At 43.6% G+C, this 126,395-nt stretch overlaps 3 protein-coding genes and 3 long non-coding RNA genes across 16 annotated transcripts; 2 read left to right on the plus strand and 4 right to left on the minus strand.

Moving 5' to 3' along the window:
* Positions 1–20,428: 20,428 nt before the first annotated feature.
* Positions 20,429–39,701, minus strand: UBE2G2 (ubiquitin conjugating enzyme E2 G2). Of its 2 annotated transcripts, XM_081007342.1 has the most exons (6): positions 39,539–39,701; positions 35,680–35,715; positions 35,551–35,596; positions 26,723–26,841; positions 23,737–23,877; positions 20,429–22,478 (listed from the first exon to the last, which is right to left on the minus strand). In XM_081007342.1, exons 1-6 carry the CDS (start codon positions 39,579–39,581, stop codon positions 22,366–22,368), a joined length of 498 nt encoding a protein of 165 aa, XP_080863468.1. In that variant the 5' UTR covers positions 39,582–39,701; the 3' UTR covers positions 20,429–22,365. The 2 variants fall into 2 exon arrangements, with proteins under 2 accessions (XP_080863468.1, XP_080863469.1); XM_081007343.1 differs by lacking the exons at positions 35,551–35,596; positions 35,680–35,715 and having other exon boundaries at positions 39,539–39,626.
* An 8,165-nt stretch (positions 39,702–47,866) lies between these two features.
* Positions 47,867–58,092, minus strand: SUMO3 (small ubiquitin like modifier 3). 2 transcript variants are annotated; one of them, XM_081007355.1, is made up of 4 exons: positions 57,908–58,083; positions 53,746–53,874; positions 52,591–52,662; positions 47,867–49,689 (listed from the first exon to the last, which is right to left on the minus strand). In XM_081007355.1, exons 1-4 carry the CDS (start codon positions 57,926–57,928, stop codon positions 49,627–49,629), a joined length of 285 nt encoding a protein of 94 aa, XP_080863481.1. In that variant the 5' UTR covers positions 57,929–58,083; the 3' UTR covers positions 47,867–49,626. The 2 variants fall into 2 exon arrangements, with proteins under 2 accessions (XP_080863481.1, XP_080863482.1); XM_081007356.1 differs by lacking the exon at positions 52,591–52,662 and having other exon boundaries at positions 57,908–58,092.
* A 6,122-nt stretch (positions 58,093–64,214) lies between these two features.
* Positions 64,215–75,599, minus strand: PTTG1IP (PTTG1 interacting protein). Its single transcript, XM_081005143.1, has 7 exons — positions 75,239–75,599; positions 72,085–72,137; positions 68,968–69,076; positions 67,695–67,800; positions 67,504–67,569; positions 66,969–67,015; positions 64,215–65,861 (listed from the first exon to the last, which is right to left on the minus strand). Exons 1-7 carry the CDS (start codon positions 75,348–75,350, stop codon positions 65,815–65,817), a joined length of 540 nt encoding a protein of 179 aa, XP_080861269.1. The 5' UTR covers positions 75,351–75,599; the 3' UTR covers positions 64,215–65,814.
* A 159-nt stretch (positions 75,600–75,758) lies between these two features.
* LOC308477022 lies at positions 75,759–84,272 on the plus strand. Of its 2 annotated transcripts, XR_013986346.1 has the most exons (5): positions 75,759–76,177; positions 78,528–78,642; positions 81,307–81,390; positions 82,922–83,176; positions 84,161–84,272. It is a non-coding gene; the product is annotated as an uncharacterized lncRNA (long non-coding RNA). The 2 variants fall into 2 exon arrangements; XR_013986347.1 differs by lacking the exon at positions 81,307–81,390 and having other exon boundaries at positions 83,128–83,176.
* Positions 84,273–85,533: 1,261 nt separating this feature from the next.
* On the plus strand, positions 85,534–97,046 carry LOC308477792. 3 transcript variants are annotated; one of them, XR_013986702.1, is made up of 3 exons: positions 85,534–87,031; positions 90,626–90,749; positions 96,951–97,046. It is a non-coding gene; the product is annotated as an uncharacterized lncRNA (long non-coding RNA). The 3 variants fall into 3 exon arrangements; XR_013986703.1 differs by lacking the exon at positions 96,951–97,046 and adding an exon at positions 96,029–96,937; XR_013986704.1 differs by lacking the exon at positions 96,951–97,046 and having other exon boundaries at positions 90,626–90,817.
* A 14,169-nt stretch (positions 97,047–111,215) lies between these two features.
* LOC308478012 lies at positions 111,216–121,518 on the minus strand. Of its 6 annotated transcripts, none has more exons than XR_013986805.1 (3): positions 121,220–121,518; positions 116,267–119,757; positions 111,216–111,963 (listed from the first exon to the last, which is right to left on the minus strand). It is a non-coding gene; the product is annotated as an uncharacterized lncRNA (long non-coding RNA). The 6 variants fall into 6 exon arrangements; XR_013986806.1 differs by lacking the exon at positions 121,220–121,518 and adding an exon at positions 119,859–121,211; XR_013986807.1 differs by lacking the exon at positions 121,220–121,518 and having other exon boundaries at positions 116,267–116,560; positions 118,270–121,211.
* Positions 121,519–126,395: the final 4,877 nt, after the last annotated feature.

Below are 126,395 nucleotides of genomic sequence, written 5' to 3' on the forward strand. Positions count from 1 at the left end.
AGCAGTAGCAAGCAGAAATCCCCAAAAGATGGTGTGTAAGATAGGGCTGGGGAAACTCAGTTTGCTTCACATTTTAATGCATGTCTACCTAATTCTCGCCTTCCAAAAATATCTGCAGACTGAAATTACAGGTCACACATGGCTCCCTCCAAAAAAATTCATGGGAACTGTGCTTTATCCCACATGCCATATCAATCCCCAGCACCCTTTTATAAAAAACTACAGTTCCCAACATTGGGGCGGGGGCCTTTAAATGTATGGTGTGGAGATGAGAACAGCTATCTTTTGAAACTGCATTTCTCTGAATTTTGCAATGCAGTTCTACAAACAAAATAATGCATACAAAAATGTGTATATAAGGGGAAAGTGTGCTTAAAATGTCTGTTAGTGAAAATGGCATATAAAATGCATTATATTAGGGAACCTGCTTTCAAAAAAAGTTTTTATCATTGCATACCTTATAAGAAGGGATGCGGGTGGTGCTGTGGGTTAAACCACAGAGCCTAGGGCTTGCCGATTAGAAGGTCGGCGGTACAAATCCCCGCGATGGGGTGAGCTCCTGTTGCTCGGTCCCTGCTCCTGCCAACTTTGAAAGAACATCAAAGTGCAAGTAGATAAATAGGTACCACTCCGGCGTGAAGGTAAACGGCGTTTCTGTGAGCTGCTCTGGTTCGCCAGAAGCGGCTTAGTCATGCTGGCCACATGACCCGGAAGCTGTACGCTGGCTCCCTCGGCCAATAAAGCGAGATGAGTGCACAACCCCAGAGTCGGTCACGACTGGACCTAATGGTCAGGGGTCCCTTTACCTTTACCTTATAAGAAATTTTCACTACAATCCTGTTGAATTTTCATGAGGGCTTAAAAAACTGATGCAGAAATGTAGAGAACTGAACTTAAGACTGGAAAAAATGAAAAATAGAAATTGGCAGATTCATCCAGTCCTAGTGTCAAGGGAAGTCAGGAGGCTGCACTCCAGCACAGTATCGCCTGTTGGTAGTAGCTGCTGTAGCAAAAGAGAACTTTTCTCTGGTTGATATGAGCAGTGGGGCTGTGGAAGCAAAGGTTGCTCTGCCAAGCCTGCCACTGCTGGCCAGACATCTGGAATGACCCTTAAGGCTGCAATCCTATTCATGCTTAACTGGTGGTAAACACCATTGAGCCCAGCGAGACTTGCTTCTAAGTAGACATGCTCAGGATTGTGTCCAGATGGGCAGCTCCCACCACTTTTCCGCTGTAAGCTTCATGTGGAATTGCAATTCATTTCCCACACTTTGGATGTTCTAGGGCTTTTGGTGTGTGTTCATTCTGCTATGTTCCACCTGGACTAGGTGATGTATTGTTGCTGTGGGTGGGGAAAGGTTGAGTCACCTGAGCCTGATGTTTGAAACAAAACTTTTTGGATCATTTTTTTAAAAATATTTTTTAAATCTTCAGTACAGTGCTTTAAAAAACTTGGAGCTATTGAATGACTAACTCAAAAAGGTTTAACATTAGAAGTAAAATATAACATTAAACGGGGGAGGGAATAAGCCTGATTATAAATGGAATCAATTGAAAAAGCCTCAAATATACCATTAATTTAAAAATACTTTTTTAAAAAATACACTAAAACAGTTTCATTAAAGTGCAGTTGTAAATATAGTTTAACATTTTTTTAATTGACAAAAAAGTGCAAGTTGAAAGATTATTTATTTTTCAAAATGGTGGAGACTGGAAAGGGTATAGTGAAGATGTGCTGAACTAGATTTTTTTTGCTTGTGTTTGATTGCATCACATGATTGTTGTTTTATGTATTAATGTGGGAAAGCCAGGCGGTGTATTGAGAACTACTCTTCTCTCTTTGACAAACATTTGTTGCCCGATGAGATGCAGTCATGTGGCTTCACTAGGCATTTTCCTTCCCAAATACGTTGATCCTGAAGTTCTGTTCAAATAGGGGAAGTGGCACCCCCACCCTGTTACTCAACTAATGACTTGGCCTTCTTTCCCTTCTTGCATCCAAAGCAATCCTCTAGCCTCATTTCTTTTAATTAAAAGTAGTTTACCATAAACGTTATTTATTGACTTTAGGGGTATGGCAGCAAATGACCCAGCTGTTTACTTGGACTCTGGGAGAAAGGGAGGGGTCTGACAAGAGAAGAGTCTTTTGTTTTTGACTGAATGTTTTGGGCAAGGCAGGAAAGAATATTGTGTGGATCTTTTCAAAAGGGACCCTAATACTCTGTGTTTACTCAGGCCTACTCCCAACGAAGGCTGCAAACCTAGGCACATTGACCCAGCAACACAATGGAAGGAACACAGAGGGACTTACTAGGAAATAAACACACACCAAATTGTGCTTTTAGTATAGTGTATATGTGCCTACTAAGAAGCCCCACTAAACTCCAGTATAAGGATCACAAGAACATAGGACCTTATACTGAATGACATCATCAGTCCATTTCAGTGTTTCCCAAACTTGGGTCTCCAGCCGTTTTTGGACTACAGTTCCCATCATCCCTGACCACTGGCCATGCTAGCCAGGGATGATGGGAGTTGTAGTCCAAAAACAGCTGGAGACCCAAGTTTGGGAAACAATGGTGTAGCTCAATCTTGGCTACACCAGGGATGGGGAGCCTGTGGCTCTCCAGACGTTCTTGGACTACAACTCCTATCATCCCTGTCTGATACTGCTTGGGGTTCACAGGACTTTGAGTCGAACAACAACTGGAGTGCCCTGCTTGGAGATGCCAGGGATTTGAAATGACGACCTCTCTGCATGCAACCCAGATGCCACTGAGCTACATGGCCCTTCATCACAAGGGTCGTGCCCTTGCAGATTTTATTAAGGTACCCATATAGATCTCATGGGGAGAAAGCCAGTTGAATGCCCATAGCAGGCAAACTAGGTTTTTCATTTCTGTTACAATTGTGTCAAATGCAAAATGACAAAGTGTGCATAATTTGCAAAAATGCCATTTTCATTAATTTATTGGTACTTCCTCAGAAGTCTGTTCCAAAGCCAAACACTCTATCTTACTATTATGCAGTGTCTGGATAGCCTGTTCCTTACTGGTCTGCAGTGCCCAGAATCTGTGACACACACACACATACACACACTCTCTTAATGTATTTTAAGATGTAATTAATGACGCAGCAAGTTTATTGAAAACAGCAGGAGGAGCCTGGTGAGGAGTGTTAAATGCTTTTGATTACCCAAATTCTAATTATGAGAGCCATTGGTGTGTGGTCCCTGACATTTTCCAGTGCTCGGGTTCCATTTAAAAAATGAATTAAGCTACTTATCCAAAAAATACTTTAACTCTGGTAAAATAATATATACCGTATATTTTGCCATGTGAATTGATATTTGGCACACATACTATGGTGTTTTGCTATGCTAGGATTCTTCCATATTTTCATGGATTTCTCTGTAGTGTGGTGGCCGCTGCAACGCTGCTGCCCTATCTACGGTTCCCTCGTGGCACTGTTACTATAGGAACATTTGTTTCACCCGGATCATTTGGACATTTTCCACACCACCATTCCTCTGTATTCACTGGCATATTGGTTTTGATGTCACCTGTGCAGGTCAGGTCCTCAGCCATGCTGGCAGTGTTTGAAAGAGAGAGATAATGCAAGATGGGACAATGATGTGGTCTCGTTCGAAGAAGCAGCACCATTGGTGGCTGCGCCCACAGACAGGTCTATGAGTTTTGTATAAGAACACAGGGAGTACTGAGTCAGACTACTGGTGCATCTAGCTCAGGGCTGTCTACACTGACAGACAGCAACTTTCCAGGGTTTTCATTCTTCTTTTTCTCTTTCTTTGGTGATCACTCGTAGCTAAGTAAGATTGTCTTCCATAAACACGGTTTTACCAATGAGTCCATAAGTGACTGTGGAGGCCAATTCTGGATCCACACGTCCTTCCACAGTGGGGACATTGATTTCCGGGTGGGAGTTGATCATGGTGAGGGTTTGCCAAGTGTACCTTCCTCTTAGCATGTTTCTCCCTTGCATCCTGAGTTTGAGTGTCTTCAAAGCCCATGACACCTTTGGTAAAGGCTGTTCTCCAACTGGAGCGCTCGCAGGCCAGTGTTTCCCAGTTGTCAGTGTTTATACAACATTTTTTTTTTTAGATTTGCCTTGAGACAGTCTTTAAAGCTCTTTTGTTGACCACCAGCATTACGCTTTCCATTTTTAAGTTCAGAATAGAGTCGTTGCTTTGGAAGACTATCATCAGGCATCCGCACAACATGACCAGTCCAACGAAGTTGATGTTGAAGAATCATTGTTGTAGAATCAACTTTCCAGGGTTTCCATTACCAAATGCTGAGTCCTGAAACTGGGACTGTCGACATGCAAAGCATGTGGTCTGCCTCTGAGCTCACACCTTTCCCTGTGGTTACAAGATAAAGCCTTATCAGATAAGGGATTGCTCATCTCCCAGAATCTCGCTTTCGCTTTTGGAGCTTCTTCTTCCATCAAGCACATTGGCATGGAGTTTGGCAATTCCCGCTGGCTTGTCATGTCCAGATGCAGGAGGACAGGCTTCACCCAGAAGAAACTAACGCTGTCCCTCCCTGGGGAATGCTGGCTGGGACCTGCCATTGTTTCGATAAGACAATCTGAAAAGGCTCCTGTCACCAGCAATAAACTGTGTTTTGACAGGTAAATAGCCTGTAAAAAAACTTTGTTGATACTTCATATTATGCGTGTCTAAACACCAGGTCTCTCTGCTTCCAGATTGTTACAATGTCATATCCATCAGCGCAACAATTATGGGCATTTACCTTCTAGCTCTCTACAGGTTTTTACCAAGGATTACTGCCATATGTCTCCCATATATAGAACGCTCACAGGGTGTTCCCAGGTATTAATTGCTAGTTTAACAAATGCAGGGGAAATAGCACACAGTCAGGTTTAGGGGGCAAATTCACTTTTGGCATCATTCCACAGCTGATTCCAGTTTGGACTGTTTCCTCTGAATACTTGCACACCTCCACTATTTCCCCATGAATGTCCCCTCAACCCCCCCCCCCATTAAACAATAGCCATCCTGAAAGCTCTTGTTTTGGAAGGTAGGTCTTATTCTTCCCCTCCTGCGACAAGAATATTTCATTTCCTTAGAACTGTTTGACCTATACAGTGGTACCTCGGGTTAAGAACTTAATTCATTCTGGAGGTCCGTTCTTAACCTGAAACTGTTCTTAACCTGAGGTACCACTTTAGCTAATGGGGCCTCCCACTGCCGCCACGCCACCACCACACAATTTCTGTTCTCATCCTGAAGCAAAGTTCTTAACCTGAGGTAATATTTCTGGGTTAGCGGAGTCTGTAACCTGAAGTGTCTGTAACCTGAAGCGTCCGTAACCTGAGGTACCACTTTACAGTATTTGTCTTATAGTCGATGGCTATGCACTATTTCCAGGCTCAAGAGGCAACATGCCTCTGAATGCCAGTTGCTGGGGAGCACCAGTGCGCAGTTCATGCTCTGCTTGACAGCAAGGAAATAAAATTTAATTACATTTGTGTGCACAGACGTGTGTGTCAGCGTATATATGTGTATATACACCAGGAGCGCCAGCTTGGCCCCGCGACTGTGGGTGCCCAGGACCATGGGTGCCATGCAGTGTGCATGGCCCTGGCACCAAAATGTGTGGGTGCCCAGCCCCTTCATGGGGAATTTTGTGGGTGCTCGGGCACCCAGGGCCCCAGGGAGTTGGCACCTATGACACACACACACACACACACACACACACACACACACACACACATTTTTGTATAATGCCTCATGACTTCAGAAATCCTAGTCAATTAATTGTATTAGTTTCACCTGACTGAATCGCTCGATTGTTGTTGTTTAGTCGTTTAGTCGTGTCCGACTCTTCGTGACCCCATGGACCAGAGCACGCCAGGCACTTCTGTCCTCCACTGCCTCCCGCAGTTTGATCAAACTCATGCTGGTAGCTTCAAGAACACCATCCAACCATCTCATTCTCTGTCGTCCCCTTCTCCTTGTGCCCTCCATCTTTCCCAACATCAGGGTCTTTTCCAGGGAGTCTTCTCTTCTCATGAGGTGGCCAAAGTATTGGAGCCTCAGCTTCAGGATCTGTCCTTCCAGTGAGCACTCAGGGCTGATTTCCTTAAGAATGGAGAGGTTTGATCTTCTTGCAGTCCATGGGACTCTCAAGAGTCTCCTCCAGCACCATAATTCAAAAGCATCAATTCTTCGGCGATCAGCCTTCTTTATGGTCCAGCTCTCACTTCCATACATCACTACTGGGAAAACCATGGCTTTTACTATACGGACCTTTGTTGGCAAGGTGATGTCTCTGCTTTTTAAGATGTTGTCTAGGTTTGCCATCGCCTTTCTCCCAAGGAGCAGGCGTCTTTTAATTTCGTGACTGCTGTCACCATCTGCAGTGATCATGGAGCCCAAGATCTAATCGCTCGATTAGATATGCACAATTCTACATATTAGGAGGGGTAAAATCTATAGTTCTGAAGAGAAAAGCACAGATGAGACATGCACATTCTTTGATTATAAGATTAAATGCATACTTCATTTGATCTTCCAAGTAGTCCTGGACCTTCTCCAATTTGGCCCACAAAAGGATGTGTGTGAACCCTTGGAGACCTCCTGTAGCATATTTTCTTTCTTTCTTTTTTTTAAATGATATTTATTGAGAATTTAAAATTACAGAGAGAAAAAGAAAACAAAAGGGAAAAAAAAGAAATTAAACAATACAAGTCAATAAAAAGAAAGAAAACAAAACACACAATACATCAAAACCAAAAACAAAAGCGAACAAAAAATTAAAAACAAATCCAATATTCCCAAATCTTTATCTTTCGTTATCTTGTTTCATCGACCTCCTCACACCTCCCTTTTTTGTATTCTAGTTATTAATTATCTCAGCAAATCCTTTCCATCTTTCACTATGTTCTGTCATTAAATTATCTTAATTTATTTTAACCTTATCTTACCATAAAAAGCCCTAAAACTTAAAACTTATTTGTACATAACTCCTTATAGCATTTCTACTAAAGCCAAATAGTTTCATTCCAACATTTTTTCTAACACTCATTAATTTTACAATATTTCTCTAAATGAATTTTTAAACTTTCTTCCAATCTTCATCCACCGTCTCTTCTTCCTGGTCTTGGGTTCTGTCAGTCCTTTCTATCCATTCCATTTAGTCCATCAACCTGGTGATCTTCTATCCGAGGCTCTTAACTCTTTTCCATGTCCCTTCTGCAGATCTTCTTCATATTTATACCTGCACTTTACTTTGTCTTCTGCTGATCTTGTTCTTAATTTCCTTCCTTTATCACTGAGGAGTAGATCTCGGGGAAACTCCAACCTAACAATGTCTTTATCCCTTCTCGACAGGTCAGCCAATTCTCCATAGTCAGCACTAAAATCCAAAAGGTATTTCAAGGCATGTTTCAAAGTCCCTCCAAAGTTAAAGGCCCAGACAACACCAAACTCCCCCTGGTGCAGAACCAGATCCCAGAAGCCAGAACAGCCCTGCATAGGAGGATCTATCCAATTTCCCATCTCCAATCCAAACGAGACTCCATCTCTCCAAATCTGACTTTCTCCAGGTTCGGTCATCAAAAACTACAGCTTATGTTCCTGCAAGGCCGCGGCTCTCTCCACTTGTGTTACTTGAGGTTCAACAGCAACCTCCTCCTTTCTCTTCTGCACAACTTGCCCTGTCAAAGCAGATTCCTGGGTCGGTTCCTGAGTGGTTTCTATATAGGTATTCACTGTTTGTCCAAAATTATTAACTGCAACAGTCATCAAATCCATCTTCTCATGTAGCTGTTCCAATAAAGCACTTGTCTTGCAAAAAGCAATCACTAAGGCTTCTTCTGGGCACATTCTTGTTCAAGGTCAATGTCTGGTTCTCACGATCTTTAATCTCTACAGCTGGAGAATTCCCCAGATCGACTTCAACAACAGTTTCAAAAGCTCCTTCTAGGGGAAACAATTTCTATTTGTATCCGTCCTTTTAAAAGCAGATCCAGCAACAAAATTACTTTCATTTTTCAAATATTTTGTTCCTTTTAAATGCAAAAGGAAACATTGGAATCAATATGTTTCTCTTTTTTAACTACCTGTCAACAAACGTTTTATTCACAGTCAATGAACTTTCCCAAAACGTCTGTCTTCCTAGCAACCCGTTCCCAGGTTCAAGGCGGTGGAAATTTATCTTTCTTTACTCTCTCTCCTGCAGGCTTGAACAATCTAAGATTTCCCCCCTCTTCTCCTGCTTCCAAGGGGGGTTTAGTAGTTTTAGCCGATGGAGATTTAATCCTTTACAAAAGACTTTCCAGACTTTAGCTTGCAATGTCTTTGCTTCAATCTATTTACAAAAGCGGAAGGCGGACTTCCTGTTTAGAACCTTCCCGCTTCGGTGCCAAATTAAGATGTTTCATAGTCCAATTTTCCGTTCTACTCACGGGTAGTTGTTTAAAGTCCAATTGTCCACAGGAAGGAGTCAGCGCTCTCCGGCAACAGCAATGCGGCTTCACTCCGTGAAAAGAGCAGTCAATCCGAAGCACCGCGCCGCTCACCCCACGTCGCTCCGGATCCCCGAAACCGGGTTTCCCCGCGAGTAGGGGAGGCGCAAAAGGTGCCTGCCGAATCCCACGTCCACAGGCTTCTCCCGCCTGTGGTTTTTGATGGGTCTCCGCCTCGCCGTGGCGGTTCAGACCCTAATTTCCACGAAGCGGATTCCTCCCGATCAGAGGAAATCCGCCATTGCCGGAGGCGCTAACCCGGAAGTCTCCTGTAGCATATTTTCTAAACATTTTGGCAATACTGTAAAATAGTTCACATTTGCCACAGCTTAGATGCATCTGTTTCTGAAATTCTGTCTAGTTTATCATTGTGTCCTATTTTGTTGGGTGAGGTGAGTTTCAATTGGTATGAGCTGAGGACGTGAACAAGGTGCATGGAGGGTAAGGATTGCCACATTTTTGCTTGCTTCTTGGATTTCTTTGGCTGGAGAGAGATGAGTGACTGGCTCCAGGAAGTGGCTAACCATTTATCTGACGAGAAGGTGACCCGGGTCATTTTGAAAGAGGCAGCTGTTGAGCGGATGCTGTTTGAATGTTATTCCTTTGAGTGTCTAAAGCACCTGATACAGATAGGTAGCCGTGTTGGTCTGCCATAGTCAAAATAAAAAAATCCTTCCAGTAGCACCTTTAAGACCAACTAAGTTAGTTCTTGGTATGAGCTTTCGTGTGCAAGCACACTTCTTCAGATACACTGTGTATCTGAAGAAGTGTGCTTGCACACGAAAGCTCATACCAAGAACTAACTTAGTTGGTCTTAAAGGTGCTACTGGAAGGATTTTTTTATTTTGACTAAAGCACCTGAGTATCTGTTTCACTGCTGTGATGTAGAGTTAACTGTTATACTGCTATTCCAGCTATAGGTGGCACTGTGTCAAATGGTGGCAATCTGTCATGTGCTTGTTCTAGACTGTTCTTGTTTGCAGCACAGCTGTATTAAGCATCCATTTTGGCCTGAATTAATATGGCAACTGGGACTCGGTTACATTAGTAAAGAAAAAGCGCATTATATGTGTTATAACACTGTGACACCAGATGGCGATGTGGAGTTCCGTCTTTCGCCCATGAGATTCCCCCACTTTGAGGTTTACAACGCATTTTTCTGAAACACTTTTTTGATGTGTCTAGATCCAGGCCTGCATGTTCCAGTACCTCTGTACATGCACGCAGCCCATAAATCTGTAAACATGCTGATTCACATGTGATCATACGTCTCATTTTCTAATATTCCCAGGAGCTAAAACCTGCATCTTACCACTTCACGATAAATGTATGAAATCAGCCTTTGCTTGAATCTATTCAGCTGCCCCTAAATACTCAGATTTCTGCTATGCACAAAAGTGTGGCCTCTCCTTTTGCTTCACAAGCAATTTACACATGTGATGCCAGCGGAAGCACATGCCCTATAATGACACAGCAAAACATATAATTAACATTAATTATATACCAGTACACTCCATAATCTTACTGGCCTCTCACGGAGTGGGATCCACATTTTAAGAGTTTTGTGGGGCCTCTGAAGTCACCTCCTTTAAAGAGACCCAAGGGAACGAGCCTTTCTTCTCTCTTGCTCACCAGAGAGTGAGATCCCGAAAGTGGTTTATAGCTGGGAGATTGTCGTAATGCCTCTGAATGCCCTGAAGGGTTGCGCTGGGGTTTTAATGAGGGAGAAAACTGTCTCATGAATAGTAGTTTCGCCACTGAAAAATCAGCTTGGAAAACTGAGTTGTCTGCCAAAGTCACTCACACTTTTAGGAAGAGGAGCTGAGATTTGGCCTGGTCTGTGTGACAGAGGCTTTTGAGTAATCTTTAAGCACTCAGCTGATAGCCATAGACTGTATACATGCCATATATTTAAAGCACATTTCCCCCCACCCAAAGAATTCTGGGAACTGCAGCTTGCACCTCCCAGAGCCACAAGCCCCATCAACCTTATCAAACTACAGTTCCCAGGATCCTTTGGTGGCAGCAGCAAATGTGCTTTAAATGTTTGTGCAGGTAACTATAGAAAACCAGGAATTCCATGCAGGTGAGTGAGAATGTTGGTGTAGGTGTAAGAGACGCCTCTGTCCTGCTCCACCAGTCCATTGCCACCCCCCTCTGCTATCTCTTCTCCAACACAAAAATTAAGCTAGGAGAGCCACTCACAGGACTACAGTGCCTAGAATCAGAGCCACCCCATGTATGAGGCAAGGTGAGATGACTGCCTTGGGTGGCAAGATTCATAGGACCAGATCCAGCTTCCAAGGAATGCATCACCCACTGCAATATGTTCCTTGGGGGCTGGATCTGCTGCCCCCCCCATATCGCCTCTCCAATGGCCTCTTGGTGAATGGAAGGTGCTGCTCATCTCCCCCCACCCCAGGGAGGAAATGGCAGGGGCTGCCCTCTGGGGTCTCCTGGGGTCCGCATCCTTCCAGCATGATTCAGAGCCCCACCCCCACCCCATGGCATTTGATTCCCACTTCAACAGTTGGGTTAGGGTGATTTGATTCTCACCTTATTCCCAATGTAGAACTTTATTCCCCCCTTCTTCCCGATATAAGATCTCCTCTTGCCCTTCCTTCCTTGGGGGGGGGGGGGAGGCGCCATTTTGTGGTCCTCCTCAGGTGCCAAAATGTCTTGAGCCTGACCTGCAGAACATCAATGCCTTCTCCCAGGGAACTCTGGGAATTGTAGCTCTGCAGGGGGAATAGGGGCCTCCTAATAACTCTCAGTAAGGGACACGGGTGGCGCTGTGGGTTAAACCACAGAGCCTAGGACTTGTCGATCAGAATGTCAGTGGTTCGAATCCCTGCGACGGGGTGAGCTCCCGTTGCTCGGTCCCAGCTCTTGCCAGCCTAGCAGTTCGAAAGCACGTCAAAGTGCAAGTAGATAAATAGGTACCGCTCCGTCGGGAAGGTAAACGGCGTTTCCGTGTGCTGCTCTGGTTCACCAGAAGCGGCTTAGTCATGCTGGCTACATGACCTGGAAGCTGTATGCCGGCTCCCTCGGCCAATAAAGTGAGATGAGCGCCGCAACCCCAGAGTTGGTCACAACTGGACCTAATGGTCAGGGGTCCCTTTACCTTTAATAACTCTTAGCACCATCTACAAGCTATACTTCCCAGGATTCTTTGAGGAAGCTATGACTGTTTGAAATGGTACCGTACTGCTTTAAATGTGTGGTGCAAATGGGGCCTAAGAGCTGCGCTCCTTTTTATGGTCCAAGCCATCTAGACATGCCCTCCTCCAAGATACTATAAGAAGTTATGAGGGATTCTTTCCCAACTGACATCAACATGTCATTGCTCCTGGAGACCTCCGAGGATACCTAGTTCTCACTGGGATGGACTTTCACACACACACACCCTATTTTTTGCATACATTTTGCCTCACCTGTGCATGCTGATACCTTTTCAGTATGGTTCAAATCGCCTTGGCACTTAAGTCACTTGGGTTTGCTGTTAGAATAATAATAATAATAATAATAATAATAATAATAATAATTTATTATTTGTACCCCGCCCATCTGGCTGGGTTTCCCCAGCCACTCTGGGCGGCTTCCAACAAAGATGAAAAATACACTAAAATGTCACATATTAAAAACTTCCCTGAAGGAAGGATTCCCAAGTCTTTCCCTTAGCTGGGGACTGTGGTTGTGAACATGTTTTGTTTCAGGGGTTTCAGGTTGCTTTCAGACCACAGCAACAGATTTCGAGTCATCCAGATGTAGCAGGATGAACATTTGTCACTCTTATCAGCCACAGCTATTCGCCAGGCAGCTGCAGCTTCTCTGGGTGAAAGCAGGGATAGTTCTCAGGTGCCCTGCCACAGCCAGACCCCCTGTAATTGCACAGCAACAGCAGGCTGCTGCTGGGCTGTACTTTGAGTAATCGCCTTAATCCCACTGCAAAGTGCCAGTAATTGCTAATGTGGTGGTTCTCCCTAACAACTTTCAAACTCTCCACAAGCCTTGAAGGTATCTCTAGGCTGCTTTGCCGTTTTACCCCTAGCAAGTACTGGCTGGCACAATAGCCAATCTTTCAGATGACGGCTTGCTCACGTATTGTTTTCTACAGCACCATAACAATAAGATCAAGGGCAAGCTACCCATTCCATGCAAATATAGGCAATAAAAGCCCAGGGATTCCTTTTTCTAGGCAAAGTGTCTTGGAGAGCGAGAAATTTGCAGGGGAGAAGCAGTAGCGGAAAGGGATGTTCCTTCTTTTTGCCACTTTCCCACTGTAACTGCCTTCATAGGGCTTCAAATGCATGTGTGCTTCTCTGCTGCAAGCTTCCCGCTCCAAGAGTCGCTTTGTCTGGAACAACTAGTTAATAGGGTTTTTATTACGCATGTAAACTGTTGAGCTTGGGCCTTAGGATGTATAATTAAGAGTTGTATATTTTCACCTTGGTAAATGATGGCATTTGCCTAGGATCCAGAAAGATGGTTAGACACTTACATGACACTTGTGCCAACACACTGTCTGATGCCTTTTCTTTCTTTTTTACTCCAGTTCCCTTTGAATCACTGACCTTCATCCATGCCCTCTCACAAATTGCTTTTTAAACTCCCCTTGGTTTTAAAAGCTGATTGCTCATGCAGTACAGGGCCCAACTGCTAAAGGAGGCTGCCACACATTCAAAGTGCCATTGTGTTCACAGAATACTACTACTAGTACTAACAGTAGTAGTAGTAGTAATTTATTATTTATACCCCGTCCATCTGGCTGGGTTTCCCCAGCCATTCTGGGCAGCTCCCAACAAAATATTAAAAACATGATAAAACATCAAACCTTAAAAACTTCCATAAACAGGGCTGCCTTCAGATATCTTCTAAAAGTCAGATAGTTGTTTATTTTACATTTATTTTGATACTGGCCATTTATATGTTACACAAGCAGTTCTGAGCAAGCATTGGCACTCCCATTTTCAGCCAGAAACAGAATATCAATACGTAAACACAGCAAACTTTTATTATCTTTTTCGTCTGATATTTGCTTCTGTTGAAATGCATCTGAAGAATCGACTTCCGGGTTGGCGCCTCTAGCAATGGCGGATTTCCTCCGATTGGGAGGAATCCGCTCTGTGGAAAACAGGGTCTGAACCGCCACGGCGAGGCGGAGACCCATCAAAAACCACAGGCGGGAGAAGCCTGTGGACGTGGGATTCGGCCGACACCTTTGCACCCCCCCTACTCGTGGGGAAATCCGATTTCGGGGTTCCGGAGCGACGTGGGGTGAGTGGCGCGGTGCCTTGAATCGACTGCTTCTTTCACGGAGTGAAGCCGCATTTCTGTTGCCGGAGAGCGCTGACTTTTTCCTGTGGACAATTGGAGCTTAAATAACTGTCCGTGAGTAGAACGGAAATTTGGAATAAGAAATTTCTTTTAATTTGGCACTGAAGCGGGAAGGTCTAAACAGGAAGTCTGCCTTCCGCTTTTTGTAAATAGATTGAAGCAAAGACACGGCAAGCTAGAGCTTAGAAAATCGTTGTAAAGGATCAATTTTCATCATTTAAAATTACTGAACCCCCCTTGGAAGCAGGAGAAGAGGGGGGAACTTTTTCTGGACTGATTAAACTTGCAGAAGACAAGTAAAGAAAAGCAATTCTCCACCGTCCTGAACCTGGGAGCGGGGTGTCAGGACAGACGTCTTCGGGAAGTTCATTGACTATAGACAAACGTTTTTGACAGATAGTTAAAAGAAGAGAAACATATTGATTCCATTGTTCCCCTTCGCATCTAAAAGGAACAAAATATTGACAAAATATCTGAAAAAGGAAACTTTGTTGTTAGATTTGCTTTAAAAAAAAAAAAGGAGAGAGATGGATACAAATAGAAGTTTTTCCCCCTAGAGGGAGCTTGTGAAACTGTTATTAAATTCGAACTGGGGAGCTTTGCAGCTGCAATAGATTAAGGTCGTGGGAACAGACTCTGACCTTCAACAACAATGTATTCGGAGGCTCTGGTGTTGGCCTTTTGTAAGACAAGTGCTTTATTGGAACAGTTACATGAGAAGATAGATTTGATGACTGTTGGGATCGGAAAGTTTGGACAGGCAGTGGGTACTTATATAGAACCCACTCAGGAGTGTGCTTTGACAGATCAGATGAGGGAGGAGGCTGTTGCTGGACCTAGTGAGGCAGAGATGGAGGGAACTGTGGCCCAGCAGGAACATGAGTTGTTGGACTTGATGAATGAACCTGGAGAAAGCCAGATTTGGAGAGACAGAGTTCTGTTTGGTTTGGAGATGGGGGGCTGGATAGACCCCCCATGCAGGGATGTTTTGACCTTTCAAGTCTTGCTTTGGGCTGGGAGGCGTCCGGGGCTGTGCTTAACTTTGGAGGGACTTTGAAACATGTTTTTAAATACCATATGGAGTTCAGTGTTGACTTTGGAAAAGGGGCTGATCTGTCGAGAAGGGACAAAAACATTGTCAAGCTGGAGTCTCCCCGAGTGAAAGGAGCAGAAGACAAAGTAAAGCACAGGTATAAATATGAAGAAGATCTGCGGATGGGACATGGAAGAGATCCAAGGGCCTCGGATATAAGGTTACCAGGTTGATGGACTAGATGGATGGGATAGAAAGGATTGACAAAACCCGAGACCAGGAGAAAGAAACGTTGGGTGAAGATTGGAAGAAAGTTTTAAACAATTTATTTAGGAAAATTTGGAAAAGTAAAGAGTATTAGAAGAATGTTGGAATGAAATTATTTGGCTTTAGCAGAAATGTTAAAAAGAATTATGTAAGAATATGTCATGGTTAAGAGAATTTGGTATAAATAAGATTTAAGTTTTAAGTTTTAGGGCCTTTTATGGTAAGATAAGGTTAAAATAGATTAAGGTAATTTAATGACAGAATATTATGAAAAATGGAAAGGATTTGCTGAGATAATTAACAACTAGAATACAAAAAAGGGAGGTATGAGGAGGTCGATGAAACAAGGTAATGACAGTTAATGATTTGGGAATATTGGATTTGTTTTTAATTTTTTTGTCTATTTGTATTTTTTTATTTTGATGTATTATGTGTTTTGCTTTTTTCTCTTTTTGATCTTGTTTTTTTTAATTGATTCGTATTGTTTAAATGTTACTTGTTTTTTCCTTCTTTTTTTTCTTTGTTTCTTTGTAATCTTAAAATTCTCAATAAATATTATTTTTTTAAAAAATGAAATGCATCTGAAGAATCATCTAATGGCTGCTTTACAGTTTTATAATGTACCCATAAAATGCATATATATATATATAGTGGTACCTCGGGTTAAGTACTTAATTTGTTCCGGAGGTCCGTTCTTAACCTGAAGCACCACTTTAGCTAATGGGGCCTCCCGCTGCCATTGCGCCGTCAAAGCATGATTTCTGTTCTCACCCTGAAGCAAAGTTCTTAACCCAAGGTACTATTTCTGGGTTAGCGGAGTCTCTAACCTGAAGCGTATGTAACTCGAGGTACCACTGTATATATATGCATGAACACAACAAAGATATGTTTGCAATCACATTTTTCTCCACTGCAAATAGCAGGTGCAGGAAGGGTTTCAATTCTGATTGGCGCTGTGGCAGCAGCAAAGGGCTGAATTTCCCTATCCCCACCACAATCATAGAATTGTAGAGTTGGAAGGGACCCTGAGGATCACCTAGTCCAACCCCCTACAATGATTCTAATCTAGTTCACTCCCTGTATTGTTAAAGGGAATCAATTACATTATGAAAGTCGTATATAGCTTAGCTGTAGGACTCCAGACACGGTTGCAAGACAGCCAGTTCTCAGAGGCTCAGGGCTGTGTTTCATATGCCCTCCATTCCAAATCCATTGAGTTGAAACGCTATTCTTTTACATATAACGTTTTAGCCATTCTATTATAGAGTCTGAAGACATTTTCACAGCTGCGAAACCTCTTAAGCTATTGATTCCCTCGCTCACCATATATGCCACATAGGAATCACCTTTGCACAGATAATACAGGTTTTATATTCGTGGTGCAGACTAATTTAAGCCAAAACCAATTTAAGCCACCCATGTGAAATGCTCCAATTCATGCTGCTGGTCTCATACTCTTGCAATCCCATTAAAAGTTCTTCTAGCTCTGTGAATGTTCAAGGCCAGCAACCAGAAATTAGTCTCAAGGAATAGGGGACAATCTGTTCCTGGAGAGCAGAGCATGTTTCCATGCTGACTGGACTGGTTGACTCTTGCATTCTTTCCATGTTTCTTATAGTTGAGGCCTAGATGATTATTTCATTTCAGGAACGATTTTTTCATTTAGACAAACTGGAGGCACCACCAAGTGGCCGAAGGAGTGAAAAGCAACATTTCTGCAGGATTTTACATGGATTGGCTTTAGATTTATTGCTTTCCTTCTGCCGCTATCCAGGGTACCAGCCTGAGGCCACAAGAGACAGTACTTCCATTGAAACCAATCGTTCTCATTTGGGTTCGTCCAAATTTTAATGAATGCTGTAATCTCTAAATATGCACACACCTTTCTATTTGCTGTTTTCACTACTGCTGTTTTAACGACTGGAATGTTGATGCTGTAGCATTTGTTGTAACCCATCTTGAGAGGATATAAACTCCAAAAGGCAGGCTATGAAGAAAGTTTAATTCCAAATCTACTGGAATTGCAATGTCATTTTCTTCGGCATTTAGGAGAGGCTTAACCACACATTGGGGGTTCAACTGGCGTGGACAGTTGGTGTCAGAGATGTGATGCCTGCATAACAGAGAAGCTCTCTTCCCAGCACAGAGAGCCCCAATGCAGCAACACCTAGTGATGCCTCAATGGAACATGTGGCAGTGGATGTGCTAGGACTCAACTGCTACATCTTGGTTTCCATTGATTATTTCACATGGTGGCCAGAGGCGTCTGCTATTACAAAACAGGAAGCTGTGATAGTGGCAAATACCTTGGTTGACCATTTTCTTTTTCTGATTTTCAAGTGCTGGGGGAATTGCACTCTGATCAACACAGGAACTTTGAGTCAAGGGTGTTCCAGAAAGCGGATGAAATTCTAGGCACCCACAATACCCAGAATACCCAAGCTAGGCCTCAGTCGGATGGCATGGCTAAACCACATGTTGGGGCTAGAACTGGCAATGTTTGTCCAGCAGCACCAAAGGGATTCGGATGAGCATATTCTGCTCCTTCTGAGGGTGTACAGGACAGCAGTTAATGAAAGCACCCCAGAGTATGATCAGAGGTTGAGCTAGGTGACTCTTGGGGTCCCTTCCAACTTTATAATGTTTATAATGTTTCTTGTGGAGTTATTCTATGACAGCTTAGACCAGGGGTCAGCAACCTTTTTCAGCCGTGGGCTGATCCACTGTTCCTCAGACCATGTGGTGGGCCAGACCATACTTTGAAAAAAAAATATGAACAAATTCCTATGCCCCACAAATAACCTAGAGATGCATTTTAAATAAAAGGACATATTCATGTAAAAACAAGCTGATTCCCGGACTGTCCACGGGCCGGATTGAGAAGGCGATTGGGCTGCATCCGGCCCCTGGGCCTTAGTTCGCCTACCCCTGGCTTAGACAAAAACCTTCCTCTCAAAGAGAGGCAGCAAAGGGGCAAGGAAATAAAAGGACTACTTATGAGACATGATATAGAGATATAATGAGCTATAAGAGCATAGATTTCAGTTCCTGGACAGGGCCAAAGGACCATGAATTGAGGGACATAGAAGTCAGCTGGCTGGTTACAGTGGTGGCTGGGGCCTATTGGTAGGGTGCTAACTCCACAGTAACGTATGAACTGTCAGCAGCTCATGTTGTGAGATTTAACTGGATCTCTTTTGCTCATGCCTTAACTGTGAAGCGGGACCCTGCCAAGAAAACTGAAAGTAAAAAACAAAACCAAAAACCAAGACAGGTGTCAATTGCAGTGCATGTAGTAACTTTAAAGCTAGCATGCCAGCTAGATTGTAGAACACGCATATTTCTTTCAACATGCTGATAATCGTGAAGTGAGAACTGGGCCAAACACAAGAAGGCAGTAAGAATCCAGAGATCAGCCCTGCCCTCCAGCGTCAACTGTTTTATGTGGTTCCAACATATTTAATACAGCAGGTTTTTTTTTCAAAGAAGCAGGGTGGGGGATGGAAGACATGATTAATTTAAGTCTCTCCCTTGCCTGTGTGTGTGTGTCTTGTGTGTCCTAACACAGCCCTTGCTGCCAGGGGAGAGGCCTTTGTTTGCATCCTTTCCAACTACAAAGCCTAAAGCAAACAATCTAAGCAGAAAGGTGAAAACTGTAGATTAAAAAGCTACTTGCATGTATTTAATAGTAACACCTTTTTTAAAAAAAATTTCGTAACATCTGCCGAGGAACAAGTTTTACAGTAATTGTTTCTTAGAGGAAAGAAAAGGTACACCAATTAGAAATGTCGCCAGGAGCTAGGGATGCAGAGCCTGCTAACACACACATATCCTTGTCAAAAGAATAGAGGACAAAATTTATTCTTATTCTGGCACTAATAAGATTTGAGAGCAGCGGCCTTTCGAAGGACTACGTTGCAGTCTTCTCCCAAAGCTGCGGTTCTAAACCACTGTATTTTGGAGCAAAAAGTAGCTTTAGACCTGGTTGCGATTTCCTCATGGCTTCTTCCAACAGCAGTCTAATCATCTCTAAAATTTCGTACACATGGAGGCAGCTGAATCACACACAATAATGTGTTCCCTTCATTGCCAGCACACCAAGAGGCTCAAGTGTTCCTAATTAAGTTATGCAAGCTCATCCATCTACAATGTAAGTTAAACACACATGCTCATTTCCCCTCGTAATGAAATAGTACATACGTATTGGACATTAGTTCAAGAAGCTAAAAAAATGCTTCATAACTTGCCACAAAAAGCAGGTGCTTGCTAAAGACCTGTCGCTACCTAGTTTTTCCCACCATAGGTAGACTGTAGATACCTGCACAAGTATTAAGGCCACTATATGAAAACAAAAGACTGTCTATGCTGGATCATAATGTGGTGTAGTGGTTAAGAGCGGTAGACTCGTAATCTGGTGAACCGGGTTCGCGTCTCCGCTCCTCCACATGCAGCTGCTGGGTGACCTTGTGCTAGTCACACTTCTCTGAAGTCCCTCAGCCCCACTCACCTTACAGAGTGTTTGTTGTGGGGGAGGAAGGGAAAGGAGAATGTTAGCCGCTTTGAGACTCCTTAGGGTAGTGATAAAGCGGATTATCAAATCCAAACTCCACTTCTTCATCAGATCTGTCTTCAATAGTGGTCAGCCAGCACAGCTGATAATTGTGCAGATAATTATATCTGAGTATTTCTGTTGTGAACTCAGTGTATGCATGTGTGTGGTTGAGAAGAACTGTAGCTGCTGGGTGGTTAACTTGAGATGCCCCCGATATTGCTGAACCCCAACTCCCATCTGTCCCAGCCAGCACGACCAATGGTCAGAGATGAAGGGAACTGGAGTCCAACAATATCTGGAGAGCTAGAGGTTCCCCACCCCTGTGGTAGACAGTTAACCCCCCTGCCTGTAAACACTTGCCCATCAAATCCCAGATGAAACAGAAGATTGCTGAGGTTCATTCTTTACAAACTGGTATGTATCTGCCCTGCTATTTCTAGGTAAATGTGCTTCAGTGAGGGTGGGTCACACTTGGAGCAAAGAAATACACTGTTATGTCTCTTGCTGGTTCGAGCCCACCCAAGGATGATTGTGGGCAGCATTCCTGCATTGCAGGGGGTTGGACTAGATGACCCTGGGTGTCCCTTCCAACTCTACAATTCATTTTCTACAATCTGAAAGACCCCACATTCTCTCATCGTGGCATTGAATCCGAGGTAAATACACTCTGTTCCACATGTAGTACGTGTTAAAGTAGGACATTCCAAAAACAGTAGTACAAGTGATTTTGTACTTTAAGGAAAATATGCATTTATTTTCATTGACAATATTTGTGTCCAATATAAAACAATGTGTTTAAATACACTTGAATACTGTGTAAGAGCAGGACAGCTTTCCCATATGTAATCACCATTAAACAAAGAGCACCTTCTTTCCATGCTGCTGTCTTGTTGGACTCGTCCAGCTAAATTACAACTTGTAGAATAAATAAACACCTCCCGTTTGCCATGAAAACCACCACTTGTAGATGTTGTTTTGGAAAAATACTACTACTTCCACCCTCCCCTAATCCATGCCCAAAGTAACATCTCTTTCTCAAAACCCTTTAAAGTAGAAAGGTCTTCTAATTCAGGAACAACTCCCACAGAAAATCACTCTCGTAAGGTCAGGGCTTCATGCTGCTAAAAAAATGCCTAGAGTCAGCTTCCGCTGCGGATCAATCAAATTATGAGAGCTATTTTTCCTGGAAATTATGCCACTGTAAAAAAAAAAAATGAAATTGAATTTCAATGCATGAAATTTCAGAGAATGATAATCCCTCTCAATCAGAAATTGATTAAATTGTAAACAGTATAAAAGTAATTAAAATGCAAGCTTAAGCAAGAGATATTAATAGTATTTCTTGCCATGTAACTTTAAATTTGGCATTCTAAAGTAGTACAGATGTAGTAAGAAATGGTTGTCAACTGCTATATAACCTGGCTTTGAAATACACACCAAGAACCTGTTTACTGCTCAGTTGTTCCCAGCCAGTAAGAAAGTAAAGCAATAACTTTTATTCTCCTGGTACTAGACTAAGAAACTAGAGGATGTCCAGTACTACTTAGTCTAGTGTTTCCAAGATAAAGATTCCCTCCCACAGCACACTCAGGTAAATAAAAGAGTAACTGAAGTTGAATACCATCAAGTCCTGCTAATCCAAATAATATTCACACTTGATTTTGTTCTCCAGATTTCTATTAGGAATACAGTTTGGGTGACATTAGATTCAAGACTCTTTGTATTATGTTTAAGTGCTGTCAGCTGAGGACTGAAGATTAACTTTGGAAAGACTGCTCTGCTGCAATACAAGGTATATCTCTTATGAGTAGAGATAGCTGTTAAAGAAAACCAATACATTTTAGAAATGAGGATTATTTATGAAACTTTCTGGAGTTGTACCAAGTTCAAATAATGTCTCAAGAGGAACTCAGTAGTGCTTGAAGGCTTTCAAAAGTAGCAACATGAAGGCTTACATTTGGGAAGGTTAACTGCTGTACCTGGAAGCAAGACACTGATTACACTGGCCACTTCTTCTCTGATTTACCTCAATTAGATACAGTAATTCACTTGCTCTCAAAGTACTCTTGCCCAGCAGCTTAACTATGTTCTCATTTGACTTCAGGTGTGGTTGCTTTGTGGTCTTAAGCAGGAGAGAATCTGAGGCCTTCAAAAGTTACATCCAGTTATGAAGTAAGACATCCTTAGAACAGCATTTCTCCATTTCCAGACAAGGGAGTCCAATGGTGTTTCAGCAGCTTTCCATGGTTCTGGGCAGTTATTAATTCATAGATCTTCTCAACCCCATTACCAGAAAGTGCACAGTACTGCACTGAAAAGGGTTAGGAAAATATAAATATAACTGAAGAGACACAGACGCTATGCAATGCTCCCATGCTTTCACTAGTGCAATGAAACCACAGCACTATGCAACTTTTCTCCTATGACTAAATCCACTTGTATCGCAGCTACTTACATGTCTTATGTGGAGGGAGATCCCTCACCCTCAGAAGAGTAAAGAAAAAGGGAAGAGAGGGGGGAGAGAGGATGTGTGTGTTATTAAGACATCCAGTCAACAATTTTGCAAGATTTGCTTTTTCCTATCAACACGGAGTACTGCCATCTGTCTGTCTGATAAAAGATCAAATACTGTGATTGTCAAATGTCTGTTCCTTCCTTTTTTTTAAAGCCCAAGTGATTTCTGGACTATTTGCTTGGCTATTTTGTTAAACTGCTCTCTGTCTTCCCGCCACATTTTAGAAGCATCCACGTTGGCTCCACTCTCATCATTCGGTTCTGAAAAAGGGAAATAAAAGAAAAATTGGGTTTAGCATTATATATGAATGCACCCTAAGACTCTGACTGGTCCTCTGCCTCTTCAGTTTCATCCCCTACTGCTTCCAAGGATTGCTGGCACCCTAGACCACCTTGCAGAACTGCAAGATACACAATGTACTGGACTCTATACATGGATTACGGACCCAACCAATATTTTAATGGGGCTACTAAGTATTTACACTATACCACAACTGCACGTGCACAGTGTTAAAGAAAGGGAGTCGCAGAATTTGAGGCATCAACAGCCACAGAAAACTGCCAGTACATATAGGGACTGAAAACAACTCCAGGATTGTAGGTTAGGTAGTGAAGCTGGCTAACTGAACAATTTAGTTTGGCAACCCACATTTGACGGTCTGAGCTATTCCATCTTCATTTAAACTGGACCTATAAGTTTGCTTTTGAATTGGTATTTGGTTGTTGTTGTTAAATTTGTAGCTGTTTCGACAGCAAATTAGTAGAATGGTGGTTTCTTAATTAAAGCAAATCTCACAATTCCTTGAGATTTATTTAAGCCAAAGTTTATGTGCATAAGCACATACCATTCATGTCCGCAGGGGCTTACAGAAATAAGACCTCAAATAATGACTATTTCAATGCCAGAATGAGTAGTATTCTTCACCCTTGTCGTCTGAACATACTGCAGTTCATCAGCTTGCTTTGCACTTTGCCATAGAGGGAGAGTAACAACTTTCTTCTATTTAGGTAAACAATGAACTATCTGAACATAGGATTTTCAACTCATCCTAAGGAGCCCTTGCTGGATCAGGCCGAAGGCCCATCTAGTCCAGCACTCTGTTCTTGCATGAAGATCCTGAGCACAACAGCTGCGAATCCCAGATACTGGCATTCAGAGGCATATTGTCTTTAACAGTGTAGGTACAACATAGTCATTGTGGCTAGTAGCCAGTGACAGCCTTATTCTCCAGTCTTCAAAAGTAGCAACATAAAGGCTTACATTTGGGAAGGTGGACTGCTTTACCTGGAAGCAAGACATTGATTAAATTGGTCACTTCTTCTCTTCGTAGACACAATTTATCTTAAAGAAAAGCCAATGCCAAATCTAAGGGAACAGTAGACTACATAAAAGAGAACCATAGCTAAACAGCTTCTAAGGTGGCTGCTGAAACTCTTGTTATTTTAGCAGCCTGTTAATTGGTTGCTGCTTGAACAGCTTTCCTAGCTTAGTGTTTGGAGATGAACTGCTGTTTCATACCTGCCAGCATGCTGACCACTGACAAGAGGATCTTCTCCACGCTCTGTACTGGGCTCCATCGTTCTGCGCTGCTTTCATAGCCCATGGGATCATCCCCAGGAGCATGAAGAATAGAAATACAAACTCTCCCATCTGGATAAACTGTGGAGAAGAAAAGTATTTTGTTCTTTAGCCTCCTCTACACAACAGTCATTTAAGAAAAACAAAAAGAAAGTGGAAGAATCTAGGAGGCAACAGTATACTTTTTGCAACTACAGAGCTAATGTTCTTAAAACACACATCTTTCTAGATAAAAAGGAGGGGTCAATCGATCAATTTCTGAGGGATTCCAAATTCTCCAGTGTAATATGTTTCCCCACATGCTTTCTGTCCAAACACTGTCCATCGTTTATGCATTTTAGGCTACTATCCTAATCCTTTTACCTGGGAATAAATATCATATAACACAATAGAATTTACTTAGGTGTGCATAGGATTACACTGACATTAGTTCTTATTTTAAGGTGTCTTAAAATAGAAGGACAAGTTCCCCCTCCCCAAAATACTCCCCTAACAAGAAGGTCTACAGCCTAAAAGATGCTAGATTTTTAAAGTCAAGAAACCTTTGGTGCATTTTTAACATTCCGCCTTGCACTAGTGTTTTGTGCCATTTTACTGTTTTTCACTTTGAATGAGATTGAGAAAGACCATGCTATAAATATAAATTGGTATTGCTCTTCTAACCAACTGACTGGGAGAGAGATTTGGCTCTTCACTTTTATTTTCTCTCTCATGCCCCCCAGAGTTGTTCTTCCATTTGTCCAGCTACTCTCCACCCAAAATAACAGCAGAGTGAAACGGGTGGTAGAAAGCTGCCAGGCACATTTTCAAATCTCCCCTTCAGCTAATTTCTGTGCAAGTTTGAAACTTGTTAAGTGCTATATATAGGTTACTGTGTTTACTCCCTCATTACAGCCTTAGGGTAGGGAATGGTTGTTGTTGGTCTATCCATAGCTGAGGGAAAGGGAGAGAAGACTTTGATGGATCTCTATTCTGTAGAGGAGGAACATGAATAGAAGAGGCAAAGATGATATGCTTTGAAAGTCCCAATAGTCAAACTTAAGGGAAATAATACATGAAAAGAGAGTTAATCACACAGAGTTGAATTCAACATCATGCTAATACAATTGTTCTGTTAGTGCAAGCATTTCTGCTTGCCAGATGGAACCATCTCCCCTCTCGTGCCCTGCTGCTGCTGCTTCTTTCTTCTTCTTTGGTGATCACTCGCAGCCGAGTAAGGTTGTCTTCCATGAACATGGTCTTAAGAGTGAGTCCATAAGTGACTGTGGAGGCCAATTCTGGATCCACATGTCCTTCTGCAGTGAGGACATAGGTTTCCGGGCAGGAGTTGATCAAGGTGAGGGTTTGCCAAATGTATCTTTCTCTTAGCACGTTTCTCCCTTTCGTCCTGAGTTTAAAGTCTTCAAAGTCCATGACACTTTTAGTAAAGGCTGTTCTCCAATTGGAGCACTTGCAAGCCAGTGTCTCTCAATTGTCAGTGTTTATACTACATTTTTAAAGATTTGCCTTGAGAGAGTCTTTAAACTTCTTTTGTTGACATTATGCTTTCCATTTTTTAAGAGTAGTTGCTTTGGAAGACAAAAATAAGGCATCTGAACAACATGACAAGTCCAACGAAGTTGATGTTAAAGAATCACTGCTTTGACACTGGTGATCTTTGTTTCTTCCAGTACACTGACATTAGTTCACCTGTCCCCCCAAGTGATATGTAAAAAATTTCAGAGAGAACCTTTGATGGAATCTTTCGAAGAGTGGCAATGGCCTTTACAAGTGGTTCATGTTTCACAAGCATACAGTAAGATTGGTAGTACAATAGTTTTGTAAACAAGCATTTTGGTTTCCCCGCTAACGTCCCGGTCCTCAAACACACTGTGCTTCAATCCGGAGAAAGCTGCACTCGCAGAGCTCAGGCGATGCTGGATTTCAGCATCAATGTCGGCCCTTGTGGAAAGATAGCTGCCCAGGTAAGAGAACTGATCAACATTTTCCAACATTACACTGTTAACTCATGCTCTGCAGAGCTGATTTAGGAGGTGGAGGGGGGCAAAAAGCCCCATTGCACTAGTGGGACTCATTGCACAGATTCCCACCAGAACAACAATTTAATTGAATCTGGTCCATGCTTTTGGTGGGCATCATTGTTCTTCTTCTCCAATTGCTACTTCATGATACCTATCAATCTGCCTATAATGCTCCTAGAGAAGTATCCAGCTCTCCTGGTATTAAAGACATGGAATTCAGAAAGGAGGTCTCAACCCTGTGATTTTTTCTTTTAAGACAATGGGAATTATGCAGAGGTCAACTAGTTACTGTTATCAGTTGGGAAAACAAAGACAAAATATCACCAGAAATGGAGCTACTGACGAACTAAATCAATCGGTAAATCTATATGTCAAGTATTTGTAATCTCAGGCTGTAATTCAAACCTCTCCTCTCCCCTACCAACAGGATTTTATGGACACCAGGTGGATAGGGCAGAAGTTCAGATGGGGAAGCAAGGTTGCTGATCCTATCATGTGATGGCAGTGAGACCAGCTTAGGTTCCATCAGATCCCAGGCTAGCTCAGCCCTTCTATCTCCTCCATTCTATTTCAGGGCATTTTACATTATGAAATTACTGACATTAAGGGTAAATGGTATACAGAAGATCACATCTTGTACTATGCTTTATTTTGTACCACAATTCAAAGTGGCTTACGAGTAAAACATAGTTAAAAGGTGTTAACCAGTGACTAAGTACATAGTTCTCTAATTGTGTAATAATGAACAACAACAAAAATCAAAGGGTAGGTCCAGATAATATGTAGCTCCTGCTGAAGATAGCCGAAGTGGTTTAAGGGTCCATTAAGCTTTTTCTAGATAGCTGGACTTGATGACATTCTTTACCCATGTAGAAAGCATAAAGGCACCTATTGGTAGAACTTACTGTTGGGATGAAACATCTCACATGTGAACCTCATCTTTGGAGGACTTAAAGGATAATCAAGAGGAAAACTCAGAATAGCAGGGAAAACGCCATACTCAAAGCATGTGTCTTCTGGGCCCCTGAAACAAAAGAAACATTACATCTATGCAGCATGGAAACAGTTGGCACCACTTTCAAACTAGTTCCAAAATATCAGCTACTAAAAATGAAAGTTGATGGTAATCAAGTATTTCAGCAGCACAAGGAAGTCTCTAGATTAGTAGATACATGCAATTATAACATGGAAGTAGTTTCCAGACTGCATGAATTGAATAACTATAAACTATTTAGGAGCGTATTCTCCATTTCAAACAGATCAATCTTCAAGAGGATATCCAAGATGTAATCCAGTAGAGATTTGGCAAGCACCCTTGCTGCTAACTTTCAGGGAGCTCTTGAATATCTTTTAGGCTGACAGACCCAAGGAGTTGTTTAGATTTTGCCAAAATGAGTGAGTCAGTTTTACGATTATTGCATGTTGATTTTATGTGTATATATTGTAGTACACCACCTGGCTATTTTATGAGTGGATGGTTTATATATATTTTCCTAAACATAAATAAGTTGATGATAAACCATAATTGATGTTATAGTCATAGTGCTTTGATGCAGCTGTACATTTGGCACTGCCACAGATGACTTATTGAGTCAGCAATCATACTCAAGAACCAAGGCTAAAGAAGCAGGGGAAGCCTGTGCTGCAGGGATCACCACCACTTGCTTCCTCCACAATGGACAGTTAACTAATGGCTGTTTAACCGCCATGCATATCTGGAATAATTAAATGACCCCAGGAGGGTAACTTGCATCACTTTGCATGCTATGGCAGTAGAGAATTGGATCCAGCTAGTGGGCCAGATGGAAGAGACTCTTGAGAGTCCCATGGACTGCAAGAAGATCAGACCTATCCATTCTTAAGGAAATCAGCCCTGAGTGCTCACTGGAAGGACAGATCCTGAAGCTGAGGCTCCAATACTTTGGCCACCTCATGAGAAGAGAAGACTCCCTGGAAAAGACCCTGATGTTGGGAAAGATGGAGGGCACAAGGAGAAGGGGACGACAGAGGACGAGATGGTTGGATAGCGTTCTCGAAGCTACCAGCATGAGTTTGACCAAACTGCAGGAGGCAGTGGAAGACAGGAGTGCCTGGCGTGCTCTGATCCATGGGGTCACAAAGAGTCGGACACAACTAAACGACTAAACAACAAGTGGGCCAGATCCTGAGTTCCCCCATTCTCAGGGCCTGCCCACATGTCATTACTACGAGCCATTTTTCCCTCTGTACTATGGCAAGCACACTAGGAAGAAAAATCTGAAGTTTATCCCAGTGGGGTTTGAAGTTACCACCAATCAGCTGATCAGCAGTAATGTAAGCCCTATTTGGCTGGGCTTACATTTATCTTTCGAATGCAGCATCCAACTGTACATGGACAGCAGCATCTCCACCTGCCCCTCACCTAACTTCATATATAATTTGTGATTTAAAATAGCCTCAGTTTAAATCACTCCACCTGTTGGGGTCTTTACATATATAAGCTGTATACAGTTGTACTCCTGCAACTATAAATATGAAATAGGATTAACTCTCAGTTATTATTGTGTTTTGTTTTGTTTTAAAGTTGTAACATCCAATATTGGAGGTCTGATTCCTAATACCAGGTTAAGAAAGTGATTTTTTTGGCAGCAGGGGGTGAGTGCTAAGTTATTCTCAATGGAAATGCATCACTAAATACTACAACTAAGCTACTACTTGACTCAACTTTCACTGCAAAAAGAAAGAATCAGAAGCCCTGTTTTCTCACCTAATAGTAAGGATACAGCTTTTCTGACACACTATTCTTACACTTATGCTTTTGCAACCAAGTGATCAGGCCCAGATTAGGCTCAATGCTATTACATGACATAGAGCAGCAAGCTCAGTTTCCAATGGGTCATGGGCTGCCTCAGCCCTTCTCCCTCCCTAGAAAAGACCCATCTGGGGGCTTCCTGCTGGTCTCTGCAAGAGGCCATCAGAGACAACTCTGCCCAGTCCACACAGCCCTACACTCGTCTGCTTGCCATTCTACAACTGGTGATTTGTCATAGCTAATTAACAGCATGCAAGCTTCCATGCTGGATGGTAACCACTTCTACAGAAGCTGCTTCAGCATGGGTCACCATAGGTACTAAACTGGTCCTGTTTCTCCCAACACGTTGCTTGGAAACCACAGGTGACAAGAAATTCCATGCAAGCGACTGAGTGGGCTGGCAAAGAACGGACAGGTCTCTTTAGCTGTTCTCAGCCTGTTTGTTAATTTTCTGAGCTTGTCATAGAAGACAAGAAGCTTGTCCCTCAGCTCCATATGTTAAGTGCCAGCCCAATTTGTGGAAAGCACATTTACCCTACTTTCTGTGCCACTTAAACAAAATATTAGACAAGTAACTTTGGTGAGCTTATTTACAACGCTTTACTACACAGTGAAACCCAATGTGTACTGAAAAATTCATGCTGTTTCCTTAGAAGGAAGCCTTGATTATAAAGAGTTAACTTGTTCACATCCTCTCTAACCTAAAACAAGAAGCTGAAAGGGAGAGAAATCAAAGCTTGCACATTAAATTACTAGGAAGGTCACAACACTGCTTAATTACCAGGGTGTGTTTATTCAATTATGCTCAATCTGTCTCCAAGGCATGTTCCAGATTTTAGTGCCTGCACGTCAAGAGATATAGCCTACAGGTGCTTGATCTTGCTACTTTGAAGACACTATTATAATGCATGGACAAAAGTGTCAGAAACTGCCATTTGCAAGGCATTGTATAACCAATGTTTATTATTTCTATAATGGTCTGATGGAAAGATGTGCATGTTAGATTTTAACACAACAACTCAAGTAATAAAAGCAACTTCAGGATACGCAATTAGGATGTGCATGCTGGCCAGACTTCAGACTTTGAAGGTAAGCATACCCAAGGTGCACACCCAGATTATAAATGGGGTTACATGCACACCAAGCACTGACCATAATTTTTGGCAAGCTAAATCATTCAAAGTGGAAACTTCCACCTGTATGCCCATAGCTTTTCTAGACAGTAATGAACTTGTGTTTTTGAGCACTGCTGAACAACAAACATAGGGCTGAATTTCAGAATTAGAGTCCTCATAAGTAGTAAGTATTAGAAGTAAGAGTTTCAACCTTTGCTACCTCTCTATTGTTATTTTATTTCCCTCCTACAAATGCACAACCTGTGCCTCTCATTTTTTCTCAGTGTCACTTCTAGCATATTTCTTCTTGGGTCTAAACAGCTTCTCCTCCTCTAGAAAACAAAAACATCCCCCCTCCTTTTTTTCTTCAACAATCACCTTGGCAAAAAAAATCTTGGAGCCATCATAGTCTAGCCAAGTAGAACTTCACTATTACGCATTTCTCCTTCCAAAAACAGAACAGGTTCTTCTTTCCAATCTGTTCACCTAATATAGCTTAAGTGCATTGAGCAGAACCCCTTGGAGGGCCTTATTTCACCCTTTAATTTCTGTGCTTTTGTCGAAGACCACCCAGATAGTTTCATGCCTGAGCAAGGATTTGATGCTGGTTCTCACATTCAGATCCAACACTCAAGCAACAAGACTATACTATATCACTCTACCCACTTGTGATTCCTGGACTGGGATGGCCTTGCAACACTATTATATGCTCTGAGCACTCCTGAACAAAGTTTATAGGCAATTTTGACAAGTGCTATGTTTAGATGTTTTATTTTAGAAGAACCTTTATTTGCTTACAAGAACAGTGTTTTTTGATCCTCAATCACCTGAAGTTTCCTCTATGCTTCCCTTGGTCTGGTCAGGATGCAATCCCATACTTTACCTGGGGGAAAACCACCGATCTTACTTCTGAACAGATATATATATATATATATATATATATATATATATATATATATATAGGTTCCTCTGTTTATAATGAGATATATGTTGCTCACTCTGGGTTGTATCTAAGTCATGCTAACTAAGGTCCACTGATTTAAATGGGTCTATTCAGTGTATGGCTGGATACAACCCTTAAGCCCTAGCAGAAAGCATTTCTGCTGTACTGTGAATGTCCAAAGAGACAACAGCATGGATATAGTACGTGTTAGAAATTGCAAATGTAAGCCTTATGTATATGAATGGGGCAGTAACTTCTGCTATTATAGGCAAACTAGAAGTGTCAGGTACCTTAACCTCTTAAAGTAACCATAATCTATGTTATTAAGAATGAAAATTGATGAACGCTCTATTCACTGAAGTAGAAGATATTTGGCATGCATTCCAAGTTACTACAAAAGAAGAAGTCTAAATCATAATGATAATAAATTATTTATATAAAAAGTAACAGCTTTGTAACTTTGTTTTTATACTTTTGATTTAGCTCCAATTTATTTTTTATCATTCTTCATTGCTTTTATTTTGCTTGTAATATACCCTGAGTATTTGTTAAAAAGTTAGGGTATAATAGTGAAATTAAATAAGGCTGTGCCAGTTATTTCACTATTTCTATGCACGTGTAGCAGAAAAAATTATTTCAACTTCCCAGGTGCTGGGAGCAAGTTCTAAGTTAGAACTTTTCCAGTACTCTGACTCCATATTAGGTAACACAGAACTATCAAAGCAACATTCTGAACCAACATTCCCCACGTGGAAATTGCCTCTGTCACCATAGTAGGGAGAAATGATATAGCTTCCACCATAAAAGCAAAATACATGCTTAATGTCTCCTATTATGGCATTGTAGGATGCAATTAGGTATTTTTTAAAAATATATATCATTTGCATATTTAGACTGGAACCAAATGGATGTTTTTTGGTCCTAGAATAACAAATTATTTTCCTGGGCAGTTGATCTTTCTGGATCAAAGTTGATCATTACCTTTTATTTGTAAGGCAACTACCATTTCCCAATCTAAGCTATTTCTTTGATATTAAACAAGAAAAGCTACTCACTTCTGGGAGAAGAGAAATAGCATGCCTCCTTTCTTTGTCTAGCATTATGGGAACTAGCAGGAACATACCAATACTTTAAATCCAACTCTTCATGACCCCATGGACCAGAGCACTACATTACAAATAGCATTACAAATAAGTAGTAGTAATAAAAACAAAAACCTTGGATCAGCCATTAGACACACAACTTTCAGACACCTAGATCTATAGCACAACATAAATTCACTACTTAATGATAAACCTGTACAGAAAAGTTATTCCTAATCTAAGCACGGTTCCCACTAGGCTTCCTTGCTACATTTTAAACGTGATAATAAATAAGTCTAGGTAGTTTTACTGCTACAATTTCTAAGGGGTTAAACATTAATACTTCCTCCACCCTACCCCCATAAACTTTAAAATAGCGACACTGAGCAAGTATTCACTTGTTACAGACTGTATATCACTCTTCCAGCTCTCAGTACGTAATGGCTGCTGATAATTAGGTGCAATACAGTAATATAAACTATAGCGCAGAAAAGTACAAACAGAAAGATCAAGGGGCTGAAGCAACTTCCCTATGAGGAAAGGTTACAACGTATGGGGCTTTTTAGTTTATAAAAAGGTGAATGGGGGGACGACCTGATGGAACTGTATAAAATGATGGCTGGGTGGTGAGAGATTTTTTCTTCCTCTCCCATAATTTTAGAAGCCAGAGTCATTCAATGAAGCTGAATGTTGGAAAATTCAAGAGTGACAAAAGGAAGTACAGTGGTACCTCGGAAGTCGAACGCAATCCGTTCCGGAAGTCCGTTTGACTTCCAAAACGTTTAGAAACCAAGGCACGGTTTCCGATTGGCTGCAGGAAGCTCCTGCAACCAATTGGAAGCCGTGTTGGATGTTCGGGTTCCAAAGAACATTCACAAACTGGAACACTTACTTCCGGGTTTGCGGCGTTCGGGAGCCAAAACGTTTGACTCGCAAGGCGTTCAAGATCCAAGGTACGACTGTAGTTCTTCACACAACACATAGTTAAACTATTGAATTCGCAACAAGATGTAGTGATGACCACCAATATGATTGGCTTTAAAGAGTGGATAGACAAATTCAATATGCTTCTAAATACCCATTGCTGGGAGTCCTGAGGAGTCTCGTGTATTGCTTATGGTTTTCCCATAGGCTTCTGGTTAACAGAGTGCTGGACTTGAGGGGGTCCTAGCAGGGCTCTTATTTCTTAAAACACCATTCACATGTAGCTCAAGATATAAGAAAAACTTGGAAGTTTTTAAAAGTTAGTGGTGTCTTGATTTTCAGTGACGCATGACATAAAAATATTATGACAAACAGCCATGAATTTACATGTATCTTAGAGCATAAGCAAAAACATTATAACAGTAACATACAATTACAGAAAATAAAAGGGTAGAAAACCTTCACATAAACATATGGAACAAAAGAACAAACACTTATGGGAGGTCAGTTAATGCTATAATAATTGTTTTTAAGCACATTTGTGTGTGTTTTCCAATTTTTATGAAAGCAGCTGCAATCCCTGCTCCCAAAATCTTACAATGCACAAAGGGGAATTCCACAATGAAGTAAACATTTACACTAAACTGAAATATAATTACATTTCTAGACAGCTTTTTGAAATATTGGCTTAAATTTGTACTTGTTATTTTTAAGAGCAGCCTTTAGGCTAGCCAAGTTCTAACAATGAATACTTTTGTATCATTTTAGTGGGGTAAACTGTTGTGATAATGAGCACTAACAGTTTTCAAATGCCATCCGTTTTGAAGTTAATAAAGCTAAGTGAGAATAGCCTGATAAGAGAGAGAAAATACATTAATCTCACATATCAAGTTAATTGATTTACGCAACACAGCACTCACATGGTATGAAGCTGGAAGTCTTTATGTATTCCCATTATCTAACACTGCCTATTTGCACTTTTGATGTGACAAGATCAAAGGTGAGCATTTATTTGCTTTAGAAATTGTGCACAAGATCACAGCACTTGTTTTCAGGCCCTAAAAACAAGCATAGTTTTACCAAAGTGGACCTACTACTGGCCATGAGATGGACACAGCAAAACTAAATAAGATTTTTTTGCTAAAATCATTGGGTCTTGTTCCACGTAAGTGTATTAGGATCAGATGCCAACCAGTGTTTCTTTTCAGCTTTGGCCACACTGAAAATATTCAATTTATGATGTTTCAGCAATACTAGTTTTCATCATGAAATGCAAGGCTTGGTATTTCTGGTATGTTTGAATAGCAGTCATTCTTATCACCCTTCTAATCTCACTCCTGAAACTTCAGACTCTACACTTTGATATTCACATCTACATAGAATTAAATTTTTCAGAAATCATGAAAGTATTACAGCTCTGTAGTTCTTCCAAACTGAGCCTTTAATACAGAGGACCAAAGTAAATAAACAGAGATGCCTCATTATTATTAGCTTAATCTTTATTGGTGCCACTCATAAATTAGGCACTCTCATTATCAACGCAGCCCTTGATTACACCTCCACTACAGTGGGAAGGGAAGATGCTGATACACAAATTCCTTGAAAAAATGTTCAAAGTACTCTTTCCATGTGTACATGTGTGTTACAAGGCAGAAAATAACATTTGGTATTTAAGAACTTCAAAAAAATGACCCTGCTGTATACTGGCCACACTTCCTTCCAAAGCACTGGTTTATTATAATCCAAAGTTTATTTTATTGCAATTTGACTGGTAGCCTGATGCACAAAATTAAGCATGTGTTTCTCTATTCTATCACCTATGGCCACACAATCAAAACTTACAGCGAACTTGTAACAGTTAGCTTGTTACTTTAACACCCGCCTTTCTCATTAGAAAAAGCCTCCCAGATCAATGGTATACAGACTATTTTAATTTCTTCCAGTGTGTCTTAATGCATACTGTACTGCTACAATTTTCCTGAGCTATGATCCTATCTGAAATTTTATACAGCACATTGCCAAATAACACAGAAAGAGTGCACTTCAGAAGAGGAAAACCGGACTTCAGAGAAATTCCAGATCTTGAGACTTGTGTCATATTGCTTGTGTTCCCATTGTCTGTACTCTTCATTTCTGAAACATTTTTAGACATTCCCTGACAGTGGCAAGTTGAGCCATCTGCAAACTTCGTAAGACAAACCCCAAAAGTTGGGGCTATGGTAAAGAAAGCCCAAGTCTTTCCAACAGCCAAGGTCCCCTTTGAGTGAAAATGGGATGCACAAACCCTTGTTAAGATAAACGTGGAAAATAACTCCCCTAAGGTTGGCTAGACCTCAACAATTTCACCACCTGTTTCATCTCAATTAAAAACAACAACAAAAACACCTTGTAGGTGAGAGAACAATGCTGAAAAGTCTCTCTTGTTCCTACGTGGCTATGAATAAGCTAGTTGAAATTCAAGACACTAACACTATTTCTCTTCTTCATTATCTTAATCTGTCCCAGAAGGTGTGGTGGCATGCAAAACTCTTAAGTTCTTTCTGTACTAAAGGCCACATATGAATTCAACAAAAAGGAGAAGCCTGCTTGGTTGGCAAACATTGCTTTTTGTTTCATTTAAGACTAGAAAACGAGATTATTATTGAACTCGACAACTTGCCCTCTTTGCAAGTTGGCAAAGCTTTTATCTTTTCAGAACGTATTAAGAAGACTTGTGTTGGCAGGTGGATAAATGCAACCTGAACTGTTTCAGGGGAATCCCTAAACTTGATACTCCGTTTATTAAAAGATGCACATAGGATTACTTTTTGTTCTCTGAAGTCCACCAGCAAAATGTATGTAGATATAATTTTAAAAGAATAATAGCTTATAAACTTACATTATCAAAGCTTCCCATTCAAAGAAATTTTCTTCATTCATAGGCCCTATTTAAAGACAAAATGTATTATTTTATTTAAAGTTTTCTAATTTCAAGGTATACAGATATAAAATAAATAGGATTCCTTACCAGCTACTATGCCTTCTGGAGGATTCAAGGTCAACTCTAAAATTAAGAATAAATATTTTAAAGTATTATTCCTCAGTTCATTAATTAATACCACACAAACAAGGCATTTAATATTCTGCCAAGACAATCTATATGGCCACAATAATTTCTGACAGCAATAACAGATAACTCAACACATGGAAATGATTTAGAACAAGAGTAAACTTTATATCCTACTATTTTGTTTGTTTCTTAGCTAGCTTGCTTGCTTGCACACTCACAAGGGAATAAGCCTCGTCGAATACAACTGGACTTACTTCCAAGTAAACATGCATTATCAGTATTCTTGGAAACCCAGTTCTCTCTTTAAAATTTTCACCCTCCACTGTTGGAAGCAGTATGCTTCTGAATATCACTTGCTGGAAACCATTGTTAGTGTCAGGCTCGGGTTCTGATTGCCTGCTTCCCAGAGGCATCTGGTTGACCACTCTGAGAACAGGATACAGGACTGCGATGGCTGCCAATTAGTTTGTGGGCCCAATTCAAAGTGCTGGTTGTGACCTATAAAGCCTTAAATTGCTCAGGTCTGCAATACCTGAAGGCAGCCCTCTTTAGGGAAGCTTTTAGTGTTTAACAGACTACTGTATTTTAATACTTTGTTGGAAGCCACCCAGAGTCGTTGGGGAAACCCAGCCAGATGGGTGGTGTATGTATGTATGTATGTATAAATAAATAAATAAATAAATAAACCTCAAGAACAACCTCTCTCCATACCTGGACCCCGTGATCATCATAAGAGGCCCTTCTTCATGTACCTCCTCCACAAGAGATCCAGAGGGTGGCAACACAAGAATGGGCCTTTTCTGCACTGGCTCCCCAAGGAGGTTTGGCTGGCGCCTTCATTATACCATTAGGCACCAGGCGAAAATCTTCCTCTTTAAATAGGTCATTGACTGATTAACATCTTATACTGCTTTTAAATGTGTTTGGGGGAGGGGGGTTATTAGTTTGGGAGGTGTTGTTTTTATTAGTTGTTTTGTGTTTTTATCTTGCATTTTTATGTTGTGTACTGCTCTGAGATCCATGGATGAAGGGCAGTATACAAATCTAAAAACTAAAAAATAAATAGATAGACCACTGGTCTGATCCAGCAGGCATTTCTTATATTCTTAAATCTAGTTCTCACTGCCACTGCCATATAAAACAAGAGATGACTTGTTTTATATATAAAAGAAGCTTGCATTCTATCATTTATATTGAGGCATGCAAAAGTATGTATATGAATACAGTCAGCAAGCAATAAGCATGAGATCTTACAGCTATTCAAGTTTTTATTTATTTTAGCAGATGGAATCTATTAGGCTTCCTGGTTCCTAAATTGGAAGGAATTCCACATCATGTTCTATCAGTGCAAGCATTTCTGCTTGCCTGGTGGAACAATTTCCTCTCTCCTCCCCCATGCTCTGCTCTTGGGAGTTCTACTGACCACCCCTACAAGCCAATTCGGGGGCTGTGTGCAGGGCATCTTGGGGATGACAGGGGCAAAAGCCCTGTTGTGCTAGCAGAAGTCCCTGCATGGGCTTCTGCTAGCAGAGCCAGTTGGCTGAATCTGACCCACAGTGTTCATTAACAGGTGCCGACTCCAGCATTCCCAAGCCTAGGACCCTGCAGGGGTGTTTTGGACTGCAACTCACATTAGCCACAGGCTAAGGAAGGCTGGCATATTCCTACCACTTTTCTAGTTGTTTACAACAATAAGATCTAGAATGTGAGATGATGGCAGGAGAAGAGGACAGGAGAAGTGAACAGGAGTGAAAAGAGGAGTTACTGCTCTCTCTAGTGGAGAAGATGCAAATATCAGCATCAAATGATTATTTTTAAAAAAGTGGTTCTCAAACTCCCCCCACCATGGACTACTTGAAGATTGCTGAGGGTCTTGGCAGACTACTTAATGATTTTTCTGCCTATGGAAGCAATTATCATGTGCTATGGTAGATGTTGTATGATTTTTTGTCTTTTTGTTGTTCCCTTTATTTCATATCTATTTTATTATATTTACTCCATAGAATTCAAACTGTAATGCAATAAAATGTAAGACATAACATAATCTATTAAAATACAATTAAAAATCATAGAATCATATGAATATTTAATGTTTTTTTCCAGGAAAAATGAATTTCATTTGCAAATTACCCTAACTTGCATTGGAAAGCTAACTGATGCCCTAGAGAGTGGTCTTATTTAGCACATTTATTTTACTTGTATTTAGTAAACAAAGCTAAAAAAATGTATTGAAACAGTCAAACTTGCTTAATACTGTACTACTTTTGCAATTGGCCTCTATTCACTGTTACTATTAAACTTACGAAACAGAAAATTTTCTGTGGGAAATAAAGCACTGGAGAAATTTACATCGCACATAAGTGAGCCATGTATTTGTTATTTTTTGTGTTTATATACTACCTTTCAGAGTTAAACACATGAAAGTACCTTTACCTTTATATTTAATGATATAAATTTGACAAGACTGCTATATTAAGAGGATTTTTTCCCCTGAGTCCAGCGCTTTCCCATAGGCTCTGCTGCAAGAAACACAAGAAACTGCCTTATGCAGAGTAAGATCATTGATCTATTTAGCTCAATACTATTGAGCTCAATACTCAATGAGCAGCATCTCTCCAGAACTTAGAACTGGAGCCTCTTTTAGTCCTACCTGGAGATGCCACGCACCTGGGGCAAATGTCCAACACTGGGATACATAGCTGACTTCAGCAACCATAGCCGACAGCCCTGTTAAGGGTTTCTCGTGATTAGCTAATATGGCACTAGGTTTGTCTACTGTAGACTTCCTGAGCAGTCTGTATTAAAAACATTACCTTCTTTTTGGCATCATCATTCCAACTTCTCTTACATACTGGTAACTGAATGACCAAACAAAACGCCTTCCACACAGCAAAAACTAACTCTCATATTTCTGTTCAAGTTCTTAAATAGAACTGCGCAGCAGTACCCTCTGTTTGTTGCTGTCTAATTCAGACACAAAAGAGAAGCAAGCGCTGAAGTCTCGGCTGCGTTGTTAACACTTCAGACGGTAGCGCTTATTACAATATGCCATTATGAAAATTTTGTTTTGTTTTTCAAATATAAACCACCAAAGGGACTTGGGAAATTGATATACAGTCTAAAGAAAACACCCCACACCCCTGCACATTTTTTTTTTTTAAATGTCCAGGAGAATACTACTATATAGAGTGAACCAAGGGATGGGGAACCCGTGGCCCTGTGGACAATGTTGGATTACAATTCACAGCTGTCAACGTTTCCCTTTTTTAAGGGAAATTCCCTTATTCCGAATAGGATTCCTCGCAAGAAAAGGGAAAAGTTGACAGCTATGCTACAATTCCCATTGACTATACTGGGCGGGCCTGATGGCACTGGAGTCCCAATTACTTCTGGAGGGCCGCAGGTTCCCCACACCTGATGAGAAATTCTTCTCTTTCGACGCACCAGATTTCCACATACAGGGGACTGATGTGGGGGCTTAGGGGCAGTATAGTCCCAAAAAGCCAAAGCCAATTTCACGGCCTCCGCTGGTGCGATCCAGCAAAGGGAGTTTCCCTTGCGCCTGATGTATGTCTGCCCTGGCACGGGGCACCAGAGACTGGCGTGACTGGATGGAGGAGCCTGACGAGGAGTGATGGGAGCAACGGCCAAGGGACTCGGAAGGGTCGCTCCGAAGCCGGCCGGGACTGCCACCCCGCAGCCCCACCGCCACCCCCAGCAACGGAGCCCGGAGCAACGGCCGGAGGAGACGCCGCTTCGTAGCTCCCGCCTCTCCCTCAGAGCCCCCGGGGGCGCCTGCCCTCGCCTCCCCACTCACGTTTATACTCCGCCATCAGCCGCTTCAGCGCCGTGCCCGCCATAGCTCAGGCAGTGACGAGGGGAGTCGGATCCGGCGCCAGCTGTTGCGCCTCGGGTCACCGGAACCATCCGAGGAGCCACTTCCGGTTGCCCTTTACCATAGAGAGGCCGCTCTCGGAGGAGGCTCTTCGTTCTCTCCCTAGAGGTAGAAATAGTAGAGGGAGCCTCAACTTAAACGTTTTCGATCGACCTTTCCGGCTTTATTTCATTCCTCGCTTCGGAGGGGAGCAGGAATAATGGTAATCGGTGAAGAAAGCCTTCTCCTTCGGCGACGTTGGGAAGCGGGCCTCACAACTCAAATCAGTCTAGATTTTCTAGCTCGGTTGCCACTCGTGGGGAAATGTCGCGTCTTTTCAGGGTTTTGGGCCAAAGTGCAACCCATCTAGTATGCAAGCCAACGGACCAAACGGAACACGAGGGCTTCTGGGTGCAAGTGGGCGCTGGATCTGGCCTCGGAATGGAAGGAATCGTTTGTGTCGCCTGAGAGGTCGTGTTTTGCATAAGGTGATTTTGAATGGAAAGCCAACGCAGTCTCGTTCCCTCCTCTGACAGCGAGTTACGTTGAAGGGCTGTTATAAGCCGCAATACTCCCATCTAAGACGTGGGCGATAGCGGCCCTAGGCTGCATTGCTACGAGTGATCGCCAAAGAAGATTTTGCTCAGCCTCACTGCCAACCCCAACCTGTAGCGGGATGTGGAGTACATTACAGTACAGTACAGACAAAATAAAAATATTCCTTCCAGTAGCACCTTAGAGACCAACTAAGTTTGTTATTGGTATGAACTTTCGTGTGCATGCACACTTCCGTGTAAATCGTTCTCAACCACAGCGCACTCCTGTCTTTTCACTGGCGGGGCTATTCGAGTTTAGAAAGAGCACTGTTATGTACTGAGTTGAATAGGATCCAAACTGTAGCAGTCTGATTGGTCCTAGAACAATAGGATCCAAAAGGCAGCAGTCTGATTGGTCCTAGAACAATAGGATTCAGAATGCAGCAGTCTGATTGGTCCTAGAACAATGCAGCAGTATGATTGGTTGGCAGGAACCACCCAATCCTGCTCCAGATAGAAGTGAATCCACAACCTGATTGGCTTACAGTAGAATTCCAGAATTAGCCAATCATGTGCAGCCCATTGTGTAAATAATGTATATAAAGCAGATACTGTGAGGGGACATTTATTCATTCCTCCTCACCACTATGAGCTGAATAAAGAGCATGAAATCACTTTGCGACTCTGAGTATATTTCACTGGCGACGAGGATGGGATCCCGCTGAGCTGACTGCCACACACAGCACCGCAGCACCGCCAACTGCCGCACCGCTGCCTCGCACCGTGTATCCAGGCTTCAGCTCCGGGGCACAAGGAACTCAGAATGGCAGCCAACAGCAGCTTCTCGCCATTCAACCCAGCATCTGGAGACTGGGAAGCGTACGCCTCCCGTTTCACCTTCCTCCTAGAAGCCAAAGGGGTCACCGACGAAGAAGACGCCAAGAAGAGGGCGATATTCTTCAGCGTCTGCGGAGAGGAGACGTTTGAAATCGCCCGGGCTCTCCTTGCGCCTGAAGACGTCGCTACTGTTCCATACAAAACAATAATGGAACAGCTGAAGGGGCACTTTTCGCCGCAGCCCTCAGTGGTGGCTCGTCGAAATGCCTTCTACGCAAAGCGGCAAGCCCCTGGGGAAACCATAACTGGGTTTGTGACCTCTCTCCGCCAAGCCGCCCGGTTCTGCAACTTCTCAGAGCTGGAGAACATGCTTCGTGACCGCCTCGTCGGTGGCCTGAAGGATGAGAAGCTGCAACGGCGCCTCTACGCTAAGAAGGACCTAACGTTCCAGGTCGCTCTGGAGGAGGCCCTGGCAACAGAAGCTGCCGAGAGGTCGACCCAAGAGGCACGGCCGAGCCTGCCATCCCAACCGAGGGTCCACCATGAAGACCTCACCGACGACTCAGGATCCGACAGGGAGGAGGTGCACCGAGTACAGCAGCGCACTCAAGCAGCGCACAGACCACAGCTGCCTCGACGAGAAGGAGGGAACTGCGCAAGCTGCGGGGAGAGTCACGAGAGGAGGACCTGCCGTTTCCGCAACGCAGAGTGCAGGCAGTGCAGAAAATCGGGACACATCGCCCGGGTGTGTCGGGCTCGGCCCACCCGACACCAGGCATCAGATGACCAATCCAAGAGCCCCAGGTCCCGGGGCCCAACGCACCAAGGCAACTCGACGGAGCTCACGGACTTCCAGGTATACCAGTTGCCCCACCCCAACGTAGAGAAAATTTATGTAGAGGTACAGATAGAGGGGGCCCCATGCCGCATGGAGCTTGACACGGGTTCAACTCTATCCATAATCTCGGCAAGGACCTTAAGGAAACTGTGTCCCACTGGGGGTCCCAAACTCAGGCCGGCCCCATTCACCCTCCGGGACTTCCAGAAACGTAAGGTCCCCACAATGGGGGTGGGGACCTTCAGGGTGCAATACCGAGGGCGGACGCGGCAACTGGACTTGCTTGTGGTCAAGGGCCCCTACATTAGCTTACTGGGATTGGCATGGTTTGGACCACTGGGGCTAGCTGTCACCGGGGTGAACCACACTAGCTTACAAGTGGACGTGGACGCCATATGCAAGGAATTTCCAGGGGTTTTCGATGGGAAATTGGGACAGTATACGGGCCCCCCCATTGCGCTACAGCTTGACCCCGCAGTACGACCGGTCAGGCTCAAGGCCCGCCGGGTCCCGTTCGCCTTGAAACCCCGTATAGACGAGGAATTGGACCGACTCGTAGAGCAAGGAGTGCTGGAGCCGGTGCCTAATGCTCCCTGGGAAACCCCAATCGTCACACCCGTCAAGCCTAATGGTTCGGTCCGCATCTGCGCAGACTACAAATGTACCATAAACAAGGCCCTCACGGCCCACGCATACCCAGTGCCAGTGGTCAGCCATGTCCTTGCCACCCTGGCTGGGTCGAAAATTTTTGGCAAGCTGGACTTGGCCCAAGCATATCAACAGCTGCCAGTAGATGAGGCCACAGCAGAGGCACAGACGATTGTGACGCACAGAGGAGCGTTCAGGGTAAAGCGGCTGCAATTCGGTGTCAGCGTGGCACCAGGCATATTCCAGAATATAATGGACTCTCTCCTTAAAGGGATTCCTGGCGTCACCCCCTTCTTCGATGATGTGTTGATTGCCGGCCCCACACCAGAGGAGTTTGAGGACCGCCTCCGCACCGTTCTGCACCGTTTCCAGACGGCGGGTCTCAAGGTGAAGCGGGAAAAATGTCTACTAGGAGTGCCTCAGGTGGACTTTCTGGGATTTATGGTGGACGCAGAAGGGGTCCACCCGACTGGGGACAAGGTACGGGCCATTTGTGATGCCCCAGCGCCCAAGAGCAAGACTGAACTTCAGGCCTTCTTGGGACTATTGAACTTTTACCATTCCTTCCTTCCCCACAAGGCGGCGGTAGCGGAGCCCCTACACAGACTCCTGGACAAGCGGGCCCCTTGGGTGTGGGGCCAGCGCCAGGAGGCCGCATTCCAGGCAGTCAAGGACTTGCTTGTCTCAAACTCGGTCTTGGCACACTTCGACGAGAGGCTGCCGGTGGTGCTAGCATGCGACGCCTCACCCTATGGCATCGGAGCTGTCCTGGGGCACCAACTCCCGGATGGAAGAGAGGTACCGGTGGCGTACTTTTCCCAGACACTCAACACAACCGAGCGGAACTACTCGCAAATCGACAAGGAGGGTCTGGCAATCGTAAAGGGAGTAAAAAAATTCCATGATTTCTTGTACGGGCGGCCCTTCACCGTGGTGACTGACCACAAGCCGTTGCTTGGCTTGTTTGCCCCCGAAAAGCAGACCCCCCAAGTGCTGTCTCCTCGCGTCCTCAGGTGGTCAATTTTCCTTGCCAGCTACCAGTATGCACTGATTCACCGACCTGGGAAGGCGATGGGCCATGCGGACGCCCTCAGCAGGCTACCACTACCGGAAACAGGCCCTGACCCAGCACCTGCACAAGAGGTTATGAGCCTGGAGCTGCTTCCCGACCGCCCCATTCAGGCACAAGAAGTTGCACACCATTCCAAGAAAGATAGGGTCATCTCCCGGGTCCTGGACTGGGTGTGGAGGGGATGGCCCAGCAGCAGCCCCGGGCCAGAATTCGCCGGCTACACAACCCGCAAACATGAACTGTCGGCCCACAAGGGGTGCCTGTTATGGGGAAGCAGAGTCGTTGTTCCCCAGCCCCTCTGCAAAAGGGTCCTCACAGCCCTACACGAGACACATCCAGGGGTAGTAAGAATGAAGGCCCTTGCCAGGAGTTATGTGTGGTGGCCGGGGATCGATGGAGAGATAGAGGCCTGGGTCAAACACTGCCAGGCCTGCCAAGAATCCCGCCCAGATCCCCCAAGGGCCCCAGTCCAGTCCTGGGAGTCCGCCCGAGCACCATGGTCACGCCTGCATGTGGATTTCGCTGGCCCCTTTCAGGGGAAAACATTCTTCATAGTGGTGGACTCCTACACCAAATGGCTGGAAGTCGCACTGGTACCGTCCACTTCCACGTCCGCAGCCATCCGGGTACTACGCAGGCTGTTTGCAACCCACGGGCTCCCTGACACTCTCGTCTCAGACAACGGGACTGCATTTACATCAGGAGAATTCCAAACCTTCACAGCGCAGAACGCCATCCGCCACATCCGTTCGGCGCCGTTCCACCCTGCCACCAATGGCCAAGCAGAACGCATGGTGCGGACCACCAAGGACACCCTTCGCCGCATGACGCAAGGGGACTGGGAGTACCGCCTTGCCACATTCCTTCTAGCACAGCACAGCACCCCCAGCTCAACGACTGGCCGGAGCCCCGCTGAACTACTAATGGGTCGGCGCCTTGCAATCAGATTGGACCGCCTTCACCCCGATAGAGCTCAGGATGAGGTAGTGGTGGGGGAAGGCAGGAACCCCCGGACCTTCGAGGCCCAGGACCCAGTGTACGCAAAGAATTTTGGAGCAGGCCCAGCATGGGTACCCGCCACAATCACCAGGGTCACTGGCCCCGTGTCGTACGAGGTGCTAACGGATGGGGGGCAATGCTGGCGCCGCCACTGCGACCAGATACGGCGACGATTCCCGGGAGAAAACCAGGAGGAGGACAGGTCAGAGGAGTCCCAAGGGAACAGCGGGGCAGTGAGGCCCATAGAGCAGGAGGGGCCAGCAGGAGAGGCAGAATCAGTAAATACAGAGAGGACCCGTGAGGCCGAAAGGACACCGGAACCAGAACCACGACTGAGCGAGCCGGTTGCACCAGACCAAACAGCCGCATCACAGCCAGCATCCTTGGAACACGAGCCAGAACCCGGAGCCCGGACCAGGGAACACCCCAGGCCACAACGCACACGTAGGCCGCCGGCATACCTTGAGGACTATGAATGCGACCTCCCGGGCAGGACTGGAACTTAGAGGGGAGGGGTGTTATGTACTGAGTTGAATAGGATCCAAACTGTAGCAGTCTGATTGGTCCTAGAACAATAGGATCCAAAAGGCAGCAGTCTGATTGGTCCTAGAACAATAGGATTCAGAATGCAGCAGTCTGATTGGTCCTAGAACAATGCAGCAGTATGATTGGTTGGCAGGAACCACCCAATCCTGCTCCAGATAGAAGTGAATCCACAACCTGATTGGCTTACAGTAGAATTCCAGAATTAGCCAATCATGTGCAGCCCATTGTGTAAATAATGTATATAAAGCAGATACTGTGAGGGGACATTTATTCATTCCTCCTCACCACTATGAGCTGAATAAAGAGCATGAAATCACTTTGCGACTCTGAGTATATTTCAAGCACAAACTCCTCTCTTTACTGCTTCCTTCTAAGAAGGCATGCTGGTGCCCCAGCGAGTGCTTGTTTCTACCCTGGTGTAGATTTTAACAAGATGAACCCAGAAATTATTCATGTCCACGATATATGCCATTTCCCCTACCTTATCTCTGTGAGCCAACCTGTATGTCGTCACCCAGCTGAATTATTTTGTGCGCATGCGTCAATTGAGCGGCTTCACCTCCCTCCGCACAACCTCCATCTCGCTCTGGGTGACGGCGCCGCAGAACTCGGGCTTTGGTCTCCCGTAACTTAAAAACTGTCACGTTCAATCGGAATTACTCGATCCTTAATTTCGATTCCATTCTAGATGTATATAAAATAACAACTACTACTACTAAACCCCCGGCCATGATAATATTTATACTCTGCCCACTTGGCTGGGTTTCCCCCCAGCCAATGTGGGTGGTTTACAGCATATATAAAAACAGTAAAAGATCAAGCATAAAAAACTTCCTGATACAGATCTGCCTTCAGATGTCTTCTAAAAGTTGTGTAGTTCTTTATCTACACAGTATAAAGACAGGGAGAATCTGTGCTGTACAAGGAAACAGACTTTTGCTTCTTCACAAAATAGAAAGGGAATCGCCAAAGTGCTAGGAATCATTTAACTTTCTTTTACTCAGTACTTGTCAATTAAAAATGCTGTCTTGAAACTGATTATGGGAAATGTGAAAAGTTTATAATTTATTTAGACCACTGTAAAGCAGATGAAAACATTAGCAAGATTTTAATCTCACTTGTAACAAATATTATGGACAGTATGGATAGACATAAAATATGGATTACAATATGCAGTTGAAAATGTTGACAATAGAACCTATAGGGGGACACACAAAGTAATCTCTTTACATGGATGTGCATTTGGTATGGTTATGAATTCATTTCTAAAATAAAAAATGATTAAAAAGAAACAAATTATGGGAGTACCGTGGGGTATTCTTATTAGTTTGGGTTCCATATCCTCACACTGCAGCCACTATCGGACGCTCTTACCATGTTTTTGAGTGTTTAATTCATGTGGACATTTCAAAAACCTGGTCAGAGACTGAGTAGTATGTACTTCATGATCTACACCATGGGTAAGCAAACTAAGGCCCGGGGGCCGGATCTGGCCCAGTCGCCTTCTAAATCCAGCCCGCAGATGGTCTGAGAATCAGTGTGTTTTTACATGAGTAGAATGTGTGCTTTTATTTAAAATGCATCTGGGTTATTTGTGGGGCCTGCCTGGTGTTTTTACATGAGTAGAATGTGCCCTATTATTTAAAATGCATCTCTGGATTATTTGTGGGGCATAGGAATTCGTTCATTTCCCAACCCAAAATATAGTCCGGCCCCCCACAAGGTCTGAGGGACAGTGGACTGACCCCCTGCTGAAAAAGTTTGCTGACCCCTGATCTACACACAGCATTCATCCAGCCCTTCAAAGCGGTATTCATTGGACCAACTAGGGTCAGAAGTCATTTTGGGGCAAAACAAAAAGTGACTTACCTACAGGCAGTCATTCTTAAAACGGTAGCTTCACCAGAGAGGCTGCAATGATATTTAGATGTTTCTCTGCTTCACGAAGACATGCAGCAATTTTTATGCCATCACAGTTCAGTCAGTAGAGCATGAGACTCAATCACAGGGTCATGGGTTCAAAACCTACGTTGGGCAAAAAGATTCCTGTATTGCAGGGGGGTTGGACTAGATGATCCTTGTGGTCCCTTTCAACTCTACAATTCTATTATTGTTGTATGTGGAGTCAATAATAACCTGATGGTGTCAAACAGTTGAGAGACAAAGATTCTGGAGGACTCCCAACAACCCAAATGTTTTGAAACAAAAGCTGCAGGTAACTAGACTTTTAGCAAGTAATGGCAGCATATCCATAGCTACAACCCCAAAATAGTGTCAAAGTGAAAGATATAAGCATTGCCCACCATCAAGCTACAACTGCAAAAATGTGGCTTTGGCACACTACTGTGGTAAAGGCATATTGTGAGATATCCAGAATGCACTATGCATCCTGATATGCCTTCCAACAACTCAAATTTTACACTAAAGCTAAATTACTCAAATGTGAAACTTTTTATGTGCAAGTTAAACAGAAGCAGCAGCTGTATGGTCCAGGTGTAACTACATATAGAAGCAATTCCAAATGGATCTGCAATGTTTTCCTGAAATGGGTGTGTGATGTGCAATTATCTCTGAAATACTGAATAGAAAATATGGCCTTGCCCTTTAAGCTACCATCACCACTTCCCACCTCCATCACATCACCTCCCACGCCATCCGTTTTTCTAAATGGTAAGTGCATTTCATCTGAGATATTAAGGATAAATAATATCACCATGTAATTGTAAGTTAATAAAGAAAAACACCTCCAGGGTGTATTTTATGAAAAACTGATTTTTATGCCCTGAACAGTAGGCTTACTCTCAATAAAAGAACTTTAATAAAAGATGTACATAAGAATAAGTTGTCAGCATTTCAGTGATATAGCTTTGAGTACAGTCATATGAAATGCAGCAGCATCAAGCATAAGCCAAGAGACAGAGTAACAAACTATATTTACTGTGTACAGTAGTAAAGGACAACAAATGTAAAAATTTGTGAATAAACAATGACAGATTTTAAAATACCCCTCCTTAGACAACATATAACTGAAACAGAAAAGACTTTTTTCCCAACAGGATTTCTTGCAAGCAGATAATCTAACACATGATGGGTAGAGATTAAAAGGAAGTGACATTCTCAAGCAGCAATGAACAGCATCCTGAAAGTCAACAGAATGACCTTGTATTTTTGGATCTCTGCAAATTAAATTTTATCAAGCCAGTTGTCACTACAAACATTATTTTGAAGCTCAAAATATTTGAGGACATAGGACACAGCAAGCCTCTTTAAGAATGTATCATTACATTTAGATTTTCCTGCACACTTAACCCCCAAATGTATTGATACCGTATTTTTTAAAAGCTACACCTAATTTACTCATTATAATATAACTAAAATATCTATGAATTGATGGTGGTTATCCAAAGAGCCCCATGCACAAGCAGGAGACTCTGCATGTACATGGGGAACAGCTACCGGACACATTTCTCCTCTGCAGCCCTCCAGTATTGCACAATACTCCAAAGGGTCCTCCTCCTATAGGAGGCAACTTTTCAGGAGACATGAGGAGTTATAGCAGGAAGAGACTGCAGAAATCCCTGATGTGCACACAGAGCATGGCACATGGTCCTTTGTATCCCAGCCTATAGATTTCAAAGTAGCAGCTAAGGGAATAGTTAAAATTTCAGCTTTCAAGAGAGATGTCAGAAAAAGGTACACAAGTTTATTTATTGCCTAATACATCAATAAGGAGTGATTCTCACTGGGAACAATCTGTTCAGAATTTCTCCTAAACAAATTCCATTAAAATTAGTTGAACACCATCGCTTCCTAAGAGGATTCTGGTTCTGGTCCATTCTTTAAACATTTTATCAAAGACATTGGTGCTCAACTTTGGACATGTGACAGTTAAATAGAAGATGTGAAAGTTAACCTATGCAAATGCTACAGCTGCTGACAGACTCAAAGACATTCCTTTACTTTAAAAAAATTGTTTTATTCTATGCTATTTTATTATGAAAAAGCACATGTACATTTGCATTACCTTAAACTGTCACTAAGCATGTATCTGAAGTACTGTCCATTCTGTCCCATTAACAGTTTTAAAGTAATACATGTGTTTAATGGTAAAATCCTTTCTTTCTCAACCCACCTGTTTTGAGAAACTTACTATTGCAAGGAAAAATATTTCAATATTTACATTACATAATTAAGCAGTAAAACGGAAACAACGAAAGCCAGGACTAAGTATCCTTCTTTTACAGTAGGCTTGTATTTAGGCCACCAATTTATAGAAACAAGATGACAGCAGACAACAACCGGTATTTTACTTATTTGAAAATTTAATTTTGACTGGGCCCATTTTTATGATGCAGTAATTTCCCACAGATGCAGCTTCAACTTGCACACGCAGTATATCAGGGACAGGAAAAGAATTTGGATAAATGTCTTCAGAACATGAGGAGATTCCTGTATGATTGGCATGTTCATTTGTTTACTATTTAATAGCAAATCCAAGGACAGATGATAAAGTGAGTTGAAATTTTACATTCCTCTTCCTAAAAGGACAGGATTTTTAGCACATGCCACCCGTCTGCTGTTGAAACACATCAATAGTATCCTCATCTTCCATTTCCAACTGTTAATAAGACAAAAAAGTAATGAGTTTTAAAAATAATATTTAAGGAATCTTGTTTCTAATATACCAAAACCTCTTAATCCAGACCTCTGGTTGAGTAGATGCCTTCTCTCTTGCTCCACTCTTGTTCTGTGTTGCTGGTCTGTTGTTTTGCAGTTGTGTTATGTTTTTTGTGTAACTGTACCTGTTTTAGCTGTGAGATTTTTGTAACTTGCCTTGGGATCATTTGGTGAAGGGTAGGCTACAGGTACAAATAATTAACTTCATGTTTGGAAGCATACTGTGTAGAGGTTTGTTTAGATGTATTATTTTATCAGCACCAGTTTTCCCCCTTCCAGTGCTAAAAGCTGCATCTCTCACAAACCCACATTGGGTTTCTAGAATTTAAGAGAAATCTGCAACCACATCTGCTTGCTGTTTTGCAGGGATGGGGAACTTTTTCAGCCCAAGGGAGGCATTCCCTTCTGGACAAGCCTCTGGGGACCATATGCCAGTGGTGAACAGGGCCAGAGGCAAAAGCCTAATTCTACCTTTGTACAGCAGGATAGTTTCTTCACACTCAACACATCTCTGTACTCTATATCCAAGCCAGCAAGAAACATTACTGGAGTTCAAGGACACATTCTACTCAGGTAAGAACACTCGGGGGTTGGGTGCAAAGCAGGGTTGGGGAGGATGTGGCTTGGAAGGTTAATATATAGCCTTGAAGGAACAATGCCCTTCACCACTCTCCTAGAAACAGAGGAAACCATATACTTAGCAAATCATTATCTAAGTACCCTTACTGGTCCAACACTTCACAATCTGGCAGGCTAAATATTCTTGGGTTATTTCTACTGCCAACTCCTACAGCTTTCTTAATATGATACACATGCATTTACAGTGCATTTCCCCCCAACATTAGCATGCTTAAAGTACATATCAGAGGGCATGCTAAGAAAGCCGCTAACACAGTCATTCCAAATAAATCCAAGAGAGAAATTTAGTGAAGATAGGTGGGTGGCTGCTATCCAGTGTGTGTATGTTAACTGTGGTAACTTAATAGAATACCTTGTGGAATTTAGTTTTCTGTACTACTATTTCTGTTTCCATATCAGGCTTTATTCTCTCTCCTGTTTAGTTTTAAGCTGTTAATTAGGTTAGTTTATCTGTATTAGTTTAATATAACGTTGTGGATTGACTTTGTTATGATATACTTGCTTATTGTCACTGATTATTTAAATGTTAAATTTTTTCAGTTGCTACTGCTGTACATTTTACACCTTGTGAATTGTTTTGATAAAAGCATACATATAAATAGATAAAATGCTCTTTCCTCCCTTTCCACAACTTTCGTAAGTGGCAGCAGAAAGGTACTGCCAAGTGCTTTCTCCATAAGTACAGCTTATGAAAGAAACTGGATGGTTAATCTTCTCAGGAGTGGGTTTTTGCAGAAGTGAGTTACTACTACTTTTCCTCACTCAACTTCTCCAGAATCGCTGATGTTAGTTCCTGCAGATATCCAGCTCCTGACTGAAAAAGTACCCTCCCTTGTCCACAACCTGTGGAAGGATGGATGGATTCTATTGCTTCTCATGGCACAGGCACTGCTTGGAACTTCTGCAGAAACCTAGAACATGAGCGAGCAGGCCTCTCTTTCCCCAAATTTTGTGCACAGGTCATAGGACCTCAGGAAGGTAAAAGAGAGGCAAGGCAAAATTTGTAGACACAGACCCTCAATGATAAACATACTGATAAATCTAGCAACTTGCATGAATAATTTTACATAGGATAAAACAAGTATTTCTGGTGCCAGCCAGCATGCATGTTCTGGCGAACCAGTTAGCTTAGACTAAAACTTTATTCCTATCCCAATTAATGCCTTTCAAAACCTTTAGAAATAGTAATAAAATAAGGATAAGAAAGGCATCAGTTTTCACATCCTACATCAAAGTGAGAACATTTAAAATCAGACTAACAATAAATATTTAGACCACATGTTAACTATTTTGGAACACATTTATTTGGAGAAACCAGATCTTCCCAGTAGCTCACACACTCATATGTGCTACAGTTCAGCTCTCTTAACCCAAAATTCCTATCTTTCTTGTGGGGTAATGCCTTAGATTCCATCTCTAAGAATGCATTTTCTTGCACTCCCTCCAGCCAAATACTTACAGTGCAGTTCTTTATGCCCATTTGGTGTCCTGTTGAAATGGAAGACTCTTTGATCCAGTAGAGCCTTCTATCAGAAGAATGGCGAGGGAAGTGATTTTCCATAACCACCATACCCCCTGCAGCCCCCTCACAAATCTGCTGGAGGCTCGTCAATTGATACAACCCAGCACCTTTACTCAGAAGAAGTTATTGCTGAGTTCAATAGGATTTATTCCCAAATAAATGTGCACAAAGTTTCAGCCTCAGTAAGGCTGAATCCTTGATGGGGAAATTTTGTAGCATGCTTACACTATAAATTTGATACAGGGGAGAAAGTTTCCATGAGAAAAATTAGTATTTTCTATCAATGATGAGAGAATTCCACCAAGTACCACAGGCACGGAATTACATCATGCCCGGGATTAATTCCAGTAAAGGGATCTGTTATATGTACTTCTAATAATCACTGAGAGCCTACCAAAATCTGTCAACCTTATTTACACCCCAGAAACCTTACACACCATTTCCTCACTAGTGGAAACTGCCCATGAATTTTGAAGGCCTACAGCTTCTCTAATATTCTCTAATTGCTTTCTCTCTCCCACCTTGATGGACTCTTGTTAATAATGATTTAGCTCACCATAGTAACATTTTATTCTAGGAATCAATGTAATTCCCATTTGAAGTAATTAACTAAACTTCCAAGACACAGGCAGTAGCCGTAAGCTCAGCTTCAACTGTATAACGAACACCACTGTCTCTTACCTGTGCAGGTGTGTCTGTTTCATTAATTGGTTGTCCATCAAATCTGAATCTAATCTGTCTCATTGACAAACCCTGAAATATGACAGTTAATGTAAATCCACATATATAAGTTCATGTCAAAATGGATATTGCTCACAGACATCAGTATTTCAAAGAATTAAACTGAAAGCTGATTGAGGATGCACACTTCATGAGCCAAGTATCTCTCAGGAATTTTATTGCCTCATGCAACATTTCTATAAACTTGTCTAATTTAGCAATCTCGGTAGAGCTGCTAGAGATGCAATGTAATTAGGACGGTGTCTTTTCTCTGTCAAGTGTAGAGGTGACTTTCTATGAACAGCAGAATCAAATACATTCCTGTCTAGGCAACCTTCTAGAGGCCACCTGCAAACGATAGCTAGAGCCAGAGGCAAGCACAAGCCGAGCAAGAAAAGCCAGAGGGCCACATTTGGCTCCCTTAGCCTATGGCTTCCCACTTCGCAGTATACAGTAAATCCACAATTTATGTGGGGACTACATTCCAAGAATAGCAAATACAAGCCAAAATCACATATAGTCAAAACACACTGTGTGCAATGGCGGGCGGGATTGCCAAAGTCTTTTTCCCTTGGATGCCCACCTGCTTTTTAAATTTTACTCTTTTTTGCCAAATGTGTAAAGCTGAATGCACACAAGTTATGTGTCTGATGGGTCTAATGTAATCTCATGAGCACCCAGGTTTATCCACATCACACAGCCCCATTTATGCATAACATAAATGAGATAAATTATGACTTGACACTTGTGCAGATATGTCTCGCTACACAGGGTATTTCCTTGGTGTCTCCATTAAAGAAACAGGAGATAGGAAGAAACTGGTTACAGTAATTGAATTTTTGAAAATTTAAGTTCTAGGACAAAGCTAATAAATTCAGCACTGCAAATGAAAGAATTCAACAAGCACATCAAATATTATGTGGGATAATTGTATGCGTCAACACACTAGCATAATGGGTTTACACCACCAAGGCATCAGAACTTTGTATGCCTTGAGAAAATATTCTAACATCAAAATTTATCTGGGCAAATAAGCCATGGGTGCTTGGGAGCCTTTTTATGTACCTCACAATAAACAAGTGCATAATAGCACACAAATATAGTTAACTCGTTTACCTGTCTCTCACAATAGGCCTTCATTAGTTTACTTAGTGGTGTGTGCCGTTTTATTTTAAATTGGACCACTGATCCATCTTGGCCAGCTACTTTTAAATTGATATGGTCATTCTCCGTTTTTACTCCTTCCTGCAAAACAAAACATAAAAGTTCAGATCAGTATTTGGGGAGCATTAGTCAAGAGAACCTGGCTGATACCTGCAGCACTTAGAAGATTTCTCAGAAAAGAACGTATGAACCACCTGCTGGATAAAGTCAATGCCCACCTTGTCCAACATCTTGTTCTCACAATGGCCAAGCTGTGGGGAACCTGCAAGCAGAACCTGAGCACAAGAGCACTCTTCCCACCTGCATTTCCAGCTCCTGGCATTCAGAAGCATTCCTGCCTCCAACTGCAGAGGCAGAGCATAGCCTCCATCATGGCTAGTAGCCATTGATAAGACTTATTCTTCATGGATCTGTCTAATCCTCTTTTAAACCATCCAAGTTGGTGGCCAGCACTGCCTCCTACGGGTGTAAATTCCATAGTTCAACTATGTACTGTGTGAAGAAGTACTTTTTAAAAATTTGCCCTGAATCTTCAAATTTGCAACTTCACTGGATCTCCACAAATTCTTACTATTATGAGAAAGGGAGGGGGGAAATTATCTATCCACTTTCTTGACACCATGCATAATTTTATATGCCTCTATCATGTCTTCTCTTACTCACCTATTTTCTACCCTGAAAAGTCCCAAATGCTGCAACCTTTCCTTATAGCAGAATTGTTCCAACCCCCTGATCACTTTAGGTGGCACCTTTCTGAATCATTCCCAACTCTGAAATATCCTTTTTGAGGTGAGGTGACCAGAGTTGTACACAGTATTCCAAACATAGTCACACCACTGAATTATATAAAGGCATTATAATGTCAGCAGTTTTATTTTCGATTCCTTTCCTAATAACCCCAAGCATGGAATGCTTTTCACAGCTGCCACACTACAGTTAAGCAGCACACAGATTTTATTAAATAAAATAAACAAAAGGGCAGAGCAAACCAAACTACAGGAAGCCAGTACAACTTACTCCTATTCCAAATTCTATTCAGTAGTGGAGCTACTGCTGATTAAGTCAGCCCAATCGCTGCAGAGGCACAGGCCCACAAACCTGTAAAAAATAGTTTGACTTACACTGGCAAAAAGGATGGTGTAACCCCTGCAGGGTGGCTAAGCCATGTGACTAAGCTGAAGGGAATTTGGAATGGGGTATTTCTGCTTCTCCCCATGTGTCATCCTGTTGTTGAGCATTGGCTTGTAGCAATGTTTGGATCTTTCATTGTGACTGCAGCACAACCATTTTGGTATGAATTAACAAAGCACTGCTTCCTCAACTGGTTTGGAGGTATAATTTGTAACACAACTGTAGATGATATGTAATGCAGCCTTATCTAGCAACCCCTCCACATTTTTGGTCTGAAAACGCCCTCTTCTGCTGCTGGACTCTAGATTTTTTTACTCTAGGAAATTCCGTTAGGATTTCAAGGTAAAAAATGAGGTGATATCTACAAACAACAATTTTGCCTTCTTTTTCCACTGAGTAGCCTAGGGAGCAACACAGGAAGTGATAGAAATAAAAGGTTGGCATAAAAACTTCTCCCAAGAGGGTTGCTGAAATCCCCCCCTCCACGGCTTACCCTTAGAAAGATTATAAATTGCATTTATACTTTCACTATTGGTAAGCTTATACTTAGGTCGCAATCCTAACCATGTCTACTCATAAATCATAGTTGATTCAAAGGGCTTTCTCCCATGTAAATGGGGTTAGGATTGTAGGCTTAAACACACAACATAGCATATTAAACAACTAGCAGTTTTAATAAATTTCTAGTACAGTCATACCTCGGGATAAATAAGCTTCAGATTGAGCGCTTTCGGGTTGTGCTCTGCAGCGACCCAGAAGTAATGGAGCACGTTACTTCCGGGTTTCGCCGCTCGTGCTTACGGTTCAAATGACGTCACGCGCATGCACTGTCACGGCGGCACACTGTCACGGCTTACGTTCTGTTCGGGATGCAAACGGGGCTCTGGAACGGATCCCGTTCACATCCCAAGGTACCACTGTAGCTTGATCCCAAGTGTTAGTCTCACACCAATTACAACATTTCCCTAGCTATATGTGTTATTCGAAATGATCTTTAAATGCTTTTTAAGAATCCACAGCCTAGTCATGATGCAAACTGAAAGCCTTCCTCAAGCAGCAGAGGCAGTTGTCTTCTACTGACTCAGATCCATTTACTTGAGTATTCTCTAAACCTGGAGTAGCCAACATGGCACCCTCCAGATGTTGTTGACTAAAACTTCTATCAGTCCCAGCCAGCATGGCCAAGAACAAGGGATAGGAGTTGCAGTCCAAACCATCTGGTTGACTAGCTCTGGACTACACTGACTGGTAGCAGCTCTCTGCTTTTCAGGTAGGGAATGTTCTCATCTCCTACTTGAAAATACCAGGGACTGGTCCCTGGACCTTCTGCATACAAAGTGGATTCTCTTTCACTGAACTACATCTCTTACTCCAAATCTGGAGTGCAATTAATACTTAATAAATTGTCAAAGATGTGCCACCCTGGGGTCTTAGCTTCACCAGCACCAGTCTCCTGTAGGAGGGAAAACAACCTCCAGTACTAGGCAATCTTCCTGTGATTATTTAAAAAGCCTACATGTTTCATAATATATTTAAACTTGGTCCCTTCCAACTCTACAATTCTATCAGATTCCACACAGAATCAGAACATGGTTGACCAACAGCAGATCCACACTATACATTTAAAGCACATGATTTCCCCTAAAAAATTGTAGGAATTGCAATTTCCCTCACAGAACTAACTTTTCCAGTACTCTTAAACTCCACTTCCCAGGATTCTTTGGGAGAATTAAAAGAATGGATGTTAAATACGCTTTAAATGTAGTGTTGATACAGGGGTACCTCAGGTTACATACGCTTCAGGTTACAGACTCACTAACCCAGAAATAGTGCTTCAGGTTAAGAACTTTGCTTCAGGATGAGAACAGAAATCGTGCTCTGGAGGCGCGGCAGCAGCAGGAGGCCCCATTAGCTAAAGTGGTGCTTCAGGTTAAGAACAGTTTCAGGTTAAGTACGGACCTCCGGAACGAATTAAGTAATTAACCAGAGGTACCACTGTATTCCACAAGTCTGCAAAAAGGCTCAATTTTAGAATGATCCCTCTCTGCTTTTAAAACTATTGGGGGAAGGTTGGATAAAAGCCAAATTTTTAAAAAACTACATACCATCCAAAAAACTGGGGAAAAAAAACTTTCAATGCTTTCACTCCTGCTTATCTGATTATTTTCAGCCTACAAACACCCACTCATCTATAAAGCTCACCTTTAAGCGACTCTGTGATGTAGGCTTACAACTGAAGGGGACAACGCTAAACGTATCATCTTTCATTAAATTGTTTTAATATTACAATGAGGATAGCGATTGTTCCACACGCGCAAAACACAACAGTGTAATGCTCCGCATACCGTCTTGGGAGGTATCCTCCACTGAATTCAATGGCCAGCACTTGACTGCACTGAAAGCCTGTCCTCAAACTTGCAGCCCCCTCACTATATGGATGCACGCGGGGAAAGGTGGCTCTGAGGTGCAAAACCCTTTGGAAATTACTGGACATCGGTCCGTGTAGACCTCGGTCCAACTGCGCGCGGAAAAGGGGTCGTGGGCGGCGGGGAAAGGGAAAGAGGCCGGATGGATCCGGCCCCCGGCGAGAGAGCGCGGCCTTGCGGAGCACGTGGTGGTCGCGCCTTCGGCCTGGCTCGACAATAGCGAACCCGGCGGGGGCGGGCCAGGATGGGAGTTCGCAGCGAAGCGGCGCGGCCTAGGAGCGGCGCCGAACTCTTGCGGGAGCTCCGCGGAGGAAGAGCGCGGTCGGGCCGCCCCTTCTCGAGCCGCCCTCCTTCCGGGTGAGGCGGGTCCGGGTCTCGCGGCTCACAACCGGGGCGGGGGAACGCAGACCCTCGGGGCCTCAGCCCCACGGCGAGCCTCGCGCCCCTCTCGTGAGGGGGGCAGGCAGGCAGGCAGGCTCGGAAGGGGCCCGAGAGGAGGCGGAGGGCCTACGGGGCCCGAGCGGCTGTAGGAGGCGCTGGGGCGGCCTCGCACTCACCTTGGGCTTCTCCTCGGACATGGCGTCGCGTCAGGCAGGGACCTCTCAAGGAGCGAGTCCGCACGCGCTCGGAGCCCCCGTCTTCCTGCGCTCTCCTCTCCCGCCCGCAGCAACTGCCCGCGAGGACGCGCTCCGCTCCCCGCAATCTTCGGCTCCCGGTTGGTCCCGGAGGGGTCACGTGGGGGCGGAGCGCGCTCCCGAGGCGCGCTCCCGAGCGATGCTCTCCCCGTCGGGTGCGCGCTTCGCCAGGGCGGAGGCGGCGGCGGCGATGGCGCCGAAGGTGCGTCATCGCCGGCTGAAGCGGGAGCGCTTGGGCGGCAGAAGGTGCGCGGGTGGGGGGGGGATGGGGAAGGGGAGGAGCCACGTCAGGGCGCGGGAGGAAGGAGGGGGCGGGGCGAAGGCTTCCGAAAAGGAATACAAAAGTCCCCCTGGGGAATGGAGGAGGGTCGCCCTCCATAGCCCCCCTTTGTGACCTGTTCGGGGATATAACGTCATGGGCCTAAGAAGCCGATCATAGAAATAGACGCGAGGCATCGCGCATCTGCTCTCATACACAAAGTCGCCTTCTGTTTCCACACGTATTCACATAAGGACCTTTTAGCTGCTGCGCTTCAAGCCTACCTTGGTTGTAAAAGCTGTGGAAACGCTTCATTCATTCGTGGCAGCTAAATATTTCCTGGCAGGCCAACAAACTAGGCAAAATGCAAAATATTTATTTATTTCATAAAATTTATAAACTGCTTGGCTGAAATAAAAAACAACAATGTAGTTTACAAATACAATCTAATAATGAAATGATGAAAGACAGTAAATAAAAAAAGCAACAACAACCCCACATTACTTGCCATCAGAGACGAGTCATGTATTAACTAGTTGAGATTCCTGCATTGCTGGGGGTTGGAATAGATGACCCTTTGGGTACCTTCCAATTCTACGATTCTATGAATCTATAAACAGTTTACAACTTGGATTAAGCTACAGTGGGCCACAACAGCTCAAAGTTAGCTTAAAGCACAGAAAACTGTGGAGAAGGGTCATAGTTCCAGAGCAACATCATACCTACCTGCTGAACTTCCAGTGCTTGGTAAATACTTTTTTAGCAGATTTTTTTTATACAAGTTTTCTGATTTTATGGTAATTTTAACTGATTTTATATCTGTTATATTATTTTTGTAAACTTACAGTACACCACTTAGAGACCGTAGTGTTAAGTGGACTCAAAATAGTTGAAATAAATATTTTGTCTCTCACATCAGCATTTAGCCTATCAAAGAACGTTTTTTGCTGCATTCCCTGAGCAAGGTAATACATAGCAAGGATTGAAGCCAATAGTGGGTCCACCCCTTCTTTCTCTCCTTGCTCTATTTCAACAGCAAGCCGCCATGTGATAGACAAATCACTCTTGCCAGCGGTCTGAACTGAAGTGTTGCAGAGCAATTTTGAAATTATGCCAAGGTGCACCCATGCTGCAAAGGCTGGAATCCCAATGGAGCTGAAACTCTTTAAGCACAAACTCTGGAAAAGCCTCATATCAGCTTCATGTCTCTTAACATTTCAGTGCCCCTAATTGCTCCTCTGGCTCTTAATAAGCTGAACAACCACACTGTACTTTATGTGCAGTATCCATATTTATGACTAGGAAAGAAAACGAGGCATGGATATTTCACTTGGAGTAGTAAGGCTATTCCAAGTTCACACTACAAAGACTACAAATGGCATGGGATGACATTGATCTGATCATCTGGGAAAGCTATTAGAGATCACTAGCTAAGGAATTAGTTAATCCAAATTAGAAAAGGTGCAGAAATTACTCTTTCATTTTCAGCAATAAGAATTTGTGTAAGCGTATGTCTTTTTGCTGAAACTAGAGTAATTAATCATTCTCACAGAAAATTGTACCTTTTCGTTAAAAAAGCCACATTTACAAATGAAATGATATTTTATAAAAATAATAGATTTGAGTTTCTCATTTCACATTTCCAATATTCACTAGTGCTATATGCAACACTAAAAGGTATCTTACTATCCCTCGTGAATACGAAGCCAGATTAGAATTAAAAGAGAATTTGAGAGTGTTATTGTGGCCACTTGTAAAGGCTCCCAGAGATCTATTGAGCCAAGCCACTAAGTCCTTTGCTTTATAAGTAAAAATTGTTTCTTGAAAGCAACAAAGAATCTTCATAGATCACCGAATTAATATTTCTCTTGGCAACTTCCATATTATTAAAATAAAATCTGACAATTATTTCCAGATATTTGCACATTTATATTGACTTGCCAAATTCACCCCTACAGAGGCAGAAATTCCACTACTCTGGTACACAAATACATTCTTAACAGCCATACAAATAGATAGACTACTACTTCTGACAAGTAGTTTGTCGGGAAATTTGCTATACCTGAATGATACTGACTGCGGATAAGAAATTGGTATGAAGAAAACAAAGGCAAAAAAAAAAAGAAAAGGCATTCCACTTATCTAATAATAATAATAATAATAATAATAATAATAATAATTAAGAGGATTTTTTACAGTCCTCTTAGTACAGTACAGTACAGTACTTTTTCCCTGGCAAATATGCTTAGAATTGGGAAGGTTTTGGAAGATGATGGAAGGTGACTTACTTTCATAACAAAACAGGGCAATAAACCAACCATAGCAATGGTATCTACTCAGCCACATCTGATGGGGATCAAGGCCACACAGGTTGCCTCCATGACCCCAAACAACCCTGTTGGGTCAAACCATTGACTCATTTGGCCCAGCGTCAGTGTCTCCTTGTGCTATGGTTGGTTTAGGAAGAACTAAGAAATAATTCAATTGTTCAAGTTTTGTGCCATGAGTGGGATATCAGTGACCACCCCATATTTGACAGGCAGCAGGAGAAGAGACAGCTAACATAACATAAGGGAATTTCAGACAATGAGAACTTGCACTGTTGCTAAACAAGAAGCAAATTCCTGAATTCTAGTTTCCCTTTTAGATACACTGAGTATATTTATCACAATCAAGAGTCACCCATTTTTATCAGGGGTTACCAACCTGACACCTGTGGGTACTAGTTTGGTGGCTCTTGTGCAGTGCTTTATTTCCTTAAAAAATGTTTAGGAGTACTCTCATTTTCCTACTCATATTGTAATACTGCCCGTTAATGAGGCCAAACTTAGATTTGCAAAATGTTTAGGTGTATGCGCACCCCCACGTCCCCCCAGGAAAAAAAGCACAGCCCTTGTATATTTGTAGAGGGGTGAACTGGGTGGGGTTGAGGCAACAGGCACTTTCCTTCACCTGTGGGGAGACTTGTATGTGTGTGTAGGGCAGTTTAAAAATGGGGTGTTTGAAAGTGAGTAAGATTGAGAGAAATGTCCTTGGGCAGAGAGGGAAAGAAGAGTTTGGATTTGATATCCTGCTTTATCACTACCCAAAGGAGTCTCAAAGCGGCTAACATTCTCCTTTCCCTTCCTCCCCCACAACAAACACTCTGTGAGGTGAGTGGGGCTGAGAGACTTCAAAGAAGCATGACTAGCCCAAGGTCACCCAGCAGCTGCATGTGGAGGAGCCGGGAAGCGAAAGGTTTATGGGTGGATCTGTATGTGTCTGAGAGAGGAAGAGATGTGTGCGTGTGTTCTGTTTGTATGCATGAACTGTGAGAGAGATGCACTTGGACAGAGAGAAAGAGGTGCATGTATGTGCATGAGAGAGAGAGAGGCATCTGTCTCTGGTTTTTGTGTGTGTAGTGAGTGTGGGTTGGCTACCTTTTCTCCCTCCTGGTATTGGGGGATGTGTCCTTACGAACAAATCTTCCTAACAGTTATGTGTGAGCAGCCTCTTCACAGAGTTGTATGTGTGCAGACCTCTGCATTTGTGAGGTCGAGGGAGAAGGGGAATCAGCAATGACTGTGCTGTATTGTACTTTAATTTTGTTACACTGTGCTCCTCCCCCATGACAGCCATTTTGTGTTATGTGTCTGCTGATCCAGTAAGTTGGTTAACCGCTGCACTGTATGTTGCACCAGTAGTTGTGGCAAAACATCTTAATAAGTACCTTGGATATGTGCAACATAAACAATGGCGCCTTGTTGGGAGTGGTGAGGCAATTTCAAGGAAGTGGAGACATTGATCATGTCACATCTTGTTAAATTGATCAAAAGCATAACTTATGGCTTTGACTGAAAGTTTTTTGTATGGTAAATAAATCTTTTAACTTCTGGTTTTCTTTCAAAACTCTAGAGTGCGGCATATAAACACTGCTTCTTTCATCTGTAACTTCTTTGCAATCTGCGATGTAGAGAGAAGAATATCAGTTCTAACCACAGTAGTCCTGACGCCCTCTGCCTAATGCAGCTATTCCCCCCTTACTAAGGAACAACATGTACCTAAATTTGGTTTGGGACAACTGGGAAATATTTCCCCATTGGGTAGTTAACTTCCAAAACTTCTAAAATGTCCCCAATGGTTTCCTTTGAGATGGAACTAATATTTGAGGAGAGGGATTCATTGGGGTGGTGAGGTAGTTCACCCTGAAGAGGTACAAAATACTTGTAAGTAGGATAAAAACTCATTGATCTCTTCCCAAGAGTATCTTGAAAGCAGTCCGATGAGTGTTATTTGACCCTCTCTCACGCTGAAATCCTATGTCCTTAATCATGGCTGAGGAATCTCTGGCCCTCCAGGTGTTGAGCGACAACTCACATCAGCTTCAGTCAGTATAACCAATGGTCAGGGATAATGGGAAGTGTACCCCCAAAAAACATCTGCAGGGGGGCAGGTTCCCCACCCCTGCTCTGTTGTAAGGAGTAAGCCCTATTGTGCCATATAAGGCTTCTTAGTAGATACCTGTAGGACACCACTGTCACTCAGCACACAGCCTCACTATATGTCATTTTTTAATGAAGTGCTTTTCATAAGTGTTGTATGTACATTAGAAGCTACATTCGAAGTGTAGCCAGATGGGAAGTGTGTTAAATATTGGGCACAATGCAGAAATCTAGGAAGAGGGAAGACTGAAGGGAAGACTGTTAAAAGGTCAAGATAGGAATAATAGAAGAGGAGACATTTAGGTAGCTTTTATTGCCCTTTAAAAATGTGTGGGGGTTATTAGGTTGTTTTTGTTTTGATTGTATGTTTTGTGGTTTTATATTCATGTTTTACTCTGTGAACTGCCTGTGGGTATAGGGTAGTATACAAATTTTAATAATAATAATAATGGAAGGCAGGTGCATGTACTAGGTGCATGAACTGAATAATAATAGAAGACAGATGCATGCACTAGGTGCATGAACTGTTGCAGAGAGCTGGCAGAAATAAATGGCACAAGAAACTAGAGGTTAAGCAAGTAAGTCAGTATTAGATCAGGAACAGGGAAACCTGTAGCTCTCCAGAATTGCTGAACTCTAATCAGCCCCTGCCAGCGCCTCACAGGTTACCTACCTCTGTATTACATGAAAGAAATATGACTAGTGTTGAGATGAAAGAAGAGCCAATACCAAGAAGTTGGAACTAAACGCAAAAAGAGTGTATGAATGGTGCAGTGGTGTGGCTTTTAAACAGTGAGCAAAATATTAGTTGGCCACAGAGCTGAGGATAGAAGACATTTAGAGTGAGAAACTGGAACCAAGACATTACAGTAATCCAGGCAATAAGAACATATATTAGAATTTTAGAACAGCCAACGTAAAGTAGTGAGATCTTTGTAAAGACTAACTAGATTACTAAGTAATGTAGATAGCCCATATATGTGGATAAACAGAGCAAGGCGAACATGCTGTGTGGAATATTGCAGTGTATCCCCATCCCCAAAAGGTATTATTGTTCAGCCCTCTTGGGGCAGAGTAAAGGTAAAGGTAAAGGTAAAGAGACCCCTGACAGTTAGGGCAGAGTAGGAAGGAATAAAGGACACATTTCATTCGCTTCCCATCTCAAGGCCATCTTCCATTATGTTATATATTGCTAGCAGGCTTTATTCTTGGACTGGCTGCCAGCCCCAACAACCTGAGGATGTTATGCATGTATGTGGGACCTGCCACAAAACATTGCAGTGTGGGAGCCTGTTCAGAGTTTCAGCCAGTCATACCCTCTCTTTGAGGAGAGATCACTCACACACACTTCAGCATAAGCCTTAAGCATTTTTAGTTTTCAAATTTGTGATTCTGTCACCAAAAAACACTTTCTTCAGATGCTGACATCCCTCCCCACTCATACTCATATTCTTCAGAAAAAGGAAATTGTATGACCATGTGGTACAATAATTCCCTATTATTTATATTTGCTTAAGAGGGCAACAGAATTAGAGAATGCCAAGAGATGTAAGATATTAAATATTTATTTTATTATGTAAATAATTACAAATTTTGCTACAGTAAATAATTCATTTTACTTGTTAATATGGCAGAATAATTGTATGCAAGTTTTTATAAAACAATATCCTGTATTTCTGGAATTTACTACGCATTGTCGGCAAATTTCGGCAGATTTCAACTTGTTTTTTAAGATGTCAACAGAAGAGTAAAGATATTTAAATGAATACAAAGTATTATATGTGTTTGTGACTTTGACAACATATATAAAAGTTTAAGGTTACAATGGAATCTTACTACTTCAGTAACTAATATACCTCCATATGTATTTGTGTTTTTAGAAGGGTGTGGGCATGAAAATCAGACATTTAATTTCTCTATACTAGCTAATGCTTTCAATTTTGGGGTGGGGGAAATGAAAATATCATTCCACATTTTTCACAAGTTCTGTATTTATGACCTAGGTGCTATTTCACTCCAGGCAAATGTAGTGTTTAAAGTTTCCTTGGAAACAAACTTTATACATTCGAAGTGTAGCCAGTCCTCCAAATCATTATTTCACGGTTTTGTTTTAATCCACTTCCACTTGACAGTAAACAATAAGAAGTTACTTTCCTTATTAATCTGTCTTTATAAAGAAACTCCAGTGCATAGGACTCTTGACGTAGAACAGCCTGAAGAAAAACAGGCTATTGCATCAAGCCAAATATTGTATTGGCAGGCCTTACTCTAGGCAGCAGAAATCAACCCCAAGGCTTCATTATGGTTCTTTACTTCAAAAAAGAAACCTTTTCATTCTTCTGATTTGGTTACTAAGGACATTCTTTCCAAGATTATACATTGCTTCAGATAATTACAAGCAGTACAAAGTTCTTAAATATAAGAAGAGCCTTTAAAATTCCAATACAAGCAGCCATTTAATCAGCACCAGTAAAGCATTCGTATCACACTGTTACTAACATAAATCAGTCTAACTATTTCTGTAGTTGAAGTGATTTAAAAGAGGCAAAGGAACAGAAGGAACACGCATACGTAGTCCAGAAGAAAAAGTAGTATTCATATATAAAAGTGCAAACCTTCACAATGACACTATAAAAACATCTGTGCTGCAAACAAAATGTTTTTAAAGATCAATTTAGGCACTTTTTGCTAGTGGCACAATTAAAGCTTATGTTCCTTTCACATAGCCTACCCACCTTGTTTTTTGATATGACCACCCAACTCCTAGCCTTCAATTAAAAATAGCTATAATTTGTTGACCATAGAAAAGATTGACAAGAAGAAATGTGCACTGTCCCTCTCCACTTCATGAACAAATTTGTTCCAACATTTGACCAGCAAACAAAGGTTATGCTAAACTATGTAAGAGCACAGACACCTGCAGGACAGAAAGAAGAAAAATCTAACATCTCCAGCCTGCTAGGCCATCTGGTTTTCAGAGGTATGTTTGGCTTGTTCGTTTATCTTGCTGCTTATTAACAGCTGTCTTCTAGTAAGACCAATTTTCCATTTGCAATTAAGGCATCTAATTTACTGGATCTTTTAGCAGCTGTACTACACATTCTTTAGACTGCACTGGCAGAGCTTACTTTGGCTTTTCAAAAGAAATCTTAGTTGTTTTCAAATTTGGCATATGGGTTCTCTTCTTTAAACAAACCTGGGGGGAAAATAACATCTGGTTAGAACACAGAGATCAAAGATATTGGTGAGGGGCAAATATGAAAAGGAAGTAGCCGAGGGAGGTGATGAAAAGTGGTTGCCAGTATTCGTGAAAGTAGGGGGCAGGATCAAAGTCTAGTGAACTGCATTTCTCAATGGTTTGCCTATCCAAATATTCCACACAATGTGGCATCTGGTTAAAAAAAACCCAACAACTCCTTTCTTGCAACATGTTTTTGGACAAGTATTTTAAAGAGTTATAATACAATAAATTATGTTTATAACATTTTGGCTTAACCCAGAACTGATTGTTTCTTGTGTCAGGGGTAAAGGTAAAGGTAAAGGTACCCCTGCACGTACGGGCCAGTCGTGTCCGACTCTGGGGTTGCACGCCCATCTCGCTTAAGAGACCGGGGGCCAGCACTGTCCGGAGACACTTCCGGGTCACGTGGCCAGCATTACGAAGCTGCTCTGGCGAGCCTGCACCAGCGCAGCGCACGGAAATGCCGTTTACCTTACCGCTATAAAGCGGTCCCTATTTATCTACTTGCACTTTGATGTGCTTTCGAACTGCTAGGTGGGCAGGAGCTGGGACCGAACGACGAGAGCTCACCCTGCCGCGGGGATTCGAACCGCCGACCATACGATCGGCAAGTCCTAGGCGCTGAGGTTTTACCCACAGCGCCACCCGCGTCTGTGTCAGGGGTACTGATCTAGTAATAAGGAAAAGCTGACAACAGCTTATCAGAATTCCCAACACCCAAATTACTGTTTAAGCAAAATCAGTTAAATGATACACTTAGAGAGCATAAACTCCAGTCAGTTTTGTACCCTTACTAAGGGCAGAGTGCCTTTAGTATTTTTGGAACAGCTGAACTGTTAGGGAGCAGGGTTTATTTCCTGACATTTGTGTGGAGGTGCAACAGATGGGAGAGAGAGAGATTGCTGGCAATCAGGGGTTTTTTAGCCTGGTTACCAAGGCCAGTCAAAAACTGGGACACCATTCCGTCGGGTAATGAGTTGAAGTGGTAACTATCACATGTTGACATATAGCACACTAAGATGAAGCATCTTATGCATTTGACAGCTAGCCATTGGCACTTACCATATTTTTTCCGGATTTCATCATGCCTTGATTTCATCTCTGCTCTCCTGCAAGAAATATAACATGTCTTAGGATGTTTGCAATTTAGAATGATTTTGTATACATTGTTTTCTCCTGTGTAGGAAGGAAATTATGTTAGTGAGAAGACAGCTCCCAACTACCTACATTCAAGATTAATTTTATACCGTCTTTTGACCAATAGAATCTTCAAAGTGCTTTTGAAGATTAGGACCTTCAAGCAGGTTACAATATAATTCCAGGTTACAATATAATTTCCAATATAATTCCAATATAATTGAAGATTAGGACCTTCAAGCAATAGGACCTTCAAGCAGGTTACAATATAATTCCAGATGCTTATAAACACTGAAGTCCTCCAAGGCCAACACGTTAAGTATTACAGCAGAGGAATAATGTATAAAGAGCACCTGCAACACTCTGTTATTCCAGATGTTTTCTGCAAACATCTGGTCTTAACATCAAAAGGGAAGGGAGCAGCAGGCCTGACAACATCTGTAGGTTGACAGCAACTTACCTCTCTTCCTGTCTTACTCTTCTCTGCTCTCTCTCTCTGGCAACTTTCTCATCCTCCTTATCAGGTCTGCACAAAACAAGAGCATTTAGGACATATATGAATAGGTATGCCATAACTTGAGGGGTGTCATTAAGGTAAGTATATTACTGGTATTTACGGTATAAAAAATAAGAACATGTTCAGATACTTACTTTCTGCCCTTTTTTTTCCTGCAGCAACAACAGCAACAAACACAAAGAGCAATAAGGATTATTCCTCCCACCACGGACATTGTAATTATGAGAGCTTCAAAATTCACTGAAATATATAACACAAGAAAAGTAGTGAGTGAGCCATTTGCCAAAACCCCCCCCAAAAATAGGCCTAAGTCATTTATTTCAAAATTAAAGTTATTCTACACAAATCACTGTAAACATGCCCAGTTAAAGCATGGAGGACAAACTCAGTGCAGCAGCTTCGTACAAATTGAGCCATTGGATGGGCAATGTCCTCTATAGGACATCTATAATGCTGAGCCTTCTGCTACCACAATAGCTTTAAATTTTCTTTTTTAAGGTTTAGTTTCATTTTATATCCAAAACTATTGATCACAAAATGCATAATGGAATCTTCATGTTCAGAAGTTGCTTAACTTGTAATTACCAAAACACTGGGAGAAACATCATCATACTCTGCTTATCCTAGTAACACCTAAAGGTAAAGGTAAAGGGACCCCTGACCATTAGGTCCAGTCATGACCGACTCTAGGGTTGTGGAGCTCATCTCGCTTTATTGGCCGAGGGAGCCGGCATACAGCTTCCGGGTCATGTAGCCAGCATGACTAAGCCACTTCTGGCAAACCAGAGCAGCGCACAGAAACGCCGTTTACCTTCCCGCCAGAGCAGTACCTATTTATCTACTTGCACTTTGACGTGCTTTTGAACTGCTAGGTTGGCAGGAGCAGGGACCAAGCAATGGGAGCTCATCCTGTCGCGGGGATTCGAACCGCCGACCTTCTGATCGGCAAGTCCTAGGCTTTGTGGTTTAACCCACAGCACCATCCATGTCCCTTAGTAACACCTAACTAACCACTAAAAATGCTAATATCTTTGCTGTGATATAGGAGCATAACTAGAAAGAATCCCCATGATCTTGCTGCAGTAATGATTTGCTGTTTAATCCAGAAAAATAACCCAGAAAAAAAAAAATCTCTGTAAAATAATCTCACAGAACATTTTGCTGCTGGTAGCAAGTAAAGGAGTTCCATTCCTTTCTATCAACTTGTAAACTGTAGTAACTTGATCTGCCCATGTTGCAAGGAGACTGCAAAATTCTGATACGTTTACTTATAATACCCTAAATAATATTAAAGAAAGTTATTGAGAAGAGGAATATTTATTGCATCCAAGAAACAATCTAGGAATTGTTTATAGAGAAAATTGCAATGCCAATGACACACATGTAGTATTCCTGGAAGTTACTCACCCCAACAGACACCCCAGCGGGCCTTACTCAACTGGCAAAGTGAACTGGGAGGGAGGATATTTCGAACAGGATATTCCAGGCATTGTTTGCTGCTGCTGCACCATAAACACTGGAAAAAGAAGAGGTGGAAAGTACAACAAGCCGATAAACAAACAAACAAAACAGCTGAGTGGGATAAAGTTGAAGGGCAATATCCATACTTAGAGGAGACCCACGGAAATATGTTTACTTAAGTAACTTCAAGCCACTGATTTCAACCAGTCTATTCTGAGAATGAACGAGCTGGGTATCGCCCAAAGATAGTGAAAGGAACACAACTGTATGCCAACGTTATCAATATTGCTTCTATGTAATCTTACTGACTAGAGGGCATTGCCAAGAATTCAAGAGCACTGCTTCAACTTTAGTCCCAACACCGCACTACTGAAGCACTAGGTCTTCTTGAGTTTCGTTTTGCCAAGTAATCCCATCTGAAAAAGCATCAAATGTAGGTCATTTTAAAAGATCATAAAAACTTGTTTAGTCTAGAACTGCAATCCTTTGTACTTACTTGAAGCAAGCTTCCCTTAATTCAGCAGAGAGACAAACTACTCATTGTGTTAAACACATGATCGCATTTAACATGTCCACACACAAAAACAATCCCAGCCACATTAAAATATGTAGTTGGCTGTTACATATGCATGGGATTAGTACCAAATAAAAATCTTCCTATGTGGAAACCGGGAACTATAATAGATCAGTAAATGAACTGTATAAAGTGGCCACAGATAGAAGCAGAAAGTTGTAGTGATCAAGGAAGACTGTTCTTGTGATCAGCACAAGTGAACCCAAAGGGTACCCTGTCAAAAGCACCTAGAGGTCAAGGACTAACATTAGATTCAGACTCTTACAGAAAGAGGCAGCAAATTGGAAGTGGTTTTTCCAAGCCTCAGAATTATACACTGCGCACCTCTAGGGCCTCCACAGTTGCAGTGCTTTCTAAACAATGCATCTGGCATATTAAAGGACTGTGCAGTCAAGTAGCCACAACAACAGCACACACCCCTCCCAAATAAAGCCCTCGTGCTCATATTTAGATGCCATTTTTTGCATAATCTGTTTGCTGGGTGATTAGTACAAATCTTTTGTGCTTATAAGGCACAGATGGGGAACCTCAGGCTTGGACACCAAATGCAGCCCTCCACTGTTCTCTTAGCTGGCTCTCGGATATTTTTGCCTGGCTGGAATGTGTCCTTGGAACTTCAATAATATTTCCTGCTTGCCTGAAGTGAGAACAGAAAGTGATGCATGAATGTGTGTAGAAGCAAACCTACTGTACAAAGGTAAAATACACACTTCTGCCTCTAGCCCTGCCCACACTGGCATGTAGTCCCTTAGTAATTGCCCAGAAGGGAATGCAGCTTTTTGACTGAAAATGGTTCCTCATCAGTTCTATAGGGAATGGCAGGAGAGTCCAAATAAGTTCTATAAACTAATAGTGCATTTGTCCAAAACTGGCAGCAAATTCTGCTATCCTTAAAAACTATTTTGACTAAATTTTCAATAGGACTTGAATGCAATAAGTCTTCCTGCATTTTCCCAATATGAAAAGCCAGACAACTGCAAAAAAAATCAAGATCTGGATGCTTCAGTACAATGAGACTTGTATAAAACCCCTGCTCAAGTCCAGGTCATAGAGAAGTTGCTCAGAAGCAACATCTGGTAAATTATCGATCAAAATACTCATTGGATGTTTCTCAGGTATCTCCAGTTCATACATAACTCAAAGATGCTGGCTCTCAAATTTTTGTACTTAAAGACCCCTCTTTTCTTGCCTAAACATGAATCTGCACTTATTGTCAACTAACAGTGATTTCTTTTTAGTTGGATGAACTAGCAACTGATTGAGAAACATTTCTCAAGAATTGGAAGAGGGATTTCACAATACAATTTGCAAGTAAGAGATCACAGGCTTGGCAACTTAAATCTGTTGAGGAAGGGGACTAGTTAATTTATTTGAAGTATACTGTATAATGAAGAGCGGTGCCTATGCCTCATATCTATTCATCCCAGGATGATTTGGCTTTATGTAATATTATACTGGTCTCTATAGAAAGAAAAAGGATGTTATAAACTTACTTGAGAAAGCAAGATTTGATAATTTTTGCACAACAAGCTTGATTCTGTATCACTGACCATCCTATTGAGTGTGTGTAGAGTAGATTGTGTAGTGCAGGAGCATCAGAGCCAGGGGTGGCGAACTTATGGCCCTCCAGATGTTGGACTACAAACCCCATCAGCCCCTGCCAGCGTGAGCAATGGTAATAAGATTCCTCACCCCTGTGCTAATCCAACAGCTCCCTGTGCATACACAAAGCTTGTATTCTGGAAGAGGCTTCCCCATTAAAAATAGAAACAATTTGATGCATTCATTCTTACTGCACATGCAGAATTATTCCTTTTATTGTATTTGCTGAGCCCCAGTCCTGATCCACCAGCCCAAAGGAGGGCTCTTGGGAGTAGTTTGGTGCAGGGATACCTAAGGAGGATGTCAAAAGCACCAGAGCAATCACTTCTAATGCTTTATTAAAAGAGAGGTGTAGTCTTTCAACAAGTCAGCCTGCCAAGTCTCCCAGCCTTTACAGATGCGGGAAGGACACTGGAGCAAGGAGATGGCCCAAGCAAATGTTTATACATTCTTTATACCCAAAACAGCATACGTCACTTTGGCCAGCACTTTCCAGCACTTCACCTGACCAGATGAGGGCATAGATGGCAAATAACCAAATCTTACAGATAGTTCCCCTTTTCTGGGCTCAGAGCCCAGCACCCCAAGCCCACAGATAAGGATAAAATCAAAGCAAGCCAATTGGCCTATATCAAAGCAAGTGAATATGAACATATATGAGCTCATGGTTACAACTACCAATTAACTGTGGGGTTATCTTGACTACCAAGATTGCATTTGCAGGGTTTCTGGAACCGTTCACCTTTGGTTGACGGCATAGCCCTGTGGATGAACTCTTGAGTGCCTGAACAGTTTTGGGTTGGGCTGGCCTTTAACATCACAGCACACAGCAGGCTCATAGACAATTTCAAGTTACAATATGTATTCTGCAATTGTATACTACTTACCGAGACATTTTTCAGGCATTCCTCACATGTTTTGTTTGTGTACTGTTGGCAGCCTATTGTGAGAGAGTAGAGGAATGATATGTTAGTTTATAATTGACAATGCATTATGTTAAAGGTAAAGGACCCCTGACAGTTAAGTCCAGTCACAAACAACTCTGGGGTTGCGGTGCTCATCTCACTTTACTGGCCGAGGGAGCCAGCGTTTGTCCGCAGACAGTTTTTCCGGGTCATGTAGCCAGCATGACTAAGCCGCTTCTGGCAAAACCAGAGCAGTGCACGGAAACGCTGTTTACCTTCCCACCGGAGCAGTACCTATTTATCTACTTGCACTTTGACATGCTTTTGAACTGCTAGGTTGGCAGGAGCTGGGACCAAACAACGGGAGCTCACCCAGTTGCAGGGATTTGAATCGCCGACCTTTCAATCGGCAAGCCCAAGGCTCATTGGTTTACACCACAGCGCCACCCAACCCCTGCATTAAGTTAGTCACTCACTATTGCAGTTTTCTCCCATAATATATTTTGCTATTTTAAAAAATAAGGCTGAACTCTACTTGTAGAAGTTTGCGGGATTCCCTGATGCCAGGAATCTAAGCCAAGTTGCTTATGGGTGTAAACATTTACTTCCTATTTTAGGACAGAAAATTAAAACAGTCCAAATTCATTCCCATAATTTGCAACAATCATTTCTTAGACATTAAAATTCAGGCAAAGAGGAAACTTCTAAACTACTGTATGGCTATTATTTACTTGTATATATATGCTGTGCTGAACTGCTCTCAGTTAGGTACACAAAGTAGGTGTAATATGATGCAATTAAGATTCGACATTAGTGTCAGTACAATTGTGCAGTTGATTAATGAAGTCATGTTTAGCAATCAACTTTACAGAATAAAGTTCTAAGCAAGTGTCTTCTAGAACAACCCTGAGCACATGACACAGCCTGGTTTAGCTCAATTACAAGGAAGTGGTTTAGCAACAGAGCACTCATCTTGGTTTCTAGCATCTGTACAATGTTGTCAACTCAGTTTGCAAATGCTGGCCAAGGAAACATCTGGGTTAAAGGAAGTGAAATGCCCCTATGCCCACACACAGTTCAAATGAACTAGTCAATGAAGGTGACTGAGGTAAACTATGAAAGCAATGCTATAGCCATATCCTATCATGTATATTACTCAAGTGAAAACTGACACCAGAAATATAGGATAACTTATACAGTGGTACCTCAGGTTACATACGCTTCAGTTTACATACGCTTCATGTTACATACTCCGCTAACCCAGAAATAGTGCTTCAGGTTAAGAACTTTGCTTCAGGTTGAGAACAGAAATCGTGCTCCGGCGGCGCGGCAGCAGCAGGAGGCCCCATTAGTTAACGTGGTGCTTCAGGTTAAGAACAGTTTCAGGTTAAGTATGGACCTCCGGAATGAATTAAGTACTTAACCCAAGGTACCACTGTACTAAGTTAGACATTAACCATATGAGCTTTCTAACTTGGGATGACAGGGGACTGAACCTTCTGTATGCAAAGCATATGGCATGGTGCTTCTTACAAGCACCATAACAATGCCATTTATGCTTATAAGGGTAAACCCTACTGTTTTCAACCCTAAACAAACTTTTTTGCATACAGCAATTTGCCACATCATGAAATTCAGAAATGGCATCCCTGTTGTCCCAAGACCACACAAGGAATAGCCCAGAATGAACTACAACAGCCAACTTTGGACTTGCAGTTTCTCCAGAGATCTGAAGTTCCCACATTAACCAATAGCACTCTTTATACAATCAAGTGATCAAAGTGTGCTAAGGAGCAACTAATCTGTATCACATGGCTGGATATCAGGAGTTTTGCTGCAACTATTTATTGCCTGGCAAACACATAACATTAGCTCAGTGAACAAATGAACTCGGCCTCAAATTCAGAGACTAAAGAAACCAACCTTACTCACTTACGGTAAATCTAATGCTTCAGTTCCAACTTAAGGAATGCAAACGAACAAGAACAGAGACCAGACACTGATTACACCAGTGCTTTCTCAAGCCGCTAAATCCAGTACAGTTTTTTAGAGCTGTCACCAGTTTTCATAAATCTTAGGCAATCAAACTTGCATGTGTGTAAAAAATTACAGTGGTACCTCAGGTTAAGTACTTAATTCGTTCCGGTGGTCCGTTCTTAACCTGAAACTGTTCTTAACCTGAAGCACCACTTTAGCTAATGGGGCCTCCCGCCGCTGGAGCACGATTTCTGTTCTCATCCTGAAGCAAAGTTCTTAACCTGAGGTACTATTTCTGGGTTAGCAGAGTCTGTAACCTGAAGTGTATGTAACCTGAAGCGTATGTAACCTGAGGTACCACTGTAGTTCTGAAGCAGGAATATGTGGTAGGAGGAATCCCCTTTCATGTGAGAAAAAAGAAGCCCCTTTTTAAGATAAGTTTTCCATCTCTATTTTTTTAAAATAATAATGATGATGCTTGGATTCAAGATACATTTTGGGGTGAGGTGGGCAGCCAATCTGCAATATTGCTGAGGCACCCTTTCACATTGCAGCCCTTAGGTTATAGGGCATAGGCATAACCATGACTTTTGGGGGGGGGGGACCTAGGTATCTGATCAGTTAAGTATTTTAACATGGGGGGCAGGATTCATGTTGGGGGGGGTCATAACCTCAGTTAAGTATTTTCAATCCTTTACAGTACTTGACTGGGGAGGCAGGTGCCCCCCCTTGGCTACGCCCATAGTTTATAGGGCTTGCCCCCGCGCATTCCCATCGCTGCTTTTCGAACGGGCTTTCCAGGTATCGTGCGTACGCGCCCATAAAAACAAACTTTCAGGAAAACACTTCGGATCCCCGGCAACGTGTCACAGAGGGCAATAAAGCTAACAAAAAAAAACAAATCACAGCAAGCCCCGGCGGCGGCGCTCCTCGTCGGAAACGAGGCGCCGTTGTGGAAAGGGGAGAGGAGAAAGGACGCACGGGCCCTCCGGGGGCCACGAAGGGCACGTCCACACCGGAGAGCCGCGCAATCGGCGTTTAAAAGCGGCGAGGGGCGCGGAAAGGAGCGGGCCCGGGGCTGCCGAGGGAAACTACCGCGGCTGCCTCGGCCGCCCACAACTCTCTGACCCCGAGGGGCGCCACGGCCGAGGTCTCTCACCTGCTTGCTCCCCGGGCCCGGGCGTGGGGGCTCCGCGGGCGACAGCGAAGAGCAGCGGGACGCAGAGCAGGAGCAGGGGCCGCGAAGAGGCTCGGAGGCAGTGGTGGCCCATGGCGGAGAAGGCGCCCCCCAAAGCCAGGCTCCCTCTTCTTCTGGCGCAAGGAAACTAACACTCTCTCTCTCTCTCTCTCTCTCTCTCTCTCTCTCTCTCTCTCTCTCTGTCTCTCTCACACACACACACACACACACACACTTTTCTGCTTTCACTGCGCTTTTTCTCCTCAGTTCTCCGAGCTCAACAGGAAACAAACACACCCACACCCGCCGTGACACACGCACAGTCGCGCTCTCTCGCGCAGGCCGGTCTCCACCCGCGCCCTCCTCACTGACGGGGCGGGAGCGCGCGCTGGGCGGGACAACAGGGCAGCTCCCCCCGAAAGGTGGGGCCGAGGGAACGCGCGCTCCCGCGAGGAAGCCGTAACCATCACAACCGCGTCGAAGGGCGAATGCTACTCTGCTGCTGGCAAAGCGCTTTCTAGGTGCCGCCCAATCGCGCGCGCTCTCCCCCTCTCTCCACAAGGCTCTTTGGCGCCCCTCATCAAGGCCGCAGCAGCGATAGCGGCCGTTGGGAGTTCAGCCGTTCCCTGTTCAGATTACTGTACCGGTATTTCTGCGAGGCGTCCTGTCCTCTCGCGCGCGGAAAAGAGGAGCAGAAGCCCGCCGCGCCACCGAATTGGGAGGTTTACACAGCACGGGATGGAAGCTGCCTTGCACCAAGTCTCCCCCTCGTTGATCCGTCTAGCTCAGTGACTCTTCAAGGATTTAGAGAGGAGTCTTTCTTTCCCAGCCCTACCTCCTTGGAGACACACATGGGATTGAAGTTGGGACTTTGGGCACGCGAAGCACGTGGCAAGGCTTGTACTCCAAGAGCGTAAAGCAGTGAGGAGTGTTTCTCATCACATTTCCCTGATCCATTTTAAGGGGGGGGGGGACACACGGGGTAGGGGTGCCAGGGACCAAACTACAGACCTTCTGCACGAAGGTAAAAGGAGCCTCCTCCATAGCCCTCATCGTGACTAATAGCTATTGATATTAACTTGTTCTCCGTTAATTTATCTAATCCTCTGAAAGTCATCCTAGTTGGTGGTCCTCACTGCCTTCTGTGCAAAGATCTATCCCAGATCCCCCTCGTCCCATTTATATGTCTCTTACCCAGGGCAAGCTCTGTCAGACAGCAGCTTTTGTGCTGCTCTGGTTTTAATCATCGTTGATTAATCAGCCTTGTTGGTCCATTGGGGGGGAAATATCCAAACAGCAATAGTTGCATAATATGAGTATTAGGACCAATTAAAAATTAAGCAAGCTGTTGAGGTCACTAGTACTCTTCTACAGGGTAGTTGTTAAATAAAAGAAAAAAATATACTGCATGGTGCTGGTGCCAATTCTAGATGGGGAGTTTCAGCATCCCACCACCTAGGTGGGTCCTTTATCCTGGCAGGAATGTGGGTGACGCTGTGGTCTAAACCACTTGAGTCTCTTGGGCTTGCCAATTAGAAGGTCAGCGGTTCAAATCCGTGCAGCAGGGTGAGCTCCTGTTGCTCTGTCCCAGCTTCTGCCAACCTAGCACTTCGAAAGCACACCAGTGCAAGTAGATACTGTAAATGGGTACCACTGTGGCGGGAAGGTAAATGGCGTTTCCGTGCGCTCTGGCTTCTGTCACAGTGTTCCATTGCACATGATCTGGAATGCTGCCTATAGACAAACACCGGATCCCTCGGCCTGAAGCAAGATGAGTGCCACACCCCATAGTCACCTTTGACTGGACTTAACCATCCAGGGGTCCTTTACCTTTTACCTTACCTTTTGTCGTGACATGGTGGGCTCCCTCTCCTCCTTTCTTCAGCTCCCCATCCTTCCCTGATTTTTGAGAGTGGTAGGCTCAGCAGCAGACAGAGAGGTCAGTCTAGCAGCAACTATTGCTGGTGGTGCCTGCCATTTCAATCCTCCGGGACCCTGATATAAGCATTATGCTGGAATAAGGCAACCAAAGCACTAGAAGCATTGTAGGGGAATTTAAACGGGTGCCTCCTTGTGTGTGTGTAGAGAGACAGAGATTCCTATAGGGGTTTTTTTGGGGGGGGGGCTGTCAGAGCAACAATAAACTGAGCACCAAAAACCAGTTTTCATATGGCAAAGCTTGTTGGGGAGAAATGGACTTCAGCCATTGCAGTTACACCATGGTGTCCCCTTCCATATTTACATCTGGATCACAAGAAAAGGTGTCTGTTGGGATAATATCTACTTTGTTATATGAGGTTAAAGTAGTAATTGTAACAACAGAGATTAATTTGCCCATTATTAACAGTAAAAAAAGAAAGAAAATAAAAATGACCACAAGATGGTGCCATCATCTTGAAGTATATATAAAAGCCTGAAAAGAACATGTTAGCTAACTTGTTTTGAAGACTGTCTTCCAAAAGCTATTTAACAGCCCCCCTGGGAAATTTTTGGAAAGGCATAATATTTCACTCAGTGCAGAATTCACAATGGTTTTTAAAAGTTTATTTTTGTTGTTTGTGTTTGGTTTTTTTAAGAACTGTGGGCATTTCCAGGTGACCTGGAATACTGAGCATTCATCTTAATTAGTTCTTAGAGAAGTTAGGACATTCATTTTGATTTGCTTGTGAGGAGTTTAGACAATGTTATATCAAAATTTCAATCCTTTGAAGAAGCAGATTTGTTACACGAGTCCTCCAAAACAACTTTAATTGCACAAACTGGATTTGCTGATAGGTGATTGAATCCCACCTGAAAATACTGAAAATCTGGAAGTGCCCTGTGAAACAGGAGGGCTTAATAACAGGCATGGAAGGAAAATAAACAGAATGTTGTCAGGATAAAAGCAATGGACAAAATTCATTTGTGAAAAATTGAGTTCCATGAGGACTCAGGAGGGGACAAGGGCCTAAGGCAAGAGATGCACTGAATTTTTTTCACAAGGGATGCAGATCAAATTCAAACAAGAGCTGAGTTTTTAACACCCTGAAATTCTTTTCCACTTTGGGTTAAAATTTGCGCTGAAGAAAAATTCCCAGCTTACGTCCTCCCACACCAATCCTCAAGTACTCTCCTCATGAATCCCCCCCCCCCCCCCCAGCGCCCACCTACTCTTCTGCTTAAGGCCTTTCCTGGTGTTTGTGGGAGTAGTGGCAACACAGAGAGGCAGGAAAAGAGGCAGATCCCCACCAGAATGCTTGACATCCTTACGGGCTGTTATGCTTGTTTGCAGCTACACAGCACATCAGTACCCTATCCCAGGACCCAATGGCCACTGAGAGATTTGAGTTTTCCTGAGAACGACTACAATCCTAAACCCTGTGGATATTCAGGAATTTTGCTGTAAGGTATGGTCTCACTCTCACTGGTACACCCCCTGGCATCTGCAGTCCTTGTTAGCCTCCATTATAGCTGCTGGGGTGGAACGAGTTCCTATGTGCGCTTATGATTGGAGTACAGCAAGACACCTAAGGATACATCAATGTCAATAATCTGCTCTTCATTGTTCTCCTTGGCTGCTTGTGCTTCTTTTTGCCAAGTATGGGGGACCTGTGGCTGTGGTACTCTAGCTTCTATCAGTCCCCACCAGCATAGCCAGGGGTCAGAGATTCAGAGCGTTGTAGTTCAACATCTGGAAGGCCACAATTTCCCCATACCTGGTTTTTGCAAAGTGCCTGTGGCGTTTGCCTCCTAGGATGGGTCATAAGGAAAGGGTTAAAGGGTTAGAGTGGGAGGTTTTGAAAGTCAGCTGAGGTTTGGGAGTTGAAGAAGGAAGAGGGAGGATTAGGTGTGGGTTGGTAGAGTTGTATTGTGAGAGAGTGAGAGGAATTGTTAGGTGGAGTCAGATAGATAGTTGGGAATAATCAGTTTGAAGCTGTTAGGAACTAAGAATAAGAAACTGCCCATAAAAATTAACTGTAACCATAAGCTTGTTCCTGCATTTAAAAATAAACTTGATTATTTGTTAATGTTAACAACTGACTGGACTCCGTGTGTCCCCGTGAGATATGGGGTGGTGGCAGCGGAAAAAGCAATCGCAGTGGTGGCACAGGGTCAATAGACCATCAAACGTCCGGGGGCCCTGTGTGATTGCCACAGTGCCCTTTCCACAAAAGTTCCCTGACACCCAGCTGCCCCTTATGTGCTCATGGTTCTATTGTCATTGTGACACCCACCCATGCTGTGCATCTTGATATATGCGAATTGTATTACATTGGTGGAGCTGTGTTATACATTAGATGCTGTGTCATGACCTTAGGTGTTAATGGGAGATTTCCCTGCATAGCAAATACCAACTTCAGAGGAGGAATATTCCTTAGGAAAGAGTTAAATCCCCCCTTCATACCGTAATCCCAATAATTTCCAGCCCCTCATCCTGATGCTATTTGCATTTTTAGAACCAAAATTTAAGGGCACATAGAGGCTGGCCCTTTGTCAACAACCAGGGACCTGCACTTGGAGAACTTTTATTTTCACAGTGTGCATCCTGAGCACACCTTAAACCAGCAAAGCATATCTTTCTTTCTTTTTTTGCTCATGCTCTTTGAAGAAAGACTAGAAAAACATTGGTGGAATTATGCAAATATGGTCAAAATGTCTCGCATCAGGTTTTCAGAAACATCCAAACAAACAATAAGAGATTTTGCAGCATGCAGCTGGCATGGTGAGGCCATGAGTGTATGACCAAGGTGAAACAAAGAATGGAGTAACTGACAAGGAACAGTTGTAAATTTGTGGATAATTATTGCCTTTGTTTGAAAAAGATGACTGTTACGGGGATGATAAACACTATGGGTGGAAAAGAATGAGGAGGGGTGTTCTTCACTGATTAGCAAACCAGCTGTGGAGAAAAGCTCTAATCACTCGCCCTCCATTCTGCCTGAGTGAGTCAGGCATATCCTTGCTGCAGTGTTCCCAAATACACAGCAACAGGTGGAGTGTGGGGACTTCAGTGATAACCAACACTGTGATAGCCATTAGGGTTGCCATATTTCAAAAAGTAAAAACCAGGACACCCCGAAAGTTGTTGAGCTTTTTCCCGATTTACTTGCCTAAGATCAAAGACAAAGCACCGCTTTTCGGAAATTCCACCTTTGAAATCCCAGTAATATCCAGGGAAATCCGGACATATGGCAGCCCTGATAGCCATCTCCCAACTCGCAAAAGCTGTCAACCCTCTACCTGGTGAATATGACTGGCTTGTGATTGGTGGAGTATCACCAGCTATCAATCAAGCCCCCCAAAGTGGACTGTTGCAAACAGTGTCATTTGCCCTTCTTCATTCCCCCAACCTGCAACATATTCTTGAAGTTTGTTAGGGTCAGAGGTGACCATTCAGCATAAACTTGCAGTGTTAGTTTGGATTAAGTGTAGGATTATTTAGACCAGGATTTTTGTATCACAAGCAGCATACTGGCTGCTTCTCCTCTTGTCTTCCTTTTTACCCTTTGAATAAACTGCTTAATTGGATTACTGGGCTGGACTTGTTTCTGAACACACTCAAAGGCTAGTTAACCTCTTTTATGGCTTAGGCGACTGGGTCTACACAATGCCTTGGAGGGCACAATGCCTTGGACACATTGGTGAATGGTTGTAGCAGAGAGGGGGGGGGGGACACTAGGATGAGTTTCCAGGCTTACTAGCCTACCCTGCAGAGTTGGTGCTGGAATAGGAGACTGCCCTATCCTTACAGCAGTTATTCAGAGTAATTAAGCCTTGTCATTGACAGGTGCAACAGAAAATATTAGTGCTCCTCAGCCACATGGGATGATTTGGCTGGAAGGAAATAGAAGGAGTAGGGAGAACAGTTACAATGAAAGCAATAGCCGCCATGCATTTCCAGTATGCAAACTGCCCAACATTATGGGGCTCTGTTAATGTCTAACAACCTGAATCTACTTGCTGGTAAATCCTTTCAGTGAGTCACTGTTACATTCCAAGAAACTCCTCATTTCCCAGAAACTCTTCTAAGCCACAAGATTCTAGCTGCTTTATAATATTCACTGTGATAGATGGTCCTCCTCTGGCATCTGCATCCTCTGATGGATTCTGCAGTCATTAAGAGATGATGTTCTTCAAATGCATCAGGAACGGAGGTGTGTTCATTTCTGCCACGATATTGTTCCATCATATAGATTTTCTAGATGAGAGTATCTAATTAAGCAGGCTATGGAAGAAGCTCCAAGGATAGGACTAGGACCTGGGCAAGGATGGATGTGGTTTTCATCAGCTAAAAGCTGGCCATCATCAGCTGCCTGTCTGAGAGCTCTGCCTTTGTTTATTCATCCCCTACTTGGCATTAAGCCAGCTGATGTGAAGTTATAGAATGCCTACAAGCAGAGCCGTAGCTGGAGGGTGGGGTGGGGGGTGTCTAGCCAGGGTTTCTGCCCCAGGTGAAGCCTCCAGAGGGGCGCCATTGAGGCTTCCAGCCTCCCAGCATGTCTGGGCTTCAGCCAGAAAGAACGATGAAAAAGTGAATAGCAATCGAGAGCTCCATCTTTCCCCTTTCCCCATGAAGCTGTAGAAGGCTCATTTACAATGTGATGCAGGGAGAGGAGGAAGAGTTGGAAAATCAGGAGAGGCTGTGTAGCTCTCCCCAGTGAAGCAGAAGTTAGGATCCACTGTGGGTTTGCTACTGTGCGATAAAGAAATTCTGGAGGAATAGAGGGAGGGCCTGGAAGCTGAGGAAGAGAATCAGTTGGACTAGATGGTCCTTGGGGTCCCTTCCAATTATTTCCAACAGCCACACTTTTACCTATATGGCATGAGATAGTGTGAGATGATTATGGCCATGATGTCAGATGGATATGGCTTGCGTAAAATGGCCTCAGAGATGCCCCATGAGCCGAAGGTATCCCATGCCTAGTTTGCTGCCTATTTTCCCACTCTGAAGGAGAAGCTCTCCAGAGCCACTGCAGTGTGTCCTTTTCTAGGGAGCTCATAATATGTGAAAGCTTTCCCCAGCGAGCTCCTCACTGAAGGAGGTTTTATCCAGCTACATTTCTGCTACCTTCCTTCCTTCCTTGGGTGTGGAAGGGGCTGGCAAGGCAGGCCCAAAACTTATTGCTGCAGGAGGCAGAATAGCAAATTATCCCCCTCCTCCAAGTTTTGGTGCGCATTACCCAAGGCAAATCAAGTTATTTTGGCACTTGAAGCACAAATGCTTCTTAATGTGCCTGGCAGCAAAAAAAGATTGATGACTATAAGTTAAATAACCTACAATTTGCTACTTGTTCATGACACCCAAAATCAGCTGTCTGAGGAGCTGTTTCACTCTGCCTAGGGTAGGCCCAGCCCTGAACAGGCACCCCAGACTATTACATTGATTTTTCCAGCTGCTGTACTGATTCTAGAGACAGCCAAAAGAACATAATTAAGAGTTCCTCCCCCGCCCCCCCAACAGCAAAAGGCCCCAGATGCTTTAAACATTCCTCACTGGGAATGTGCTCCAACTCCCTGATCATTTTGGCTGCTCTTTTCTGCACCATTTCCAAGCTCTTCTATAACCTTTTAGACATGGAGGTGAGCAGAACTCAATATTTCTAAATCTATAAGGATGTTATTATCTTGGAAGTTTTATTTCTGATCCCTAACTTGGGCTTTGCCTTCTCCCCTCCCCCACCCCAGATGCTGCATACTGAGTTGTTGCTTTCTTTGAGCTGTCCACCACAACCCATCATTGTGGTGCATCTCAGAATCTTAGAGAAGCACAGGGACTGCCTTCTGGACTGGTGGACTGCTGTTTCCCTGACTTCCTAAAACAGGATACAACAAGTGACACTTTCTCTGAGTGAGGACTTATTTCCAAACTTGCTTTTGGTACATCTATGCAGGAATGATCATCGTGGCTATTTCACCCAGTGGCATGTTGTCTTGCTTGAGGTCAGTCTCCAAGCTGTAGGATTCCAGCCTCATAGAATTCTAGCATGTTTGAATTTAATTAGTGCATTAAGACATTTGTTATCTGTCTCTCTCCATCAGGATTTCAGTGTGTAAGAAGCTCTGAGATGGTTGTTCCAGCATATGGCTCTAACTAGTCTCTTTTGTTTCAGACCAGAACAAAGTTTGAAACTAGCATTTTTCTCTACCAATAGTTTAGAAACTTTTACCTTTTGTAACTAAGCAGTGTTTTACTGCCTGTGCAATTTTTCTGACTGCTTTATGGAAAAGTACATGAACCCAACCTTTGAAAAGTTTTGTAAGTAAACCATTTTGTACAATGATAGCCTTAGATTTTTATGTATATAGGAAGATAGGTTGTGATGGTTTAAAACACATCCAATGCACATTTAAAACACATGAGTTCCCTCAAAGAATCCTGGGAACTGTAATTTGTTAAGAGTACTGGGAATTGTAGCTCTGTGTAATGGGAAACTACAATTCCCAGGATTCTTTTGAGAAAATCACGTTCTTTAAATGTGTGTTGAATATGCTTTAAATGTTTGGTGTGGATCTGTCTCTTAGTGGATAGGCAGAAGTTCATGTTTCAAGCGCTGAATATGTTATCTAGGAAATAGGGTGTTAGCCATGAGCCTGGAAGATCTGTCTTCTAAATTATAGCTCCGCTCTGTGAGGGCTCTTGGTTCTTGCCTAATGAACATAGTAATGATTTTAGCTCAGAGGGTTCTGGTGGACATGAATGAGCAATAATAAAGACCTTTGCAGGCTTAACCGAGCTATGTAAATAATTATTAATATAGTAGTAAAGAAAACACTGTTCATTCCCACAGATTGCCTGTCACTTCAGACAGGAAGTCCCCCCGAACCCGGTCTGTCTCCATTTATAAATATGATGTGTTTGTTTTTTATTTCTCTTTCATTCATGAATGGCCAAATGCACTGTCTGATTTCCCACGGTGGTGAAAGGAGGGAGACAACATGGCAGCGGAGAACAGAGGAGATGGAGAGACTGACTGAACCCTGAGTGGCATTATCGGGAAGGGCACCAAAGCAGACTGGACAATAATATAATAAATCCACCAGCACATCCTGGCTCTGGTCAAAAGCATGAGCTGAGGGCACAGGCCTTTCTGGTTTCTCAATATTTTTACATGTATCCTCTACCAATTCATCATCTCAGCACAATTCACACATGCATTTCAAGCATGTCCCTCTCACTCCCCTAATCCTGGGCACTCTAGTTTACCCCCAACAGAGCTCCAATTCTCACCACCTTTAACAAACTATAGCCCCTAGGATTCTTTGTGTGGGGGATGCTTTAAATGTCCGAATTGCTCAGCTAAAAATTAAAACAAAGGCAACAGCTGGGGGTGGCAAGGACACAAAGTAAAAATTTCAGGTTTTCCATGATCTTTAAATGCAATATCCCTGAGACCCATAGTTTCCTCTGCTGATACCATAAAGAAAATCTGGGATCCAATGCTTAAACTACACATCCAGGGCATTGCTGCTCACATGGATGACCCTCATCGCTTTCATATCTAGAGCCTCATATTTAGAGCCCACCACCGCCCTCAGTCCACCCTCGTACCCCCATTGCTTTTCAATCCCTGTTAAGAGCTACATAAAAATCAAAGTTCCAGTCCTTCACGGCAAGCAGGAAAACTGGAGGCAGCTGTAGCAAGACTGCAGCAGCTCTTACACAAGCGATGGAGGGCAGGAACCTGTTGTCCTTGAAATGTTGTTCACCATGCACTGACTGCTTTCATTTAAGCTGATCAGCATCTATCTTGACTCCACGTAGAGAAAGAAAAAAAGGAGGGAGTGATAGTGGTGGAGGATAAAACTCTAGCACCCCTTTCAGAGCAAAAGTACACAGTGTCAACAAGCCCCCAGAGAAGTAACCTGGGGCCAAAGTGAAACATACGGTTGTATCCAACATTAGTTCTAATCAGAGTAGACCTGTTAACATTAATGGGGACGAATAACTTAATTTCAATGGGTCTACTCTGAGTAGAATTTATTGTGACGATTAAATGAGCAGTGGGAAAACCACCTTGAATAGCACCTTGAGCTTCTTGGAGAAAAAGGTGGGATATAAATGCAACAAACCAACCAACAAACAAACCATCAGTCGTCTTGAGGCCCTCCTCTTGCCCCCACATCAGTAGTATATTTAAGTACATGAAATATCATAGAATTGTAGAGTTGGAAGGGACCAGATATACGGTAACTCAATTTTTTGTTCCCCATCCTACTTGAAACCATACTGAGCTCGGCTTAGCTTTGCAAATGCACTAGCAGTTTTATTGCAGTACCATAACATATATGACATAGTGTTGTATGTATCACTTAATGATGATCCAGTCCTTAAAAACCATAAAAACTCAGTAGACAGAGAAATGGCTTCCCTATCCTGTGAATTGGCATTCACGATTATGAATGAATTTTCCCTTCATCTACTCTACTGGAATGCTAAAGGAATATTTGACAAAGGAAATTACAGACCATCAAAGAATCGAGATCCAAGGTGTTTTTTTGTCCCTCGCTTCGAACTGCATATAACAAGAGTCCAGCTTTTGGGGGAAGAAGCATGTCCAGGTGACCACAAGAGAAAGTGAGAAAGGGTGCGGGGGACGGAGGGAGATGGGAAGGTTCCGCCCACTTTAGGCTCTGGCTCCGCCCACTACCCGCTGCACACTTTACTTCTCCCGCGCGGCAGTGGTCCTCCCCATCCGTGCTTTACCAGTCTCAGGTTACTAAAGGCGCTCTCAACTGATGCAACCCATATGGGAATGCAGCTGAACATTCTTTGGGTAACGCTACTTTCAGAAATAGGTCTTCCAGACCTTCGATGTGCATCTGGATCTAGGCAACAAATGAGTCCTTAAAAAAAATTTAAACAAAAACCCGAAGCTCGTCACACTTGGACTCCATAAGCCAGCTTCATGAGCTATGGTACCCTAACTGAGCGCACGGCGCAATTTTACTTCCTCTGCATCAAGCGCAATATTTCGGGGGGGGCAGCCTTCTGGCTCTGTCTCCTCCCGCTGCCCCCCGCATTCCTGCACCCGCCCCCGTGCCTTGCAGACACGAAGAAGCTGAAGGCGCTACCCTTCAGAAGAGGGCGTCTCATTTTTTTCGAGACGTTTGCGTCGGAAAGTTGACGCCAAGCGCTAGCGGTTCCTGCGCGAGAAACGCCCGTCGACGGAGACGCCCGTCGGGCTTCCGCTAGGGGGAGAGCAGCAGGCCAGGAGGAGGAGGTGAAGAAGAAGAAGAAGAAGAAGAAGAAGAAGAAGAAGAAGAAGAAGAAGAAGAGGAGGAGGAGGACCGAGGGGGAGAAGGGCAATCCTCTCCCCCTACCCCACCCCTGGCCTCCCCTCCCCTCGGCGGCTGCTCGCCTTATTTGTCTAGGAAGTGGGTATTCTCAGCCCGTCCAAGATGGCCTCAAGTGGTTGTCACGGCAACAGTGTGAAAGTCATCAGTGCCATGGAAACCCTCTCTGTGGCATAATAATATAAATATTTTCCTTGAAGAAGGAGCCTGGGGATGAGTGGGCGATGTGCTATTTTCTAGCGCTGCTGCTGCCTGGCTGCGGCGGACGGGAGGAAAGGAGGTGGGGGCTGGAGGAGGAGGAGGAGGAGGAGGGACGGAGGCTCCCCCGGCGATGGGGGAAGGGGACCGATAAAATTAGCTCAGCATGTCTGCACTGGCGGGGAAGGGCCCCGCGGGCAGCGGCGGGCCTTGGCACCAGAGAGGAGCCGCGCGGGGGCTGCCTGGGCATCGCCAGGTCCCAAGGTCACTAGATGGGCCCACAGGCGGGCAGGAGGCGCCCAGGTAAGAGGAGTTTGCCTGCTGCTTTGCTTGACTTGCCCCAGGGCTCTTGATGCCTTGCCTTCCTGTCCCAGAGGAGCAGGCACATGCCAGGCAGCAGCCGCAGCAGCTGAATCTCTGGGCTCAGCTGCACTCAGAAGCCCACACTCACTTGGCAAGGGCACTGGGCAATGGGGAAGATGCTTCCCATTCCCTGGAGTTCCTGAGAGTGAGGGTGGCGCAGGGACAAGGGCTCTCAAGGCCACTTCATGTGTCACAGCATCCCTGGTGGATGGACAGGCACAGGAAGTGAAGTGCTGTGCAACCCATGACTAGATCACATGTGAATAAGAAATGTAGGGGCGTTTGGTGGTAGTAGTAGTTGTTTTTGGTTTTCTTTGGGGCTTGTTGTAGGGAGCATTTACTCTCAGTATATAAAGGCTGGAAAGCCACAGCCCCAATTGTTGTTTCCTGGAGCATGTACACAGGGCAGCAATGCACGCAAGGGTACCACATGCAGTGATGTGCATGCCGATCTCACATGGTAGTTCCTGTGTCAAAATGCCACCTGCTTTAATAATTTTTGTAACGTCTGAAGGGGCCTAGACATAATCATGAAACCGGAACGTCTTTTATATATAACACTTGGCACATCTTATGGTTTGGAATGCATCTCGTGTTGTTCTCTCAGCTTGCATAAGAAAAACGAAAACCAGCGCCAGTTCACCACTTTTGAAAGCAATATTGCAGGCTTTATATGGGTGAATAGCTCTCTGAGCCTCAATTCCCATCTGTAAAATGGGTATAAGAACAACCCTCTTTATAGACATCTAAAAGGAAGAATGAGAGAAGGACTGGGAGTTTTTACCCAAGTAGTGTCTGAGGTGACTTATGGCGTAAAAGACAACCTGTTGCACATTGAGGGCACCACATGCCTTTGTAACATTTTAAGTGGTAAAACATACTTTAAATGGATAAGGATGTATTTAAATAATGAAATGTAAATGATTTGTTGTAAAACATTGAATACATCTATAAATGCATACAGCCACAAACAACCATATACAGAACTGCAATGGCTCCCCTCCACCCGGTAACAGAAGTGGCATAGATATAGAGTTGGCAAATTGATATTCAGTGTGCCATTGTTTAAGCAGCTTCAAATCCAGGCTTGTCAGTTTGTGGGGAGGGAATGTAGTGACTTCATAATCACAGTCTTTTTATGACCAATTGTTTTCTACTGTCAGTTTTGCATCATAAAAGCACCTTTTGCCACACACAATTTTCAGAAGCTGATATCTATGAGGTGTTTGGCTTTCTTGAACATATTATATACATTTGCATATGGAGATGCAAATATTTCCTCCATTTGCCTCTTAGACTTGTTTCTCTAACTATTAGGAGTGAGTACCTGGGGTCTCAGACAGAGCTGTCTTCCAGACTTGCCTGTATCCAACTCCAAATTCTCCCTTCTCTCCCAACCATTTGTTTTTGTGGAAGGTAGGTTTGCAGTTGCACTGGCATACATGGCTTTCAGGAGGGTAAAATGCTTCTGGTACGTTGTGTTGCAAGGCTGCTTGTTTGCCTGCCTCACCACTCCTATTGCCAGAACCATAAGCTGCCTTATGCTGTGATGGCCCATCTAGCCCTGTATTGTGTACTACTCTGACTGGCAGATAGCAATCCAGGGTTATTCCCCACCCTACTCCCTGATCCTTCTGAAAACAAGAGGTTTGGATCTGGCATCTTCTGCGTGCAAACCATGCAGATCACGTATGGCAGGGATGGGAAACATGCTGCCCTCCGGATATTATTGCTGGCTGGACTGCTGGGAGTTGGTTTCCAACAGCACCTGCATGGACCACAGATTCTCTATCCCTGGGCTAAAGCCTCTGCCACACTCAAGTGCTTTATGGGCTATTTTCCTATCACAACATTCACAACTGCTGGCTTGGCCAACTCATTCTTGTCCTGAGCATTGGGATTGCAACAGAAGGGTGGGGTTTAAACCTTCTGAAATAAATTAATAAATTTTGAAAATGAATGAATCAATCATGGAATGACCATAGCATGGTAAAGTTCATGCTTTGCATGCAGGAAGTCCCGGGTTCAATTTCTGGCATGCCCAGGCAGGGCTGAGAAAGGCTTCTGTCTGAAACCCTGGAGAACCACTATATAAGAGTAGACAATAGTGAGCTCAACTGGACCAAGGGCCCAATTCAGAATAAGTTAGCTATGTATGTACTTGTTGCATTGGTAGTGTGCCCTTTCTTCAAGAAGCTCAGGGTGGCATATATGCCTCACCTTCTTTAATCCTCACAACAACCATTTGTGGGTGTGTTCGTCCACAATTCTGCTTGTGCCACACCTAGAAGGCAGTGGGATAGGAGGAAATGTGGTTAAGCTCTGTGCTAGCTTTGATGGAGAGCTCTTGTTGCAGCTTCCTAATTTCTAGTCTAGGGCTACAGTTGGGACCCTCGAGCCAGATCCTGATCCTTCCAATAACTAAGTCCCAGATCATAGGATCAGGCTATATAAAGAAACACTCCCACACTTCCTCACTATTTTTTCAGTCACTGTTGTATCAGTTGGAATCAACGGGTACTTCAAAAAGTTCAGCAAAGGGGACAGAGACACTGGGTTGATTTGCTTGACAGCCCCCCTCACTCCCCCCCCCCCGACGATAGACCTTGGCTCAGCATCAATCACTTGAAGGCTCATCATCCAACATGTACGCTCTCTCTTGAGCGCTGCTGCAGCCCTCTGTGCCCTTTCCCTAGTACAAAGCATGTTTGCTGCTGGTGATGCGAGTTGCTTCAGCAGATACGAACTCACAGGGCAGAACAAGCTGTGCAGCGGGCGAATATGCTGGCTTTTTATTCCAAACATGTTGTTTATGTCATAAAAGGAGACAACTCTGCAAGACAGGACTGAGAAGTGGAAAGGTGAACAAATAGGGCCTCTGAAGGTGTGCTGATATGAGCTTAATATGAAGGTATATCTGTCTGGCTGTGGAACTGTGACAAGGTGTGCAAATATATCTGAATTGGTCTTCACCGTCAGCGCTGCATGATGGATGAGCATAATCAAACAATGTCCTAGGGAGAACATATTTCCTCCTCCGCTTGTGAAATTTCATCACTGTTGTGGACAAGACTCTCTGGTAATTCTGCCAGAAACCCCCCACTACCGGAATAGATGGATGCTGTCTGTTCTAAAACTCTGACTCAGGGCCAAACAAGACTTGACGTTAAAAGGTTTCATAGCTTTAATGTTCAGGGATTTTAAAAAACACAAATAGGAAAAACCTGCACAGGAGATGCAAAGACCCGTTTAACAATTTGGCCCTTAATAGTCATTTGAGATACTAGTTTTTAGATTTTTTATTTTTTTGGCCAGCATTCATTTGGGAAGAGTAGCTGAAGGGGCATAGAGTGCCCCAAATCACCTAACTTGCCTGCTGATCTTCTCACTTCCCCCCGGTTGCAAATAGTGGTTTAAATTATGACATACTATATTGTTTGTTTACCGGTCTATGCAAAAGAATAAAAACTCACTGTTTATTTTCTGAGCACCAGGGATCTTAAATGATAACACCCTTTTCTAATTGTGCAATAGGTATGTGGCAACATGAAGAAGAACTACCTTTCTCTATGAGGCAAAAGGTCAATCTAGTCCAACATTCTGCTCCCAGCTGTAGCTAGCTAGATTCTTCTGGAAACTCAAAAGGCAGGACATGAAGGTGATGCCCTGTTATTATAGCATCTAGTAATCTAAGGAATTCTGCCTCTAAACATTGGGGCTTATTAATCATGACTACTGCCTTATTATTTATTTATTGCAAGCAACCCAGATCCCTCTCCTGATCAGTGTAATTTCTGATGTGGGAATATTACATTTCCCTAGCATTTAAACCTTAAAATGTTGCAATTTTTAAAAATACAGTGAACACTGGACGTTGTATATTTGATTGTCCTATAGAAGGTAGCTGAGCAGCTGCCAAGAGGCACTTATTGGATAGTGATGGATGTTTGGGCAAAACCTTCCCAACATCCACTGAAAAGTGCATTATAGTCACATGCACACGGGGACTAGCTCTTCTTTCTGATGATGTACCTGGCAGCTGTGCCCCCCCCACTATAATAAAATAATAATAATAATAATTTATTATTTATACCCCGCCCATCTGGCTGGGTCCCCCCAGCCACTCTGGGCGGCTTCCAACAAAACACTAAAATACAATAACCTATTAAACATTAAAAGCTTCCCTAAACAGGGCTGCCTTTAGATGCCTTCTAAAAGTTTGGTAGTTATTTTTCTCTTTGACATCTGGTGGGAGGGCGTTCCACAGGGCAGGCGCCACTACCGAGAAGGCCCTCTGCCTGGTTCCCTGGAACTTGGCTTCTCGCAGTGAGGGAATCGCCAGAAGGCCCTCGGCGCTGGACCTCAGTGTCCGGGCAGAAAGATGGAGGTGGAGATGCTCCTTCAGGTATACTGGACCGAGGCTGTTTAGGGCTTTAAAGGTCAGCACGAACACTTTGAACTGTGCTTGGAAACGTACTGGGAGCCAGTGTAGGTCTTTCAAGACCGGTGTTATATGGTCTCGGCAGCCGCTCCCAGTCACCAGTCTAGCTGCCGCATTCTGGATTAATTGTGGTTTCCGGGTCACCTTCAAAGGTAGGCCCACATAGAGCGCATTGCAGTAGTCCAAGCGAGAGATAACCAGAGCATTCAGCACTCTGGTGAGACAGTCCACGGGCAGGTAAGGTCTCAGCCTGCGTACCAGATGGAGCTGATAAACAGCTGCCCTGGACACAGAATTGACCTGTGCCTCCATGGACAGCTGGGAGTCCAGAATGACTCCCAGGCTGCGCACCTGTTCCTTCAGGGAGCGTGTTGGAGCGTGCCAGAAGGTATACACATATATCAATCAGGGTTCCTCCTTGCACTGAGAAGCTCTATGTGCATTCACCTTTACATGCTCAGAACCCCTTCTGATGTGCTCCAAATGCATGGAAGGTTTATGGTCACCAAATGTGGCAGGGAGACTAGTCCATATGGCTCTGACCCCTCCCACACATTGTTTCAGTGCAAGGGGTTGTCATTTGAACCTAACATTGATTATTGTCATCAACACAACTCCTATTCAGTTCAGGTTATAAGATTTGTTGCATTGTTTTGGTTGCTTTGGATACTTTTTCTTGCTTTACAACTCTAAAAGAGCAATATTAGGAAAGTGTCTGTGAATTGCAACAAATCCTTCTCCCACAGTTGCATGCTCCCCCTCTCCTGCACTGGAATGTATAGCTCCAGTGGTTTTCCTATGGGGTGGGGAGACAACAGTATTGATGAACCAATTTTTGACTACCCTCCCCATGTGAAAGGGAAATAGTAAAATGTAGTTTTACTAAAATCTAAAATGATAGAAAACCACAAAAGGAGAAAGATTTAAAGAGCTGCTTAGTTTGAAAAGGCTCATCAGTTCAGCACTACGATCCTCAGTATGCGACCACTGATAGGTAGTAGATAAATTATTGAGAGTAATAGTCATGTTTAACAGATGTAGTATGAAGTAATGTGGGAATTATGTTGTTATTACAGAAAGCACAAAAACTTTAGCATGCAGGGATTGTTCTTTGTTAATCTTAAGGATTTTGAGGGTTTTATCTGTAAATGCTGCTGCATAAGAATATTTCTTTTAACTACAGTATAATGATTCTTGAGCAACATTAGGCCGAAAAGCCTAAGCATATTCACTTAAAAAGTAAATGCCATTGAATCTCTCGAGCAGTTTTGAATAAACATGGTTAAGCTCGGAATGTAAATCATGCTTTATTCATGTCATATATATGGTATCTTAGTTTGCTGGTATTTAACTGTAAGGACCCTTCCCACACTGTCAAAAGCCTTTTCTAAAACTACTTAACTAGCATGATGAATGTTTGGTGATACCATACACTATTTAATATTTTTCTATAAAGTATATATTCTACTTGTTCTTGATTTGTCAGGGACTCAGGACAGAGCCATGTTATATCTACAAACGCACATTCATAATCTTGCATTTCTTGATGTGACACAAGCAGGTGGAGGCAGGGGACTTTGGTAGAGGAGATCAATAGATGCTAGTGATGTTCTTAATCTTTCCACACCTAGCAATTCTCCTCTACAAATGTCCCCTCCATCTCAGTCCCCTATCTGGAGAGAAATTGGTTAAGACACCTTGGGTGGGCAATTTTCAAGGGAGAATCATCGGTCGGAGGAAAAATTAAGCATCCCCTCTGCCCATCAGTTATTCTCTGGGAATGACCACCTATCAGAAATTCTGTAATAGTGGATTTCTTGTATCAATAAGGGGCTGGAATAGATTATCTTTGAAGTCCCTCCCAACTGTATGATTCTGTGACTGTAAAATGTTCCCCAGCTCTGCATTGCCATTACATTATATAACTTGCAATACCATCAACACAGTGGTTAAATATTATCACTTTGCTCTTCTACTAACATAACTTTCCCAGTTCGAGTTGTCCTTCAAATAATTGTGTTTCCGCAATTACAGATTCTTCAGGTTTATTCAAATATTGAACCAACATGCATTTACCAAGTTTGCTTTAATTTAATTTTGAGAAATGTATTACAATTTCTTTCTCCAAACTTGTGTTCAGTGTGTTGTACCATCTTGTGACATGGAATGCTAGAATAAATTAGATTTTAAGGAGTTTTGCTGTAGCTTCAGAAGAAACAAGGAATACTGTATTCTGCTTTGTCTTAAATTTCCAGTTAATTGACTTCGCATTACAGCTTATCTAAAGTGCTAGAAAAGCAGAGTGTCTTTTCTTTAACTATATCTTATACTTTGCTCAGATCATTCAGTTAGGGACAAAAATGGAATGTATTGCTAAAACAACAATGAATGCTAACATTTTAAATACTGCTATTAGACAACCATCAGTTATTGCCGTAATCTTATTTTGCAGAACACAAAATGTATTTCCATAAACCTGTTGATTTCAGTGAACTTCAGCCAGTTTAGTTTGTGCTGGATGGTGCACATTTAGGTATCAGTGGCAGAACAGAATGGGAGCTGCTGTGGTCACAGAGGTTACTCTCCTGCTGCCTTGGAAAGTTTATAGATATAATCAGGATTTTCAGGTTGTGCATCTGCCAGAACAGTAGTGGCTATTGCTGCAGCTTTGATGCAGGAGATGGTATCAGCTTCCAATAACGTGGGCCCCTTGTGCTAATGCCCAGAATACAGTGTGGAATTATATGCTCTACAAGCTGTACAGCCTCTGAAGGGAGTCCCAGCCCTATAACATAGTTGACCTTATCAGTAATATTATGATACATTTTCTTGAAAACAAACAGGGCCATCTCTAAAGAACTTTTGGTCTCATTTTTATTCACTTAATGGAGTGCTCCCATTTACTTTCCCCCATCTAAACCCATCATCTCCACATGCTGCCTGCCTCTGTTTTCAAGGTCCTCTGCTTTCTCCAATAAAGCTCTGACCTATGTCAATAGCTTCAGTTCCAAATAAAATGTGCATGTTTTGAGTCATCTTGCAGATCAGATTTTCCCAACTTTTCAAATTGGATTTGAGAAGACAATCAAATATGCCTTCCCCCGCTGCTGCCACTGTGGTCTTCAAGTTCTATGCAGTTGTTTCAAACCCTGAAGTAAGCCCTGCTCCTCTCTAAGATGGTGGGTTCCAATTTGCCTTTGTAGGTCTCTTTGTTCCCTGCCGTTTTCACATGGTAGTGGGATAGTGTTACTATTTCTCACAAATCCAGAAGAGACAGATCTCACATCCAAAATCCCAGGGACATGTGAGGATCCTAGAGGTTACATGTTTCATGCCACTCCAATTTCTGAGCAGTGCGAGATTCCAAGGGTCTCAGGGTTGGATCAAGGCACAGCAGAGACTGTAGTGTCTTTATGATATATGGAGGAGTTCACAGCATAAACACCCCAAAAGGGTTTTGTTTCTCCCATAGGCACAGCCTTGGATTCAAACAGAAATCAAACATTGCTCTCAAACATTGCTCTGACTCTCTCTGTGCCTTGCTGCTTTACTTCTAGGTCACATCTCCGCAACTCTCTGTTCTCAACTTTGGCTTTTTTCTGTTGAAGGAAGGGGGCCTACCCATTTGCAGACTTGCACCAAGCCCCTTTCACCTCCTTAATGGCTCTCACCCAGGCTACCACCTCCCCAGGAGGCTAGTCTGGCTATTCCAAGAATTAGAAGGCTTGGTTCAATTCTGACACTTGCTGAATCCAGGGATTAGAGAGGTCTGGCACCCAGCTTAACACCCCAAACTCATAACAATATTAAGGCAAATGGAGCTGTGTTGGCTGTATTTGGGAAATACCTTTATGAGGCCAACCAAAAATATTATTATTATTAGTAGTAGTACCCTCCCCTCCCCGGCCGGAGCTGGGCTCAGAGTGGCTAACATATAAATAATACAGTATACATAAAAGCAGGCATCAATTAATTAAAATACATCTTAAAATTAATTCAGACAAATAAAAATCTGGACAAATGGCCAAAACAGTGTGCAAGCAGGGATTACTGGATAGTTAAGACACAACTGGCCAACAACTGGCAGTTGCACAAGGTAGTGAGTGTGTGTGTGTGTGTGTGTGTGTGTTTGTGTGTTCCACAATCACTTCTGCTTTAAGTGGTTTTGCAGGAATTCACAATGCTTCAAGCTATACTATACTATGTAAGGTGAAAAATTAATGGAGACACTGAGAAAGTTTCAGGGAGTAAGTTCCTAACCCCAGATTGAGTATGGTTTCTAAAGAGGGAGATTTGGCAACAGGGGGCGGGGAGGGGGGATGTTCATTGTCTTTTACTTTAAATAGAATCAGTCCTGGAAGGAAGACAACGTCAGCTAGCTGTGTGTCTTTTGCTATTTCTGTTCCATATGTGATTTGCAATGTAAATAAGACTAGTCTGCTAAGTGGCCACCATTGAAAGACTAAACAATATTTTCTCTAAACTGCATGGAGCAGAGAAAACTCATTCAAGTGCTGAAATCAGAGAAGACCAAATTTGTTCTGCAGTACTTCATGGTGCTCACACTTTGAACTGGATTTTGCTGTTATTCGGTGAACAACCCCTCCGTTGGCTCAGGAAAATTTAATTTTCAAGAAAAGTACACACAGATTATGGAATTATAACTTCAGTGACCCTCTGCTTTGCTCTGAGGACATTATTGAACTCAATTGATGCAATAATAAAAGACAGATTGGTCCTTAGAAAGCATCCTTTTCTGATATTCTGAAGTCTGGTAATCCTATAAGAGGCAAAAGCAGAGTCATTGTCATTGTCCTGATATAATATTATTTCACAAAGAGACTTTTCCTTTTTATAAAATGTTAGGCACAAGCCACTGGGACCCCAGTTTATTTGGAAGCAGGCTCCATAGTGTCTACAACTGCAATGACTTACCGTACTTCTAAACAGATGTTCTTGGGATCACAACCTTGTAGCTGCTCAGTCTTCCCTGAGCTTCAGCTACCATGATGCCAGCACTTTTTTTCTGGCAGTACTCAATGGTATGCAGTACCGGCACCTCCCCACTGCCCCCCAAATCTTGCGATGCCCCTCATGGTCCCTTCCAACTCTACGATTCTGCTATTCCATCTATGGTTTGAAAAAGCAGCACTGTTGTGGCCATTCTGTTAGGGGTGTGTGGCTTTTCTCATATCATGTAATCATTTACGTGGGTGGATGGAGGGTGGGCAGCACAGAGAGAGGAGGAGTTGGCAAGTATGTGCTGTGGCACGCCAACCTTTCTTCTCTCTCTCCCACTCTGCATTGTTGTACCCCTAACCTGCCACCCAGTGCATGAGATCCTCTTTGTCCCTCCTTGAATTGGGCATGGGTCCTTTTACTTTCCAATATATTATTATTATCCCACTTTTTCTCCAGACAGGGACTCAAGGTGGCTTACAACAAATGAAAACGACACAGATAAAATAAAGACGCTGAAAACATAAAAAAGATAATAATTAAAAAGTAATTAAACTCAAATAGTGTTAAAACTATTGCTTACTCCTTTCTTCTTACCTTTCATTACCTTTTTGTTCCATTATTATTTCCTTTAACATTCTTATCTCTTTGTTCTTTTTCTTTATCTTTTTCTTCTTTTGTTTTTGCTTTGTTCCGATCATTTGCACTATTTGTGGTCCTCTACTCAAGGTAAACGGCGTTTCCATGCGCTGCTCTGGTTCGCCAGAAGCAGCTAAGTCATGCTGGCCACATGACCTGGAAGCTGTACGCCGGCTCCCTCGGCCAATAAAGCGAGATGAGCACCGCAACCTCAGAGTCAGTCATGATTGGACCTAATGGTTGGGGGTCCCTTTACTTTTTTTACTCAGGGTTAAGGAAGGGTTAACATGCAGATGAAGGTGATGGATAGTTGATTAAGGGCCCTGTGTGAGAGAAGAAAGGGAAGCTCCTAGGTAAGAGTTGAAGGGTTCGCCTTTCTCTGTGTTGGTTAAGTTAAGATATAGCTGTGAAAGAGGACTTTCTTCTTTGCTTTTGTTTCCATTTAGATTAGATTTTTTTTATTATAATGTATTAATTAAATCTTATAAATGAAAAAACCCAACTGGAAAAACAAATCTATTAAAATGCAGATGACAAAAACAATAAAAACAGCACAGTACTATAAAAGCCCTTTCCTGAAAAGAACAGCCAGTTCCTGAAGGCCTGTTGGAATAGGACAGGATGGGGGGGGGGGGGACCAGTCTAGCTTCTCTAGGAAGGGAATTTCAAAGTCTGGGAGCAGCCACTGAGAACATTTCAGGAATCTCTTGTGATATCTTTAAGGGAGAAGTGCATCTCCATATTCTGCCATAAATTAAGTACCTAGATGGCCCAAGTGTAAAGGATCTGAATTGCCTCAGCAAAGCCATTGTATAACTATGCTAGAGTACATACAGTATGTGACCAACTGGTGGTATTCAGTTCAGTGACCCCAATGGTAGTTGGGCATGTAGAATGGGGCTGAGGTGAGTCTCTAGGCAACAGTGAAGAAATGGTATCTGCTCAGCATCCAATTACCAATGACGCTTCAGAGGACACTTCAAAAACCAGTGGTAGGGGAGAAAAGGCTGGCCCTCTGCTGTTACCTGCCACTGAGCAAATCTCCACAGTGTAGTAATTAGAGATGTCATCCTTCTGACCTCTAATACACACCTGTTGCTCTCTGATGGGGCTCTATTATCAAATTTAGCTGTCATGGACTTCCAGTAGCTCAAGTCCCAGTGGGGCATCTGAAAGCATGTCACAACCACCACTGGCACTCTGACTCAAACTCCCATTTGGTGGCCCCCTCCATTTTTTGTTTTTTACTTACAGAATGTCAGAGCAGCTTTTCTGCGATCACAAGATGACCAGTTCAAGAGAACTGGCCCCTGTACAAGAGAATTCTGAAGTCAACTGGTGGTATTTAGTGGAAATCCTCGCTTGCCTAGCCAACGTCCTTCTCAAATAATTCTGGTCATTTCTTTTCTCTCTCTCCCTTTTTCCCCTTTCTGTCCAAAGAAGGTAGTTATGCTGAGATAAATTCTTTGGTTCACAAGGAAACGGAATTATAATATGTTCTTCAGCTACTTAGCCTCTTTGAAGTCATTCACAGCTTACTATGTTTCTCTGTGGAACTTTGAACTCTCCACCCACAATACATAACAAGACTTATTTATTTACTTATTGCATTTCCTTTGCTATTGGTTACACAATTGTTTCTTTCCAGATGAAAGAGAAATAAGCTGAGAACCTCTGTTCTCGCTAGAGGTCATTTACAGGCCCAGGCACAGTGAGCCCGCAAACGTTGGGGTTGAACCATGGGAAGAAGTAATAAAGACGGGTCAAGCCACTTGGGATCAAATAGGCCACAACTTCATTGCTTACAGATGTCAGAAGGTCTTGGCTTAGGCATTCGGTGTGTATCCTGAATTAACCAACCCGATTTGCTGACTAATAATAATAATAATAATAATAATTTATTATTTATACCCCACCCATCTGACTGAGTTTCCTCAGCCACTCTAGGCGGCTCCCAATCAAGTGTTAAAAACAGTACAGCATTAAATATTAAAAACTTCCCTGAACAGGGCTGCCTTCAGATGTCTTTTAAAGAAAGGATAGCTGCTTATTTCCTTCACATCTGAAGGGAGGGTGTTCCACGGGGCGGGCGCCACTACCGAGAAGGCCCTCTGTCTGGTTCCCTGTAGCCTCACTTCTCACAATGAGGGAACTGCCAGAAGGCCCTCGGCGCTGGATCTCAGTGTCCGGGTGAACGATGGGGGTGGAGACGCTCCTTCAGGTATACAGGACCAAGGCCGTTTAGGGCTTTAAAGATCAGCACCAAGACTTCGAATTGTGCTCGGAAACGTACTGGGAGCCAATGCAGATCTCTAAGGACCGGTGTTATGTCATCAGGGTCAATCCTGGGTAAAGGAACACTCTATGATGCACATCAATTCTGGACAGTCCTTCCAGGATGCTGTTGGGTAGGTGGGGGTCTATGGCCTATCCACCCCTGCCTTGGTATTCAGATAGAGGTACTCCCCCTTTGACCCCTTTACTAGGATACCATAATCCTTGGAGTGGATCCCGCCTAAATCCAGCAACGCACGCTCTCCACAGCTAAGAGAAAGTAGGTAGGCATTATTGACCTTGGATTGCAGTGAGTAAATGAAGCTGGCTGTTGGAAAATTCAGGACTGACAAAAGAAAGTACTTCTTCACGCAGTGCAAACTATGGAATTCACTTCCATGTGAGGTAGTGATGGCCACCAACTTGGATAGCTTTAAAAGAGAATTAGATACATTCATGGAGGGATTAGGCTACCAGCTGCAATGAGTATGTTCTATATCTACTGTCAGAGGCAGAATGCTTCCAAATTCTACTTGGGAACCATAGGAGGGGAGAGTGCTATTGCACTCACATCCTGCTTGCAGGCTTCCCACAGATATCTGGTTGGCCACTGTGAAAAGAGGATGCTGGACTAGCTGGGCCTTTGGCCTGCTCCAGCAGGACTTTTTCAATCTCATTCAGTGCATTGTCCACAGAAAGCATGACTGGGCTTCTTTCAGGCACCAGCATTATGTAAATCGAACTTCAGAGTGTTGTTTTATATTTTAAAATGTTGTAAACTAGCTGAGCCCCCCGTGGGAGGAAATGGTAGAGTAGGGGCTGAGCTAGAAAATTTAATAAATACAAATCCCGCATGTGCAGCCGTGTTAAGGCTGTGGTCTTGCACCCACTGTCTTGGAAATTATCGTGGACATGAAACCTCAGTCCTGCACAGAGCCAAAGCTCTATGTCAAATTCTCACTGAAGTCCAGCTCATCTTGCTTGGTTAGAGTTTGAACAATACCAAGAGGTGGTGGGAGCAATCACTCCCCTTCAAAACCTGGAGAGCGAGCACCTAGTCCTGTTTCCCCATGTTTAGTATGTCCATAAATTATGTTTCAAAACACACATTCTCACATGGGGCCATCACATCTACATTCTGTTCATCCCACCACATTCTAGGAAGATGTCTATACAGTGGTACCTCAGGTTAAGTACTTAATTCGTTCCAGAGGTCCGTTCTTAACCTGAAACTGTTCTTAACCTGAAGCACCACTTTAGCTAATGGGGCCTCCTGCTGCCGCCGCTGCCAGAGCACGATTTCTGTTCTCATCCTGAAGCAAAGTTCTTAACCTGAGGTACTATTTCTGGGTTAGCAGAGTCTGTAACCTGAAGCGTATGTAACCTGAGGTACTACTGTATAGACATCTGCCATTACCAACCTGATGCCATCCAGATGTTTCGGCAATGGGAGTTGCAAGCCCAAACCCAACTGTGGAATCAGTTGGTGAAAGCTGCCCTACATACATCAACCACTTTAACCTCAATAAAGGACCCAAAGAAAATGTGAAGCCTTATGACCAACCTCAAATCCTGTGCAGGGGTGACTAGTGTACTCAAATATTGGTGGTGCCATAAACCAAAACCACCCAAGTCACATCACTGGTGGGTCAGGAGATGGGACATTGCAGAGCTTGGCAGCTGTTGGATCTGAGCTGTGGGCAGCAGTCTGAGGCGAGCTGGGAACAAATCAACAGGACTCATTGGACTCGCCAGTGGTCAGGAAGACCAAGAAGCAAATCAGGAGGACCGAAGGACAAGCCAGGAGGCGGGACTGCATCACAGCTGCATGCTGACTCCTCAGGACAAGTTGATTGAGGAGCTTTCTGTGTTGGTAGCTAAAAGCTATCTGCCACATGCACTCAGACTTTCACAAATTCTGTTTAATGGAAGACTGTATATAAAAGAACCTGAAGCCTTGCTTTCTAAGAGACACTGTTGTCTCGGTAGTGCAATGCAATCTTTAATCTGAAAGTCAAGGACATAATCCTATCACAGAAGCCGTGCTAGAGGCACCCAATGGCAGCGTGTGCAGACTGGACTAGCTGAAATATGAGTTGGATTCTATCCTAAGCATATTTCAGCAGACAGTCAAAGCTGTCTCCTTCTCAGCTTGCCCACCCCTAGTTAATCAAGGGGAAAGCTGCAGAGACATTTACAAGTTTCCCATCTGTTAGCTCACCACACTCAGCCTTTTTCTTGCCCTCCCCCAATCCACTTGGCCTTTGAGATTTTTGGATGGGAGAATAGCTCTGTTTCCCCAGGTCCTTTTCTTGGTCCAGTTTGTTAGAAAAGAATGAGTGGACAGGCAAAAAATGGCTTTCCCCGGAAAAGTGCCTAGTACAGGAGACCAATTCTCACAGGCTGGGCTTGGGTGTGTTTTATTTATGAGGAATCCCTTGCCTGTTAGCCCTTGCCTTTGCTCATGAATCAATCCAATATCTGAAAGGGAGAGGATGCTTTCATTGACGGCTTGGAAGGCAATGGCCTTATTAAACACCACTTTTCTAGGTCCTGCTGAACAACTGTTTTCTTTGATCAAAATGATAAATGAACCCCAGAGAGAGCTGCTGAGAAAAGCTTATTCAGCAAAGCAAAGGCTCCCAAGTTAGGAGCTTTTGCATCAGTCTGGATCCTCCTGTTCCCTTGTGAGAAGGAAATACTGAACCAGGGGTAGCTAGGTAGGTTCATAGAGGTCCACACAATATTGTGATATCAACCTGGCCAAGGGGATGGATTATAGCAGTGCTGGGGGCAAAGCCCATAGAAGGCAATTTATTCATCCTGGGAAGAAATGCTAATATTTAACCTGGCCACCTTACCAGCCACACATGATAGGGGGCCATCACAGATCAACTGAACACATCCTTGATGGCAGCTGTGGCACATGTATGTCATAAGCAGAAGTACGTGCATAGCAGAAAGCTCAGGCAGGATACCGAATGATCATTCTTATTAAAAAGCTGATGGACCTGGACCTTTACTCTACCATCTGTGATTGAATTAAAAACTTTCTGAGGGATCACACACAAATAGTGAGGATTGGGCTGTCCCCTGAGTTCGCTAGATGACATCATGGGAGTGAGGAAAATTCTTAGGGATGACTCACACCCTGGCCAGCACCTCTTTAAACTCCTACCTTCGGGCAGGAGATACAGAAGTACAGTCAGCCGCACCAACAAGTTAAAGAACAGTTTTTATCTGTGGGCTATTGGGCTGCTGAATGGAAAAAAAATAGTGGTGCAATTGACTTCCAACAAGCACACAGAGTACAAACAAGACTGAGTGTATGGGTGGGGGGGTCGCTTAATTTCACTGCACACAGGTGGTGTAGTGACAATAAAGGTTTATTATTATTATTATTAGTCGGTCAAGCTGAATATTGTCCATGCTGATTGGCTGTGACTCTGTGGGGTTTCAGGTAAGAAAGTCCCAGGGGGCCTACCTGGAAAGGCCAGACATAGAACCTGGCTGGGACCTTTCACATACAAAGCCGTTTCTCTACCACTCAGCTACGGCACGTTCCCATCACTATGAGTCACACTTATAAACAACATTTTAAGAGCTTTAGAAGAAGTCCTAGGGCTACAGTCCAAACCCCTTTGCACCAGCCTAGGGAGGGATAGGAGCCTTGCCAGACTCCAGTGTCCTCCACCAGAGGACTTTCCTGTTTCACCTGCCAAGCTTGCATGCAGGGAGTGCTGAGCCAACTCAGGATCTGCTGGGACCTGAGCCAGCCCAGCCGCCATCACATAACAGCATCGAACTCCAGGCTGGCCTGCCTGCCTGGGGTGAGCGACAGAGCTCTGGATGTGGCAGTGGCCCTGCTGTTCTGTTAAGCCCTGCTGCTGCTGCTGCTTGGGGTTTGGACTGCAGCTGACATTTTACAGATGGGGAAGACTGAGTCTAATTCCAAAGATGATAATTAAATCCATTGCAGAGAAAAGACACACAGCAGATAAGAAAAAGGACAAACTACAGATCAGTTCGTGCAAATGAGGGCTGTGTACTCTGCTCCATACACTGAAAGCACATTTCCCAAAGAAAAAATCCTAAGAACTGTGATTTGTTATGGGTGCTAGGAATTGAACAGTAAACCACAGTTCCCAGGATTCTTTGGTGGGAGGCAGTGCTTTTTTTCTAGAAAAAATAGGTGCCAGTACTCACCTTGAAGTTGTTACAGTGAGTGCCACACTTTTTAACAACAAAAGAGGTGCCAGCGCTGCGTACCTTTGAGTACCTCCTGAAAAAAGCACTGGTGTGAGGTGCTTTAAATGTATGGTATGTATAAAGCCTAAGTACCCTATTTTTCCATGTATAAGACTAGGTTTTTTCCCTACAAAATAATGTCAAAAATTAGGGGTTGACTTATACTCTGGGCCATCTCCCCCCATTTTCTTAACTCTGAATCCCCCAAAATAGGAGGCATCTTATACATGGGGGCATCTTATAGATGGAAAAATATGTTATATGGTCAAGGAATTAAGATCACAGAAGACATTCTTGAAAATGTTTACTAGTCCCAAGGACAATTAAGTGACTCTACTGCCGTGGCACAGAATTCAAATGCAAACAGCCAAGGTACATAGAAGCTCCTCACATCCAATGTACTCCAGAAAGTCTGTATCACACCCACTTCACACGTTCCACATCACACAACCCAGAAATCCTGCACCATACAATGATAATAAATAATATCGTAAGGAAGCAGTTTTAATATGAATAATACAAATTGCAATGAAATAGGTATGTACTTTTAAAATATTTGATGCGGTTATTTTTCTCCATGTAACCAGAAATATAGGTGCTCCTGGAGAATATTCACATGTGATTAGGGTGGAAGTCCTCTTTTTCACCTAACCACCCTACATGTGGATGGAAATAAAGATGCTCTCAGCAGTGGGGGCCTTTGTGATTACTATAATAGAATTAATATGGCATTTTAGTTTGGACACAGACATGTGATTTTGTATGTCACTAAAGATGCTTCAGGGGAAATATCCAACTGTTCTCTCTTTCTCTGATCATTCTGTATGCATTTACTTACAAGTCAGTCTTAAAGAAACTTACAATAAATGCAGTCTTTTGCACACTGAGGTCATAATCCAACCTCCCTTAGTGCCAGGCGGGCATGGAAGGTAAGATGGGATGGAGGTGCATTTTATGCCAGCATGTGCTTGTGGAGTGATGGCAGCATCACTCCGCCAGCAAAGAGCTTCCCCTCCTCCCTGCTGGGTCCCCACTGGTTGTAGCCAGCAGAAATCCTTGAAATTGGTCCATCCAGGCCTGATCACTGCACCAGCTCCATTGATAAAAGTGGTATTAAGAACAATGTTGCAGCTCTGCTTTCACACAGATCACTTGCTATACAACACAGGACTCCCACGCTAAAGAAATATATACTTAGGATCAAACAATAATCTTTCACTTAGCTATGCATGTGTGTGTGAGAGAGAAAATGAGAACGCAAACTTCTCTGCACCTTCAGCTGAATGCGACACACACTTTTGCAAAGTTGTAAGCAGCAGGGAAGCTACTAGGTCCTTAACCCTGCTGTTTAATGGTGGGGAACATTACAAACAAACATATCAGGATAAAGGGAAACAAAGCAAAAAACTGAAAGACACTTCTGTTTTTAAGGATTAAAACATCACACCCACATATAGAGGCCACAGCTAATTACAAACCAAAGACCTGATGAAAAAGAAATGTTTTTGCCTGGCGCCTAAGGATCGCACCAGGCAAGCCTTCTTGGGGAGAGCATTCCACAAGTGGGGAGCCACCACCAAAAAGGCCCATTCTTGCATTGTCACCCTCTGGAATTCCCATGGAGGGGACACACAAAGAAGGGCCTCAGTTGATGATCACAGGATCTGGGTTGGGTCATCTGGGGAGTGGCAAGCCTTGAGGTACTGGAGTCCTGAGCCACATTAGGCTTTATAGGTCAAAAATAGCACTTTGAATCGAGCTCTGAAACTAATTGATAGCCAGTGCAGTTAGGCTGGGCTTGGTGTTATGTGCTCAGACCATGTTACCCCAGTGAGCAACCTGGCAGCTGAATTCTGCACCAGCTGCAGTTTCTGAACTGTCTTCAAAAGCAGCCCAGTGTAAAATGCATTGCAGTAATCCAGCCTAGAGGTTACCAGAGCACAGACAACAGAAGTTAGGCTATCCCTGTATTACGTGTTGGAGCTCTCTACTCATCTTCTGGGAACTATGGATCCCAGGTTTCCTTATGAGGAGGGAATGGCTATTAAATCAGATTAATGTCTGCCCTAAAAATTACCATGTGAAACACTCTTTTGCCAGAATAAGTCATTAGCCTATGTACCTAATGAAGATGTGGGGGTGCAGTTTTGGCGCTGGGAAGTTGGACCATGCCATTTTTCAATAACAGCATCTGCTGGTACAAAGGGACTGTCTGGCAAATCCTTTCCCAGATAATGAGTTATTAGAGTAATTTTTCTTTCAAGTGCTCCTGATAGCCAGGGCTGATGCAGTATCTGTATCTTCAAAAAGCAAGCATGCAAAGGGTCACAGATGTAGCTGAATCTAAATTTGTTTTCAAACACAAATGTTTGCAGGAAATGTTGCCCATTATTCTCTCAGCTGTGCTAATTAGGGAACTGTTCCGACTATGTGCTGATGGCAAAGTGTTAATTAGAGTGTCACCGTTACAGTCTGTTGTAAATAAATGCAGGGGAAGGGATACCATGGAAGTATTGCCAGAATTCGACACAACTGCTCCCCGCTGCTGCTGCTGCCACCAACTGCTGGTTTTGTAGGGCACATGATCTCCACCAGACATGAAAAGGATTAGACTTAGGCAAGGAAGGCAGATAAATTTAATCTGACCATGGGATGGCCAGATGCAGATTCAGACAGTGCCCTTACACCATTCCGTGTAAAGCATTTCAGCAGGTGCAGCTTGCATGATAAGCAATACCTGCTGACCGTTCCTCGTCTGCACAAGTATGCAATGTGCAAGTTTCATCCTCTTTTGCATCTACCCACAATAGAGCAACATCTGTTAGCAGAATAGAAAAATCAGCATTCTTGGTTCTTTCTCCAAGCAGATGTGGATAACAAGCATGCAACTGAATTGAGATACCTTCACATGATGATTCCTACTCCCCCACTGCTTAATTGGTACAGACCAGGCATAGGCAAACTCAGCCCTCCAGGTGTTTTGGGACTACAACTCCCATCATCCCTAGCTAACAGGACCAGTGGTCAGGGAAAATATATAGGGACAGTGAGGAAGAGGAGGAGGGGAAGCTCCTTCGCAGAATGCTGAAAGAAGTGGAAATGCTTTGCATAATCGGTACAATTAAGAACAAAGCAAACGTTTCCAAGAAGGTATATCCATCCTCTGTTGTATTGCTGGGAGGGAGGGGACATCCAGTTGCACCAAAGCAGCACACAAAGTGTAGGCTTGCCATACGTCAGGAAAATTCCTGACATGTCCTGGTTTTCAGATCTAAAAATAGCGCCGGGGGGAATTTTGCCGAATCAGCAAAATGTCCAGGGAAACCCAGAGGCTTTGTAGTTGTCAGGAATTTTTGTTGTTGTTGTTTAGTTGTTTAGTCATGTCTGACTCTTCGTGACCCCATGGACCAGAGCACGCCAGGCACTCCTGTCTTCCACTGCCTCCCGCAGTTTGGTCAAACTCATGCCGGAAGCTTCGAGAACACTGTCCAACCATCTTGTCCTCTGTCGTCCCCTTCTCCTTGTGCCCTCCATCTTTCCCAACATCAGGGCCTTTTCCAGGGAGTCTTCTGTTCTCATGAGGTGGTCAAAGTATTGGAGCCTTAGCTTCATGATCTGTCCTTCCAGTGAGCACTCAGGGATGATTGCCGTAAGAATGGATAGGTTTGATCTTCTTAGAATCATAGAATCATAGAGTTGGAAGAGACCACAAAGGCCATCGAGTCCAACCCCCTGCCAAGCAGGAAACACCATCAGAGCACTCCTGACATATGGTTGTCAAGCCTCTGCTTAAAGACCTCCAAAGAAGGAGACTCCACCACACTCCTTGGCAGCAAATTCCACGGTCGAACAGCTCTTACTGTCAGGAAGTTCTTCCTAATGTTTAGGTGCAGTCCAAGGGACTCTCAAGAGTCTCCTCCAGCACCATAATTCAAAAGCATAAATTCTTCAGCGATCAGCCTTACTTTTTGAAATATGGCAACCCTAACAAAGTGCCACTTAGCCAGCAGTGGGGCAAGGCTGAGTGGTTTGGGATAGCACCCAGGGATCCTTGCGGGAGCTGGGAAAGAAACACACAACATGAACCTTGGTGTGCATACAGAACAAAAACCATGGATCGATTTCTAAACAATATTTAGTACACTGCACACCATGGCTTAGTGGCCTATCAACTTTACTTCAGAACTTCCTTGCAGTAGGTAAGTGCATGAGCTTGGTCTCTGGTCTGCCTTTTGCTGTATGTTTCTCTTCAAATGAGGGGGATATAAAGGATATAAAGGCAGTGTCAAAGAGCGTTTGCTTTAGATACAGCATTTCAGTTATTTGCTCCAAGAGCCCGCAGTCCCGCATAAAATCTGCTGGCTAAATATAGCCGGCACCCTATAAATTAAACACAGTGTTTTCTTTGCAGTTACAGAGGGTTTGTCCAGCAGTATTTTTATCCATAGCAGATAGAAACACCAAGGGAGTTTTATTTATTATTGGATGTACATATATCACTTCATTGCCATTGGTCAGGAACATTCTTTTATAATAGCTTATGTTTCATCCCCCTGCAAGCCTCGAGTCCTAGTAAAGACTTTCATTTGAAAGCTCTCCCTTCTTCTCGCTGCCTTTCTTCTCCTTCAAAGGAAAGGTCTCTTCTCTGTGTTGGCTGCTGTTGCAAACTCCTCAGTATATTAATAATTCTTTCTAATTTTCTGAACAGCAAGGACACCGGAAGAACCTCATTATTTCTCCTGCGCTGCATTTGAAGAAGAGCGTTTTTGCAATAACAGAGTAGGGTCACCAGATGCAAAGGAGCACAGGGCTCCTGAACTTTTAATAGTTGTGTAGAAAAGGGACATTACTTGTCATAGAAGACACACCTGTTGAAACTCCCTCTTCTGCACAATTAGGGAAAATTGCAGTAGCCCTGACCATTATTATTATTATTATTTGCTTCTGGCCATCTTAACAGGCAATGCAGTCTAGTGATCAGAAAAAAAAACACCCCTAAGTTTTACCATCACTTATCCAAAGATTTAAAACCCTTTAACTAGCGTCTGTCATTTGTTTACACAATCCTGGGTTATGTGAGGACAGAAGAGAGCTAAAAAGTGAAGACAGAGCCTCTGGGTCTCTTTCTTTTCTTCTGCCTTACTTACCTGTTCAGTGTGCGGTGAGTTGAGTTGAAAAGGATCGTCCTTCATTCCCAATTTCTTCAGGGTTCCCTAAATGAACTGAGAATGAGGCTGCATCTCCTAATGTGAGATGCCTAAACATCCTTCACAATTGACATATCTTCACAGCATTTGTCTATTTTTTCCTTCTCAGAACCACTTATATGAGTGACCTTCACAATATCCGCAGGGAATGTGTTTTGGAAGTGAATCATATGTGGCAGGAAAAAGCAGCTCTCACTCATTTTAAAACTACAGCCTTTGAAACCCACCTTTTTTGCCTCCCTCTCTCATGAGGTGATTGGTATATGCTATAACTAGGGATGGCAGAAACTGCCCATTTCGGTTTCTCTCCATTTATCATTTTTCCAACCTGAAACACAGTCCTCAACATTTCCACATAGGTGTGCAAACTTTTTGTTCTTAAAAGAAGTCCTCATAAAAAATCACCAGCATATTTGTGCAAATTTTTCTGAATCTATGCATTTTTGTTTGCAGTTTTGTACCTAATGCACACATTTTTACAAAACAAATTGTGATATAATTCAATTTTGCATGGTATCTTCGCTAATATATGCGTTTTATGCACACTTCACCCTAGTCTATGGATTTCTGTGCACATTACTTGGCAGGAGAACCGTGCTGAAAAATCTGGAGAAGCGCGACTTTCAAATGATAAATGTGTTTCACGTATTGTTTCGGAAGTGGGGAATTAGGAAGCTTCACCTTTAAATGCAAACTGAATCAAATTTCTTCCCTATCCCTAGCTATAATGTAGCAGCTCCCTGAGGTCTCCTATGCACAGCCCAATGAACCTAAAGCACACGTGTGCAAGAAGGTCCCAGGTTCAATCATTGAGGTGTCACTCAGGGTATGGCTGGGAAAGTCTCCTGCATAAAACCCCAGAGCGCCACTGCCAGTCCATGTCAACAACACTGAGCAAGATGGATCAATGGTCTGACTCAGAATAAGGCAGCTTCCTAGGTTGCTCCTTTCTCGATTGACTGGCATCCCTATCAGAAAAGGAATCCTCCCCCCCCCCCACCATCTGCTCATCTCCATTTCTTTTGTTTTCCTCTGAGTTGGTGGAAATGCCCCTCAATTCCCCCCTCCCGACAAACACTCACTTCTGGTTTGTAGCATAGGAACCAGATTCTGCCAGGTTATTTTAAGTGTACTTGATGAAAAAAAAAGTCAACTCTGAACTCTTGTCATGGCTATATTTAGCTGGAACTTCTCTCGCTGGGATTCAGACTCTATTTGGAAACTGCGCAGCTTGGTGTACAGCCAAACCATTTCTTTTTTACACAGACATCCCTCAGCATATGGCAAAGGGTTTTGTCCCTCTCTGTGTTTTATGAGGAACTGTCATTGCTGCGCTAACCTGGCCAGCTGAAGAACAATGCCTTTTACGGTGCATCTGACAGGGTGGGGAAGCGCATGGCTCAATTCTCCTGAGGCACTCTTCTTAGAAACCCAGGATTCCTCTTTTTTTTTAGCCTACCCAGTTACAGGGATAAATGGTCAGCACTCCTACTCTCGGAAGAAAACATTTTAGTCATTTGGAATCAGGATCCTTTAGGCCAGGGCTGGGAAACTCCGGCCATGTATCCTGATTAGGCCCTGTAGGCCATTTTGGGTGACTCAGCGCCATCTTTCCCCATGCCTTGTGTTATAAACGACGTCAGGCAGGAGGAAGTTCAAGCCGCGCCTGCAAAGGGGGAATCACCCTAAGTGTGCTCCTGACTCTCACAGCTGCTACATTCTGAATCTGGCACCTGTTCCTGTCGCCCTTCAGGGTGATGGGAAAAAGGCCCCAGGTTCAAAACGTACCAGCTGCAAAGGAAGAGCTCAAGTTAGCGTGCGCTCCCATTAATTTTGCAGCCATACTTTTAAGAAGAGCGTTGCTTTGCAGCCACGGCTTGTATTCAAGGACTGTTGCTCAGAACAGCTACACAGAGTGGGCCTGATCCACATCTGTGACCGCAAGCAACTAATTGGGAGTGTGCACACGAATCTGCTTCAAATGAGAGCTTTCTGTCCAGCCTCCCCTCATCCAAATAGACCATGGTGTACATCAGATTGGGTCCCAATACACCTGCTGTTTAGCTATGGGAAAAAAAGCACATACTTTTCCACAGGGGTCCTAATTTGGCCCACGAGGCCATTTTCTCTAAACCACGTCCACCTGCCCCACACTGGCTGTCCTATGTGATGTAGGCAAAGACACGGCTGCAAACGGTTGGAAGCTTAAAGTGCATTTCCAGTTGTTGCTTGGCTTTCTGACATCTCCAAACAGCTTATCGCTGTTGACAGCCAGCCACTTTGAGCGTGTATCCGTTTGCAGGTGCTGTTTAATGAAGTTAAATAATCAATACTGAAATTAAAATGCAATAATATGTCCATATGGGAGATTTTATTAATTGTGTTCATTCGGCACACCCAGCGAACATCGTTCACGCAGTACTTTTACAGTCTCCACATGGTGAGCACATGGGATCACAGCCTGTAGCTGTGCCATGTAAGGCTGTCGGATTAGAAGACCAAGTGTTATTATTGTTTAGTCAATTTATGAGTTGTTTGGCGCATAAGAAGTTTCCAAGCAACTAACAACATTGGAAAACAGAAAGCGTGGCATAAAGGGAGAAAAAGCCTATTGCGTTACATATGAAAGCCTATTTTAAAAAATACAATAGCCTGTAAAACAAATAGCAGCAATGCTTTTGTGTAAGAAATTGGTGACATATAGTGCTGCCCCTTTCATCCTATGTGATTTCAAGCATTATTCTGCTGGAAAAGGCACTGCCCACATAATAGGCTGTCTGGAACCTCATTAGCTGGCTGCTTATGCATCACCAAAAAGGATGGAAGACATAATCTAAAAGAGCAAAAAGTGGGCAGATTTGCATAAGATCTGCATTTGCTAATTCACAGATAGAATTTCAATAATAATAAAATAAATTTCACTCTTAGTGGGGAAGAATGAGACCAGGTGGCATTCTGCTGTTCAATCTGTTGTCCAAATGTTCACTTACAGTGGGCAACTTCAGGAGTCCTCCTCTCCCACCTTACATTTTTTAATCTAGATCCAGCCAGCCCTTCAAATAGAGGACTTTCCTCTGATAGCTCATCAAACGAAGGATGGATTCCTGCAAAGCAGAACATATGGCCACCCTAAACTTCATAGCATTTCAATAAGCCAAATACCTGGCTTGTTTCTACTCGGGGACAAGGCAAACTCATGTTACATAACCTTTAATAAGCAGAAACAGCAACCTCAATAAAAAACTGATCACAGGGATCAGTTCAGATGCGCTGTGGTGTTTTGCACCTGTGACTCAGCCATAGTGTTATACTTGTTACTTGAACCAGAAAAGCCTTCAGTGCTTTGTGCCAATTACAGCCCCATTATGATTATACATTTTAAAAGCCTGGCGAAGGAGTTGGCCGTCAGGCCTGCAGGAATCCTGCCAAATCCTGTACATCCCAAGCAGATGGATCTCATTAAGAGATGCCAAGCGGCTGAACCCACCTGGCCACCTCCTTCCCTGCATTTCTTTCTCCAGCCAGCGCAATATGGCCTCAGCAGCAACCCGGAGAAGCAAAGCTGGCTTACAAAGAAAGTGAACCGCACACCTTTTTCCTTTCTGAAATATACTCAGAGTCGCAAAGTGATTTCATGCTCTTTATTCAGCTCATAGTGGTGAGGAGGAATGAATAAATGTCCCCTCACAGTATCTGCTTTATATACATTATTTACACAATGGGCTGCACATGATTGGCTAATTCTGGAATTCTACTGTAAGCCAATCAGGTTGTGGATTCACTTCTATCTGGAGCAGGATTGGGTGGTTCCTGCCAACCAATCATACTGCTGCATTGTTCTAGGACCAATCAGACTGCTGCCTTTTGGATCCTATTGTTCTAGGACCAATCAGACTGCTACAGTTTGGATCCTATTCAACTCAGTACATAACACCCCTCCCCTCTAAGTTCCAGTCCTGCCCGGGAGGTCGCATTCATAGTCCTCAAGGTATGCCGGCGGCCTACGTGTGCGTTGTGGCCTGGGGTGTTCCCTGGTCCGGGCTCCGGGTTCTGGCTCGTGTTCCAAGGATGCTGGCTGTGATGCGGCTGTTTGGTCTGGTGCAACCAGCTCGCTCAGTCGTGGTTCTGGTTCCGGTGTCCTTTCGGCCTCACGGGTCCTCTCTGTATTTACTGATTCTGCCTCTCCTGCTGGCCCCTCCTGCTCTATGGGCCTCACTGCCCCGCTGTTCCCTTGGGACTCCTCTGACCTGTCCTCCTCCTGGTTTTCTCCCGGGAATCGTCGCCGTATCTGGTCGCAGTGGCGGCGCCAGCATTGCCCCCCATCCGTTAGCACCTCGTACGACACGGGGCCAGTGACCCTGGTGATTGTGGCGGGTACCCATGCTGGGCCTGCCCCAAAATTCTTTGCGTACACTGGGTCCTGGGCCTCGAAGGTCCGGGGGTTCCTGCCTTCCCCCACCACTACCTCATCCTGAGCTCTATCGGGGTGAAGGCGGTCCAATCTGATTGCAAGGCGCCGACCCATTAGTAGTTCAGCGGGGCTCCGGCCAGTCGTTGAGCTGGGGGTGCTGTGCTGTGCTAGAAGGAATGTGGCAAGGCGGTACTCCCAGTCCCCTTGCGTCATGCGGCGAAGGGTGTCCTTGGTGGTCCGCACCATGCGTTCTGCTTGGCCATTGGTGGCAGGGTGGAACGGCGCCGAACGGATGTGGCGGATGGCGTTCTGCGCTGTGAAGGTTTGGAATTCTCCTGACGTAAATGCAGTCCCGTTGTCTGAGACGAGAGTGTCAGGGAGCCCGTGGGTTGCAAACAGCCTGCGTAGTACCCGGGTGGCTGCGGACGTGGAAGTGGACGGTACCAGTGCGACTTCCAGCCATTTGGTGTAGGAGTCCACCACTATGAAGAATGTTTTCCCCTGAAAGGGGCCAGCGAAATCCACATGCAGGCGTGACCATGGTGCTCGGGCGGACTCCCAGGACTGGACTGGGGCCCTTGGGGGATCTGGGCGGGATTCTTGGCAGGCCTGGCAGTGTTTGACCCAGGCCTCTATCTCTCCATCGATCCCCGGCCACCACACATAACTCCTGGCAAGGGCCTTCATTCTTACTACCCCTGGATGTGTCTCGTGTAGGGCTGTGAGGACCCTTTTGCGGAGGGGCTGGGGAACAACGACTCTGCTTCCCCATAACAGGCACCCCTTGTGGGCCGACAGTTCATGTTTGCGGGTTGTGTAGCCGGCGAATTCTGGCCCGGGGCTGCTGCTGGGCCATCCCCTCCACACCCAGTCCAGGACCCGGGAGATGACCCTATCTTTCTTGGAATGGTGTGCAACTTCTTGTGCCTGAATGGGGCGGTCGGGAAGCAGCTCCAGGCTCATAACCTCTTGTGCAGGTGCTGGGTCAGGGCCTGTTTCCGGTAGTGGTAGCCTGCTGAGGGCGTCCGCATGGCCCATCGCCTTCCCAGGTCGGTGAATCAGTGCATACTGGTAGCTGGCAAGGAAAATTGACCACCTGAGGACGCGAGGAGACAGCACTTGGGGGGTCTGCTTTTCGGGGGCAAACAAGCCAAGCAACGGCTTGTGGTCAGTCACCACGGTGAAGGGCCGCCCGTACAAGAAATCATGGAATTTTTTTACTCCCTTTACGATTGCCAGACCCTCCTTGTCGATTTGCGAGTAGTTCCGCTCGGTTGTGTTGAGTGTCTGGGAAAAGTACGCCACCGGTACCTCTCTTCCATCCGGGAGTTGGTGCCCCAGGACAGCTCCAATGCCATAGGGTGAGGCGTCGCATGCTAGCACCACCGGCAGCCTCTCGTCGAAGTGTGCCAAGACCGAGTTTGAGACAAGCAAGTCCTTGACTGCCTGGAATGCGGCCTCCTGGCGCTGGCCCCACACCCAAGGGGCCCGCTTGTCCAGGAGTCTGTGTAGGGGCTCCGCTACCGCCGCCTTGTGGGGAAGGAAGGAATGGTAAAAGTTCAATAGTCCCAAGAAGGCCTGAAGTTCAGTCTTGCTCTTGGGCGCTGGGGCATCACAAATGGCCCGTACCTTGTCCCCAGTCGGGTGGACCCCTTCTGCGTCCACCATAAATCCCAGAAAGTCCACCTGAGGCACTCCTAGTAGACATTTTTCCCGCTTCACCTTGAGACCCGCCGTCTGGAAACGGTGCAGAACGGTGCGGAGGCGGTCCTCAAACTCCTCTGGTGTGGGGCCGGCAATCAACACATCATCGAAGAAGGGGGTGACGCCAGGAATCCCTTTAAGGAGAGAGTCCATTATATTCTGGAATATGCCTGGTGCCACGCTGACACCGAATTGCAGCCGCTTTACCCTGAACGCTCCTCTGTGCGTCACAATCGTCTGTGCCTCTGCTGTGGCCTCATCTACTGGCAGCTGTTGATATGCTTGGGCCAAGTCCAGCTTGCCAAAAATTTTCGACCCAGCCAGGGTGGCAAGGACATGGCTGACCACTGGCACTGGGTATGCGTGGGCCGTGAGGGCCTTGTTTATGGTACATTTGTAGTCTGCGCAGATGCGGACCGAACCATTAGGCTTGACGGGTGTGACGATTGGGGTTTCCCAGGGAGCATTAGGCACCGGCTCCAGCACTCCTTGCTCTACGAGTCGGTCCAATTCCTCGTCTATACGGGGTTTCAAGGCGAACGGGACCCGGCGGGCCTTGAGCCTGACCGGTCGTACTGCGGGGTCAAGCTGTAGCGCAATGGGGGGGCCCGTATACTGTCCCAATTTCCCATCGAAAACCCCTGGAAATTCCTTGCATATGGCGTCCACGTCCACTTGTAAGCTAGTGTGGTTCACCCCGGTGACAGCTAGCCCCAGTGGTCCAAACCATGCCAATCCCAGTAAGCTAATGTAGGGGCCCTTGACCACAAGCAAGTCCAGTTGCCGCGTCCGCCCTCGGTATTGCACCCTGAAGGTCCCCACCCCCATTGTGGGGACCTTACGTTTCTGGAAGTCCCGGAGGGTGAATGGGGCCGGCCTGAGTTTGGGACCCCCAGTGGGACACAGTTTCCTTAAGGTCCTTGCCGAGATTATGGATAGAGTTGAACCCGTGTCAAGCTCCATGCGGCATGGGGCCCCCTCTATCTGTACCTCTACATGAATTTTCTCTACGTTGGGGTGGGGCAACTGGTATACCTGGAAGTCCGTGAGCTCCGTCGAGTTGCCTTGGTGCGTTGGGCCCCGGGACCTGGGGCTCTTGGATTGGTCATCTGATGCCTGGTGTCGGGTGGGCCGAGCCCGACACACCCGGGCGATGTGTCCCGATTTTCTGCACTGCCTGCACTCAGAGGGGGATGAGAGTAAGCGCCATGTTCTTGCCTAGATTGAATTCTCATCCAGTGAGTCAGGCAAATTAATGAACAATCGGATTGACATGACCTGCTACAACATACCTCAATACGGTTCAGTCTGTGCTATCATTGGCTCATTTAGCTTCACAAATCATCTGGCTTCATGTGGGCAATTTGGCTGCATTAAAAGCAGGCAGGCTTTCTGCTGGAATGAGATGGATTTTGCTAACTGAAAGTCAGTCCTCTCTCTCTCTGAATCACTTGGTTGCCTTTTCGATCTCACAAAATCTGACAAGATTCCAAACAGGGCGACTTGGAGTAAGAAAAACCTTCGTATGAATATCTTTCCTTTCATCCTGTGCACTTAACATTTTCAGGTGCTCTTCAGTGACTTGCCTGGGAAAGCAACAAAGCAAGTTTTGCACTTTGAAAATACATTGATTAATGGCTTCCCAAATTCCGCTGGTGATCTCCGTATAAATCTTACAGCACCAAACCACTAAAGCACCAAAATGCAGAAAATCAGACCCACCTGTCTTCTTTTTGAAACAGAGTTTGTGGGGGAAGTGGGTACACACACACACACACACACACACACACACACACTTTTACTGCATTTCAAGTCAGTTTTCATCCATCACTATCCTGGTAGTAATCTTTGTGTATGTATGCATCCTTATTTATGGGGCTGAGTTTTTCTCCCCTCCCCCTTCTAGAATGCTGCTATAGATGTGTAATTGTATCTGTGAACTGGCACCTGTACACATTCCAATCCAGTTAATGCAAGATGCCTCCTTAATGGAGGGTCATGAAGTAGCCAGATTTACCTTCTGCTCAAATGAATTAGCAAGGTATCTGTAGAGAAACCCGGCATAGGCTCAATGATTTTAAAAATATTCTAAATTGCCAATAAAAAAAAAGAGGAGGAAGAGCAAGGCAGTGGTGAGGGAAGGAAAATTATGGGACAGTTTCCAACTTCTTAATGAAAAATTCAGGGCATGTGATATAGATAACCACTTTGAGGTTCTTTTTTTTACCATCAAGCTGTGTATACATTTTATGAAGTAAAAATATATAAATAAAAACTGACAGACTACAGGGTGCAATACTGAATGTATCACCATGCACAAATAACAATCACTAGTAGGTCATGCAAAAACTGCTTATCTTAATGCATCCTTTAAAAAAATGCAAGATATCTGGAAGATAATATTCCTCCCAGAGGCAATGCCTCAAATAAAAATCCTCTTTGGCTGAAAGATCTATGTATAAATTATTTAACCTCACTAATTGCTTAATTGTTAATGTTCCTGAAAAAGTGCATTATAAAGAAGAGATAAGAGTCAAAACTGATTCTCTTTGCTAGGGATTTCATCTTGGCCAATGCCACAGGAAGCAGACACTGTAAATCCCAATATAAGCAAAATAGCAATTTTATGAGCTAACCAGCTGCTCAGCAGAATTTTGTTGCAATGCATCACCGCCTGAGAAAGAACTCTGTGTGGCCTCCTTAATTCCTGTTTTTCAATGATTTGGAACATGTGCTAGTTGGACTATAACACATCCATTCTACAGTTTGCCCGGTTTTAAAAACTTAACTTTAGATTATAATTAGACTGAGAGTTTTAACCAGAAAAAAACACCAGAACATTCCTAGCTCAGTTAATAACACAGGATAGAGGAAATAACAGTCAGGGCACCAGCAAGGAGACCTCTCTCACCCTCTGTGTTTTAGATTTCATATGATCTGTTCTAAGGAACATCCTCTTGTTATCAAGAGTTATAAAGTGTAATGCATATCTCTGGTTATTATTAGGTATAAGGGGAGGGCCATACCTGAGTGGTCGAGCAATTGCTTCGTATACCAAAGGTCATTGGTTCAATCTCTGGTGTCTCCAGTTGGGGGAGGAAATACCCTTGTCCAAAATCCTGGAAAGCCATGCCCAGTAGTGCCATCAGGCCAGGACTTTGGAGAAGGAGGTCAGGGCCCCACTCGATGGAATGAGTAGGAGGGCCCCCAAACACAGCATGGCCACAGTTTGAAGTAAACCTATAGAGCAGAGAGGGCACTAAGGCCATAAAGTGTAGAGTCTAACAGTACCTACCTGCATCATTGCTGCTGCCAGTCAGTGTGGACAAAACAGAACTAGATGGACTATGAACTTGGTATACAGAAGCTTCATATGTTCATGTAACCACAATGCCTGCTTTTAAAATTCTTTGCTTTTCAGCAGTTTAATCTTGCGTATTTTCAAAAGCAAGCCTGAAAATGTTACTCTTGATAGCTCAGTCAGTAGAGCACGAGACTCTTAATCTTAGGGTTGTTGGTTCGAGCCCCAAGTTGGACAAAAGATTCCTGCATTTCAGGGAGTTGAACTATTTGATCCTCATCGTCCCTGCCAACTCTACAAATCTATGATTCCCCTCCCACTAGAGTTGCCAGCCCTCCAGGTTTGGCCCAGAGTCTAAGCATCAACCTGCAGCTCCAGGAATCTTCTGAGGCCAATCTTGGAGATTTGACCAGCCACTGTTGCTGTCTCACACTAGAAAGGGGTAGTCAGGAAATACGGTACAAGGGACTCTTGCCCTGACATCACTACTCAGCTTGAGCCACAGCTACAAGGGGATCATTGATTGACTCAGCTGCCAGGCCTGGGCAGTAGAGAACCAAACCACGGAAACCAGTCCCAAGTCAATGTTTCAAAATGGAGTTTGACCAGTGCACAGTGGAGTTAGGAGACTAGAAGAAGTGCTGAGACAGTCTAAGGAGAGGCAGCATGAAGGAGCTGGGCATTCATCCAGAGTACAGTATGGTGCAGAGAAGCCTTCTGTAAACAGAAACAAAAGAGAGAGAGGTAGTGGTGGTCGCTGAAGAATATTACAGTGGCACAGTGAACAAGACGATGCATTTGTGTGGTTTTAATGATGAATGGTGCAAGCAAAATGCATTTAGGAGCTGGTTTCACAAGGTCAACACAGCTACCAGCAGAGAAGACTGGATGCCACTAAGGGTCTTCAGTTAAATATTGTGGGGCGGGGGGAGAGGGGTAAGCTGTAAGGAGCCACAGAAGAAAGTCTAAGGAATTAGAAAAACAACAGAAAAGAATTCAACAGATTTCATCATTTTGTACCATTTCTCCCCCAAGAAAATCTGGTTACAATAGCAGAAGTGGGGCAGGTTTACCACAGAACTTCACACCCTTTAAATTATGCAAGCCAAGACTGCAAGCAAAATGCTTCTAAGAATATTGTCCGATTCTGAAATTGCAACAGCAACACAATCTTGCGCACAGACAAAAGCAATCAGCACAACTGAAAAACATTTTGGCACCCAAATCACTAAAACCTTTGCGTAAGGGCTTGGATGGCGCACAGTTGTTTTTTCAGTTGAATTTGCTGTTTGCAACATGAGACAGAGGAAAGTCTTCCTAGTAAGTCTTTGTTACTTTTCTGTGTCAGACAGAATTAAGCGTGGCTAACTTGAATTTTTGCAGTGACTTGACAAGTAAGTCAACTGTGATACGTATCGCCATCATTCCACAGGAGAATGGTCTCTGTATTAAGTGTGTCTTCTTATGGAGCTGACAATGCCTCTGCAAATTTGGAAAAGCACAGATCAGTGTATCAGAAATTAAAGCAGCTTAATGACTACTTGATAGAAATTAGATGCAGACATCATATAATCCATCCTTGCCTCAAACATTGGATGAGTGCTTTGAGTTTTGTTGCAGAACCCCCAAGTGCAGTCATACCTCGTGTTGCGTCCACTTCATGTTGCGTCTTTTGCATTACGTCCCACTGCAACCCGGAAGTACTGGAACAGGTTACTTCCAGGTTTCGCTGCTCGCATATGTGCAGAAGCTCTAAATCGTGCTTCCCGCATGTGCAGAAGCACCAAATTGCACTGCACGCCGGCGCAGATGCAGCGCTTCAAGTTGCGGGCATTTCACGTTACGGACGGGCCTCCAGAACGGATTCTGTCCATAACACGAGGTACCACTGTATACAGTGAGGTTTTTTCCCCTTGTCCAAGAAAGTAGAATCTCTTATGTCCTTTTCTGAGTTTGTAGAAATGAAATAGAAAGATGTCTTTCAGCATGTACCAACAAAGTGCTTGTCACTTCTACCTGCTATTGAACACACATTACAATGTTGGCCAGTACTGAGGTCATACTTCTTTTCAGAGAAAGAAGAATGTGTGGAGATTGTGTGGGCAGTATTCAGTGAGAAAGAACACAAATTCCCCACTTAGTTATGTTTGCTTCCTGCATAACCTGATGGGAATCTTTCAGATTGCTGTGAAGAAACAGGAATGTAACAATGTCAGCTGTACAAATTCTATGGAAGATCAGCCCAAGTCATTTTTAGCAATGCTGAGAACAGAAATTTCAGAAAGGAAACAAATAATACTGTTACATACCACCCACCCCAATCTCCAAGCCGTGCAAGATTCCAGGGTTCTAGGACTAGGTGTTTACCCAGGATTCATGTTTCCTTTTGGAAACAGTGGAGACTATGGTGTCTTTACGATATATGGTTTGTTCACACATCTATACAACCTGAGTCAAATGATGGAGGGGCTTACAGCATTCCAAAAGGGTCTTGCTTCCTTCATAGGCACAATTTGGGATCAAAACAGATACCGGCCATGGCTCTTACTCTCGGTCCACTTTGCAGCCTTTAACAGACTGAAGCCATTTTCCTCCAGCCTACATCATCCCCAACTGCAACCCTAAACTCTCCACTCTGCTTTGTCTCAGCTAACTATCTCAGAGCTCAGGTAAGGGATCTACCCATTTGCCAACTGCCACAGAGTCTGCTTTGCTGATAGCCCATCTTCCCTGTCTTTGTTCTCTGTTAATGGCCCATCTTTCAGCAATCTCCTGAACTCAGGAAAGTGGTTTGGCCTGCCTTAACACTTTGCTAAATCCAGTGTCTGGCAGCCAATGTTAGCGCTGCAAGCATTGATGAAATTCTAATATCTATCAGACCCAGGAATTTAGGGGATACTGGCACCTACAAACTCACAATACATTGACACAGTGCCTTGAATACCTGGAGAAATTGTATGATGTTGAAACAGCACCTTAAAAACAAAAGCAAGCGTCAGTGGTCTCACTTCACAACAATGTGAAAAGTCTTGCTACAGAAGCCCACATCGAGATAGACGAGCTGCATGATGACTACTTTGTGTTACAGTAAACAAGAGGTAAAGTTGCCCTGAAGGAACAAAATATAGATCAGAGATGAGTGGAGGTGTTCAGATGAATGCCAGTGGGTAGTGGCAACCAAATGAAGAAGCTGGTCTCTTCCACACTTTCCATTTCTATAACTAATGCCTACCAAGTTGTCAGTTTAATGGCACAACTATGAGCCAAGAACAGAATCAAGCTGTGTGACAGCATTGTGAAGTCATAGTTTGCAACCCAAGCTCCCACTGAAATCTGACCCCTTACCCCGCAAATAAAGCTGTAATATCCATTTATATTCCACCTTTCTTCCATTTGAAAGGGTTCTCTAAAGTGAAGGGCTGTCCAGCTCAGTCTCAGTATTTAAAGATAAAGAACCCTAAGAAGGGAGAGGCGGAGCCTTGAAGTTGCTCATCAACAATTAGTATCTGGACAACAGAATGAGGAGGCATAAGGGGAGGACTTCAATGTAGCACTAAGTTGAAGTCCCTTAGTGACATGCTAGTGGTGCTAGCAAAATGGCATGTGCAAGAGAAGGAGCAGTAAGCCAACATGGTTCTCAAGGTTGGTTGTGGGGCTACCTTTGAAGGTGCCCCAGAAACTTCAATTAATCCAGAATGCAGCAGCTAGACTGTCGACTGGGAGTGGTCGCTGAGACCATATAACACCGGTCCTGAAAGACCTACATTGACTCCCTGTATGTTTCTGAGCACAATTCAAACTGTTGGTGCTGACCTTTAAAGCCCTAAACGGCCTCGTCCCAGTATACCTGAAGGAGAGTTTCCACCCCCATTGTTCAGCCCGGACACTGAGGTCCAGCTCTGAGGGCCTTCTGGCGGTTTCCTCACTGCAAGAAGTGAGGTTACAGGGAACCAGGCAGAGGGCCTTCTCAGTAGTGGCGCCTGCCCTGTGGAACGCCCTCCCATCAGATGTCAATGAAATAAACAACTATCAGACTTTTAGAAGACGTCTGAAGGCAGTTTAAGGAAGTTTTTAATGTTTGATGTTTTATCTTGTTTTTAATATTCTTTTGGGAGCTGCCCAGAGTAGCTGGGGAAATCCAGCCAGATGTGGAGGGTATAATAATAATAATAATAATAATAATGCAACAGTAGGCCCGGTACTTCCTGTTGCACAACAAGCTTCTGCTAGTGCAACTGTTGCTCTGGGTTTCATATTGCACAACCATTATTCTTGCTCTTATGCTAGGGCCCTTGCATTGGCTGTCAGTGAATGTTAAATCCAGGCCAAAGTCACCTGTTCACAGTATGCTCCACTATGGTGAGATGCATTTTGATTTAAATTATAGCAGTTGTTTCTAAATTGGCATATATCAAGTGTTGTTGTTGTTTAGTCGTTTAGTCGTGTCCGACTCTTCGTGACCCCATGGACCAGAGCACGCCAGGCACTCCTGTCTTCCACTGCCTCCCGCAGTTTGGTCAAACTCATGCTGGTTGCTTCGAGAACACTATCCAACCATCTCATCCTCTGTTGTCCCCTTCTCCTTGTGCCCTCCATCTTTCCCAACATCAGGGTCTTTTCCAGGGAGTCTTCTCTTCTCATGAGGTGGCCAAAGTATTGGAGTCTTAGCTTCATGATCTGTCCTTCCAGTGAGCACTCAGGGCTGATTTCCTTAAGAATGGATAGGTTTGATCTTCTTGCAGTCCATGGGACTCTCAAGAGTCTCCTCCAGCACCATAATTTAAAAGCATCAATTGTTCAGCAATCAGCCTTCTTTATGGTCCAGCTCTCACTTCCATACATCACTACTGGGAAAACCATAGCTTTAACTATATGGACCTTTGTTGGCAAGGTGATGTCTCTGCTTTTTAAGATGCTGTCTAGGTTTGCCATTGCTTTTCTCCCAATAAGCAGGCGTCTTTTAATTTCGTGACTGCTGTCACCATCTGCAGTGATCATGCAGCCCAAGAAAGTAAAATCTCTCACTGCCTCCATTTCTTCCCCTTCTATTTGCCAGGAGGTGATGGGACCAGTGGCCATGATCTTCGTTTTTTTGATGTTGAGCTTCAAACCATATTTTGCACTCTCCTCTTTCACCCTCATTAAAAGGTTCTTTAATTCCTCCTCACTTTCTGCCATCAAGGTTGTGTCATTAGCAATTTTAATGTGAATCTGTGACCACTGTGTTTTTAACACCATTATCTAGGTGTTGAGGACCCTTTAGCAAACCCTAAACTGGACTGAGTCCACAAAGAATATCTTATGCATATTTGTAAGCCTTTTATAAAAAAAGCTGCATTTAAATAATTGTTTTAATAGAATCCAGTTTTTGCATTGTTTCCTCCCTCTATATATAATTTTGTCTCTTTTAAAATTTGATTTGGTGTTTGTCAGCAAAGAAACAAAACATCCTGTACTCACACATATTTCCTATCTGCTGCTGTCCTGGCCCCAGCAGCAAGCACAGTGGTGTAACTATGCTATTGCAGTCAGTAAGGAAAAACCTTTAATATATATAATATATATCTCAATCTCCAAAGCGCTTCTGTGAAAGCTATAGAGCTACAGGGATAATAACAGCAATGGATTCTGCTGATGGGAGTGAGCAAGAGAAAGCAAAAGTGAGCGGTTTAATATGAAGAAGTGGGGCAATCAGAATAAGGAACTATAAAACCACAAAGGAGTATATCCATAGATTTACAAAGCAGCCTGATGCCCTTTCAAAACACATTTTCTGCACTTATTTTCCCAACTGAATCATGGGGATAGGCAAGCCAGGCTAGTTTGCTCTCACTTTAAAGCAATAAAATAAAGGCAAGGGAAGACGTTTTCTCCTGTTCTGGTGACTGAATAGAAATAACAGCCCTCAAATATTAAACACGGTTGCTGCATGGGCTGGGGCACCAATTAAGGAGACATGGGGATGACCAGTGACCATACTTCCCCCACCTCTGTTTCAGGCAACATAGGATTTTTGCTCAAGCACACCTATATTTCTGGCTAGCTTATTGGTTCTACATATTGGGAACCTAGACATGATAAGCCATGTGTATAACTGGCAGTGAAGGGGTTGACCTATTTGAAGGGCTTTCAAAGGTCACTCACATATCTGAAGATGTCCTTTAGTCCAAGTCTGGTTTAAAGGTAGCCTCACCCATAAGAAGGGTAGGGACCTTGTAACTGCCCATCGGCAGACTGAACAGCAGAATATATTAAGACAGAAGCCCCCACAAATGTGTATCTAAATACAAAAATTAGCATATGCAATTTTTATGCTAAATTGTGTCTTATTTTTTCCCCTTGGGGGCACGTGATACATTTCCTTTTTTTTCTAGTGATGCTTAAGTGCCTCTCCCATTCTCACCCCCTCCTGAGGTTCCCTGCAGTGCTATGTATTGCTCAGTGATCTTTATGCCCAGGCAAAAACCTGAAACTGTGTCACTCTAGTTGTACATGCAGCACTCTCACCAGTACACCATACAGGAGATCACTGTAGAGCATGCTTCACTGGATCCTCCACACCCACTTGCAGAAACTATGCAGATATTGTGAACATGCCACTTTAAAGATCAAGGCCACATCCGCACTATAGGGAAATCTGAGAAATTTATTCTGTGAGGGGAATGGAGGTCTCGTAACACCTCTCAACACCCTTAACAAACTACAGTTCCCAGGATTCTTTGGGTGAAGCCATGACTGTTTAAAGTCACATGATACTGCTTTAAATGTACTGTATAGTGCATAGGGTTCAACTTGCATTTACCATTTTAAAGACGTTTATTTGTTTTTCGTTAACAGGAGCATTAATAAAGTAACAAGTAGAAGTTCCTACACAGTGAACAAAGTGGGGATTACTTCTGAGTAGAACTGCACTGGTTCATGAGAGTTGCTATAACGTTTGCTGGATCATAGCATAATACTTTAGTTTCTTCAACATAATTAACGATCTGTTTTATAATCCCACCAACCCTCCTGCTCTTCTGTATAATTGGTTAGGTAGATCTTACTCAACAAGGCCTCATCCACACTTCCCTTTTGCCCTACACTTTCTAGGCACAGATCCCTGCTTTCCTCAGGAAAACTCACTCTAGTACTGAGTCGGAACCAACAGCAATTCATGTTTTCCAGGATTCATTGGTAAAGGGTGGATTTTCGCAGGAAAAGCACCAGGGCAAAAAAACCCCAAGTGCTTTAACCTATCTTTGTAGATGTTTCTTTATGAATCCATCATATTTATTGTTCTCATTTGAGCCTCCCTCAATTTAGGAATACTGAATGTAACTCTGAGATGGGACCAATACTGAGGTCAGTGCAACTAAGAATTTTTTCATATGCTTTTGTGAATATTTTTTGGAATGCAATCCACTACTTTTTTGTCTTTCTTTGGCAAAAGAATCATATTGACTGTGTTTCCTTTGGGATCTATGACACTACTCTGATCTTTTTCTCTAATAGTGCTATCTAACTTGTAATCTTCGGCTGGTTTCTGTCCATTTGACATTACAGTTTACACTTGTCCTTAGTTATTGGATTTCACATCTTTGCTTTCATATCAGTTCTTCAGTTTACAAAATTCATCCAGAGCGGTATCTCATGTTCTATCTTGCTATGCAATCTGCCCATCTGTCAATAATTTTGCCGCCTCTACCCAGATCGGGGGAAAATAATAAACAGTATGGCAGTCAGAACAGATCTACAAATTGAACTGATATCTCCTATCATTTGAACACTGGATAGCTGTCACCTTTATGCTCTTATGTAAGGAGCTTGCAGGCCCCAGTGGAAAGAGAATGCTGACCTAGAGGAAAGGATTCTTACATTTTCCTCCTTGAGTCGCCCACCATGTTTACTCAACTTGTTTGTGAAAATGTTATTTATTTCAATTTCAGAAGGCTTGTGCCACCCTGAATACGGGGTGAGATTAAAATAAAAGAACATATAAGTTGCCTGTTAATAACAATAAGAAAAACTTCCTCTCCCACCGGGTGCTATTTTTGCAGAAGAAGAGGCGCTGGAACTCACCATGAATGCCTCCCTTGTTCTCTTATAATGGCAACGGCACCCACCTGAGAGGTGGCAGG

Source organism: Podarcis pityusensis, assembly GCF_964106645.2.
Source record: "Podarcis pityusensis genome assembly, chromosome: 5".
Classification (NCBI taxonomy): domain Eukaryota; kingdom Metazoa; phylum Chordata; class Lepidosauria; order Squamata; family Lacertidae; genus Podarcis; species Podarcis pityusensis.

Coding starts and splice junctions, on each gene's coding strand:
- UBE2G2 (XM_081007342.1), bottom strand. CDS start 39,581: ATGGCGGGCACGGCGCTGAAGCGGCTGATGGCGGAGTATAAAC. Junction 35,716..39,538: donor GCTGATGGCGGAGTATAAAC/GTGAGTGGGGAG, acceptor TCTTAATTTTAG/AGTTGACCTTGAATCCTCCA. Junction 26,842..35,550: donor GAATGGGAAGCTTTGATAAT/GTAAGTTTATAA, acceptor CTTTTGTTTCAG/GGGCCCAGAAGACACATGCT.
- SUMO3 (XM_081007355.1), bottom strand. CDS start 57,928: ATGTCCGAGGAGAAGCCCAAG. Junction 52,663..53,745: donor AGGCCTATTGTGAGAGACAG/GTAAACGAGTTA, acceptor GTCATATTTCAG/GGTTTGTCAATGAGACAGAT. Junction 49,690..52,590: donor AAACAGACACACCTGCACAG/GTAAGAGACAGT, acceptor TCTTATTAACAG/TTGGAAATGGAAGATGAGGA.
- PTTG1IP (XM_081005143.1), bottom strand. CDS start 75,350: ATGGGCCACCACTGCCTCCGAGCCTCTTCGCGGCCCCTGCTCCTGCTC. Junction 72,138..75,238: donor CGGGCCCGGGGAGCAAGCAG/GTGAGAGACCTC, acceptor CTCTCACAATAG/GCTGCCAACAGTACACAAAC. Junction 67,016..67,503: donor AGAGTAAGACAGGAAGAGAG/GTAAGTTGCTGT, acceptor TATTTCTTGCAG/GAGAGCAGAGATGAAATCAA.